Below are 144179 nucleotides of genomic sequence, written 5' to 3' on the forward strand. Positions count from 1 at the left end.
CTTTCTCTCTCGCGAGAGAGCAAGAGAGCAAGCTTAGTGGACAATGTGGATTGTGTGCAGAAGTGTTGCGCCCTGCCTAAGAAACTAGCACAACATTTTTGGCATTCACGTATTCTGTGCTTCGCTAGTTTCTTCACTCCCTGTCCCTTTCTGACTCTTCTCTGACTGACTGACAACACAGAGCTTAAATTTCACTTTTTCCATTCATTGCTTGCAATAATTCACTATTTGCTTTATTGGATAACAGACAAAACGAAATTACTACAAATCATAATTATCAAATATATGTATGTATATGTATGAGAATCTTGTTCTCTGCTTTTTGTTTTCCTTTTTTTTTTTGTTGAGTTTTTGTTATAGCTTTAGTCCTGGCATTTTATATTACGTTTTCAGTGCGTGTATCGTTATCGGAATTCTCAGTTAAATCCTTTTGGGACAGGTTACGCCGCCGTCGTCTGCTGTGGCTCCTGTGTGGTTGCCGTGGAAGCCACCGAGGTGGACTCGGGATTCTTCTCACTGATGGCGAGCCAAGGACATCGCTTCTGTAGCTCCAAGCGGTATCTGGGATGACTTATGGCATACACGAAAGGATCTATGCAGGCTACCATTTTACAGGTGCAGGCCGGGATCATTGTCGCACCCGGAGTCAGCAGACTCTTGTCCCCAAAGGCGCCGATTAAGGACATGACGCCATACGGTGTCCAGGACACAAAGAAGAGGAAGCAGATGGTAATCGCCGCCTTGGCAATCCTTATCTCGGCCGTCTCCTTGTTCTTGTCCACATTGGAGCGCAACGATTCAACATTCATCTTCTTGGCCTGGTCTCGCAGCGCCTTCTCGTGACTGAAGACGTGGCCCACAATCTGGCTGTAATAGTACAGGATCATGGTGGTGGGGCAGACGAAGCTGAAGAAGAATATGACGGCCACAAACATGCGGGTGTCAAAGTTATCGGTCAGATAGTCAAAGCTGCAGGACGTCAAATAACCCTCGGGCACAAAGCGACCCCAAGTCTCGGTGTAGCAGGCGACCACAAAGGGCGTGGCATACATGTAGATGAAGATGATCATGGCAATGGCCTTACCATGCGTCATCTTGCCCTCCATGGGCCGCGTGATCACGTTGTAGCGATCGTAGGCGATAAATGCATTCGTGGCGCCCGCTCCAATGCCCGTGTAGGAGCCGATGATGCCATAGATCTGGCAGCCGAGGTTTCCCAAGGCAAAGCCCTGATTGAAGCTGTTGTAGATGAAGATTGGTGTCTTGGACATCATGAGGAAGTCACAGATGGCCAGATTGATGACCAGTATGTTGGAGGGCGTGCGCAGCGACTTGGCTGCCGAGAATACCCAGATGACCAAACCGTTGCCAATCAGCGACATCAGCGAGAAGAATATGTAGAGTGTGCCCAGCAGATAGTTCATCGATTCGGGCGGCTCCGGATACGTGAGCCAGTGCTCGGGTATGTGACGCAGCTCCTCCGGCGGCACATTCCAGCCCAGCAGCCTGGACTCGGCTGCCAGGCGCGCCTCTGGCCGCAGCGCAGTCGACACATTCGACACCAAGCCACTTATGTTGTACTCCATGACAAGCACTTTGCTGGCCCGGTCGTTGGCCAAGACAAAATCACAGTTGGCCCGGGCTGGGTTTTATATGCTCGGACAGAATTGGATTAGTTGCATATCTGCATCAGCAGTTGTGGATTACAGCCCGTGGATTGGCCTAATCCCTTAACCGAATTCGCTGAACTCAACGTTTCGCATTGATTTTCTCTTGCATCTGCAATCAGCAATCAGTACTCATCAATCGACAATTGGCAAACGGCAATCGGATTCCTCTTTGCGACGAACTTTCTTGACTAGTCGTAAGCCCCTTAATTGATAGTCATATGTCACATGGCCTCCAACTTTGCTTTGGTTAATCTATTTGCTCAGCAAATTCAATGATGTCATTTATTTCCCTATTTTATTTATTTCTTTTTATAAGAAATTACTTTAACTTTATTTTGAAAGTAAGAATTAATAAATGAATTTAACGATGGCATTTAATTGTTCTTTAGAAAAATGTATTCTATAAATATACTATATTTAATTTAATGTAACTATGAACTTACATTGAAAATTTAAAAATAGTTTATACTATATGTATGTACAATATGTTAAGTACATTAAAGTTAAATAGAAGTGATTCTACAACTGTTTTTAAAGTGAGATAAATATATATGGTTGATGTTGGGGTGAGCATTTTCAGTTAATTTGAACGACTTCGGATCTTGCTGGTAGTAATATTGTATTGTTACCAGAGCTGCAAATTATTGGAACATATATAGGATAGTTTAGATTGTCTGGTCTTATTATGAGCAGATCTTTTGAAGGTGGGAAATCTAGCTGACAATTATATTTTTATACCCGCTACCCATAGAGTAGAAGGGTATTATTACTTTGTGCCGACAGGAAATGTATGTATTAGGTAGAAGGAGGCATCTCCGACTCTATAAAGTATATATATTATTCATCAGCGTCAACAGCCGAGACGATCTAGCCATGGCCGTCTGTCCGTATGAACACCTAGATCTCAGAGACTATAAGAGATCGAGCTATAATTTTTTTTCGACAGCATTTGTTATGTTTACACGCAGATCAAGTTTGTTTCAAATTTTTGCCACGCCCACTTCCGCCCCCGCAAATCAAAAAATCGAATAACAAGCGTAGAGTTGCGAGTTGGTATACATAATAATAACTATAGTAGTTATGATTCCTGAAAATTTGGTTGCGATCAGATGAAAATTGTCGAAGTTATTAAAGGAATACTTTTGTATGGAAAAAATGGCTACTTACTAGTGTATAGGTAGGTATATTGAGCCGTCTATGGTATATTTTCAACGCTGTACTATATCGATATACCACATATACATATATTCTTGATCAGCATAAATAGCCGAGACAGCATCAACAGCCAATAGGCTACATTAACTTTCTCAGCATCACTTGCCGGCGCTGGTGGAACTAGAGAGTCCAGAGCACAGAGTCAGTTAAAATAAAACTATTTAACTAAAATGCTCCTCAATTTTTCAAGTATGTCGTTTGTGAACATTTTTATAAATATTTTTTTTAAATATTTTATTTTTTTATTTATACTTCTTCCCGGACAAACATCATCCAGTTGAATCGAACCCTAATCCGAATCGAATGACTGAGATAATAGTCGCCCATAAGAAGAATGTACTGGAGATGTTGCTGCTGCCGTAAATGACTATCAGTATCAATTGAACCCATAAATCGGTTGTTCATGGAGTCTTTTCGTAAAGAGTTACACTATAAATAAGCATTTCGGCTATGATGGCGATTGCAAACGCTTTCAGCCATCATAGCCGAAATGCTTATTTATAGTGTAACACCATCAACGACTGGACACGGTTCGACGGGAGTAAAACGAATAGTCATCTTCAGTACATTCTTCTAATCGACGATTAATTTCGACCGTTTCTCGTTGTCTGCAAATCTATGATGGCGATTGCAAACACTTTCAGCTCTCGCGGATCGGTGTTAGTGTCGGGATTCAGGCGGCTGCGAAAGCCGCCCTGATGACAGGATGATGTACCGATGAATGCCCATGGTGCCCTGCATCTAGAGTATGATTTCGTTTCTTCCAAATTATTGAGGTAATTATTCCAAAGGTATCAGAGTTATTTTACAATATTGTTTAAACTTCATTTCGAGTTGTCATTGCATCTAGATCTAAATGACAACTCGATATGTTGTACTGATTGTATAGTTCATTGTATACCATTGTATAGTCGAGATGCATAGTCTAGAGAGTCCAGAGCTCAGAGTCAGTTCAAATAAAACTATTTTTTTAAAATGGTCCTCAATTTTTCAAGTATGTCGGTTGTGAACATTTTCATAAATATTTTTTAAAAATATTTTATTTTGTTATTTATACTTCTTCCCGGACAAACATCATCCAGTTGAATCGAACCCTAATCCGAATCGAATGACTGAGATAATAGTCGCCCATAAGAAGAATGTACTGAAGATGTTGCTGCTGTCATAAATGACTATCAGCATCAACAGAACCAATAGATCGGTTGCTCATTGAGTCTTTTCGTAAAGAGAAACGATAGTTACACAAGACTTTAGCAGCTGCTTGTTAATCGCCCGCGATTCACCAATGCTCTGAACACTCTCGCAAAGCGCACGCATTCGACTATCCAAATCGATGGTGGACACCTTCTGCTGCAGATCGGCGATTATTTGCAGACAACGAGGCTCTTTACGAAAAGAAAGGCAATTCAATTGCAAATCAAATTAAAATAAGAATATTGTTAATTATTAATCAAAATCACAATCATATCATATTCTGAATTTCATTACGATCAGATAAACTTAAAAGTTGCTCTCTTTGATCACATTGATCATCTTTTCGTTCTGTAGAAATGGGTAACGGGTATCTCACAGTCGGGCAGACTCGACTTTTTTCTTACTTGTTTATTATTATATTTTTATTATTAGTCCTTAAATTTCAAATGGGTATGGTATGTATATAAAATCACATAAAAGATGTTATCACGATATCGCGATATCAATGCCGTAAGAGAAAAGTATGTGCACCAAAAGTTCGTTTATAAATAATATATGACAGCTATAAGGTGTTAGATACATAACCCATCCTATTAGGAAATACTATAGGCAAATAATGCATACAATGAATCTATGTATATGCATTAAATTATTCTTGAAGACTAGGATTTGTTAACGTCGAATAATCATGAATTTAAAATAAATTGTGAAGTAATGGGCACCTGATATTAACATACTTATTGTTGCTTAATTTGGGTAAAGGCATAGCGCCAGAAGCTTTTACAGGTTGGGAGGGTAAGAAAGAAGAACATAACCCTCTTCGTTCTTCGTAATTATATATTGAATGCATAATCTTCTTAGCAGGTCTATCGGTTGATAGCCCACCCCGTTAAATGAAAAAATCTTCAATTCAAGATGAAAGTTGGCCATAAAGATGTATTCTAATTTAATTATTTGAGAATAAATGAAGCAAAGTGCACAACTTAAATTTATATATATTCATATTGATATCGTCGGGCATTTGGGGGAGGTGTAACAAATGCGCTGCTTTCCACGGCCTCTTATTAACTCATAAAACGAAAAGTGTAGCATACTTTGCTGCGCTCCCAAGGTGCTCGCAAACATAAGTACACATATGGATGGATGAGTGCATGTGTGCGTGAGTAATTATGCGGCGCTCATGTGTGCCTGTGTGTGTGCTTGTTTGTGCTTGTGCACCTACAATTTAGGTCATAAATCATATGGAAAAAGTCCACAAAGACATGCAAATATTCCCTAATACCCCCCCAAGTTGCCCCACTACACAACACACATGCAAAGCCATGTGTGTGTGTGTGTATGCCTACCAATATGGTGAAAGTACATACAAAGATTGATTTCGCTTTGTTTGCCTTTTAGCAGCACTGGGATGTGTTCACCTCAATTCCGAGGCTCTCTCTGTGTTTCTGCCTCGGCTTCTTGCGGCCTCCTCCTGTGTTACTTGCCACAATAACTATAGTGTGTGAGTGTGTGTATAGAGAGCCATGGGTGGTAATATTAAACGAGTAAGTATATTGTAAGCGTGAGCCTGCTGAAATAATAAGTATGACAAGCAGTAGGCAGAAAGCGAACCCAACATGCCACATTATTTCGATTCGTGCGTGGCTTTTTTTTTTTTTGGCTGCAAGGTGAATGACTCCAACGGGACCGAAGCACTTTGCCAACTACAAATGCGTTCCCAATGGAGCAGATTGCTGGAGAGGGGGTTGGGTTGATTTCCAAGTAATTAAGTACAGCTGTTTTGGTGCCATGTGATTCCCCCTGTGGCATGCGGCATGTCCACGTCTGTCGACTGTGCAAGTTGATTTGCGCTTACATAAATGGAACATGTGTCCAACACCCATCCATCGCAATTCTTATTCCCATTTGTATTTTCTTTTTCATTTTCATTTTCTTGGCTAATTGTCGTCAGATTCGCGGCCTGATTAAAGGATTGAATAATTGCCAAAGGAAGCTCGTGATAAGTGCGTAATTATGTCTTAAAGCATGCGATGTCACATTTTAAATGTAATCGATGTGTCATCGTTTATAAGAGGCTATCGAAATGGAGATTATAAAAATCCCTAAATAATGTGTTTGGGCACACTATTTGAGCTCGTATCTTTCCGGTGAGAATACTGTGAGTGATTTGTTAGTTGTGCTTTAAAATCAAATAATGCAGACTTAATCGTTAATGGTAATTATTAAATGGTTACCTGGTTAATAACAACATTGTGAGTCAAGAAAAAGACGATCAGATTTATTTCCCAACATTTTAAAATAAAACAAATGTGCAGCTTTTTTATTGTACGTAATTTTACAGTCTGCACACTAATAATAATACAGTTATGCAACATCGGGTGAATTTGAATAATCTTAATTGGTGAAGCTAGCATCACTTAATTTGTTTCATACATTATATAAATTAAAAATAAATTTCTCTCAAATATGTTTGTGAAATTCACGTCAGATTTGACTTTTTATTCTCTCGATTGTTCATTCCAGTAATCGATATATGATTAAGCTTAGACTGGTCATATAAAGACTATCGGCTAGAATAGTAAAATCGTACTAGTTTAATCGGATAATGACTGCAATAAATATATTTAATTTTTTGAGCATCTCAAAAAAATACGCAAGTAAAATTTGCAAAGTTTTGTTTTAAGAAGTAAAAATACATTTTATTGTTTCAATTTATATTATTAATATTTAAAAATAATGAGTCATTCGAATTTGATTTTTGAAATACAAAATACAACATTTTAAGAGAACGAAAACCAAAAGTGAATACCGGAGCATGCCTGATAATTCCTATGGTCGCTGATTAAAATTAAATACTCTTACATATTAGTATACACACTACTTAGCCTAATGCTTATTTGTATAGTAAACTATCGATCTGTACAAAGATTTTTTGAACCAATTTCTACTTGTCACAAGTGATAAATTATTGACATGACATTAAAAAAAAAGCAAATGGCATTAATTTAGTGATTACAATAGGAAACCAATCATTATTAATATCTAATACTTTTGGTATATACCTATATTTTTGGTATATCGTATGTACAATGTATTATCGCTTGACATCTCATGCGATATTTTAACATTATTACTCACATTATATACTATTTACGTGGAGTAAGCAAAGTCCAATTTAGTTAATGGAATGGCTATAGTTTTTGCTCGGATTTTTGTTGTTTGGGGCAGCTGCTGTCTAATGTTGTGTTGTTGGTTGTTGTATTCATTTACATTAATGTAGTTATTGTTGCAACAGAGCTGGCAGCAACTCTGCTTCACAGCATTTTATGCATTGAAGCAACAGCAGCGTCAACAATTGTGGAGTATAGTGCAACACAGTGGCCACGACTACAACAATAGCAACGGCAACAACAGCTACAATTAAAAAGCTACTCTCGATGGTCTCTACAACCTTTAAGATACCTGATACTTTTCCTCTAGAATATATTAGTTGTTGTAGATTTTTAGAAGGATACGATTTAGATCGGTTCTTCTTTATATTGTTATTCAATAATAATAACAAAATGCATTGAAGGAATTCATAGTAATTCTTAGTTTGGGGATTAGGAATATGTTTTTGGATATAATAAAAGCAATATCTCTATAAACTACTTAACCCTTTTTTTTATATAGAAATTTCTTCTGTGCTTAAGTAGTAAATTAAGTTTTGATCTTTTTCTGATTTGCGAGTATAACCATGTAGAATTTTTCAATTAATTTTTTAATATGTTTTAAATGTGTTAGTAATTGATTAATTAAAATATGCCCGAGAATTTGTAACATGCATAACTAAAATCAATAGCTTGATTTTAAAAACTTTTCGATCTTACTATAATAATAATAAAGAAGACATCTAAATTTATGGTATATAAAAATGTCAATTAACAAATGCAACTAAATGTAGTATAAAGTGACTTTGGTTTAAATTATTTAAATTTAAAAATGTATGAATTCAGCTTCAGAATATTTGATTTGGATTCAAATATAAAATTTTTAAATTAATAATAAATATAATTTGTATTATCATTATAATTATTATTATAATTATAATTATAATTATGATCCTGATCGATTACGATTCCAAACTTTGTTTTTTTTTCCTGTGTGAGGGTTTCGATAATCATATTGCCGCGGCATGAGCAAACTCATTTAGGTTTGATGTGCCGGGTATAGCAACGACTACAAGCAGCCCCTAAGGTATAATTTCAATTTCAACACTTTACAAACACGCCACAGTTGCGTCATTAACTGCAAAGTTTGCATGCGCAACGCGTCTGCAACTGTATCGTTGTTTTGCTGTCTACGTGTACGTGTCTGCATGTCTGCCTTTGTGTGTGTGTGTGTGCTTGTATGAATGGTTGTGTGTGTGTGTGTGTGGCACTTAGTGAGCTCGCTGACGGAAATGGCCAGCAGCAACGAGGCGACGCCACAGACGGAGATGAGTTCAACGCAACGTCAGGTGCAGCAGCAACTTCAACAACAGCAGCAACTTCAGGAACAGCAGCAACAACAGCAATGACAACTACAAGCAACAACAAGAAGTACAACCATAGCATCAACACTGCAACAAGACTAGTTATCCTTATGTTTGTTGTTCCATAAAACTTTATTGTTACTTGTTTTGCTGTTTCTGCTGCTTTCGCTGCTATTCTGCCCCAGGCTTAAACATAAAATCATTTCCCTCTTCTTCCCATCAGCAAATACGCCACACTTAGTAACAACAACACTACAAGAACAATCGCAATATTTTGATCACAATTGGCAACAAGTTATTGCGCAACATGGTTTTGATTTCAGTCCAGTTACTGAATATTGTATTTGATCAAATTTTATGGCATGACCTTGTTGTCTACAAAATTCCATTTCCTAATAATATTTATAATGTAAAGTATGAACACTTACTTTTAATAACTTACCTATAGGTATTTATAATTCTTTCTAGCTACTTTAACTTCCAAACACAAAATCTTGATTAAAAGAGAAGTTCAATCTCAAATCAAGACTTTTTAATCGTTAAGTAATCTAACCACATTCATGAATTTAGAATATTTAATTTATTAATTTGTTATATATATGTATACAGTTGTATATATAGATTCGTTTTCTATAAGAAGCTAAGCCTTAGATTATATGCAAAAATAAGATTAAACTGATTTTAAAGCTGCAGCAAGTTATTTTCCTTTCTTTAATTATGGTCAGAGCTACATTAGTGGTTGTCAGAACATTTTCATATCAGGTTAGAGCACAATACTCTTATTTGCTTGCATGCAAATCTCTTTGCACGTTACTCAAACAATGCATCTAGAATGTAAAAGTTGTCTTTATATACTGCAGATGCACACAGCACAATGGCAGCAACTTGAACAACTATTTTTATTTTATTCTTTTTATATACTTTTTTTGCTGTAATCAGGGGTGGCATTTTATTGAGACAGGACGTAGCTTTAGTTTTATCAATGTGTGTGTATTCAGGTGTTGCCGAATTCTTTTACTGTCGATATTCTTTTCACTCACATGTGGCCCACACTGCTTTCTCGATGTTTGCTTTGGCACTGCCAAAAAAAAAGAGGAGAAAACGTTGCATTCTTGTGGGAGCAAAGTCGCAGCCACAAAGTGGATTCCTTTATCAACAGACAGCATCTGGCGCTTGGGTGCAGGGCAATCTCGATGCGGATATATTAAACTTATTTTTACAGCAACTCTCCGGAGGTTGTGCAATGTTAGTCGCCTTTCAGCCGCTCATTACTTGAGATACCCGCATTTGGTCTTCGGCTGCGCTTTTGCTCTTCGAATACTTCCTTGACTTTGGCATCACTTCCGGCCCGTGCCGTCGATTTAGCGAGCGCGATAAACTTGCTACCCGAGGGTACTTTTCAACACGGCCAGACAGACAGACAGTCGGAGGGCCAGACGCACACTTATAGAGTAAGAGAGAGCCGCCGGGAAAGAAGGAATGAAAGCGTAATATTTCTCAACTTGAGGCGGTTGCCACATCCGCTCTATATGAAAAAGAAGAAGAAATACACACACACAGACACAAGCACTCAGACCCGCACATACATTGAAGTTTTTCGTTTTATTGCTCACCATTTTATTGCACAAATTTTAATATTTATTTTAGCTGTTGGTTTATTTTTCACTCTGCCAACGACTCTTAGCTCGTACATGTGTGTGTGTGTGTGTGTGTGTGTAAAGTGTATAGCCGCACACACATACTTGCACACATGTTTGCTGCCTGTGTGCGTTTAGTTAGCATTTTTCTACCGCAACCACATTTTAATGTTTAACAAACTTGAATGGTGCCGTTGATGGCAACCAAACAAACTGAAACACACTGAAGAATACACATTCATTATCATACTTTTCTTTGCCATTTGCCACTGCGTGGGGGAAAACTTTGTTGAAATTATTTTAAATTCTAAAAGAGTTTGTTTTTCTTGCTTTTATTCTTTTGGTTCGCATCTTCAGTGCAGATGTGCTAACCACTTGTTTTTCCAACTTTACCAATGAAAACGGTAAGTATTATTCCAAGATTTACTCCCGACTAGAATATGGTTTAATTTTACAATTATAACAACCCAAATGCAAGTAAAGCTGTTATTGACTAGTTTGTATTCTATTTATTTACCATCTCTCTCAGAATTGAACAAAATACTTGTCTAGAGGGATTACAGTTTGAACATTGTAATTTCGATCACTCTATTGTATTTTGTTCGTATCGATCCGCTGTAACTTGTATTGTCAGATTATGTTTTCAACAATATAGAACATATGTGAAGTTAAAATTTGTGGAATATTTTATTTGTTATTCATAGCTATAGAAATAACCCTATAGCAAGTTTGGATATTATTTGATATCTGCAAAAGTGCAAGTTGCTGGTTATATGTACATATCTATATGCACATGACATGACATGTGGCCGACATGACTGTCTGTCTGTCCATATGAATACTTACAGTGGCAAGCACATGTGCATACATATGTATGTACATGTGTATCACTTCCGACTTTAAAAAAACCCATATTTTTTAGCTACCTTTTTTAATTTTTTTTTGTTTCATTCTATGGATTCTGTGAACGAAGCTGAAATCACTAGGCATTCTCCTTTGCCCTTAGAGTTTAATTTTCTGCGAAATAATGGCGCGAAATGCCAATGTACAAAATTCTTCTAAAACGATTTCGTAATTATTATCTAAGACCGATCCCATTTCCCCTTAGACGATTATATAATATATCGAGAGCCGACTATTATGTATCTAAAACAGTCGATAGATATTAAGAAAATGCCATTTCCAGTGCGATGTCAAACACATTTCTAATTGCAGTGTTGCAAAAGGAAGAAACGTTTATTTGTCAGAGGTGTCATAAATAAATGTGGAACTGGAAATTCATAAATTTCTATATCATTTTTGACTTCTTGTAAGGTAATTTGAGTCAATTCTTAGGGATTAATCGCGATTGTTACTGTGTTTCTAATCTTACATTAAGCAGAAAACATGGAAGAAAAGTTAAAAAACTTTTTTGCCTCAACGGTGTGGAATGATTCGTCGAACGTCCAGAAACACGACCGTGAGTTTCGAATCAACCGATGCATAAAAACCCTAGCCAACATTTTACGCTACGAGGGACTGCCACCCCCAGAGGAGACGAAAAAGAATTTCGCTGCCACACTGTCGGATCAGTCGATGAATGCCATTGCCGAGACCTATCTGGGTACGACTTTGAATAAGCGAGCATTGCAAATGCTTGGCGATATATTACGATCGAATGTGAACAAGCTGATGGTGGAAGCCGTCAAATATTGTAGGCACACTCGAGCCACACAACTAACCGTAGAGCACGTACAACAGGCTCAAATCGAGATGGGCTGCAACCTCTATATGCTACACATTGATTTCGACTGCGAGGAGATCGAAGATCGGAATATAGTCAAAATGTGGATGGAAGAATGTCTACTGTCAATGGGAAACCAAGTTGGTCTTTCAATGCCAATTATCAAATTGCCCAAGCCAATGTTATTGAAGTCGGACTGGAAGCGTTGGAACCGCGAGGAGATCGTAATGCTGCAGAGCATCAGTCGTTATCCTCTATCGCGGGGTCAACAGAAGTTCTATGTAGAGACCACTGAGAAACTGGTGGGTGTCTCGGAAGAAGATCGTCTCGCAGCTCTAAAGATTATGAGCCTCGATCCGGCGGTACACCATGTGCTGTCCCAATTGGCCATCTTTATTTCCGAGGGTATTCGGGTTAATATCAAGGAAAACAACTTTATCATCTTGACGCATTTGTTGCGCTTGGTCGACGGTTTGATGCGCAATCGCTATATCAACCTAAAGCCCTATGTGAGTGTTATTTATATATAAAGTAACGAAAGTTTAATACCCTCTCTTGTTCAGTTGCATCTCATTTTGCCGGGAGTGGTGTCTTGTGTTGTGGCCAATCAGATTTCTGCTTTTCCCTCAGTTGAGGATCATTGGGCTACAAGGGAATTCGCCGCCAGTCTCACAATGAACTTTATTCTCCACTTTGACAGCGATGAGCAGTCTATTGAGAAGAAAGTTCTCAAGTAATTAATGATAATAAAATACCAAAGACAAAAAATATTTACAATAACTTCAATTTCAGAATATACTTGAATGGATTGGAGAAGCCGATGTCGTCGTTAACAACAATTTATGGCTGCATTGTCGGCATTAGCAAATTCGGCAAGTGTGTCTTCTATAAGTATGTGACGCCAAGAATCGCCTTTATTTCGGATCGTATTGAACCCTTTCTGCAAGACGAATCGTTGGAGAAGAGTGATTTGCGACGCATGGCTGCCAACCAAATACGGCTTCGCATCGCAATGGAGTGTGCTCCGATTTTAAAATATCAATTTGCAACTAGGGCTGATTATGAGGAGAAATACAAATATGTGGGTAAATCGATATATCAGGCTGTTATATTCAGCCGCATGCAAGATGATGTCTGTGATTTGGTTCGAGCAGAAGTGTTGGAAAGAAACCATTCTATTCAGAATTAATATGCCAAAAAATTATTCTCAATAACTAAAAATTAAACATAATATAATAAATCTTAACATCTCCACATAGAAAAAGCCACATTTTTTAAATTTATTTTTTATGTGAAATTTGTCATTTCTTCTCATTATTTAATTACAATTTATTTTATTCAGTTGTACTTGTTAACTATTGATCACGAAATACTTAACATCAAAGCACGCTACGTACGTTCTATAATCATAGAAGTCGTTAATAGTTCTACTAATGAAATTTAGCTGCATTTTTATTTTCAATTTATAGGAAACGAAGAGAAAAAATATTCTAAATTAAATTATGGAGAATTTATGGATATAGTACAAAATCCAAAATATACCATAGAATGCAAAATATTTATTTTGTATATTAAATTGTGAGCCAAACCAACTAAGACACGTAGTAAGTAGCGTTTTCTCCCTTACAAGAGTATTTCTTAAATAACTTCTACAATTTTTATCTGATCGCAACCAAATTTTCAGAAATCATAAAGAATGTAGTTAATTTTGTATGTACCAGAAATCACAACTAACTAGCTTCAAAATTACGCTTGAGACACACTTACGATTTTAAATAAATAAATAAATATAACAAAATGTAAGCAAATGTAAACATTAATAGGAAAATAAACAAATGTTTAGCAAAAACAATTCATAATTATAAATAAATTAGCAAAATTTGTACAAATTTTGTTGTTTTTAAATTTGTTAACTGTTTCCATTAACTATTGCGCACTTATGTACAGTGGGGGATTTGGTCTCGCAGCGGCATTTAATTAATAACTTCTATACTAAAATAGATGTCTTCAGAGTTTTTTAGAGCTCTTTGCAAAATCATATCGTGTGTTTGACCCATCACAGCTTATGATCAGCTTTTAAAACGCTTTGATAAATCTAATCAAAGCATCTGTTGTCGACTTGTGAAAAAATATCAACGCTTTTTAAATTTCAAAATTTGAATTAAATGCCGCTAGCGAGACCAAATCGCCCACTGTGTTATGGAGAGCTGAAATTATGAATTATTTTTCCTTTCATTGGAATGTAGCACATTCGAAAAAGTTCAATGTCCAGATATTCACTTGCATAAAGTTTATATTGGGTTTAAATTAAAAAATAATACAAAAAAAAGAACAAAGAAGAGAGTAGATTGTGACGAAAGCAAAGGGTAGAACTCAGCTACTTAATGAATAATATATGTTATGTAAATGCAGTAGTGGTTGTGTTTTATATTCCACGTTTTCGAATAGTATCAAGCTAATAATTTTAATGTTTATAAGCACTAATAGTTAATGTTAGTTACACTTAGTAGTTAATAATAAGTTATTGGTAGCAAAAAGGTTCGGTTTTCTCAATGCAATAAGCTTTAAATTCTGCTTTAGAATTCTGCTAAGTGTCAAAGCAACTCTGCGCATCCGCCAGTGATTTGTTTATAATTTGAAAATGTCACAAAATATATAAACATATGTATACATACGTATATTATAAACATCTATCTAAGATAAAGATAAGCAAGTTTGGCAATTCCATTGTGCGAATTATTCTTGCAATTACTCATTATTTTAGTTAAATTATCAAGAGTTGGAGTTGGATGGAAAAGTTTGCAATATTCGAAATTTTCTAACTTTTTTCGTTTTTACAAAAACAAAAGTAGAAAACATAAGAAATAAAATGTTGTGAAATTTTTTTTATTATTCTTCTCTCTTCTTCGCGCTCAGAATAAACATAGTATAAAACAAGTAAGTCGAGTGTGCTCGACTGTGATACCCACTACACATTTTGAACAAAAGCAAAATATTGCGTTATTATTTTCAATACATATAAAGACTACAAAAATACTGAAAATATACCAATTGGTATATTTGGTATATTTATATAGTACCATATTCAAAATATACCATAGACGGCACAAATTTTCAGGAATCACAATTTCTATAGCTATTATTGTATATACCAAAATTATAGCTCTATCTCTTATAGTCTGACACTGAGATCCAGTGTTTCATACGGACACACAGACGGACATGGCTAGATCATCTCGGTTCTTGATGCTGATCAAGAATATATATACATTATAGGGTCGGAGATGACTCCTTCTATCTGTTACATACATTTCCTGCCGTCACAAAGTTATAATACCCTTCTACTCTATGGGTATCAGGTAAGTATAAAAATTGCACACATCTGAGTGACTTTTAACCAAGAAAGAACATATATACATACTTATATATGTATGTATGAGTGTATGCTTGTCTGTGTATTTGATGGCTTGCTCTGAACGTTTTTTATTGGGGTGTTAATTGTATATGAGTCGTTTTTTGCTTCGAACAAATCTTATCTTATAAAAATTATATATGCATGGCATGCATAATCATGAGAGAATATTAATAGATTCGCTCACACTCAATGTTGAGCCAACAAGGGCTGCCAACATGTTCCATATACATATGTATTATTTATTTATTGATTGTTATTATTAATTTTTTTAATTTCTCACATAACTTACTTAACTAAATTTTTGTTTTATATTTTTATATTTCATATGAATATGAATAAGAAACTTATGTTTTATTAGATTAATGTGTATGAAAGCTGAAAGTAATATTTTTCTTTTTGGATTAAAAAAAATCAATTTTTAATGTACATATGCTTAGCAACCCTAGTTAAACCAAACAATTATTATAACCACTTAACATAAGTGATCGATTAGCTTGGAAACGTGAGGGAACGTAAATAAACTTTCACACATATGAACATACATATATGATCGAAATGTTTAACAACATGTTTAATATACTTACATACATATGTATAAACACTCGATTGAACTCGTTGTTGAGAGCGTGAGTTGGTTCGCTCGAAATGTTCGCAGTATGTTTTCACAAACCCAATCAGTCTGTCGGTTGCCCCTCTCTGGATCGTATCATACCAAATTTGATCCGCGATTATTCTTATCGGGGGCATTTACATATTTATTTTTTGTTTCACTACTTCTTTAAAATTTGTGATTTCGATTTAAAAGGCAATTTTGTTTTTTGTGGTACGACTTTTTATTTCGTAATTTTGTGATAACATATATGTATGTATATAAGACTTTTTATACGAATAATACTAGGTATATGTTTCTGTAAATATATATATATAATATATACGATAACGCTTTGCTAAACTTGCTAAGTGTCCGATGAGTGTATTTTTGCACCTTTACAAAGTAAAAATAAAAAGTCAATATAAGTGCTAAGACAACGATCGATTTAAATGTAATTAATTATGTTTATTATACTAAATCTTGCAGATATCCAGTTATCAACACCAAGAATACCATATTTTTTTGATATATTTTCAATATATCAACATAAAGTTATACAGCAAATTATGAACGATTTAGTTACTGTAAATTTCAACGAAATACAATCGGATGAAGAGGTAAGAGAATATTGCCATTCTGAAATAATTACTTCAGCTTCAAATCTTTATAGCTTGGAAGAGGTAGCTATGGTGTTGTTCACAAAGCATCGTGGAAAACTGAATTAGAAGTGAGACAAATTGCTGTAAAAATAATTGAAGATAAACAAACCGAGAATATTAATTTCGAAAAAGATATTCACCGAGAAATCCAGAATCTACAAAAATGTATCCATCCCAATATAATAACGTTATATGGAGTCTCTATAAACACCAAGAATAACATTTGCTTACTGTTTGAATATGCGGATTGCGGATCACTCTACGATTTACTGCATCGCAAGAACTTGGAAGTTTCATTCAACGGGAATCTTGATTGGATGCTACAATGTGCCAAGGTATTATGTTAAATGTTCTTTATATTTTCCTTAACTCACATTCTTTGTAGGGTATAGAGTACTTGCATAAAAAAAACATAGTTCACCGGGATCTTAAAACACACAACCTCTTACTTTTCAATGGGTATCGCACATTGAAAATATGCGATTTTGGTACAGTCAAAGAACTTGTAACAATGAATACAGAATTAGTTGGGACTGTTTGTTACATGGCACCAGAAGTTTGCGTAAGTGCCTCGCATTTTTTTTTTTTTGTTTTTAAATAATTTGTTCTATTTTATTTTTCTTAAATAGAACTTAAATGGAAAATACAAGGAAAAGTGTGATGTGTTTAGCTTTGGAATCATATTTTGGGAAGTTATGTCAAGGAAGAAGCCATTTTACGAAATGCTCTCAGAAGATATGCATGTATTGGCTATTCAAAATAAAATTATTGATGGTAAGGATAATTAATCCCAAAATGATCTGAAATTTAAAGTTTTCACCACTCTAGGAAGTCGTCCGAATATAGAGGATGCGATGATTTTTGAGGATTCTGATTGCGTTAGGCCAATAATCGAAAAGTGTTGGGATCGTGTTCCAGAAAATCGGCCGACTATGCAAGAGATTTGTGAACTTCTCCCTATGTATCCTTTAGCTTACAGTTACATAAACGTTGACGAGATTGAACTTGGCAAATTTGTAAGAAAATATAGGCAATCCAAAGAGGTAAATTTGTAATAATTCTGATATTAATAGATTGGACGTGGAAGCTATGGTTTTGTCCACAATGCATTTTGCCTAATAAAAGGCCAAATCAAAGAAATGTCTGTGAAAATAATACAAAAGTACAGTGAGGAAAACGCAATATCTTTCTTAAGAGAAATGCGTAATGTTAAAATGTTGAATCATGAAAATATTGTTAGATTATATGGTGTCTCTAAATATTACGATAATAGCATCTGGTTATTGTTTGAGTATGCGGATTGCGGATCACTCTACAAATATTTGCATAACCAGAATATTAAAATTACACAAAATGAGAGGATTGATTGGTTAGTCCAGTGCGCGAAGGTATTTAAAATTATCTGTTTTATTATTACATATAATATAAATGATATTCTAACTTTATTCTAGGGTATTGAGTACTTGCATAGCATAAATAGAATTCATAAAAATTTGAAAACACAGAAATTATATCTGTTCGATGAATATCGTACATTAAAAATATGCGATAATGCTGCAGTGGGAGAGTTTGCAGATATGAATACGACACAGGAAAATATTGCTCGCTATATGGCTCCGGAAATTTGTGTAAGCGCCTTTTTATACGAGAAGATTAAGAAGAAGTTGTATATTTATTTACTTACATAGAATGCTAGTGGCGAATTTACAGAAAAGAGTGACGTGTTTTCCTTTGGTATTATTTGCTGGGAAGTAATGTCCAGGAAGAAGCCATTTGAAGAATTTAAAGACATGGAGAAATTGGTTCTGCAAAATAAAATTATGAATGGTATGTGGTGTTAATAATATTTAAATGTGTAAAGCTCGGGTAAGAGAAGCTGTTACCAACATAACTGTTACAGTGCCACATGAGCCCTGCAGTCAGTTCTACGGTATCATTTATCGTCTTATCGATATCGTACGATATGTGGTCACACTCTAAAAAAGGAGCGAAGAAGGGAAAGAACGCGAAAGCAAGATCTATTTTTAACAAGTGTACCTTAATTATAATTTCATCATCATATCTCATTATTCTAATAAATATTCATACCAAAATACAAGCCTACACAAAGCCATCCCTTCACAAATGCTATTTTCAATTATTTTCTACTGCAGGGGAACGTCCGGATATAGATTATTTGAAGGAGTATAAAGATGCAGATATTTTATTGCCAATAATTAAAAAATGTTGGGACCAAGATCCAAGTAATCGGCCGCCGATGAATGAATTGTGTAATCTTCTTCCCAAATATCCTCGTGCTTCCATTAAAGTAAACTACAATGCCTTAAAACTGGGCACATATGTGAGAAAACAGACTTTTAGAATAAATTAGTTACCAATTAAATTCATATATTTATTATAGATTGGAACTGGTAGCTATGGCCTTGTCTTCAAATCAACTTGGCAAACAGAATATGAAGTCCGAGACATTACTGTAAAAATAATTCGAGATGCACAAAAACAAAAGGCCATCCAAAAAGAAATTCATGATTTAAAAGCATTATACCATGCGAATATTGCCAAACTTTATGGATTTTCTATTGATCGCGAAGATAGAATTTTGATGCTCGTTGAATATGCAGACTGCGGATCGCTCTGCAATTTTTTGCATCGTCCAGACAAGGAAGTTACATTCTATATGGGCCTTGATTGGATATTGCAATGCGCCGAGGTGTGTTAAATGCCCCTTTTTTATTCCCCTTTCTAATGATTGTTGTAGGGTATGGAATATTTGCATGGCAAAAACATCCTGCATCAGGATCTTAAGACAGAGAACTTGCTACTTTTCGATAATTTTCGGATATTGAAAATATGCGACTATGGTAGAGTAAAGGAATTCGCTACCATGAATAAGGAGTTCAGTGGGATAGATAATAGGGCTCCAGAGGTTCGCGTAAGTATATGTAAATATGTGAAAGGAAATAAATATTTAATATGATTGATTTATTTATTTACATGAAAGACCAATGGAAAATATACAGCAAAAAGCGATGTGTTTAGCTTTGCCCTTCTTTCATGGGAAGTAATGTCTAGAAAAAAATCTTTGGCGACCATAATGAATGGTAAGATTAACAAATAATAAGTACCCAGGATTTCTCATTATTTTCTTATGCTCCAGGTGAACGTCCAAATCTGATTGAAATGATGAAACATGAGGATATTGATGTCGTAAAATCAATAATAAAGAAGTGCTGGGATCAAGATCCAGATAAACGACCGACGATGAAAGAACTATGTGTACTCCTTAAAATTTATCCGTTAATTAATTTTGAGGACATACAATTTGGAAAAAGGGTAAAGAGAGTTCGATGATAATTTCCATCAAACTATTTATTTAATTTTTCCCATTTATAGTTTGAGAGGGGTGGCTTTGGTGTAAGTTACAAAGCAATTTGGAAAACCGAAGGTCAAGAGAAAGATGTTTCTGCGAAAATACTGCTAGATAAAACTTCAAACTCTGAGAAAGTTTCAAGAGGAGCAGAAATGCTTTTTCTGAAAAAGGCTCACAATTTAAAACAATTGAAGCACGAAAATGTTGGCACATTATACGGCGTCTCCAAAGATCCAGAAAACACCATTTACTTCTCACTTTATGAGTACTCCGAGTGTGGATCAGTCTACAATTTCCTACATCGCACGAAAAACGAACTAACCTATGTCGAAAAGATCAATTGGATGTTGCAATGTGCTAAGGTATCATTAATACATTTATTATTTTTGAAGTGTTTTAACTACATTTCTGTGATTTCCTTTAGGGTGTGGAATATTTGTGGAGCCAAGGAATTACTCTTCGGTTTATTAAACCACAGACCTTAATGCTTTTCGATGATTTTCGTACCTTAAAAGTATTCGATTATGGATCAGCGAAAGAAGTATCAAAGTTTAATAAACAAGAAATGGTACAGTTTGTTTATATAGCGCCAGAAATTCATGTAAGTTCAAAAAACCATTTAAATATTTCACAAAATATCGATTATTTGATTATCTTAGGATGCACGTAAGAATTCCGACTTTAAAAAAAGTTTGGTATTTAGCTTTGGCATTATTTTTTGGGAAGTAATGTCTAGGAAAGTGCCATTTCACGATTATGAAATAGCGGACGTGCCTAAAATTATTATTTCTGGTAAGACCAATCTCAAAAGTCTATAAAAAACATGTTCGTAACCTTTGTAGAAAGAATTTATATTTTTTCCCATTTATATTAATTCTCTTATAGGATCTCGTCCGAATATAGATGATATAAAATCATGCAACGATGCTTATCTTATCAAACCAATAATTGAAAAGTGCTGGGATCAAAATGCAGAAAATCGACCAACGATCATGGAACTTTCCTCATTGCTTTCATATCTAACTGCCGGAAAACTTTAAGATAACAAAACAAGAGCTGTAACGTAGAAATTGTAGTATATATAATGTTTTGTTGAACAGTATCAATAGACAAGGTGATTCAGAAAATGTGGAAGTTTAGAAAACGAAATTATCACATTAAATCAGATTAGTTTGCAAATTCATCGTTCTTCGCACTCACTCAAAAAATTAGATAAATAAAAACCTTTTATACATGTATATCGTTAACACTTTAACATAATTGTGGAAAAACAGTTCCGAGGATACATGTGAGGTTTCTGTAAAATCTAATTAAAATTTTATCTACAAGACCAAATTATTTTTGAAAAACTAATGAAACAACCAGTCAAATGCAAATGTCATTGAATTAAAAAATAATGTTGGAAAAAATATTGTTGAAGCGAATTCTTTTAAACTTTCGACACATATGCAAATAAATTGCAATTTATTAAAAAAATACCATATAGGCCCAAGCCTACTTATCATCCTGCCATCAATTTATAATAAAGCGTTAATTCTGCTTTTTTGAAATTAAATGTTATTTTACATAATTACGGTATTGTATTTTCAATTAGTGTTATTACAACTTTTATTCACAAAATTACCAACACTGAATTCAAGTCAAAATCTGATGTCAAAATCATGATTCATTTGTATGAATTAAGGACAATCTATGCTTCAGATTTCATTTTGCGCAATCAATTAATGAACTGATATATGAATTGATTTTGATTGATTTTGAAACTCGCTTACAATATGTATGCCAATGCTGTAACTTGCTCGACAAACAATAATACTAACAATAATAAATCCAAATACATACATACATACATACATTATTGTTGCTGTCAAGCTAATGTCAAAAGGGGGTATCACAGTAGGCCACGTCTGAGGTATTTTGACATTTCGATAATACTAAACATCGGAAAAATATCGTTAAGTTTCAGTACGTAAAATAAAAGTACAAAAGTTACAACAGCAAACAATATGGATAAAAAGAAGAAACTTCAAAGCTTTTCTGATGCTGGCAATTGGTATGACTTTATATGCATACAAGTATTGATGAAATTATTAATATAAATCCTCTGTACTAGCTCGACTGACCGTTCATTGGGAGCTGTCGTAAATAGACCTCGGCGCAGTCTCAGCTCAAGCAGCAGCGGTGAAAGCAGCAAAAGTGGCGGCAGTAGCAGCGACAGCGATTCGTCAGACAACGAACATGCTACCGAAAATAAGTGTGCTGATTTGGAGAATATTATGTCAGATGCAGAGACCAATGCAGTCTTTCGAATGGATGAGTATTTCAGGGAGAAGTACCTAGACAGATTAGCCGTTGAGTTCAAGTCCGAATGGCCAGAAATTGATTCTGATTTGGCCGCTAGTCAGCCAAGTCTCATGCGGATGCCCAACTTTATGCCGTTCAATCAAAAGCCCTACGAGATGCTGGACTATAAAGATGAAGCTTCCAAAGAGGACCTTAGAGATTGTGAGTCACGAGAGACTTTTCTTACTAAACTAAAGACCACAGTGCGTTGGCGTGAGATCCAAAATGCAACTGGGGAAGTTTACCAAGAGTCGAATGCACGCATTGTTCGATGGTCAGATGGCTCACAAACTTTTCATGTGGGCGCCGAGGCTTTTGATGTAGTCCGTATGCCCCTTTCTGGTACCATGAACCAATTCTATTTGCGTTCGGGCAACTACTATAAGTTGCATTGTCCCATTAAGGAGAAGCTAACTCTGCGCCCCAAGCTCGATTCGAGTTTCGGAATGAGTCATGTGCAGGGAATGCGTCAACGAGCCATCTACAAGCCCTCAACAACCAGTGGCGTGAAGATACTCCCTGATCTTACGACCAATCCTATTGTAGAACGTGATCGGAAGATAAGAGAGGAGTCAGCAAATCAGCGTCGCGAATGGGGTCGTCAACGTTATTCAAGTGTGCAACCTTTGCAGCACTACTCAAGTTATAAATCCAATAATTAACTTGAGAAACCTTATAACATTTATTTGTATTATTCATTTATAAATCTGAGTAATTATATAATTTACTTTTGAATTTGAGTATGATGTATTTTTTCGCATTCGCATTTTTTATTCTACTGTACCTTAAGTTTATTATCCTCAATGAACTCGACTTCAACACCGTTATCTTCGTATATGCTGTTCTTTATATCCTGGGATAACGAAAAAGAATAGTCCGGAAGCACGAGTCAAATAAATGCAGCATTGCAATGTACTAATTGGATTTGTTTTACTTGTATTTTTAAAATTTGTATATTGCAATTGGAATTTGTCGTTAAAATAAAATAACAAAATTATTTGGTGATTACATTTTTTCTGAAAAAATAAAAAATATTAAAATTGATTTACCTATTTTTATAGACTGGAATTGTTTTATATAGTTTTTATTGTGTATATATTAATATTTCACATAGATTATAGTATTTCATTTACTCAATTTTTAAGGAAATATGAAGTTATTCATGGAAAATTAAATACAAATTGTAATTTTAGTTCGTTTGCGACCCAAGGAAATTCGTAAATTATGTATAAAATCGAATATTTATCAAAAAGTCATTTAATTATTTAGTGGAAAACGGTTCTACTTCTATTCCGAAATAGAAATAATAGCAATATTCGCATAGTATTAAGATCTAAGCTCCATAGCTTTTTGTTGCCAAAACGTTTGTACACCCTCATGACATTCTTTTTGCCAACAAGTACTAGCAAATATCAAATAATGTGATTCTCAATAATTTGAGTATGATCGGATTCGAGAATACTGAATAGGTAGGAGTCAGCTCACGACCCCACAAAGTATATATATATATATTCTCCATCAGCGGCAACAGAGACTGAGATTGCCTTGGCTAACAATCTGGTATATTGAGTACTCTATGATATATATTAAATGTAGTACTATACCAATATACCAAAATAATCTCCCGTGTGTCTTAGTAGTTTTTGGTATACAGTAGAATCCGGTTATAACGACTCCGCTTATAGCGTCCGTCCGGTTTTTGTGACGAAAACTCGATGACTTGGTGGGTCCCCATACAAATTAAATTGATTAAAAAATTAATTAGTTGTATTTTAAAATCCTATGGCAACCATAAAAAAAACAAAATTTTATTTTTCTCCTTTTGGTTAGTGGGTCATCCGCATATAACGAGGGTCCCTTGAAAGTCGCTATAACCGGTTTCTACCGTATTTGTAAAATACAATTTTATTGCAAATGGGTAGCGGGTATTTCGCAGTCGAGCACATTAGGCTGTAGCTATCTTACTTGTTAATATTGTTTTTATTGACAAGATTGCTTGCTCAGAATGCAATCTTATGGCTAACCCTAAATTGTCGGGCGATTTCAGTGTAAACAAAATTTTGGTTCTGCTCTACACCATATCGTTATCAGTATCGATTAGAATTTCTTATCACCTTCAGCAATTCCAGGTATCAATACTAGTCGTAGATTGTGGGTTTTAGTCTTTTGTAGATATCAAGTTATGGACAAAATAGTTATAAGTGTGAGCTCCAATGAGATACAAATATGTGAAAGGGTAGGAAATATCTTAATTCTGATAACATCAACAACTTCAGCATTTATGTAATTCTTATAGATTGGGTATGGCAGCTATGGTGTTGTCCATAAAGCATTGTGGCAGACTGAATTGGAAGTTATAACAATTGCTCTGAAAATAATTGAAGACAAAAGTCAAGATTCAGAAACAGAGAAGATTCGTTTCGAAAAGAATATTCTCCGAGAAATAGAGAATTTACAAAAATGTACTCATCCGAATATTATCACATTGTACGGAGTCTCCAAATACAGTGATAACATTTGTTTACTGTTCGAGTATGCGGATTGTGGATCACTCTACAAATTCTTGCACCGCACGAAAAGGGAAGTTTCGATGGACGAGAGGATTGATTGGATGCTGCAATGTGCCAAGGTTTGTTAAATGTTCTTTATAATTTCCTTCACTCACATTTTTTGTAGGGTATAGAGTACTTGCATAAACAAAGCATAGTTCACCGGGATCTTAAGACGCAAAACTTGTTACTTTTCAATGGATATCGCACGTTGAAAATATGCGATTTTGGTACAGTTAAAGAACTTGTGACAATAAATACCGAGGTAATCGGGACTGTTTGTTACATGGCACCAGAAGTTTGTGTATGTATATGCATATATCTTTGTATTTAGGAAACACTTAATGTTTGCTTTTTTTTTACTTCCATAGAATTTCAATGGAAAATACACTGAAAAGTGTGATGTGTTTAGCTTTGCAATCATATTTTGGGAAGTTATGTCAAGGAAGAAGCCATTTTACGAATTTAATAATTTGCATGCATTGGCAATCCAAAAAAAAATAATTGAAGGTAAAAGCATTTCAGATAAAAATATTCCCTTAAGGTTATTTTATTAAAATTCGCAGATAAGCGTCCGAATTTAAATGACATTATTTACAAGAATTGTGATTGGGTTAAACCAATAATAAAAAAATGCTGGGATCATGATCCAAAAAAGCGGGCAACGATGAAAGAGCTGTGTGATTTTCTCCCGAATTATGACATATACATATTTTTTAACGAGATCCAATTTGGGAATGTAGTAAGAAGAAATAGCTAATTCCGGCAGATTAACTTCTAATTTCGCAAATTTTTATTAATAGATGCAGCTTAGAGGATATATTGATTTTTTCACAGCAAATTGGAAAAACAAAAAAATTGTTGTACACAAAATTAAAGACTATTTTGAGGAAGACGAAAAATCTTTCTTCAAAGAAATTCGTAATTTGAAAAGGTTGAACCATCCAAATATTATTACATTATATGGTGCCTCCAAGCATCCCGACAATCGCTTATGCGTATTTTCTGAGTTTGCAGATTGTGATTCACTTTATGATTGTATACATGATGACGATATCAAGATTTCATACTATCAGATACTGCGTTGGATGTTGCAATGTGCCAAGGTATGTTTAATGATATTTTTATGGCTGCGCGTGAAAAAGCTCACTATACTCATTTTTTTAGGCTTTGAAGTACTTGCATAGCAAAAAAATAGTCCATCGATCTCTAAGTTCCCGCAATTTATTACTATTCGATAAGTATCGTGTATTAAAAATAAGTAATATTTTTCAAGTGAAGAAATTTCGTATTGTGCGAGATCCCTATTTGGCTCCAGAATACTGGGTAATTATTTTTCAAGTAAGAAAACAATACATATTTCTTATATCTATTTTATTCATATAGGCTACTAATCAAAAATGTACAAAAAAGTGTAATATATTTAGCTTTGCCATTATTTTTTTGGAAGTAATGACGAGGAAAAAGCCGTTTGAACTATATAGACTTATGGAGATATTTTCAGTCGCACATAGTCTAAATAATGGTATGTCTTATAAATTATGTCCAGATATTCATTTAAATTTCATAAGTTTACAGATGATCTTTTAGATTTGATTCACATGGAAATAAACGAGTCAGATCGTATAATGCAAATAATAAAAAAGTGCTTAAATCGAAATCCAGAAAATAGACCAACTATGAAACGAATTGTGTCTTTTCTCGGATGCGATTATAGGCTTTGCATTAATGTGGACCATGCTGACTTGGGATTCACGACATTTGTAAGCAACTACAGATCTAACAATCAAAATAATATTTCATAATGATGGTATTTACAGACTGACTCTACCTGTGAGACGCTTTGCACAGCATTGTGGAGACGTTCGGAATCTAATGGTTTAGTAAAACATGATTTTGATACTGATTTAATAACGACAAAGGTTGCACTAAAAGAAATTGACTGCAATAAGAAAATGATATGGGAAATTATGAGAGAAGTCCCCAAGATTTTAGGTCTAGCTCATGAGAATATTGCCACATTATACGGAGTTTCTTTAAATTGTTCGAATAAAATTTGCATGGTTGTCGAGTATGCAAAATGTAGAACACTCTACCATTTGCTGCATTGTCGTAAGTATAAAAGGATCTTATTCCGGGAGAAGCTGAGTTGGATGCAGCAATGTGCCAAGGTAGATATGTTTAAAACACTTTGGATTTTTTTCGTCTCACATTATTTTTAGGGTTTGGAGTACTTGCATGGAAAAAACATAATCCATCGGGGTCTTACAACTAAAAGCTTGTTACTTTTCGACAATTGTCGTAAATTAAAAGTGGGTGATTTCGGAAAAGTGAATGAAGTTGAAATAATTAGAACTGATTTCATGTGTTGCTACTTGGCTCCAGAAGTTTGCGTATGTTTCTATACTGAAAATGTGTTTATGATTCTTAACTATGATTTATTTTTTTTAAAGATGGGAAAAAAAAACCTTACAGAAACGTCGGATGTTTTTAGCTTCGGTATAATTTTTTGGGAAGTGATCCAACGAGAGAAGCCATTTTGCGACAGGGATTTGCATGACATCAGTGAATATATAAAAAGAGGTAAAGGTATTTCTCATAAAGTACACAGCGGATATTTTACATTTCTGACCATTCTAGGTATTCGACCGGATATTTATAATTTGATCAATGACGATTATAGTGGTATAGTACCGATAATGGAATGTTGTTGGCGCCAATCCTCAACAGATCGTCCAACGATGAGTGAAGTGCGTCGCGATTTAAATTATTCAATTAAGCGCTATGACCATCAATCAAATTGCTGCATAAGTTAGAATGAAACTATTATTAAGCAATAACAAATTATATTATATCAGAATAATACAGATTATGTTGACCCTTTATTTTTGTATGTACATTTTTCAATAGAAGGACTTTAATTTTATTTCTAACTATCCTTCTGCTATAAAATACACGAGCTTATTACAAACGCAATTGTTATGGTTGTCATTGTATCTGTTGAGTTGTTGTTGTTGAAATTGCTGTTTGTTGTTGTCATACATTCAAATGTAGCACAGATACGCCTTAACTTGTTCGAGGCTATAAACTAAACTGTCACCGATTTGGGTTGATTTTGGCCAGAGCTTAGAAGCCTCTGCTGTCCTGGGGCGACACGTTTCATTGTGTTTGCATTAAGATGGATAATAAAAAACAAATTCAAAAACAAAGCGTTTGAGGCATTTTCTTGTGACGAGATATATATATATGTTATATATATATTTAAAATCCAAAAAATGTTGCCGCCAAATTGCAATAGATGTAATTTAATTTGCTTTTTTGAATAATTACATTTATATAATAAGCAAATGTTTGTGTGGTGTGGCCATACATTTTTATTTTTACCATTTCCATGCCAACTTTAGGGTCATATAGATAACCAAAAACGGGCACTCTAAAATTTGTGAAACTTGCAAAATATATTGCCTTTCCGCTCGTTCAAAATTTTGCTCATCTGATCAAGTTTGTTTCAAATTTTGGCCACGCTCACTTCCGCCCCCAAAAATCGACAAAAATCGAAAAACAAGCGTAATTTTTAAGCTAGAATTTTGGTATATACAATTTCTATATTCTTTGTGATACCTGGTTGCGATCAGATAAAAATTGTCGAAGTTATTAAAGAAATACTTTTGTACGGGCAAAAAAACCTACTTACTAGGTTGTAGTTGCTTTTTCTGACAATATGGTATATTTTGCACTCTATAGAGTATCTTGTAGGTAGTACCATATGAATATACAAAATATACCATTTGGTATAGTTTTAGTATTTCGATGGTATATTATTAAGGTATATTCCGGAAATCCTAAAACTAGTTAATGCAATAGTTGACGAAAGTAGGTACTTTTTAGTTTCACGTTTCCGGCCCTCTTTGAAATATTTCTACCACTTATAATTATTTTTCTGCGACAGTAGAATCACTAAACGTCTTTCGCAACATCATCAACGTATCCACAGCCGAAATTTTATTCCGCAATCAAAATTTGATAGCTCTTCTCTGTTAATTGAGCAGAACACTGTCTGATTTAATTAAATCTGATTTATAGATATACATAAATTTTTATATATATAAAAATATGTATTTATTAGAGAAAAGGTAAGAAATCGAATTCGAAAAGTATTATCTAATGTTATATATATATATATACACTGACGAGCAAAACTGTAACACGAGTTCGTTGTTGCAACTTCAAAGGTCTGTAACTTTTTTTCTAATGGACGGATTTTAAAAATCTTAGTCTTGTTTTATTGGTTATATCATTTACTATTATTAAGCAAAATTTAAAGCCATTTGTTATCAAGTAAATGACACGCCAAACTGTAAAAAAAGTCAAATGTTACAGTTTTGCACTCACAATGGCAAAACTTTGGTTTTTAACTCTAAAGCTAAGTTAACCGTTAATGTTTATTTGTTTACATTTTACTCGCTGAGTTTTGATATTTTAAAGCCTAATGGTAATTGAATTTGTAATGGCTAGTGAAAAAAATAAGATCATTCTTGATTTACTAGAAGCTGGTGAATCTGTTCGAAAAGTGGCTAAAAAATTCGGTGTTAGCCATATGACTGTGCAGCGACTAAAAAAATACGGTCTAGGAAACTTTCCAATAAATCCAGGAGGCCGACCCAGAGTTTTGAGTGAACGTGACACACGCCACGTCGCTAACTTGCTAACAGGCAATCCTGATCTCACACCAATAAAAGCGGCGTCAATGCTTAATTTGAGTGCCAGTGCTTGGACAGTTAGCCGTAGCCTCAACAAATTGGGTCTAAAAGCTAAAGAAATGAAAAAAAAATCAATTCTTACAAAAAGACACATAATGCTGCGTCAGAACTTTGCCGCACATACACAAATTGGACATTAGCGGATTGGGATACTGTAAGTCATTGCTACCAGTGTCTAAAAAAGCAAAAAATTCCAAAATATTTTTGTTTCCAATGTTATATGGTCGGATGAAACCAAAATTAATCGGTTCGAGTCAGATGGACGCTCCTGGTATTGGACTAGAGATCCTACGATCCAGTCACCAAGGAATGTGCGACAAACCGGCAAGCACGGTGGCGGTTCCATCATGGTTTGGGGGTGCATTCACTCAAATGGAGTTGGTCTCTTGGTGCTAATCGATGGAATTATGCGAAAGGAGCAATATCTAGCAATATTGCAAAAAAACCTTCCGAAAGTTATTGGGAATATGGGTCTTTCTGTCGAAAAATGCGTCTTTCACCAAGACAACGATCCGAAGCACACGTCCATATTAGTTAAAAATTGGATTTCAAAACAGAAATTTCAATTTATGAAGACCACAATCTCCCGATATGAATCCGATTGAAAACTTGTGGAGTCACGTAAAATCGCAGCTGGCTAAATATGCAGTTCCTCCAAGTGGAATGAAGGAGTTGTGGGAATGGACACAGGATGTATGGTATGCTATTCCCCCGGAAATGGTACAACGGTATACCCAAAGTATGCCCGATCGCATAGAAGAGTTGGAAAAGTCCAAGGGGATGTGGACTCATTATTAAAAAATCATTAATAAAAATATTTGTTAAAAAAATAACCAGAGTGCAAAACTGTAACATTTGACTTTTTTTACAGTTTGGCGTGTCATTTTCTTTAACTGATAACAAATGGCTTTAAATTTTGCTTAATAATAGTAAATGATATAACCAATAAAACAAGACTAAGATTTTTAAAATCCGTCCATTAGAAAAAAAGTTACAGACCTTTGAAGTTGCAACAACGAACTCGTGTTACAGTTTTGCTCGTCAGTGTATATATATATATATTATCCAATGTTATATATATATATATATATATATATATATATATATATATATATATATATATATATATATATATATATATATATCCTGTTTAGGAGAAAAAAAGTAAACAAACGTAATATATAAATATATGTATTTCATACAACTATTTGCCACTTTTGTGTAAAAACTTACATCATAAAATTGCAGCGTTGGAGCAAGTGCACTTGCAAAAAGTGCAAGTAGCGATATCAATTTCTTATCTGCCATGACTAATTTTTTGAAGCAACTACAATTTTAGGCTTTAGTCATTTTGATTTTTTCAATTATGGACGACACAGAAATTAACGTGAACTTTAAAGATATAAAATTGTTAAAATGGGTAAGCATAGAGAGCAGTAGAACAAATAATCTGAGCTTGAATACATGTTCTTTTAAAGATCGGGAGAGGTGGCTTTGCAGAGGTACACAAAGGAATCTGGCGAATTCATGGTCAAGAAATAGATATTGCTGTGAAAATAACTTATGATTGCGAAAATGAGGAGAACAAATTTAAAAACGCAGTCCTTCGAGAAATCGAAAATTTACAAAAATGTATACATCCGAATATTATAAGATTGTACGGAGTCTCTAACACAAGCGACAACAGAATTTACCTTATTTTGGAGTATGCGGATTGTGGATCACTCTACGAATTCTTGCACCGCACGGAGAGGAAAGCTTCGTTCAACGAGAGGATTGATTGGATGCTACAATGTGCCAAGGTATTATGTTAAATATTCTTAATATTTTTCTTAACTGACAATTCTTGTAGGGTATAGAGTACTTGCATAAAAAAAACATAGCTCACCGGGATCTTAAGACGCAAAACTTGTTACTTTTCAATGGATATCGCACGTTGAAAATATGCGATTTTGGTACAGTCAAAGAACTTGTGTCAACTAATACCCAGGATGTCGGGACTGTTTGTTACATGGCACCAGAAGTTTATGTATGTATATGTATTTATAAATTTGTTTTTAGGAAACATATCATGTTTTTTTTTTCTTTTACTTCTATAGAACTTCAATAGAAATGAAAAATACAACGAAAAGTGTGATGTGTTTAGCTTTGGAATCATATTTTGGGAAGTTATGTCAAGGAAGAGGCCATTTTACGAATTTAATGAAATGCATCCATTGGCAATCCATAAAAAAATAATTGAAGGTAAAAACATTTCAGATAAAAATATTCCCTTAATTTTATTTTATTAAAATTCTCAGATAATCGTCCGAAGATAAATGACATTATTTACGAGAATAATAAAAAAATGCTGGGATCATGATCCAGAAAAGCGGCCAACGATGAAAGAGTTATGTGATTTTCTCCCTAATTATGATATATACATATTTTTTAACGAGATCAAATTTCGGAAAGTAGTAAGAAGAAATAGCTAATTCCGACAGATTAACTTCTAATATCGCAAATTTTTATTAATAGATGAAGAGAGGCAGATATTGTGCTTTTTTCACAGCAAATTGGCAAAACAAAGAAATTGTTGAAATTAAAGACTATATTGAAAAAGACGAAAAATCTTTCTTCAAAGAAATTCGTAATTTGAAAAGGTTGAGCCATCCAAATATTATTACATTATATGGTGCCTTCAAATATTCCGAGACTAGTTTAGGCGTAATTTTTGAGTTCGCAGATTGTGGCTCACTTTATGATTGTATACATGATGAGGATATCACGATTTCATACTATCAGAAGCTGCGTTGGATGTTGCAATGTGCCAAGGTATGATTAATGATATTTTTATGGCTGCGCAGTGAAAAAACTCACTATACTCTTTTTTTTTTTAGGCTTTGAAGTACTTGCATAGCAAAAAAATAGTCCATCGATCTCTAAGTACGCGCAATTTATTACTATTCGATAAGTATCGTGTATTAAAAATAAGTAATATTTATCAAGTGAAGATATTTCGTAGTGTGCGAGATCCCTATTTGGCTCCAGAATGCTGGGTAATTATTTTTCATGTAAGAAAACAATACATATTTTTTATATCTCTTTTATTCATATAGGATACTAATGGAAAATTTACAGAAAAGGGTAATATATTTAGCTTTGCAGTTATTTTTTTGGAAGTAATGACGAGGAAAAAGCCGTTTGAACTATATAGACTTATGGAGATATTTTCAGTCGCACATAATCTAAAAAATGGTAAGACTTATAAATTATGTCCAGATATTCATTTAAATTTCATAAGTTTACAGATCATCTTTTAGATTTGATTCACATGGAAATAAACGAGTCAGATCGTATAATGCAAATAATAAAAAAGTGCTTAAATCGAAATCCAGAAAATAGACCAACTATGAAACGAATTGTGTCTTTTCTCGGATGCGATTATAGGCTTTGCATTAATGTGGACCATGCTGACTTGGGATTCACGACATTTGTAAGCAACTACAGATCTAACAATCAAAATAATATTTCATAATGATGGTATTTACAGACTGACTCTACCTGTGAGACGCTTTGCACAGCATTGTGGAGACGTTCGGAATCTAATGGTTTAGTAAAACATGATTTTGATACTGATTTATTAACGACAAAGGTGGCACTAAAAGAAATTGACTGCAATAAGAAAATGGGATGGCAAATTATGAGAGAAGTCCCCAAGCTTTTAGGTCTAGCTCATAAGAATATTGCCACATTATTCGGAGTTTCTTTAAATGATTCAAATAATATTTGCATGGTTGTCGAGTATGCAAAATGTAGAACACTCTACCATTTGCTGCATTGTCGTAAGTATAAAAGGATCTTATTCCGGGAGAAGCTGAATTGGATGCAGCAATGTGCCAAGGTAGATATGTTTAAAACACTTTGGATTTTTTTCGTCTCACATTATTTTTAGGGTTTGGAGTACTTGCATGGAAAAAACATAATCCATCGGAGTCTTACAACTCGAAGCTTGTTACTTTTCGATAATTGTCGTAAATTAAAAATAGCTGATTTCGGAAAAATGAATGAAGTTGAAATAATTAGAACTGTTTTCATGTGTTGCTACTTGGCTCCAGAAGTTTGCGTATGTTTCTATACTGAAAATGTGTTTATGATTCTTAACTATGATTTATTTTTTTTAAAGATGGGAAAAAAAAACTTTACAGAAAAGTCGGATGTTTTTAGCTTCGGTATAATTTTTTGGGAAGTGATCCAACGAGAGAAGCCATTTTGCGACAGGGATTTGCATGACATCAGTGAATATATAAAAAGAGGTAAAGGTATTTCTCATAAAGTACATAGCTGGTATTTTACATTTCTGACCATTCTAGGTATTCGACCGGATATTTATAATTTGATCAATGACGATTATAGTGGTATAGTACCGATAATGGAATGTTGTTGGCGCCAATCCTCAACAGATCGTCCAACGATGAGTGAAGTGCGTCGCGATTTAAATTATTCAATTAAGCGCTATGACCATCAATCAAATTGCTACATAAGTTAGAACGAAACTATTATTTAGCAATAACAAATTATATTATATCAGAATAATACAGATTATGTTGACCCTTTATTTTTGTATGTACATTTTTCAATAGAAGGACTTTAATTTTATTTGTAACTACATATCTTTCTGCTATAAAATACACGAGATTATTACAAACGCAATTGTTATGGTTGTCATTGTATCTGTTGAGTTGTTGTTGTTGAAATTGCTGTTTGTTGTTGTCATACATTCAAATGTAGCACAGATACGCCTTAACTTGTTCGAGGCTATAAACTAAACTGTCACCGATTTGGGTTGATTTTGGCCAGAGCTTAGAAGCCTCTGCTGTTCTGGGGCGACACGTTTCATTGTGTTTGCATTAAGATGGATAATAAAAAACAAATTCAAAAACAAAGCGTTTGAGGCATTTTCTTGTGACGAGATATATATGTTATATATATATTTAAAATCCAAAAAATGTTGCCGCCAAGTTGCAATACATGTAATTTAATTTGCTTTTTTGAATAATTACATTTATATAATAAGCAAATGTTTGTGTGGTTATGGCCATACATTTTTATTTTTACCATTTCCATGCCAACTTTAGGGTCATATAGATAACCAAAAGCGGGCACTCTAAAATTTGTGAAACTTGCAAAATATATTGCCTTTACACTCGTTCAAAATTTTGCTCATCTGATCAAGTTTGTTTCAAATTTTGGCCACGCTCACTTCCGCCCCCGAAAATCGAATAAAAAACGAAAAACAAGCGTAATTTTTAAGCTAGAATTTTGGTATATACAATTTCTATATTCTTTGTGATACCTGGTTGCGATCAGATAAAAATTGTCGAAGTTATTAAAGAAATACTTTTGTACGGGCAAAAAACCTACCTCTCCAAAGCTACCTCTCCCGATCTTAACAAGTAAGAAAGCTACAGTCGAGTGTACTCGACTGTGAGATACCCGCTACCCATTTTGAATAAAAGAAATATATTTTGCGGTATTTTTCTCAAAATATACTGAAAAATACTAAAAATATACCAAATGGTATGTTTGGTATATCGATATAGTGTCGCATTCAAAATATACCATAGACGGCACAATATACCAGATTGTCAGCCAAGGCAAATAAGAGCCCTAGTAAGTAGGCGTTTTTGCCCATACAAAAGTATTTCTTTAATAACTTCGACAATTTTTATCTGATCGCAACCAAATTTTTAGGAATCTTAACTACTATAGCTATTATTATATATACCAAAATTCGCAACTCTAGCTTTAAAATTACTCTTGTTATTCGATTTTTTTGATTTGCGGGGGCGGAGGTGGGCGTGGCAAAAATTTGAAACAAACTTGATCTGCGTGCAAACATAACAAATGCTGTCGAAAAAAAATTATAGCTCTATCTCTTATAGTCTCTGAAATCTAGGTGTTCATACGGACAGACACACAGACGGACAGACGGACAGACAGACAGACGGACATGGCTAGATCGACTCGGCTGTTGACGCTGATCAAGAATATATATACTTTATAGGGTCGGAGATGCCTCGTTCTACCTGTTACATACATTTCCTGCCGGCACAAAGTTATAATACCCTTCTACCCTATGGGTAGCGGGTATAAAAATTACATGTATTTGAGCTCAGATTATTTGTTCTAATGCTTTTTATGCTTACCCATTCTAACAATTTTATATCTTCAAAGTTCACGTTAATTTCTGTGTCGTCCATAATTGGAAAAATCAAAATGACTAATGCCTAAAATTGTAGTTGCTTTAAAAAATTAGTCATGGCAGATAAGAAATTGATATCGCTACTTGCACTTTTTATACCCGCTACCCATAGGGTCGACAGCATTTGTTATGTTTGCACGCAGATCAAGTTTGTTTCAAATCTTTGCCACGCCCACTTCCGCCCCCACAAATCAAAAAAATCGAATAACAAGCGTAATTTTAAAGCTAGAGTTGCGAATTTCGGTATATTACTAATGTAGTCAAGATTCCTGAAAATTTGGCTGCGATCAGATAAAAATTGTTTAAGTTTAAAGAAATAGTTTTGTATGGGCAAAAACGCCTTCTATGTGTGTGTTGTATGTATGCGTATACGTACATATATACATGTTCGCCTCTATATTAGCATCCAATATGATGTGGTACTCGGGGTACTTGGGTTCGAGCCCGCTCGGGGTACAAACTTTTTTTTTTTAATCGTATTTTCAATAATTATAAATAATAATTTTAAATAAATATTTATAAATAATAATAAAAAATAAATAATTATAAAGAAATACTTTTGTATGTGCAAAAACGCCTGCTATGTATGTATTGTATGTATGCGTATACGTATATACATGCTCACCTATATTAATGTCTGTATGCATTGAGGATTCATAAGCAGTGCGATAGCTCGAGCCCGCTCGGAGTACAAACTTTTTTTTTTTTTTTTAATCGTTTTTACAATAATTATAAATTAAAATTGTGAATGTTATTCAAGAAATACTTTTGTATGGGCAAAAACGCTTGCTATGCTTTGTATGTTTGTATGTACATATGTATGCGTCTATATATCTACATGCTCGCCTATATTGGTGTGTGCTGGTAGTGCGTCGGTTCGAGTCCGGTCGGGACTCATAAATTTTTATTTTTTTTAATGCTATATACAATAATTCAGATTAAGTTGGTTTCGAATTTTTGCCACGCCCACTTCCGCCCCTGTCAAAGTTATTATGGCGACAAACGGCTGCTGCAGCATGCCTCATTTGGTTAACCAACTAGACCAACTAAATATTCTTAACAGTTCTTGATTGTGATCGGAAAAGAATCTTATAAGATATTCGAGAAGCAATTTTAATAAATGGTAATAATTATTAGCCGCTTTAATGCAACAATAACGCGCTTTTACACACATAGATACATGTGTGTGTATTTATGTATGCATGTGAATGCACGTGTACATATACATGTACATATACATATATTTGCATTTGTCCGTTATGTTCAAAAATGCTATCAGTAACGGTTTTTTTGCGGTAAAAGTCAAAACGAAAAGAACGCAATTTTCAGAGCAAATGTTTGATTTGAACGGTATTTCGATTTTGGGCATTGCAAGGGGATATTAAGATAAGTGAACATAATGACATTTAAACTTTGTGCTGGTGCAGATTATTAGCTTTTTATTCTGTGTCGCCGTTGTGTACGCAGTAATGCTGCTGAAAGCATCGATAGATCGTGCACCGATACATCGATTTTTGTAGGTATATTTTACGATGGTCTTATCGATATCGATTTTACGCGATATATCGATGCTTGATAATAAATTAGTCGCATAATTTTACAATATTGCAATATTGTATGTGTATTTAGTATTAGATTTGTGTTAAATTACACAGATTGTATTGGAGTGTCAAACCAAGAATATATATCGGATATGGAAATAAATAATTATCTCTTTGTTTAAAAATATAGTAACTAGAAACGTTTTATTCCATTTTTTTAAATTTATTACAATTTATTACAAAACTCAATGATGCACCCAGCATTGATTTTTTGGGCGACATTTTCTAATAATCTTATTGACACCGATGCTAAGGAATGCATCGATGTTTTATTTTGCAAATACCGATATACATAAAAATCGATATTTTTAGGGAAATAATCGTTCATTGTGTATCGTGTATCGATGCTATCTCTTTTGCATCGTGCCCTCCCTAGGAGAAAAATTCATAATTCATAATTAATTATTTCTAACATTTTTCAATTTTCTTCTAATTTGATTTAATTAATATACATATATAATTAGCATATAACAATTACTAATAGTTATTAATTATAATATTTAAGTGCAGATATTTTGTAGAAATGCCACGCGTTAGTAGACAGTCTGCATCACAGAGAGCACGCTCTAGGCAGTTACGAAATAGAAGAAATAGGGAAAATAACGATTATATTGTAGAAGAGAGGGAAAGTAATGCAAGTTCGCAGAGGAATCGTAGAGCTGATCAGGAGTATAGGGAAAGCGAACAGATTATAAATAGTCAGCGACGTTTAGTAAGGAGACGATCAGCGCGAATTAGGCAACATGAGCAAACGACAGATACAGACCATAGAAGATTGAGACGCACAGACGCCGACTATCGACAAAACGAACAATCGGACAACACAGAAAATAGAAGACAACGAAGGACGAATGCAGTGTATCGGCAGCCAGAACAGACGGCTGATACTCTGCGACGATCGAACCGTAGGCAGGATTCTGACTATCGACGAATCGAACAAGCAGAAAACTCAGAATTTAGGAGACTACGACGAACAACAGTAGCTTTTAGAGAGCCTGAACAGCAGGCTGATACTGTACGAAGATCAAGACGTAGGCAGAACGTACAGTACAGGACAGTAAAGCAGATTCAGAACTCGGAATTTAGGAGGGAACGACGGACGGACGTAACTTTTAGAGAGCCTGAGCAGCAGGCTGACACTTTACGAAGATCGAGACGTAGGCAGAACGTACAATACAGGACTGTAGAGCAGATTCAGTACTCTGAATCTAGAAGAGAGCGACGGGCGGACGTAACTTTTAGAGAGCCTGAACGGCAGGCAGACACCTTAAGAAGATCGAGACGTAGGCAGAACGTAGAGTACAGGACAGTAGAACGGATTCAGAACTCTGAATCTATGAGAGAGCGACGGGCGGACGTAGCATTTAGAGAGCCTGAACAGCAGGCTGACACTTTAAGAAGACATATACGTAGACGGGATACAATGTACAGGACCAACGAACAAAGACGAAACTCGGCATTAAGGGCAGCGAGACGGACAGATCTTGAATGGCGTCTATTAAAGAGGGAACTAGATCGGGTTAATAGGTCACAGGCTAGAAATAATCTTACTAGGAGGATTATTGAACAGGTGCGCAACACCGGTGCGCGTCGAAGTGCCCGGTTATTAGCGCGACAAGCAGCATTTGACGCCTCAAGACGACTTAGCCAAAGAGTTAGCCAATATAGGGAAAATATTGAAAATAGATTAGCAGAAAACCGTCGAAATGCTGCCCATAATAGAGAGGAACGTGCGAATAGTCTTCAGGAAGAAAATTCACCCAGACCCACTAGAATAGAAGCTCTGATTGAGAATTTTAATAGAGTTGTCAAGCTGGGCCCCAACAAAATTTGCCTTTCTTGTAAAGGTCTCTGGTTTCCTCATCAAGTAAGTAGGATACCTAGAACCATAATTGAAGACAATTATGAGTTTTCTGCGGAGATTTTCGATGTTGAGCGTCAGTTCCCTTCATCTGACGGTTGCTTAACTTTTTGCAAAACATGTTGCCGCAAAATTAGATCTGGTGTTAAACCAAAAACTTCCATTTCAAATGGACTAGATTTCCCCCAATTACCTGATTGCCTTAAAGGCCTCACTCCATTAAAGGAACGCCTCATTTCTCCTAGTCTTCCTTTTATGATTATAAAGTCTTTAGGCCATGAGCGTCAGAGTGCAATTAGAGCTGTAGTTAATGTTCCAATACCCATAAGTAACATCGTAACATCCCTCCCACGGGCTTTTCATGAAGCCGAGGTCGTACAGCTCCACCTCAAGCGTAGAATGGAATATAGCCATGATTTCATGGCCGAAACCATAAGACCCTTAAGAATAGCTGACGCAATTAGGTATTTAGCGAATACAGAACTTTACAGAAAACATAGTGTAGTTTTAAATGAACAGTGGTTGTCCACTTATACAACTGAAACTGTTCCCTTCATAGCATCTCAAGCAGACGCAGAATTTGTGGAGGGACTTGAGCGAAGAATTGAAAATCCAGCACATCAGGATGATGCTGAGATAGAGGAGCTCAATCCTGGGGGTCAAGAAACACTGCTTGAGAATAATCAGATAGACACTGCTGCCATGCAGAGAATCACCCTGGCTCCAGGCGAAGGCCAACAACCCCTAGATATGATTCTCGATGCTGACTCGGAAGAGTTGGCATTCCCTACAATTTATGCTGGCATAAAAAGAACTTGTCCCCTTAGCTTTTCCGCAATTATAAAATCTGAGCTTCGAAATGTAGATAGGAGAGGTTGTCGAATTGACAAATTATTATTCAATTATAAGAAGTTAGAGCTGATCCAAATTCGTAGTAATATTACAATTTGCTTAAGAAAACAAAGCGCCTCACGCGCCATTACAGCCTCTAACGCTCTCAACGATGAGCATATAGATAGCATTATTCGCCACGATGAAGGCTATAGGGTCCTGAAGGGTGTTCGCACATCTCCTGCTCACTGGGAAGCAGAAAAGAAAAAGGTAATGGCGATGATTCGACAATTCGGTCTACCAACCTTTTTCATCACTCTGTCAGCTGCTGAGACACGGTGGGCGGAATTATTAGTTTTATTGAAGGGGAATATAGATAGGCAGCAAGTTACAGAAGAAGAAGCTTCGAATTTTAGTTTTAGTGAAAAGGCTCGTTTGATTAGGTCAGATCCTGTAACTTGTGCAAGGTATTTTGATTATAGATATCGTCAGGTTTTAACAATTATGAAGAGGGAGAGGGCGTTTTCGAAAATCATCCCGTTCTCAAGTATTATTGGCGTGTTGAATTCCAGCAGCGAGGTTCGCCTCATATTCATGGCATGTTTTGGCTGAAAGATGCCCCCTCTGCAGAGCTCTGTGGACTTTGAAAATGAATTGTCTATAGCCTCAGTCATTTCATTTATTGACCAATTCATTACCACAGATGTAACTGATACTGAGTTAGCTCAGTATATTGAATATCAAAAGCACAATCACGGACATTCTTGTATGCGTGAAGTGAGGGGTAACTCTATTTGTCGCTTCGGTATCCCATATTTTCCCATGCCACAAACAGAAATTCTTCAGCCATTGGCTGAAGACTCTGAAAACATTTCTCTTCATCAAGAAAATTTGAAAAAAGTTCAATCTCTATTAAATTTCCCATTTGATTCTGACTCTATAAGTCAATTAAGCATATTTGAGAATTTCCTATCTCATCACCAATTAAACCTCAGCTACGAGGACTATAAATATGCATTGAGATCTGGCTTGAAAAAGCCCCAAATATTTCTGAAGAGAACATTTGCAGCCATTAAAGTTAACGCTTACAATAAACATATTCTCTCAATGCAAAGGGCCAATATGGATATTCAGTTCATATTGGATCCCTATGCCTGTTGCAGTTATATAATTAATTATATAAGCAAAGAGGAATCTCCAAATTAATGCGTGAAGCAGTGAACGAGATTCACAGAGGCAGCTTCAGCATTAAACAAAAGCTGCAACATATTGGCCACAAATTTATCTCCGGCACTGAGATTTCTGCTCAGGAAGCCGCCTACTGTTGTCTAGGAATGCGTTTGTCTGAGACTAGCAACGCAGAAGTTCATATAAATACGTCACGACCAGAGCACAGAGTTCGAATGCTCAAGTCTAGACAACAGCTCCAAAATATGAATGAAGATTCCACCGATATTTATGTTTTGGGAATGCTGGATCATTATATTCAGCGGCCAGATAGTCTCGAAGGCCTGTGTTTAGCCGATTTTGCTGCAAATTATAATTTTGCGAAATCCTAGGGAACTTTTAATGTTATATTTTCCGTGGAGGGATGAACAGGTAGATTTGCTTAGTATTAATTGTGAAAGCGTGTATGCAGCAAACTTAGAATCTATTGGATTTAGGTATAGGAAATATAATGTTTTAGAGGACTTAGAAGACGTGCTTAGAAGGGCCATAGAAGCTTAGGGAAATTTTCAGGAACGGGATCAGGCAGATAGTTTAGATAATCATTTTAGGGCTTTGGCGATCCCTGAAATAAATTCTCAAGTAAATGTTTTGGACTTAAATGCCGTTAATGTTCCCGAAGATTCGGACAATGTCATCCGACTTATTAAGCTTCCGCCAATTATGTCACGTGATGACTTAGCAAGCATAGTTAAATCTTTGAATCTTAAGCAAAAAACTTATTTCACGCATGTAATGCATAATGCTAAAGAAAAGAACATTTTTTTATGAGTTTGTAGGAGGCGGAGCAGGTGTTGGCAAGAGTAGATTAATTTCAGCTATTTTCCATTCCCTTTCGCAACTATATAATAGTAGGCCAGGTTGTGACCCCACCTCTGCTAAAATACTTTTGTGTGCTCCCACGGGTAAAGCAGCTTTTGGAATTGGAGGTTCAACCCTGCATTCCATGTTCTCACTTCCAGTGAATCAGTCCGGGTCCTCCTTTAAAGATTTAGGTGCAGATTTACTGAATACACTTCGCTCAAGGTTTATAGATCTTAGGCTTTTAATTATTGATGAAATCTCAATGGTCGGTGCCAAAATGTTATCTCACTTAGATGCTCGTCTTAAGCAAATTTTTGCTTACAGGGAAACCTCATTTGGAGGAATTTCAGTAATTGTTTTTTGGCGATCTCAGACAACCACGTCCCGTAGGAGATCGATGGATTTTCCAATCCACTACATCGTCGCATGATCCATACAGTGCTATATTTGGGTCTGCTTTGTGGGACATTTTTAAGTTTTTTGAGCTCACATAGATTATGCGACAACGAGACGATCAAGCATTTGCGATAGCGCTTAATAACATGGCATCCGGTCAAATGACATTAATTTACTTAGAGCTAGAGACCAATTTCCTAATGATGCCATTCATTTGTTTTTGCGTGATGAGGATACAAATATTTTTAACACTGCTAAGTTAAACTCGATACCTACGGAGCAGTTCATTTCCACTGCTCTTGACTCAATTAAAGCTGCACATCTTAACTCAGAAGCTAAGTCCAGATGCTTGGAATCCGTAAAGGATTTCAAAACATCTCAAACTCAAGGGCTTTGCACAACCCTTATTTTGAAAACCACTGCTAAATACACGATGACGGTCAATATAGATACTGCAGATGGTCTTGTTAATGGAGCTTCAGGTATTCTTATGGAAATAGGTTTTAATACATCCCACTCCCCGAATGTTCTTTGGATTAAATTCTTAGATGAAAGTGTTGGAACTAATGCTCGATCTAGGTGCACTCATCGTGCTGAACCCTCTTGGACCCCTGTTCAGAAAACTGTGAAAAGTTTTCAATAGTTTTCTATTGACCGCAAACAATTTCCAGTTGTACCTGCAGAAGGTATAACTATTCATAAAAGTCAGGGTGCTACATATACCAACGTGGTGGTCCACACAACTCCTGGTATGCAAAAGGAAGCTTTGTATGTAGCTTGTAGTAGAGCCGCAAGTGCGGCTGGCCTCTTTATTGTTGGGCAATTTGTGCCCCCGAAAGCTGACCGTCAGTCAGTGGTAGAGCAAGAGCTTGCCAGTTTAAGATCCACAAAATTGTTAAATTCCCATTTCAGCTGTCTCTTTGACAATTCTAAAATCAATGCTGTATTCCATAATACACAAAGGTTACATTGCCACATTACTGATATTTGCTCCGATCAGTTAATGCTCCAGTCTCAATTTCTATTTTTCGTTGAGGCTTCTACATATTCCAATGAATCGTATGATATTCCTGGCTAACGTTGTGCTATTCGTCTTGATTGCCAGTCGACTTCTAGTGGATCTCAAGAGAGGATGGATCTCCAAAGAGAGGCATTCTTATATTCGCCAAAAATCAAGTTTTTGAGAATGTTAGTCTCTGCTCAAGCGGACGATATTATTCTGACCCCAATAATTTAGCTTCTGCAGTGTTCGAGTATGCAGTGTTTAAATATAAGTCTTTAGGATTCCTCATTATATATAGAAGTCCAACATATCCTCCGGATAAGTTCGAAACTGAATTTGAAAATTTATTTCAGGGATTTCCATTTTTGAATAGCAGTAGTGTAGTGCTAGGAGATTTTAATTTTTGTTTACGGGAGCTATCTGCTGGATGTAGAAGGGTTTTCGATTTTTTGGCAGCTAATAGTTTTAGGTTTTTGTTAGATTTGAACATGTCCACAACCAATTATGATACACATATTGATTGGGCGTGCTCAAATATTAGGGATAACAGAGCCACAGCACGCACATATGAGACAATTTATAGCTATCATAGTGGTTAGCATTGATGATCAGGTTTAGATTTTTTTGTATTTCTAAAAGTATTTGCACCTAATTTAATTTAATTCAATTTAATTTAATTTAATTTAATTTAATTTAATTTAATTTAATTTAATTTAATTTAATTTAATTTAAATATTTTAATTTTAGTCCTTGAAATCAAAATTTTTTGTTTATTATTATTATAAATTTAATTTATATTAATTATGATTTTATATGTACAACAATTTTTTGGGGAATAATGGTGTTGTTTATACACAGCACAAGTCGACTCGTAGGTCTGCCGAAATTAGATTTCGGAAAAGACCCCATTATATTTAATGGCCTCCTCGTGGTGTTCCCTGGGTCTTGCTTTAATAAATTAAAAGTATTTTATTGAAGCAGGAGCTGATTCGAGCGGCGACATATTTCAAAAGCCAATTTTGTAGTCAATAACATTAATTTTGTATCATAAAATAAGTATACTTATAATACGCAAGAATTAAATAGACTTTAATTTACAGTATCAATTTTGGGCACATTTTCCAGATTTTTTTTTTTTTTACTATGGATAGCGGGTATCTCACAGTCGAGCTCACTCGACTGTAGCTTTCTTACTTGTTATTAATAGACGCAGCTTAGAGGAATTACTGATTTTTTCACAGCAATTTGGAAAAACAAAAAAAATTGTTGTACAACAAATTAAAGACTATTTTGAGGAAGACGAAAAATCTTTCTTCAAAGAAATTCGTAATTTGAAAAGGTTGAACCATCCAAATATTGTTACATTATATGGTGTCTCCAAATATCCCGACAATCGCTTATGCGTACTTTCTGAGTTTGGAGATTGTGACTCACTTTATGATTGTATACATGATAATAATTACAAGATTTCATACTATCAGATACTGCGTTGGATGTTGCAATGTGCCAAGGTATGTTTAATGATATTTTTATGGCTGCGCTGTGAAAAAGCTCACTATGCTCATTTTTTAGGCTTTGAAGAACTTGCATAGCAAACAAATAGTCCATCGCGCAATTTATTACTATTCGATAAGTATCGTGTATTAAAAATAAGTAATATTTTTCAAGTGAAGAAATTTCGTAGTGTGCCAGATCCCTATTTGGCTCCAGAATACTGGGTAAATATTTTTCATGTAAGAATACAATACATATTTCCTATATATCTTTTATTCATATAGGATGCTAATGGAAAATTTACAGAAAAGGGTAATATATTTAGCTTTACCATTATTTTCTTGGAAGTAATGACGAGGAAAAAGTCGTTTGAACTATATAGACTTATAGAGATATTTTCAGTCGCACATAATCTAAAAAATGGTAAGACTTATAAATTATGTCCAGATATTCATTTAAATTTCATAAGTTTACAGATGATCTTTTAGATTTGATTCACATGGAAATAAACGAGTCAGATCGTATAATGCAAATAATAAAAAAGTGCTTAAATCGAAATCCAGAAAATAGACCAACTATGAAACGAATTGTGTCTTTTCTCGGATGCGATTATAGGCTTTGCATTAATGTGGACCATGCTGACTTGGGATTCACGACATTTGTAAGCAACTAGAGATCTAACAATCAAAATAATATTTCATAATGATGGTATTTACAAACTGACTCTACCTGTGAGACGCTTTGCACAGCATTGTGGAGACGTTCTGAATCTAATGGTTTAGTAAAACATGATTTTGATACTGATTTATTAACGACAAAGGTGGCACTAAAAGAAATTGACTGCAATAAGAAAATGATATGGGAAATTATAAGAGAAGTCCCCAAGATTTTAGGTCTAGCTCATGAGAATATTGCCACATTATACGGAGTTTCTTTAAATTATTTGAATAAAATTTGCATGGTTGTCGAGTATGCAAAATGTAGAACACTCTACCATTTGCTGCATTGTCGTAAGTATAAAAGGATCTTATTCCGGGAGAAGCTGAATTGGATGCAGCAATGTGCCAAGGTAGATATGTTTAAAACACTTTGGATTTTTTTGGTCTCACAATCTTTTTAGGGTTTGGAGTACGTGCATGGAAAAAACATAATCCATCGGGGTCTTACAACTCGAAGCTTGTTACTTGTTTTCGGAAAAATATATGAAGTTGAAGGAAATAGAACCCATTTCATGTGTTGCTATTTGGCGCCAGAAGTTTGCGTACGTTTCTATACTGAAAATGTTTTTATGATTCTTAACTATGATTTATTATTTTAAAAGATGGGAGAAAAAAGCTTTATAGAAAAGACGGATGTTTTTAGCTTCGGCATTATTTTTTGGGAAGTGATCAATCGAAAAAAGCCGTTGTATATTTCAGAAAACCACCAAAGGTGAAGGTGGCCAGCTAGAAAAATCATTACATGACACGTGTTTTCAAAACTTATTAATAATTAATTCGTAATTAATGCTTCTAATTATTAATTAGAAAATAAATTAAATTATTGATTGTTTTCTAATTAATAATTTACAGCTCTAAGTACGTATTCCACGAATTAATCATATTATATTACATAAAATTGAACACAATGGGCTGAAGTCCCTAATAATTTTGTTATTTTGTAATTCAAAAAATGTAAATAAGAGTTGTTTGAGAGGGGTTATACAAATATTTGTTGTTTTTCCAATAAACTTAAAAAAAAAACTGTGAAATCAAATATTAAAACGTTTTTTTTTTTGATTATACAAATTAACAGCAATTTTAACTGAACATTAAAAAATATCAAAAATACTCGATATATCGATATTTTTTGTATATTTCTTGATATCGAGTGATATTTTTTACACAGCAAATATCATGTGCGTCAAGATAGCTCCGCAACTTTAGCGTCACATATTGATAAGAAAATATCGGATAAGAAAAACTTTTTATTTTCGTCTTTTTACGTCATATTTCGCTCGCTCTCGCAGTCGCAGTCGGACGTGTTTTTTTTCTTCCCTCTTAAACTTTGTGATTTTTCATTGAATTTCATATTTATTTACAATAAATATAACACTAATTTTACTCTCTCACTTGTGTTTAACTACAGATCGTTAAATCGCGGTGTGCTTTCTTGTATTTATTATATTATTATCATTTTTCTGGAAATATTTTTTTTAGTAGATAATTTTTTTTTTTTTTTTTTTTTTTTAATTAGTTTCTTTATTTAAGTATCGAACCAGTACAGCAAGAACAAAATAGTACTATAACAACACAGGTACAAGAAATGTTTATGTTTGGGCCAAACCTCATATTAGTTTAAGGTGTTTCTGAGAAGTTCACTATTGGGTGAACGTTTTGGCGAACCCTTGACGCTTCAATCGCCTCAAAGGTCTAGCTGGTAGTAGTCTCCTAGCGAGTCTGTTTTTATGAGTTAGCAACCTATCGCTATATCGGCTTGTGTGTCTGCCAATCTGCTCCTCTACAGAATGTATTTTCAGATCGCGGTGTAGGGTGGATCCTCTCACGTACCAAGGGCAGTTTGTAATTCGCCGTAACACCCTATTCTGCAGTACTTGGATGCGTTTGTAATTTGATTTGGCAGCAATCCCCCAAATCTGCATTCCATATATCCAGATTGGCACTATGCAATGTACGTATACTGCTCTTTTTGCTCGAAGAGACATTTTGTTTCTTTTGTTGAGCAGCCAGCGCAATTTCTGTAGCCTTTGGCCACAGTTCTTGGTGACAGCTTTTAAATGTGGCGCAAAAGTGAGTCTCTTGTCTAGAACGATACCAAGATATTTTGCAGAGGTAGGTTGTTCCAGTGTCACGCCTTCGAAGTGAATAGCTGGAGTGGTGGAGATTAGTCTTTTCAGCGTAAAACACGGGTTAACTGTTTTTGTGGAATTAACCTTCAGATTCCACCTTCTGCACCAAGCTGCCAAGCTATCCAGGTATCCTTGGAGTCCGTTTGCAGCTTCTACGCTGCTTGGAGAGTTGTATAATACCGCAATGTCGTCCGCATAAGTTGCAATGAGAGCCTTGGAGGGATCTTCCATATATGCACCCATTGGGATGGGTAGGTCATAGGTGTATAGGGAGTACAGCAGAGGTCCTAAAACACTACCCTGCGGGACTCCAGCTCTCATTTGGCATGTTGAAGAAAATGAGTCTCTAACTCTGACCTTGAACTCGCGTCTATCCATATACGATTTTAAGACTCCGTAGAATGGAGCAGGTAGCAGCATTTTTATTTTACACAGAAGGCCATCGTGCCATACTCTGTCGAAGGCTTGTTGCATGTCTATAAAGACTGCGTTGCAGTACTCTAGGTCGTCAAACGCTTGCAGGATATGTTTTGCCAGCCTGTGAATTTGTTCAACTGTACTGTGCCCTTCGCGAAAACCAAACTGGTGCTCCGGCCAGATGTGACGCTCTCTCATGACATCATGGAGTCTATTGGCAATAAGTCGTTCAAATACCTTCGATAACGATGGGAGCAGGCTTATTGGTCGATAAGATTCTGTTTCAGCTTCTGGTTTGCCTGGTTTGTGAATCATCACAATCGTAGCCATCTTCCACTGCTTTGGAAACACCTGTACTCTTAGCATTGCATTGAAAATGTTAGCAATAGAGAGTATAGCCTTCATTGGCAAAACCTTCAACGTGCGATGGCATATCCTATCTATGCCAGGAGCTTTTTTGGTATTTAATGATTTGATGACGTCACATATCTCCTCAGTTCTCACTGGCTTAATGGGAAGTGACATTTGCAGAGCCGTCTGTAGATGGTGTTGCGTGATCCTGACCTGTTCCGTAGAGGTAAAATCGAATGGAGTGAATCGAGCTTCTAAGTGGGCTGCAAACGCATTAGCTTGTTCTTCTTCATTTCTGGCAAGGCCACCACTAGGGCACTGTACTGGAACTTGCCTGAAGGGTTGTCTTTTCAAGGCTTTTGTGCATCTCCAGAGCGAGTAGTTAGCGTCAACCGTGTAGTCTAGTGATGCTAGTTTTTGCTCGAAGAAATCACTCCTTAGCTGCCTTAACATAGTTTTCAGCTGCCTTGTAGTCCGGTACCACATTAATCGATCCCAAGGGTCTTGAGAACGGATAGCACGTCTTCGGAGTCGTCGTTTTTCTGCAAGAAGCTGTTTGGCTTCTCTTGTGAGGCTAATTCCGTATTCGATTGCATCTGGTTGAGCAGAAGGTGGAGTCGAAGCCGCAGCAGCCCTGTGTATGGAGTCAGTCAGTATGTCAACTGCCTCTTCTATGTCATCTCCAGAGTCCAGGGCTCGATTTAATTGTAATGAGCCTTCCAGATGCTGTCTAAATGCTGGCAAATTAGTCCGTGTAGTAATGAGCCGCGGAGAAGTAGTGACGCTGATACTGTTTGTGTTAACGGTGACGACAAGGGCTAGGTGATCTGAGTCAAGATCCCAGCTCTGTTTTATATTTATTAGCAAATCAGGAATTCCATGGTATAAGGCAAAGTCAATGCAGGTAGGCGTGTGGTTGTCAACATAAGGGTACCTTGTGGGAGATCCTGTAGCAAGAACTTTGGCACCGCAAGCAGAGACGGCTTCAGAGAGTTCGCGTCCTCTGGGTGAGTTGTATGTGTCACCCCATATCCAGTGTCTAGCATTCCAATCTCCGCCAATTATATATCGTTGACCGCTAGCACGAAGTATGTCAGTGAAGTCTCTTTCTTCAATTCTATTTCTTGGAGGGCAATATATAGCACTAATCTCCATATCTCCTAGTTCAGTAGCAACTTTAATTGTTGATACTTGAGTAGTAAGTGTCTCGATAATTCTTCGAGGAAAGTGGCGTAGAGTACTTCTTACTAAAACAGCTGCGCCGCCTCCACTGTGATTGTTGTTCGATGGCTTGTAGGCGGGATAGAAAACATATCCAAAGATTTTAACTGTCTGTCCTCGGTTGAGCCTAATTTCCGACAGCAGAATGATATCAACGTTATTGCTGTGCGCAAAGAGTTCAACCTCTTTGGCTTTTCCAGCTATGCCGTTGACATTCCAAATAAGAATCTTTAGTGGATTCATTGTGATTCTGGAACGTTAAACTGGAGCTGGGAGTTAAAATTACTTCCAGACCATTGACGAATCATGTTGGCCATGTCAAGCACCATTTTTTCCAGTCTTTCCAGGCGATCGTTGTCTTGCTTGCGTTGTTGTTCTTGCTCCTGTTTCTGCTGCTGTAGCCACAGAAGGAATTGCTGCTGTTGCTGTTGTTGTAGTTGTTGCTGCCAATTTTCAAATTGTATCTGCTGCTGCTGTAACAGTGTCTGAACAGTGTCAGCTGGCTTGCTCATAGCTTGTTGTTGCAGTATATGTTGCGTTTGGAGATTATGGAGTCGACGCTGAGCAGGTCCGTCATTACTTCTAGCAACTGCAGCATAAGAGAGACCACTGCTGGAAGTGCCAGGCTGTGATTGGTGTATGATTGGGTGTTGTTGTTGCGTCCCTTGACGTTGGGATCTTGTGCTAGGGCGAGCCTGTTGCAGCCTGGGATATTGCTCGAGAGGCCTAACGTTCGTCCGGCCCGTCGGTTTTGCATTATTCCGGCTCTTAGCAGGTGCAGTTGAACGACGCAGAAACTCCTGGAACCATTGGCAGCCTTTGTAGCTGGCCATATGACTTCCTGAGCAGTGATAGCAAGTAGGTAAAGCATCTTGGGAGCGCGTACATTGTGAAGTGTGATGGTTTTCTCCACATCTGGCACAGTTTGGATGACGGCGACAGTATTTGGCAGTGTGCCCATACTCCTGACATCTTAAGCATTGTGCTATTTCGGATGATTTACGCATCCTTTCAATTCTCACTTTTTGACGGCAAAGTGTGTTTAATTTGTGAATTTCATTAATGTTAGCACAAGGCTTAACATTAATGAAGAAGATGTTGAGTTTACCATCAGTATTTGTTCTTGATTTTGGATTGTGAATTTGTAGAACTTCATAGCCAAGAGTTTTGAAGTTCTCCGTTATGTCGCTGTTTAACGTGCTATGGTGCAGGCCTTTTACAACGATTCTATACGGCTTGTCTGTTTTCAATTGGTAGGTATGAAATTCCAACCAACGTTATCCATATGGTCCACAATGGCTCTGTAGGTATCACTGTCTTTAGGGAATATTCTTATCGTTTCGCCTTGATTGACTTTAACGATAACTTTGTCTCTACTAGCAACCTCATCTATGAGTTCAAATAGGTCGCTTAGGCTATTTGCGTGCACTACTATTTGTGGTGGCTTTGAATTTTCTCTACGTCCAGGAGCAGCCTCATCGTTATCATTATTGCTAACTGCTGCGTTGTTCACTGTGACATTAGTATCACCTACAGTTGTTTCATCAGCATCATCCGTATCATCATCCGTGTCCAACAGAGCGAACATGTTGCTTGCCTGAGATCGATTGCTCTGTGTCAGTAGAGCAGTACTTTTGCTGGTGCTTGGCTGATCACTCCCAGCAGAGGTTAAGCGTAAGCTTTCATGACCATTGAACGCCCTCTTATTCTTAAGGGGAGGCGACAATGGTTGCTTTTTTCTTTTGCCGGTTTTGCGCATTTACCAGTCTAGTTGCAGCTGCACTGGGTGTAGCAGTATAATTCGTAGCAGAACTGTGATGGGCATAACCACTACGGCTATCATTGGCTATGCCAGAACAATTGCTGCTAGTTAATGTAGTAGCCAGGTTGTAGGGGCTAGTTGTGGTAGTAGCCATGGAGTACGTGGTGTTGCTGGTAGCTCTCGTAAATGTTAATGTGGTAGTTGTTGTACTGTTGTATTTTGTTTCTTGTTGTAACGCATAAGGCGTATTGCCAGAAACATGGTGTATTCTTTCGTGAACAGCCTGCTTGTTTCCAAGTATGGAGTCAGAAGAAGTGCTATGATCCATTTGACAATTCTAATATTTAATTTCTTAAATAATAGATTGTCCAAATTTGCAGTTGGTTTGTAGATTTGCTGTTGTTTCAAGCGAATGTGCCAGCAAAGCAGAATATCTGACAGAGATAACGGCACATGCGCAGCGGCTTGCCCGTTTGGGCAGGCGCACACTTTCTGCAACAACAGTTATTTGTCGTTATTGTCTTTGTTGTCTCTATTACCGACACCGACTTGAGACGATGTCTAAAAATAGATTATTGTTAGTGTAAATCACAACTTGTACAATGATTAGATCGAACTTTGCGCGACACAACCGTCTGCTTTGAAAGCATGTACAAGACTCTCTGGAAATATAACAACAAATTGTGTGGTCAAACTTTGCTTTGCTTTGTTAGCAAAACAATTCTCTTTTCGTTGCTGCTGCACTTTGTTTTTGTATTTTTGTTTACTTTCACGCTCTTTTTTCACTTGCTATTCTTTGCGCTCAACGCTGTTACAATAGTTAACTCTCCCTCTCTTGGTGTTGTAGTTGCCTGTCGTTCTATCTTGGGTCTCGCTCGACCTGTGCATACTCTCTGTGTTTTGTGCTCTTCGTAAGTTCAGATCATATTAGATTGCAATTAATTTACCTATTTTGATTTATTTCTTTTTTTTTTTAATTTTTTAATTGGTTTAATAATCGTTGTTTTAGCAATATGTTAGTCTGCTATAACAAGAAATGCCGGGTGCCAATTGGTGCCAAAATGGGTTTTGTTTGTTGCTGGTTATGCGACAACGTTGCACATGAAAAATGTGCTGGCTTTAACGGCCGTATTGTGGATTTGATTTCGGCCAAGTCAGGATTGAGATGGACTTGTGAACACTGTAGGGACTCTGATATTGCTGGGTTTATACCGCAGACGCGAACTGGTTTTAAAGATATATTGGCGGGCTCTAAAAAACTATCCGATAGCTTTTCTGCCTTCCAAGTTTATCTGTACCACCTGCTGGGGAATTAATGTCGTTTAGTTCTCCGTCCCCTCAACCTTCGGTAGCTCTGGATGTTCCAGATCATGACATTACGTCATTAAGATTGGAGTCTCCTGATCCGGCTTCGATTTTGTTGTCGACTGAGATGGAGACGGTTGAAGAAATTCAACCATCACCATCCTCTGTTGAGATCGTTAGTGCTGTAACGGTAGAAGAATCGCCTCCAGCTCGTATCTCAGTTTTCCGCAACACTTTAGTTGCAGTGCCACCTCTTAAGCAGATTTTCGTTTCAAGGCTTTCCCCTGATACGACTCCTATTAATTAAAGAATTTGTTGCTAAAAAGAAAAATCGGTCTCCGGTTTCTCTTCCTAGTAGTGGCAAGAATTCTATTTCAAAGCCTTCTTCTATGTCTGTCAGTTCAAAAAACTAACATCCTCTTACTTAAACTTAAACTTACTGACTTATATTTAAATAGTGTATCTTTCCATTTCAATGTCATTGCCTTTACTGAAACATGGTTAAAGAATGACATCCTTGATACGGAAATCTTTTCTAGTAGATTTTCAGTATACAGACGTGACCGCAAGGTACGTCGCGGTGGTGGGGTTTTAATTGTTGTAGATGCTCAATTAAATTCAGAATTGATTGATCACACTTCTGATATTGAGCTAGTGGCTGTTAGATTATCCTTTGGTAGTTTAAACATTTTTATTTCTTGCTCATATATCCCTCCTGCTTCAGATAATGCTTTATATCTCAAACTGACTGGTCCCAACTTTCTTTGTCTACGAACTTGGATATAGCGGTTGAACTTTTTTATTCTACTTTGAATTCGCTATTTGATGCTTGTGTTCCATCAAGTATTCCACATTTGTCTGATAAACCCTTATGGTTTACCAAGAAATTATCGAATTTAAAAAATCGTAAGTCGAGACTTTACAAAAAATTCAAAGGAACTGGCTCTTCTTTTGATTTTCTCCGCTATTCTGTTGCTCAAGCTGCTTTTCGCACTCATAACAATGAGTGCTATAATAATTATTTGAGTAGGTGCAAAATAAGATTTCAGCGTGATCCAAAGCGATTTTACGACTTCGTTAACTCGAAGCGTAGATCCGCGTCATCACCAGCATTTGTGTGTTTGGAGAATATGAAAGTATCTAATGGTCATGATGTTGCCGATTTATTTGCGGACTTTTTCCAAACGACATATTCTGTCCCAAGTTCTCAAAATTCCTTTTCTTATCCTTATCAGTTAAATTCATCTAATTGTATTTTTGGTCCTTTAATTACTGAAGGCTCTATTTTAACGGATCTATTGGCTATAAAACCTGTTTTTTCGGCAGGTCCGGATGGAGTACCTAGTTGTGTGCTAAGGTATTGTGCTGGTAGTATCTGTAAACCGCTTTTTAAATTGTTTGAATTATCCGTTAACTCATGTTCTTTTCCTAAAATCTGGAAAAACTCATACATTATACCTATCCTAAAAAAGGGAGTAAATCTAAAGTTCAAAATTATCGCGGTATATCTAAATTGTCTGCGATTCCGAAGGGCATTTGAAAAAATTATAACTTCTCAACTGCAACATCTGTGTAAATCTATAATTTCACCTTACCAACATGGGTTTGTGAAGTCTAGATCCACTTCTACTAACTTATTGGAGTTCTCTTCTATTGTAATTAAAGGATTCGAGAATAAAATGCAAACGGATGTTATTTACACCGATTTTAGTAAGGCTTTTGAATCTGTTAATCATCACCTCTTACTGTATGTTTAATGTTTTAGGGTTTCTTCATAGCCTAATTGAGTGTATATCCTCATACCTTTCCAACAGAATTCAGAATGTGTATTATAATGGTTTTGTATCTAAATGTGTCCTAGTCACTTCTGGTGTGCCCCAGGGCAGTCATTTGGGTCCTCTATTGTTCACTTTGTTCATAAATGATCTTCCTTCTGTTATTGAGCATTCCCGTGTACTTATGTACGCCGATGACGTTAAGCTTTGCCTGACATTTAATGATAGTCTTGCAAGCTCACTGTTACAATGTGACCTTAATCGTCTAGAATCTTGGTGCAGAGTAAATATGTTACATCTCAACTGCAATAATTGTAAGTTTATGACCTTTTGTAGGGGTTCTTCCCAATTAAATAACTATGTATTATATGATACTCCTCTTGAGCGAATTGAAGGTGTGAATGACTTAGGGGTTCTGCTTGATGCAAAACTAAAATTCGATAACCATATTCTATCTGCTGTAAATAGGGCCATGGGTGTTCTGGGATTTATAAAACGCTGGTCGAAAGAGTTTAATGATCCCTACATCACTAAGACTTTATACGTCTCACTATAGGGCTTATCAAGATAGGATTGAATCGGTGCAGAAACAATTCTTATTATTTGCACTTCGTAGTTTAAATTGGAATCCTAATATTAGATTACCACCGTATCGCAGTAGACTCTTATTACTAAACCTTCCTTCTCTTTCTGCCCGTAGAACTATGCAAGGTGGTGTTTTTATACAGAGACTAATTAATGGTGAAATAGACTCTTTGGAGCTGTTAAGTCAAATTAGTTTTGCAGTTCCTGTCAGGATCACTAGGAATTTTCTTCCTCTTCTCATTTCACGTAGATCTACTAACTTTGCTTGCTATAATCCCTTCCGTATTCTGTGTATGAACTATAATAATCTCAATAACGTAGTTTGCTCTAGTAAATCTATTCCTTTGCTTAAAACCTTATTATTAGCTTATTAATTAGTATTTAATTGTTATTTATCTTATTATACATATATTCTAACATATTTTTAATTTAATTTACTTAGCTGCCCATCGTCTTTTAATATTTATTCGCGGTTTTCGTTTAATGCATGCTGCACAAATTTATTTTGTTTTGTCAGCGCGTTAACAAGCCCGTGCTTGGTATCGCTGGGCCACTTGATGGTACTGCCGTTAGTACGTCAATGTCTAAATAAATAAATAAATAAATAAAAATTATATAACAATTTCTTATCTGCGGTGTAATCTGTGACTAATTTTTCAATAATGAACACCACAGCAATTAACGTGAACTTTGAAGATATAACATTGTTAAAATGGGTAAGCATAGAGAGCAGTAGAACAAATAATCTGAGCTTGAATACATGTTCTTTTAAAGATCGGGAGAGGTGGCTTTGGAGAGGTACACAAAGGAATCTGGCGAATTCATGGTCAAGAAATAGATATTGCTGTGAAAATAACTTATGATTGCGAAAATGAGGAGAACAAATTTAAAAACGCAGTCCTTCGAGAAATCGAAAATCTACAAAAATGTATACATCCGAATATTATAAGATTGTACGGAGTCTCTAAAACAAGCGACAACAGAATTTACCTTATTTTGGAGTATGCGGATTGTGGATCACTCTACGAATTCTTGCACCGCACGGAGAGGAAAGCTTCGTTCAACGAGAGGATTGATTGGATGCTACAATGTGCCAAGGTATTATGTTAAATATTTTTAATATTTTTCTTAACTGACAATCCTTGTAGGGTATAGAGTACTTGCATGAAAAAAACATAGTTCACCGGGATCTTAAGACGCACAACCTTTTACTTTCCAATGGGTATCGCACGTTGAAAATATGCGATTTTGGTACAGTTAAAGAACTTGTGACAATGAATACAGAATTAGTCGGGACTGTTTGTTACATGGCTCCAGAAGTTTCTGTGAGTACATATCTGTGTAATTTTTTTGTATTTTTTAAAGAATTGGTTTTATTTTACTTTACTAAATAGGCAAATGGCAAATACACTGAAAAGTGTGATGTGTTTAGCTTTGGAATCATATTTTGGGAAGTTATGTCAAGGAAGAGGCCATTTTACGAATTTAATGAAATGCATCCATTGGCAATCCACAAAAAAATAATTGAAGGTGAAAGCAATTGATATAAAAATATTCCATTAATTTTATTTTAATAAAATTCTCAGATAATCGTCCGAATTTAAATGACATGATGATTTACGAAGACTCCAATTGCATTACACCAATAATAGAAAAATGCTGGGATCATGATCCAGAAAAGCGGCCTACGATGAAAGAGCTGTGTGATTTTCTCCCGAATTATGACATATACATATTTTTTAACGAGATCCAATTTAGGAGAGGTGTAAGAAGAAATAGTTAATTCCGGCAGATTAACTTCTAATTTCGCAAATTTTTATTAATAGATGCAGCATAGAGGAATTACTGATTTTTGCACAGCAATTTGGAAAAACAAAAAAATAGTTGTACACAAAATTAAAGACTATTTTGAAGAAGACGAAAAATCTTTCTTCAAAGAAATTCGTAATTTGAAAAGGTTGAACCATCCAAATATTATTACATTATATGGTGCCTCCAAATATCCCGACAATCGCTTATGCGTACTTTCTGAGTTTGCAGATTGTGACTCACTTTGTGATTGTATACATGATGATGATTACAAGATTTCATACTATCAGATACTGCGTTGGATGTTGCAATGTGCCAAGGTATGTTTAATGATATTTTTATGGCTGCGCTGTGAAAAAGCTCACTATACTTAATTTTGTAGGCTTTGAAGTACTTGCATAGAAAAAAAATAGTCCATCGATCTCTAAGTTCGGGCAATTTATTACTATTCGATAAGTATCGTGTATTAAAAATAAGTAATATTTATCAAGTGAAGAAATTTCGTAGTGTGCCAGATCCCTATTTGGCTCCAGAATACTGGGTAAATATTTTTCATGTAAGAATACAATACATATTTCCTATATATCTTTTATTCATATAGGATACTAATGGAAAATTTACAGAAAAGGGTAATATATTTAGCTTTGCCAGTATTTTTTTGGAAGTAATGCTTGAGACAACTCTAAATAGTGGTAAGACTTGAAAATGATGTCCAGACATTCTTTTTAATATCATAAGTTTACAGGTGATCTTTTAGATTTGATTAACATGGAAACAATCGAGTCAGATCGTATAATGCAAATAATAAACAAGTGCTTAAATCGAGTTCCAGAAAATAGACCAACTATGAAACGAATTGTGTCTTTTCTCGGATGCGATTATAGGCTTTGCATTAATGTGGACCATGCTGATTTGGAATTCAAGGCTTTGGTATTTGTAAGCAACTACAGATCTAACAATCAAAATAATATTTCATAATGATGGTATTTACAGACTGACTCTACCTGTGAGACGCTTTGCACAGCATTGTGGAGACGTTCTGAATCTAATGGTTTAGTAAAACATGATTTTGATACTGATTTATTAACGACAAAGGTGGCACTAAAAGAAATTGACTGCAATAAGAAAATGGGATGGCAAATTATGAGAGAAGTCCCCAAGCTTTTAGGTCTAGCTCATAAGAATATTGCCACATTATTCGGAGTTTCTTTAAATGATTCAAATAATATTTGCATGGTTGTCGAGTATGCAAAATGTAGAACACTCTACCATTTGCTGCATTGTCGTAAGTATAAAAGGATCTTATTCCGGGAGAAGCTGAATTGGATGCAGCAATGTGCCAAGGTAGATATGTTTAAAACACTTTGGATTTTTTTCGTCTCACATTATTTTTAGGGTTTGGAGTACTTGCATGGAAAAAACATAATCCATCGGAGTCTTACAACTCGAAGCTTGTTACTTTTCGATAATTGTCGTAAATTAAAAATAGCTGATTTCGGAAAAATGAATGAAGTTGAAATAATTAGAACTGATTTCATGTGTTGCTACTTGGCTCCAGAAGTTTGCGTATGTTTCTATACTGAAAATGTGTTTATGATTCTTAACTATGATTTATTTTTTTTAAAGATGGGGAAAAAAAACTTTACAGAAAAGTCGGATGTTTTTAGCTTCGGTATAATTTTTTGGGAAGTGATCCAACGAGAGAAGCCATTTTGCGACAGGGATTTGCATGACATCAGTGAATATATAAAAAGAGGTAAAGGTATTTCTCATAAAGTACACAGCTGGTATTTTACATTTCTGACCATTCTAGGTATTCGACCTGATATTTATAATTTGATCAATGACGATTATAGTGGTATAGTACCGATAATGGAATGTTGTTGGCGCCAATCCTCAACAGATCGTCCAACGATGAGTGAAGTGCGTCGCGATTTAAATTATTCAATTAAGCGCTATGACCATCAATCAAATTGCTGCATAAGTTAGAACGAAACTATTATTAAGCAATAACAAATTATATTATATCAGAATAATACAGATTATGTTGACCCTTTATTTTTGTATGTACATTTTTCAATAGAAGGACTTTAATTTTATTTCTAACTATCCTTCTGCTATAAAATATACGAGCTGATTATAAACGCAATGGTTATGGTTGTCGTTGTATCTGGTGAGTTGTTGTTGTTGAAATTGCTTTTTGTTGTTGTCATACATTCAAATGTAACACAGATACGCCTTAACTTGTTCGAGGCTATAAACTAAACTGTCACCGATTTGGGTTGATTTTGGCCATAGCTTAGAAGCTTCTGCTGTCCTGGGGCGACACGTTTCATTGTGTTTGCATTAAGATGGATAATAAAAAACAAATTCAAAAACAAAGCGTTTGAGGCATTTTCTTGTGACGAGATATATATGGGCAATTCTCAACAAATGGTAAACCACGACCGAAAAAAAAATCTTCACATTCATCGTATTTTTTTGTATAATGTCATATAGAAATATCCAAATTTTCATAATACAATGGATCCGTAACATATCTCCGTTGTTTTTATAAAAAAAAATTTGCCTGCAAACTGAAAAAATGTAATTTTTTCACTTTCAGCTCCTTTTGTATGCATTTTTATGTTTTATTATTTCACAAAGAAAACATATGATATGTTTGCTCTTTTTCTACCAAATCTCTTAATAGCAATCCAATAATAAGATAAAAAATGCAAAGTGAGCGAAGAAATGTTCAATTAACTGTTTATTTTTATTTTGCTTCTTATCTATGTTCAAATCGTACGTTCGCGACCGAAAACATCATTTTATTGTAATTGCTCCGCAATAAGTGCAAGCAGGTGAATGAAACTTCGCGTGTTAAGTGAATTTGGTATATATATTTTAAATATAAAAAATCGTTGGGGTTACTCTAACCAATCTTTTTTTATTGATTGTCAAAGTAGCGTACGTTCGCGACCTTACCTATAAGCATATGTCGACTTTTACTAGCGTCTCATGGATTTAAAAAAAAAAAAAATTTTTGTTTTTGTTGCAGTTACTTATTACTTGTTAGTTATTACTTATTATTTATTACATATTTTTCTTGCTATTAATAAATTTCAGGACATATTTCATATTTAATAAAAATTTATTTTTTTTTTTTTAAATGTTATTAGACACATTAAATTGAATTAAATCCGTTTGTTTTTATGAAATATGAAGTTATTAATAAAAAAAATTTGTGGTAAAAATAAAAATTTAATAAATAATACAACATGGAAAAATCGTACGTTCGCGACCGGAACTTAATTAAATTAAAAATAAATAAATGGAGATATTTTCTTGGGAGTAGACTTAATAGAAAGCTACATGATTCTATTTTAAAAGTAAAGTTAATTCTTTAAAATATTCCGTCTCAATTCGCAGAGTTTTGCATTTTAATGTATTAAGCCAAAGTCGACTTCCATTTTGCGTACGTTCGCGACCGCATGTTTTTTGACAATATTATGAAAATTAAAAATCGATAAGCCCCATAATTTACACTAACCAAAGAGCTAAACAAATGCTACCGAAGAGTAAAAAAAAGTTTCAGGAAACGTTTGTTTTCGATGTTATTTTTTTAATTTATCTCGTACGAACGTACGTTCGCGACTTTGAGAAATGCCCATATGTTATATATATATTTTAAAATCCAAAAAATGTTGCCGCCAAGTTGCAATACATGTAATTTAATTTGCTTTTTTGAATAATTACATTTATATAATAAGCAAATGTTTGTGTGGTGTGGCCATACATTTTTATTTTTACCATTTCCATGCCAACTTTAGGATCATATAGATAACCAAAAGCGGGCACTCTAAAATTTGTGAAACTTGCAAAATATATTGCCTTTCCGCTCGTTCAAAATTTTGCTCATCTGATCAAGTTTGTTTCAAATTTTGGCCACGCTCACTTCCGCCCCCGAAAATCGACAAAAATCGAAAAACAAGCGTAATTTTTAAGCTAGAATTTTGGTATATACAATTTCTATATTCTTTGTGATACCTGGTTGCGATCAGATAAAAATTGTCGAAGTTATTAAAGAAATACTTTTGTACGGGCAAAAAAACCTACTTACTAACATAGGTTGTAGTTGCTTTTTCTGACAATATGGTATATTTTGCACTCTATAGAGTATCTTGTAGGTAGTACCATATGAATATACAAAATATACCATTTGGTATAGTTTTAGTATTTCGATGGTATATTATTAAGGTATATTCCGGAAATCCTAAAACTAGTTAATGCAATAGTTGACGAAAGTAGGTACTTTTTAGTTTCACGTTCCCGGCCCTCTTTGAAATATTTCTACCACTTATAATTATTTTTCTGCGACAGTAGAATCACTAAAAGTCTTTCGCAACATCATCAACGTATCCACAGCCGAAATTTTATTCCGCAATCAAAATTTGATAGCTCTTCTCGGCTAATTGAGCAGATCAATAGTATATTTACGCTTGTGCTTACCAAACGACCAAGAGTGCATTTTTCAACTTTTACACTGTCTGATTTAATTAAATCAGATGTATGTATATATTTATTATTAGAGAAAAGGTAAGAAATCGAATTCGAAAAGTATTATCTAATGTTATACATATAACATATAAATCCTGTTTAGGAGTAAAAAAGTAAAAAAACAAAACTTACACCATAAAATTGCAGTGTTGAAGCAAATGCACTTGCAAAAAGTGCAAGTAGCGATATCAATTTCTTATCTTCGGTGTAATCTATGACTAATATTTTGAAGCAACTACAATTTTAGGCTTTAGTCATTTTGATTTTTTCAATTATGAACAACACAGAAATTAACGTGAACTTTAAAGACATAAAATTGTTAGAATGGGTAAGCATAAAAAGCATTAGAACAAATAATCTGAGCTTGAATACATGTAATTTTAAAGATCGGGGGAGGTGGCTTTGGAGAGGTACACAAAGGAATCTGGCGAAGTCAAGGTCAAGAAACAGATATTGCTGTGAAAATAACAATTATGATTGCAGAAATGAGAAGAACAAAGATAAAAACGCAGTCTTTCGAGAAATCGAAAATTTACAAAAATGTATACATCCGAATATTATAAGATTGTACGGAGTCTCTAAAAACAAGCGACAACAGAGATTGCCTTATTTTGGAGTATGCGGATTGTGGATCACTCTACGAATTCTTGCACCGCACGAAGAGGGAAGCTTCGTTTAACGAGAGGATTGATTGGATGCTACAATGTGCCAAGGTATTATATTAAATATTTTTAATATTTTTCTTAACTGACAATCCTTGTAGGGTATAGAGTACTTGCATAAAAAAAACATAGCTCACCGGGATCTTAAGACGCAAAACTTGTTACTTTTCAATGGATATCGCACGTTGAAAATATGCGATTTTGGTACAGTTAAAGAACTTGTGACAAAAAATACCGAGGAAGTCGGGACTGTTTGTTATATGGCACCAGAAGTTTGTGTATGTACATGCATATATCTTTGCATTTTGGAAACAATTAATGTTTATTTTTTTTTTACTTCCATAGAATTTCAATGGAAAATACACTGAAAAGTGTGATGTGTTTAGCTTTGGAATCATATTTTGGGAAGTTATGTCAAGGATGAGGCCATTTTACGAATTTAATGAAATGCCTCCATTGGCAATCCAAAAAAAAATAATTGAAGGTAAAAGCATTTCAGATCAAAATATTCCCTTAATTTTATTTTATTAAAATTCTCAGATAATCGTCCGAATATAAATGACATGATGATTTACGAGGATTCCGATAGCATTAAACCAATAATAGAAAAATGCTGGGATCATGATCCAGAAAAGCGGCCAACGATTAAAGAGTTATGTGATTTTCTCCCTAATTATGATATATACATATTTTTTAACGAGATCGAACATTGGATAGATGTAAGAAGAAATAGTTAATTCCGACAGATTAACTTCTAATATCGCTCATTTTTATTAATAGATGAAGATTTGGCAGATATTGTGATTTTTTGAGCGCATATTGGCAAAACAAAGAAATTGTTGTACAACGAATTAAAGACTATATTGAAGAAGACGAAAAATCTTTCTTCAAAGAAATTCGTAATTTGAAAAGGTTGAACCATCCAAATATTATTACATTATATGGTGTCTCCAAACATCCCGACAATAGTTTATGCAAACTTTTTGAGATTGCGAATTGTGGTGGGTCACTTTATGATTATATATATGATGATAAGTATCAAGATTTCATACTATCAGAAGCTGCGTTGGATGATGCAATGTGCCAAGGTATGTTTAATGATATTATTATGGCTGCGCTGTGAAAAAACTCACTATACTCATTTTTTTTTAGGCTTTGAAGTACTTGCATAGCAAAAAAATAGTCCATCGATCTCTAAGTACGCGCAATTTATTACTATTCGATAAGTATCGTGTATTAAAAATAAGTGATGTTTATCAAGTGAAGAAATTTCGTATTGTGCCAGATCCCTATTTGGCTCCAGAATACAGGGTAATTATTTTTCAAGTAAGAATTCAATACATATTTCCTATATCTCTTTTATTCATATAGGATACTAATGAAATATATACAGAAAAGTGTAATACATTTAGCTTTGGGATTATTTTTTTGGAAGTAACGATTGGACATCTACATTTTTCAAAATTTAAACCTCTAAATATATTTCAGATTGTAAATAATCTAAATAAAGGTAAGTCTTATAAATTATGTCCAGATATTATTTTATATTTCATAAATTTACAGGTGACATAGTAATACACAATTCAGATCGTATAATGCAAACAATAAAAAAGTGCTTAAATCTAAATCCAGAAAATAGACCAACTATGAAACGAATTGTGTCTTTTCTCGGATGCGATTATAGGCTTTGCATTAATGTGGACTATGATGATTTGGAATGCAGGATATTTGTAAGCAACTACAGATCTAATAATCAAAATAATATTTCATAATGATGGTATTTACAGACAGATTTTACCTGTGAGACGCTTTGCACAGCATTGTGGAGACGTACTAAAGCCAACCATGAAATTGAAGGTTACCAGTGTAGGTTGATAAAAAGTCGGCCTTACAAAGAAAATACGTTTTTTTTTTTTTAATTTTGCTTTTTTATTTCTCAACATAATCTCCTTTTAGACGTATGCACTTGGACCACCGATCATCCAGTTTCCCAATACCTTCCATATAATAAGTTTTGTCCAGGTCCTCAAAATAGGCGTTTCTTTCGCAAATTACCTGTTCATTTGACTGAAATTTCTTACCCCCAAGCCATTTTTTTAAGTTTGGAAATAAATAATAGTCACAGGGTGCTAAATCTGGAGAATAGGGTGGATGGGGTAGAATTTCGTAGTGCAATTCACACAATTTCGACATGGCGACAACGCTCTTGTGAGCGGGAGCATTGTCCTGGTGAAACAAAACTTTTTTCTGCGCCATGTGCGTCCTTTTTTTCTTCAGCTCCGAATCAAATCGTCCCAAGAGATTGGAATAGTATTCTCCCGTTATTTTTCTGCCTTTTTCGCCCGCGTTTAAATTCAGCAGTCCAATTTTTGATTGTTGAAAACGATGGAGCTGAATCCTTATAAACTTTGTCTAACTCCTTTTTAATATCGTCGTTGGATTTCTCTTTTAAAAACAGAAATCTTTTGACAGCACGATTTTATTCATGTTGATGACAATGCAAAACTGAATGCCCTAAAAGTCCTGCCAAAATAACAAGTGTTGAGAAAACCGCATGAAAATTTCACAGTAATCAGCTGATTGAAAACACTAATCGAATAAAATATTTACGAATTTTTAAAATTTTTTTTCTTTGTTAGGCCGACGATTTAGAAGCACACCCTCGACAAAGGTGCAACTAAAAGAAATTGACTGCAATAAGAAAATGAGATGGGAAATTCTGAGAGAAGTTTCCAAACTGGTAGATCTAGATCAATCTGATAAGAATATTGCCACATTATACGGAGTTTCTTTAAATTATTTGAATAAAATTTGCATGGTTGTCGAGTATGCAGAATGTAGAACAGTCTACCATTTGCTGCATTGTCGTAAGTATAAAAGGATCTTATTCCGGGAGAAGCTGAATTGGATGCAGCAATGTGCCAAGGTAGATATGTTTAAAACACTTTGAATTTTATTGATCTCACATTCTTTTAAGGGCTTGGAATATTTGCATGGAAAAAACATACTCCATCGTGGCCTTACAACACGAAGCTTGTTACTTTTCGATAATTGTCGTAAATTAAAAATAGCTGATTTCGGAAAAATGAATGAAGTTGAAATAATTAGAACTGATTTCATGTGTTGCTACTTGGCTCCAGAAGTTTGCGTACGTTTCTATACTGAAAATGTGTTTATGATTCTTAACTATGATTTATTTTTTTTAAAGATGGAAAAAAAAAACTTTACAGAAAATTCGGATGTTTTTAGCTTCGGTATAATTTTTTGGGAAGTGATCCAACGAGAGAAGCCATTTTCCGACAGGGATTTGCATGACATCAGTGAACATATAAAAAGAGGTAAAGGTATTTCTCATAAAGTACACAGCGGATATTTTACATTTCTGACCATTCTAGGTATTCGACCGGATATTTATAATTTGATCAAAGACGATTATAGTGGTATAGTACCGATAATGGAATGTTGTTGGCGCCAATCCTCAACAGATCGTCCAACGATGAGTGAAGTGCGTCGCGATTTAAATTATTCAATTAAGCGCTATGACCGTCAATCAAATTGCTGCATAAGTTAGAACGAAATTAAAATAAAGCAATAACAAATTATTATTATTATTCTTGTATAATACAGAATAATACAGATTATGTTGACCACTTATGTCTGTATTAAGTCTTTAATTTTATTTGTAACTATCCTTCTGTTATAAAATACACGAGCTTATTACAAACGCAATTGTTATGGTTGTCATTGTATCTGTTGAGTTGTTGTTGTTGAAATTGCTGTTTGTTGTTGTCATACATTCAAATTTAGCACAGATACGCCTTAACTTGTTCGAGGCTATAAACTAAACTGTCACCGATTTGGGTTGATTTTGGCCATAGCTTAGAAGCTTCTGCTGTCCTGGGGCGACACGTTCCATTGTGTTTGTCGACAAGCATGTGAACTGAGTGTGTGTAAGTGTTGCCTAGGGGCGGGAAAGGGGAGACGATTGCATGTCCTTTGTGCTAATGCAATTTAGTGTCTGTGCAGCAAATGAACCTTGATTATGTGTTTATTAGACACCAATTTACACCCCTGCAGCAAATGGTCAATGTTGCAGCTACTTGTGGCCATTTACCTGTCTTTATCGTTGCATATGCATAAAGTCTCTTGCCTGCATATTGTTGTTTGATTATAGCCTATACTTTGGTCTATATATGATTGATGTGAATATTTTGAGTTTATGGAAACTGTTTACATGCCCCGTAGATTTTATTACTACTGACTCAGCTCTCTAGGAGAGCAAATAGCTGAGACTCAAGCGGCAGTCATTGGGTCAACGCACAGACATTTACTATAGCATATTATATGCTTGCTGGATAGTTATAAACTAAAGCAAACACAATTACAGTCAGGCACTCAAATTTATTTACAGGCCATAAACTAAACACCCATTTTCACAAGTGTAGTATGAGTACTCATATTAAGTATGTAAAGTTGTTTTCCTCATTCGTTTACTTGTTGTGTGCGAGTGTGTGTTCGCACACACATACCTTGAAGGCATTAATTATTTATGAACCCGACTGGCATGTAATAAAATTGGAAGCAAGTGCCGCAAACACGAATGGTTTTGAAATTCAAGCAAACTGACTAAAAACCGACCAAAATTACATTAAACTTGCAGGCCTTCTGGCCAAGCTGGTCAAGTAATTAAAGGCTATAATAAAGCTAAGCTTTCACAAATGAGAGGGCCTAGGAATACATGTATTTATGTGATGATGATACTGCCACAAATAGGGACGAATTCTCGACAACACCACGTGTCAGTTGTCAACGCTGCAATTTGACACGAACACCAACCAAAAGAAGCAAGAACCACAAAGTGTCTCTATTCCCAGGCTTTATCCACATACTCTACTATATACTCTATATATACATATGTACATATATACTCGCATTTGCTGGACCCTAAAATGCCTGGACGACTTGTGTTCTTAACATTTTGACTTTGAACATTTTATGTTTTGCGGCATTCATTATAAAATTAGTGACATGACAGTTGCAAAATCTTCTAATTGCCCTGACGGTCATCAGGCTCCATTCATGACCTCTTTCCGACTTTCCGTTTTTAGGGGACAGTTATCGCAGCCTCATATAAACAATTGCTGTCTGTATGTGGGCGCATTTATAAAGCTAATATTTGTTTAAATCAATAGTGCTTAGCTCGAAATTTTAGACCACAAACGGTTATTAAATGCACACCATCTAAAATTATTTTTATGGCTCTCGGTCGTAAAAGCAAATGTCTGGAAATTACTAGTGTCCTTAACAAGGGCTTTACGAGCTCTATTTTATAATTAAAGTTCTCAAAATTAATCTTTATTATTGTGGCAACTTATTAACAATTTATTCATATTTTTATTGATATTCTTTTTCATAAAAGTGTTTCTTGAACAATAAGTGATATATTACGAGTTTATATTCATATTCATGTTATTTTATTACGGTTTTTTTTTACAAATATAATATTATATTAAAAGATAGAAGAGATTAAGATTTAGATTAAATAATATATTATAAAGTATCTACATATATTCTTGATTTGCGTCAAGAGGCGATATGGTAAAGCGATGTTCGTCTGTCCGTTCGTCTGTATGAACACCTAGATCTAAGAGACTGTAATAGACACATTATATTAGTATTTTCGTGTTATATTAATTTAGTATACTTTCACTGAAAATTGTTACTGGTTATCTTACTGAGTATATAATATATAATTAAGCTATAAACTAAAAATAACGATTTTCGGATATTTCAACAGTTATGTTATCCTTTAATATGATGTCGCATAAAAATTAACAAACAATATATCCTTGACTAATTGAGCTGTAGTGTCCATATATCAGCTATTAATGGTAACCAAGAAGTAATGACAGACTAAATGAATAAGTGTTAGAAGCACTAATAATTCAATCGTATAATTATTGTTTCAGAGCGGATTTCTCCCTGTAGAATTAGCTCTTTAACATATGTCAATACATAATTTCCTTTAAAAATCATAAATTTGATTGATTATTTGCAGATTGCTTTAGGAACATTTCTCAAATTTGTTTCAAATGACTTCGATGCAAAATTATGCGCATAATTAATATAGTTGATGCTATGAAATTCAAGTTTAAACTAATTTACCAAATATTAATAATATATATGTATGATATTTTGCACTTATTAGTTAAAGGTCATAATCAGTAAATGTGTGTAATAAACCTTAAACTAAATGAATTATTTTGTGAACATTTTCCTATCAGTGAAGTGAGCCCATCTCATGGCATAGAATGTGCAAGGAAATTAAATTAATTTCTAACCCATTAGGCAGGAAGCAAAAGGGTAAAATGCGGTTTTGGGGTCAAAGGGTATTTAATTCAATTATAATTTATGAACATCTAATTATCCGTTGAAATTTCAAAGGGAGACATTAAATTTGAAGGATCGTTATTATTACTGTCATGATTTCCAATTGAAATATTCAAATTGTTTTTAGTTATTAAACATTTTGAACTACATTTTAAATGAATTTTATTAAGTTTATGTAAAAATTGTTGCATTTCGTTGTAATGTGAGTCACCAGCAGAATCAAAGCACATCCGCTGAAAAACGCAACAAACTCGTGTATTTAACTTGCCCGCCAGCAATTGTCGCAAGTGTTCTGTTGCAACTACAGTTTGAGGATGGGCAGGAAAGGTCGGTGAAAAACATTTGCAACATTTTGCTGTTGACATTTTCGAATTCAGTGTGAGCAAATTAAAGGAAACACAAGTACAAAACAGACAACAACCAATGATGATGGTCAACTGTCAGAACGCTCTCCTTGTTCTAGTGTGAATGTGTGTGTGTGTGTGCTTGTGAATTTACGTGTGCAACTATTCTGTTTGTTTAGCGCCAGCATAAACAGTTGTAACAGTTGGCTATACACGTCCAGACCAGCCCACTTAATTGACATCGTCCCGCCTTCGTGGCGCACTCGACGCACAGCCTCAGTAATTGCATAACAAAAGTGCATACAAACAAATACTGAAAACTGGGTTAAAATACACACATTGCCAGAGAGAGAGAGAGACAGTCAGACAGCCAACTAAATGCGTTTTGCTATGCAATAATTATGCTCTGGTTGTTTTGAAGGCCAGCTACATAAATTGAAGCTCTAGAGTCAATGTGCAACCAGTCAAGGCACCAACAATTGATTCTTCTCTCCTCATGTGCGATTTCTTTGGAGCTAAAAACAAAATCGAATATTTAACATAGTCAGCGTCAAAAACTCTCAAATAATATTTTTATTTAGAGAACAAATGCACATAGTTTACAAATAACAATTAAAGAGGCAGTAGCAGATTTTTTGTAGCAATTGACTTTTTGTACCTTCTTAGGGTAGAACACATAGTACGTAGAGACTATAAGAGGTATAACTATAATTTTATTGACAGCACTTCTTTTTTTTGCACGCAAGTCAAGTTTGTTTAAGACTTTTTCCTCGCCCACTTCGGCCTCCACAAATGGAAACAAATTCGAATTACAAGCATAATAATGTAACTAGTTTTGTAGTCTAGTCTAGTTTTTAATGTAAAAGTATATCGATATATCAAAAACAACCTTCGGTATAATTTAGTATTTTTGGTGTATAATTTTACTATGTTTTGAGAATATAGTATTACTGTAGCTTTCCTACTTGTTGCCATTAAAATTGGCTAATAAATTATCTTGGCAATTGTTATATAAGCTTGTTTTTTACTCGTATTTTTAATTTTTAAATATGTATATTCTGGTTTTGTTATACGAAATTTAATATGTCATTACTGAAAATATGCTGCTTATACCCGCAACCTATAGGGTAGAAGGGTATTATATCTTTGTGCCTCCAGGAAATGTATGACACTGGCAGAAGGACCCCATAAATTTTATGTAATCTTGATCATTGTCAACAGCGGAGACGTTATAGCCATGACTGTCCATCCGTCGATCCGTCTGTCTGTTCTTCAGTTAGTATGAACACCTCGTTCACAGAGACTAGAAGGGATAGAAATATAATTTGTTTTTCGACAGCACGCACATCAAGTTTGTTTCAAATTTTTGCCATGCCCACTTCTGTCCCCGCAAATCGACAAAAATCGAATAACAAGCTGAATTTTAAAGCCAGAGTGATTTTGGGTACATACAATAAAAACTATAGTAGTTAAGATTCCAGAAAATTTGGTTGCGATTGTAGAAGTTATTTAAGAAATACTTCTGTATGGGGAAATAAAGTAGTATAGTATATATATATTTCAGTATTTTTGCGGTATAATAATTTGGTATATTTTAGGAATAATTTCTCACTTTCTAGCATTTGAAGTTTGCTTTTGATTATTAAATTTTCACATCTCATTTGCTGTAGCAAAGCCAAAGAAGTTGCTTTAAATAAATTACTATTAAATTAACCGCATATGCACTGTGGTCGCAGCTAACATAGATGTATTCGTGTATTCGCTTATAGAGATCACACTTGCACACTTATTAGCTGTGATGCTAATGGAAAGGGTTTGGGTCAGTGTGTGATTTATAACTAATTGATGAACACAATCTTAGGCAATGTCAGGCAAACATGCTGAGTGCTGATGACTTGCCATGGGCGTGGCACTCGATAAAAATTCCAGCTCGAGTCTCTTGAGAGTTGGGTACAGTTGTGCACAAGGTCTTCGCGTTTGGTTGTGCGAATAGCCGCCGCCGTTGGCGTTGCTGTCAAATTGATTCATTCAAGCGTTTCCCTTGAATAATTTGAGCCATAACCGAATTTATTATGGTCAGAGAGCTTGCGGCATAACGTTAACTTGGACGTCTGACTGGGCACTATGTAAAGGGTCAGAGGGCAAGCTCATGTTGGTCGAATGGCCCTCACGCATTTCCGTTTCCGCTCGTAATCAATTTAAGTTCATTTTTTATGTAGCTTTGTTGTTTAGCTTTTGTTTTTAAATGATGAATTCATTTAATTGAACTTAATGGATTTTGTTGCACTGTGCCGATGTTTGTGTGTGTGTGAGTGTGGGTGGAAAAGCCATTAGGCTGCACACAAGCACACTCCTCGATTCGTTTATGTTTCTAAATGTATTTAACTCGTACCTCTAAAACGGCGCCTTTTTTGGAATTTGTATTTATATTTGTATTTGTGTTCGTGTTTGTGCTTGTGTGCGCGCCAACTGGCATCGCATTTTAATTGAATTTCAATTGATTGCAAAAATATTTCATTCGATACCGCAGCGAAATTTCATTTTAATTAATTAGAATTGATAACAATAACGGTCTCGCTTAAATAATAGATGGCTTTAATGGCTTTTGCGTTTGTGTTTCGGGACATACTAATAAATGTCTGCGAGGCTGTTGAAAACAACCTTTACAAAAAGGATTGTCATTTGCATTAGAAATGTAGAAAAATCCGTCGAAAGTAGGAAATGAAAATAGAATAACGGCGACCTTTTCCAATAATTTTTAATTAGCTATAAGCAAAGCAACATGATTATATTTCAAAATAACTGAATCTTTCCAAATACTTCAAGGGTCATAAAGATATATTTCAAGTTATTCATAATATACTTGAATAAATTATTAGTTGCAGAAATATATTCTCTTCTGCTGCTATTACAAATCTTAAATTCTAGAACTTTACGTACATTAGAATGGGAAACGAGTACTAATTACAAAAGTTTATAATAGTTTGAATAAGAGTGTTTAAAGTTACTAACAAATTTGCTGAGTTTCTGAAACACAAAGAAATCCTATGACCTTAATAATAAAAGGTATAAAAAATAATTATTCATCACTAATAAACTATTTACTATTCACTTACTTAAACAGAATCACTACTCTACATAAAACTAGAGCTTTTAGCAGTTGCAGTATTATTATTAAACAAGTAAGAAAGCTACAGTCGAGTGTACTCGACTGTGAGATACCCGCTACCCATTTTGAATAAAAGAAATATATTTTGCGGTATTTTCTCAAAATATACCGAATATACTGCAAAGAAATACTAAAAATATACCAAATGGTATATTTGGTATATCGACATAGTACCGCATTCAAAATATACCATAGACGGCACAATGTACCAAATTGTCGGCCAAAGCAAATTAGACCCCAAGAAAGTAGGCGTTTTTGCCCATACAAAAGTATTTCTTTAATAACTTCTACAATTTTTATCTGATTGCAACCAAATCATAACTACTATAATTATTATTGTATATACCAAAATTCGGAACTCTAGCTTTAAAATTACGGTTGTTATTCGATTTTTTTGATTTGCGGGGGCGGAAGTGGGCGTGGCAAAAATTTGAAACAAACTTGATCTGCGTGCAAACATAACAAATGCTGTCGAAAAAAAATTATAGCTCTATCTCTTATAGTCTCTGAGATCCAGTGTTTCATACGGACAGACACACAGACGGACAGACGGACATGGCTATATCGTCTCGGCTGTTGACGCTGATCAAGAATATATATACTTTATAGGGTCGGAGATGCCTCCTTCTACCTATTACATACATTTCCTGCCGGCACAAAGTTATAATACCCTTCTACCCTATGGGTAGCGGGTATAAAAAGAATAAATAAATAAAAAATTACCATAATTATAAACCATGAGTAAAAAGTGCAATCAAAGCGTCATCATACAAATTTCAAAGATTTTACTATATAAAAATTATGTTTGTTTAAAAAGAATACTTATTAATTGGATATACATACATATATTTGGGACTGATAAACTTTAAATCATTTAAAAAGTCTGCAAAAGTTGTATCTAAAGCCACTTACAAAATTCTTTGGTTACTTGAATAAAATTTACTAAATAAAATTAGAGCTTTTAGCAATTGCAGGTATAAAACATTGTAAATAAAAATCACCATAATAATAAACCATGTGCTAAAAGTGCAATCAAAGCGACATCGTACACATTTTACAGATTTTTGCACATTAAAAATATGTTTGCTACTTTGCTAGATTGTCTCGCACCGAAAGGAGCAAAGGATCATTGCCAAAAAATGCTGGGCCAAAGTTTGTGGCAACAAAAAAGTAGAGAGAAGAAAAATTTAAATTCAGGACAGCAGAGAAAAGAGGATGTGAGAATGTGTATTTGTGTGCAAGGATAAAACGGGACATGCAGAATAGCTTTGTGGCCGACGCTGCGGTGCAATAGAAAATGGCGCCGGCAAATGCAACGCTGAATTTGATAATCAATTACCGTGCCGGGTAGCGAATGGAGTCTGCATAGAGTAGTTGGAGCAGGGGACGGGATAAAGAGTAAGTGTCTGGGGTCACATATGGGCCACATTACTGCAGTGCACTGCATAAAAGGCAATGAAAATGGCCGCATGGCAAGGCACACACAGACACACAGCCAAACACATGTACAGCTGGAGGACTAAACACATCGACACTCGACTGGCGAACGCAAATAGAAAGCTTCAAAAGGATACACTTCAGCTTGCCACGTGTATGTGTATGTGTATATGTGTGTGGGTGTGAGTGCGAGTGGCAACTATCTCTCTGCAGGTAGCATTGCATATAAATATCGGATGCTCTTACATTTGTTGACATTTTTCATAACAGATTGCAAATTGGTTGTCTGCTTTGTGCAGCTGTTGTTTGCAATTTATACGTACATTTCTCTTTATCTGCAGCTGTATCTGTATCTTTATCACTTTACTGGTATTTGTATCTCAAACCAATTAATAAATTGAATGCCACAAATGCTAAACTGCAAAGCCAACAAATTATATTCCATGCTCACATGTGGCCAATACGTGGCTGGAATAAGCATCAGAGATTTATGTTTACCTGGCTACATATTATATTTTGTTGGCTTCGATTTTCAATTGAAACATTGCAGATAAATGCTGTCTTTGGAATTTGCCAAATTGGTAGAATAGGAGGCAATCATATACATAAGTATTTTTGAATGTTTCTCGCATTCAAGAGAACTTTTTTACAACTTTGATTTTTTTTAGAAGTAATTTAGCTAATTTTATGAGTTGAACTTCGGATAAATTAAATTCAAAGATTGCAATTAAAATGTATTTAATCATAGCATTTAGTAAGTATTGCTTATTTAGAAGGCAGAAGTAGGAAAATGCAACCCAGCGTCAACAGCCGATAAGTTATAGTCACACATAAGCTCCTATTTCTATCCTATAAGGGACTATTTGAAATAAAGGTATATTTTCTTTTGGTGGCACGACGATAGCTCTCCTTCTTGTTTATATTGATGTCATTCAATGGTTCCTGATGATCATTTTCTTAGTTATGAAAGTTTATAATAATATTAATGATTCAGTATTTTTTGGCATATTCACTTATGTATGTATTTGAATGGTAAGTATTTTAGAGTCGACTTTCCTTCTTGTAGTAGTTCATAAATATATTTATCTTTATAATTAAAGTTGTGACAAACACGTTAAGTAGGCAGCAAACTGGAGGCGTACTCTGCCTACATCGTCGACTACAGCTCAGGGAAAGTGGGGCGAGTCTTTTGCCACCTAGTAAGCCACCATGCCACACAAATAAAAAATAAAAGATAGACAGAGTTAAGATAGGAACAGACGGGATTATGCGCTCAATATATAATTACGAAGAACGAAGATGGTTATGTTCTTCTTCATTACCCTCCCAACCTGTAACAGCTTCTGGCCTTTCCCCAAATTAAGCAACAATAAGTAATATCAGGTGCCCATTACTTTACAATTTATTTTAAATTCATTATTATTCGACGTTAAGAAATCCTAAAGTCTTCAAGAATAATTTAATGCATATACATAACTTCATTGTATGCATTATTTGCCTATTGTACAAATTGCCCTATAGTATTTCCTAATAGGATGGGTATGTATTTAACACCTTATAGCTGTTTTCTCTTAATGTGCCTGTGCCTCGACGCCGCCCGTCGTCCCACGTCCTCCCCCACTATGAACACCCGCCAACGGGTATTCAAGGTGGGGGAGGAGGTGGGACGACGGGCGGCGTCGAGGGCGATAACCATGATGAGCGCATAAGGTACTTTAGAATGAAAGAAGGCAGAATTCCGCTGCAAGAAGCAAGAGCTGGTCGCTGCTGACAGCAACATCTCCAGTACATTCTTCTTATGGGCGACTATTATCTTAGTCATTCGCATCGGATTCGGGTTCGATTCAACTGGATGATGTTTGTCCGGGAAGAACTAAAAATAAAATATTTTAAAAAAATATTTATAAAAATGTTCACAACCGACATACTTCAAAAATTGAGGAGCATTTTAGATAAATAGTTTTACTTGAACTGACTCTGAGCTCTGGACTCTCCAGACTGCACATCTAGACTATACAATCGTCTAGATTGTTACTAAGATTATGTTTGCAAAGGTATCTGAGTTATTTTACAATATTCTTAAACTTCATATCGAGTTGCCATTTAGATCCAGATTCAATGACAACTCGAAATGAAGTTTAAATAATATTGTAAAATAACTCATATACCTTTGGAATAATTACCTCAATAATTTGGAAGAAACCAAATCATACTCCAGATGCAGGGCACCATGGGCATTCAGCGGTACATGATCCTGTCATCAAGGCAGCTTTCGCAGCCACTGATTTACATGCTGACACCAACAATGATCCGTTAGAGCTGAAAGCGTTTGCGGAACACTTCAGGGAGCGTCGCATCAGGCTTGATAAGCATCTGATCTAACAGATTACAGCTCGAAGAATAGCTCTGAAATCAATCTCCATTTAAATTAGTATAATTCACACAATTGTTTCATCATAACATTAACATTACATTTCTGATTAAGCTCAATTTTTATTCAGAGCTCGCAAATAACTGTTGACAGTTTCTCGTTGTATGCAAATGACTCAATGAGCAACCGATTTATGAGCTATTGATGCTGTCTCGGCTATTTATGCCGAGTATATATGTATGTATATACTTCACAGGGTCGGATATGCCTCCTTCTACCTGTTACATACATTTCCTGCTGGCACAAATTTATAATATACTTCTATCGTATGGGTAGCGGGTATAAAAAGACGTCAACAACAAGAGCGGCAGCGAGTGCAGTAGCACTATCAAAGGCGACAGAAACAGCAACGAGAAGCGGCAATGGCATCAAGTGGCAATCGCACTGTCAGCACAACATCAGATTCGAGATCCGCAGTCTCAGCGACAATAAGAAGCGACGGAGATCGACGACGAGTGGCGCAGGCTCAGCAACACATAGCACCCAATCCACAACGATAACGAGAAGTGGCAACGATCAGCGGTTAGACAGCTCTGCTCTATTGCCCTGATCCATAGTGTGACGGATTTCGTCAGATTTAATTTAATTTTCCCGCTTATATTCGTGATCCACTATTTTTTGGTATATTCATTTGGTATATTTTAATAATGGATTACGAGTACAGTAGGGGGTATATTATAGTAGTCTGAGCTTTTCTTCTTATTTATATTGAAGTCAATGGTTCCTGGTGCATACCAGCTTAGTAAATAATTCTACTTCATCTATTCAACATTTATCTTAGTATCGAAAGTTCCCGCTAATATTCGTGACCTGTGTTAAGCGATTTCCCTGGAGAATTTCTTTAGTGTTGGCACGCAGTTGTCCGACGGAAGTTTCAAAGATTTAATTAAATTCAATAAAATGTACGTTCAGTTGGGCATTCTCATTGTCTTCATTGACATTCCCATGACCATCAGCTGGGTTGCGGGTTGCCAAAGGACAACGACAACAGGATTTATCCGCATAGAGCACATCATTTAAGCACACTAATGCCGATTTACGAACGCCTCTGGAACGCCCTGACCATAAACACTCAGCGCTCATCCGGTTTATTTCCTTGCCCACGACCAATAAACTAAAATAAAATAAAATACCAACTCAGTGGAACACTTAAAAGTCGCATATACATATATCTGTGGACATTCTTTTGCTTGGCAGGCAGCAAGTCGTCGTTGGCTGATGAGCAGTCCGGCCACATCATTATCCACTGGGAGTGGTAATGCGAAAGTTGGCTGGTATTCCTGATGAACCGCAACCGGAAAGACAATGCTCGATGAGTCCTACTCAGAGTTAATCAAATTAAGTTTCGGCTGCCATTGTGAAACAAACTGTGCGGACAAAAGGTCCTATGCAGGACCGATGGGCGCGTAAATTAATCATCTTTTCTTTTTACTCTTGTTTTCTTCGGCTGATGTTGTTATTGTATCTGTTGTTAGTGTTGTTCTTGTTATTGTTGTGCCTGCATTTGTTGAAGTCTCGTCCAGCTATGCCTTTTTTTCTCACTTCTGCTGACTTTAATATTTACGGTTTTTTTTTTTGAGAGTATGAACTACTCTTTTTTCTTAAAGTATATTTATCATTAGCTGTGATTACATTTAGAAATGTAATTCGACAAACTTTCCTGAAACACAAATTAATTCTATATTATTACATTGTGTAAAGTAATGTTATTAATAATATAGGCTTAATATAAATTTATTAAAGTAAAATGTAAATTTAAATATTAAATATAAAATATTTGGGAATAAGATAATCTTTTTTTTTTTGTTAAATATATAAATTTAGTTAATTAACAAGAATTCTTCTACCTGTTATGGCAATTTGACATTCAAAAACAAAACAGTAATCGATCACAGTAATTTGAATAGGGAAACAAATAAAAAGAAATGGGATTTTACAATATTTTAAAGAATATTTAATTTTATACATTCAATTAAAGGTACATAATAAATCTCCTTGTGAGTTCTATCAAATGAATAGAAAATTTTGAAACAATTATGCGGATACTTGATGCCGCCCTGAAAAGTATGCTACAATAAAATGCAACAGCATTTAACGTCAATCAATTGAGTGCACTCGAGTGCAACAATTATTTGCTTTTCTATTTGAGCAAAGTAGTATACATTCTTTCTTCTTAATCTTATGCAGCGAAGAGTATCTCTCTTCAAAGCGTTTCCCAGCCTCATTTTGCTGGCCCACTGCGGCGCAGTTGCTTCTGTGATTTGCTTTTCTCGTTTGTGTTTGGATTGCACTGAACTTACAGTGTTTTTTTTTACAGTTTCTTGTGTTATTTATGCTCCTGCGGTTTTCACTCTTTTTTTTTTTAACCATGGTCATCCTTTGACTGTGGAAAACTTATTACGGAACTTATTAACAAAGTCAACACGCTTTTGGCTTTCAGCGCTGAAAGTTTATTATGCCAAGCTGCGTTTTCCATTAAGACCCACCGTGGATATCCCATGTCCAGGCCATCTCAATCCCCATTGCCCCCATTGGCCATGGTGCTCTTGGCTCTTGGCATTGTTATTATCGTTGTTGTCGTTGCCGTTGTCGTTGTCGTGGCGGTCACATTGTAATGCTCTTTGCCACTTTTCGGGCCTTTGACGGAAATGTTGTGCATTATGGGGAAACTTGCTCAGATTTCCGTCTCTTCCGGTGTGACATTTATTCATTATGATTTGCTCATTTTTCAGAAGTTTTTTTCTTGTCGCCTTTTTCGGTTTTGCAGCTCGACTTCGACGTCGAGTAAACCAAGAGAATGGAAATGAATGAGAGCTGTGTTAATTGGAAGAGTTTTCGGTTCCTTTATTTGCAAATAATTAAAAACTCAACCTGCAGAGTTGGGCGGCCAGCTTGATAAACGCGAGTTGTTAATTTATTTATTGACCCTTCTCACACTTTTTGCTTAATTTCATTGCTGTAAATAGAAAGTTTTGTGGCTTTGCTTTTGTCCGCTTCGCTTCCCCTCCCGTCATTGAATTTCCTATGGGTTTTATGCCAAATTGTACACCCTTCCGGTATAATTTGAGTGACCCGCATTGAGTTCTGCTTTGTACCCCGCAAATTTGTATTGAATCAGCAATTTCAGCTCGTGATTTGGGTGCCTTGGCGTCTCTCGAGATACGCTTGGTTAATTAACCGGGACGTTGTTCCCCAATAATTTCATAAAAGGAAACGCTTCAATGCATTAGTAAATAGATTCTCCAACTCATTCGTGCTTTTATTTATAGAAGCCTAAGTGTAAACTCTTTGCTTTATTTTTAGGTTCGTCGATTCCAATAATATCCTGTATCTTATCCTTGGAAATGACTGTGCAAGTTGATGGAATTCTATGGAATTACTTCTCCATAAACAATATGTATTAATCATATATGGAATTGTATTAAATTTCCTAAGAACTGCACTTAAATTTGATTGTTTCGGACAGGCCAAACAGGCAGCTGTCGATTAGGGACTCTCTATCTCAATTCACTCTTTTTTGTGCCTTCCTCATTTTGTTCGGTACTCGAGCTAGGGGAGAGAAAACACAAATATCTAATAAATATTTATGGCAAAAAAATAATAGCCAAAGCCATAAAATTGTTTGCAATGGCGTTATACACACGCTCCACGCACGTACACTCCCACACATACATATACACAATTTGTGTTTATAATTGCACCCACACAAATAAATGTGTTTTTGTTTGTGTTACTCTTCTGTGTAGGCTCCATTGCAGTTTGCCTGGAAGCCTACACAATTTTAGTAAAAAGCTACAACTGCTTTTGTGTGTGTGTATGTGTGGGAATTTAAATATGTGTGTTGAGTGTAAATTTTCAAGTGCTGTGTGTTATTGTCGACATTGGGATTGTTTATAGCCATGATAGATTCACACTTGCCTGTCGCACAGTAACAGAATAACTGGCTTAAGCTAGTTCACAGGCTTTTCATTTTATTTCAATAGATTTGTCCCCACTTTCAAGTTTTTCATTTAAGAATAATATTCTACTCGTATTATTTTGTATCTAATGTATTCAACTGGCAATGGGACAAAAAAACATTTGCTTTCTTGAAACATTTATTACATTTTTCATGAAAAATGCAAAAATAACAATGGGAATAAAATAAGTCTAGTTTATGGCTTACAATTTTTTGTGACAATAAGCGAGTAACACATGTTTCGCATATAAAAAATGTACCATAAACTGCATGTTATCCAATACTTTTCAATTCTGATTAAGTAAAGCTACAGTTTTTAATACTCCGAGCAATAAACTAACGTTTTGAATTTATTTTGACAATGACAACTCGAAATCAAGTTTAAATAATATTGTAAAATAACTCAGATACCTTTGCAAACATAATCTTAGTAAGGTTATCTAGACGATTGTACAGTCTAGATGTATAGCCTAGAGAGTCCAGAGCTCAGAGTCAGTTCAAATAAAACTATTTAACTAAAATGCTCCTCAATTTTTAAAGTATGTCGGTTGTGAACATTTCTATAAATATTTTTTAAAAATATTTTATTTATTTATTTATAGTTCTTCCCGGACAAACATCATCCAGTTGAATCGAATCCTAATGCGAAACCCAATTCGAATCGAATGACTAAAGATAATAGTCGCCCATAAGATGATGCTGAAGATGTTTCTGTTTTCGCTATCGTTGCCGTCATAAATGGACTATCAGTAGCCGAATCGCGCCCAACCGTGTCCAGTCGTTGATGGTGTTACATTTCCCTCAAATTCAGCATTTCGGCTATGATAGCTACTGCAAACGCTTTCAGCTCTCGCGGATCATTGAAAACCGCCCTGATGACAGGATGATGTACCGCTGAATGCCCATGGTATTGAGGTAATTATTCCAAAGGTATCGGAGTTATTTTACAAGATTATTTAAACTTTATTTTGAGTTGTCATTGAATCTAGATCTAAATGACAACTCGCTATGAAGTTACATAATCTTAGTAAGGTTATCTAGACGATTGTATAGTCTAGATGTATAGCCTAGAGAGTCCAGAGCTCAGTCAGTTCAAATAAAACTATTTAACTAAAATGCTCCTTAATTTCTCAAGTATGTCAGTTGTGAACATTTTTATAAATATTTTTTTAAAATATTTAATTTTTTTATTTTTAGTTCTTCCCGGACAAACATCATCCAATTGAATCGAACCGAATCGAATGACTAAAGATAATAGTCGCCCATAAGAAGAATGTACTGAAGATGTTGCTGCTGTCATAAATGACTATCAGCATCAATAGAACCCATAAATCTGTTGCTCATTAAGTCTTTTCGTAAAGAGTCCAAGACCAAGATATTTTCGATCGCTAGCCTTGCCTTCGTCACCTCAAGCCCCTTGACCTCTGCGGCCAGCTCTTGCTCCTTGCAGCGGAATTCTGCCTTCTTCATTCTAAAGTACCTTATGCGCTCATCTCGCCGCCGCCCGTCGTCCCACCTCCTCCCCCACCTTGAACATCCGTTGGCGCCAACGGGTGTTCATGGTAGGGGAGGAGGTGGGACGACGGGCGGGTTCGAGGCACAGGCACAGTAAGAGAAAACAACTATATCCTATTAGGAAATACTATAGGCCAATTTGTACAATTTGCAAATAATGCATACAATGAAGTTATGTAACATATATGCATTCAATTATTGAAGGATTTGTTAACGTCGAATAGTCATGAATTTAAAATAAATTGTGTAGTAATGGGGACGTGATATTACATATTGTTGCTTAATTTGGGGAAAGGCATAGCGCCAGAAGCTGTTACAGGTTGGTAGGTTAAAGAAGAAGAACATAACCACCTTCGTTCTTCGTAATTATATATTGAACGCATAATCCCGTCTGTTCCTATCTTATTTGTGGCACGGTGGCTTACTAGGTGGCAAGAGACCCACCCCACTTTCCCTGAACTGTAGTCGACGATGTAGGCAGAGTACGCCTCCAGTTTGCTGCCCACTTAACGTGTTTGTCCCAATGTTTGTATCTTGATTTTCATTTCATTATATTTCCTTTAATGTTTAATTTAATAATTTGTTATTGAAAATATTTGTGTATTTATTTCCCTTAAGTTTTATCATCTGCAAATCTCTTAATAGTTTTTTTTGCTGTACCAGCAGAATTCACAGATTATCCCACACATGCTGAATATGCTTTTGTGGTATCGGGTAGAAGAGAGCTCAATCATATTCTGAGCATACGAGGGCAAAACGTAAATGCGTGCAAAGTAAATTTTGCATTTAATTAGGAGCGAGTGTAAAGCAATGCCCGAAACATAGAAACAAGCTGAGAAATAATAACAAAAAGGAAAGGGAAAAGAGATGGAGATGGAAAAAAATATTTGCCGCTTGAGGGAAATGGGAAAATCACTTAAAATTCATGACATGGCTGGTAACTCAAGTCGAAGTCGCGAGGCCTAACACTTAAGTGTAGGCACATTGTTGAAGGCCCAAAGCGAGTGCGAATACGAATGTGAATGCGAATGCGAGTGTGAGTGTGAGTGTTTTGATCATAAATTAGCACTACGCGCCACTCTCGACGAGGACTCTTGCAGGAAAACCTCGGCCTTTTATTTATGTGGAACCGGGCCTTAAGATTGCCACATGAGAGTGTCTTGGCTATGTGTGTTTGTGTGCGTAATAATCGAGTCTGGGTTGGCAACAACTTGTAAATGTATCTCTGTTGCTGTTCGCTTTCCACATCCACATCCACATCCGGCTCTTGCTTGGCTCGGTTCATTTTCATGCCTTTTCTTTGTGTGCGCTCGCTTTTACGGCCTGAGCGTTTCTTACAGCTTCGCTTTATGCTCCAATTATAAGCAGACAGCGCTCAAGCGTATCCTGTTCAAACAAGTACCGCAGTACATGCAAGACCACAGCATTGGATTGGATTGGTTTGGCCTGGATTGGATTGAGGATGGCAAGGAATGGGATTGGATTGTATTGGAGTCTTGTACAACTTCAACTCCGATGCTCTTGCTCTACCCGTTTTCTGTGTTCTGTTTGCGGTTTACTGTTACTTTGCTGATTTTGTTTGCTTATTTCCGCTAAATTAATGGCGTCCACTGCTGACACTTCCGCTACACTCACACACACACACACACACACACAGACTTATTGTAGTTCTCATTGTGGCTCCATTGCTGGCAAGTGGCTGCGTTTAATGAAGTTGTGGTTAGTTGACGTCGCTGCTCTTCACTGTACCTCGCCACCCGCTGCGTACTTCGCATACACCGGCCAGCTGTTATTACTCCTCATACCTCCCCTTTCATTTGTCCCGCTCTCTCCCCCACTACCATTTCAACCCGGTTGTTAATCAGCCTTCTGCCATTATCCTTTTACACGCGCCTCTGATTATGAACATCATTAGTTACTGCTCGCTGATTCTGTGCTGCCGCATCGAAGATTTATGACTGTGCAACAGTGCCTCCCATTTACCGCCACCACACACACACACACACACAGTATCAAGCTGTAGTTACAGTTAATTTGACATGCATAATTGTGGGTGCGGCTAATACTTAGTGTGTCGTTATAGCCAACTTCTTGTGTCTTTCACTTTATTTACACAACTCTCAGTGGCCACACGTGGCGATAAGCACCTCCAACAGGTTGTAATGACACCCGAAATTAGCTCATAAACTGCGTAACCTCTTTAATCATGACTCACAACTTACGCTGTGTGTGACACAGTTCAACGAAATGCGAATTAAATAACAGACCGCTTTCGCTAAGAATGCGTTTACTTGACAAGTAATTCCTTCAAATGCATTAATCACAAATCTTCTGTAAATTCAAAATAGAGATTTGTGCAAAATATTGCTTTGTTGTCAAACTTCCAAGTCATCGCTAATAGATAATCACCAGTTGGCAACGGAAGTCGTAATAGATCAGGCCGCAGATAAAAGCCCTCAATTATTTGTTCGCCCTATAAAATAAATAAAGAAATACAAATAAAAAATAAGAATCATTTTATAAAAAAATATAGGAACAATGAAGAAAAAATAAGAAAGATAGAAGGAAAGTAAGATAGAAAAAATGAAAACTAGCTAGAATAAATAAAGGAATGAAAGAAAGTAAGAATGAAAGAAAGAGCGAAATAAAAAAAGATCAAATCAAATAAATAAAAACAGAAATAAAGAAATGAAGAATGAAAGATAGGAAAAAATGATGGTTTGAGTGAAATACAATGACTGCATGATAAAAAGAATGAAATAATGAAGAAAAGAAGGAATGAATGATAGAGAAAGAAAGGCAGAACGAAGGCAGTAGAGAAATAAAAAAAGAATTAAGAAAAAAAAAAAATTCAAAAAAAGAAGAAAAAAAAGAAAGAATGAAGGGAAAGAAGAATATGAATGATGGATAGAAACAATGAATGAAGAAATGAGGAAAAAAGAAAGAAACAATGAAGAAAATAAAGAATAAATGAAGGAATGAAAGAATGAAAGAAGGGATGGAAGAAAAAATGGAAGAAAGGAAGAATGAAAGCAAAAAGGAAATGAAGAAATATGAAAATAAATAAATATAGAAATTAAGAGATTAAAAATAAATAAATGAAGAAATAAAGAAAAAAAGAATGAAATATGTTAAACAAAGATATAAAGAAAATAAATAAATGACTATAAAAAAGAAATAAATAAATCAAATCAAATATTGGAACTTATGAAAAGAAAATATATCTCACCATATAGGGGCATGTGTGATTGATATTAGAGAACTCCTTAAATAGATTATAGACGAGGATAGCGAATGGATTGTACGACTTTTTCACAAATCGACAGGCATCCACGGCCGTCTTAATAAGCCAAGGCTTGTAGCCATTGGCCTTCTTGAACATTTGAACTTCAACCAAAATATTACTGCACGGATGTTGAACAGTTATGTTGAAATTGAAGACAGTCTTATTACGGCTGAGTGCATGCAATCGACATTTATTGATGACAACCCACGTTTTATTCCAGCTCTCACACACCGCATTGGTAAACTTGAACTCGACAGCTTCCTGTTTGAAGAGAATGTATTTCATTTGTCAGCTATAAAGTTTATTAAACTTACATTCCAGGTCAACATGTGAGCCATGAAAATAATAAAAATTCCAAAGACAACCGCGAGTCTTCCTTTCATGCTGGTTAACTATACTAAAAGTAAACTTTCAAATCAATGCATATTAAAAATTAATATATAAAATACTATTTAATCACCACCCAAAATGATTTGAGATCAACCACGCATAACATTCAGCTTAATTAAAAACGTGGAAATAATTACTTCAAACTTTTACTAAGCATATGTAAATGAAATTTAATTTCACTTTACGTCGATACGTGTTGCTGTCTCGTTATGAAATTTGAAGGCTCATTAGGTAACCACTCTGACAGACAGTCGGACAATCGAATGCGTAATCGTAATAACATGTCAATTATAAAGTTTCAAACATACAAATTAATGTATGCTGATGAACAATGCAAAATATTGAAGAATTAATCAAGCTTGAAACTTAAAGTTGGGTAAATTCAGTTAGGTAACACATGTATCTGAATTTTGGCTTAGATCGAGAGCTGGATAACAACTGGCAGCAATTTGTAGAGCAATAACTTTATATCGTTTTATGTGCTTGAGGCCTATTGCCAGCCAAGTTGCAAGTTGTTAGTGTTGTACCTCGAAAAAAAAAACTTCAGTTGACCCCATTTGGACATTTGGCATCTCCCCCGCTTGCCACTCGCCTACTTTTGGCCATTTCGTGCAGTCAATTGAAGCCAACTGTGACTGGCTACGCAACGTGTCGCTTAATTGATAACGACGTCAACAAAATCGACGCAATTCGAACACAGCAACAGCAACAGCAACAACGACAAGAACAATAATAAAGGGGGACCAGGGGCAAGAGCAGCATCCGGAAGGACAATCAAAAGAACGACAGCAGCATCCAGAGGAAGAGGAAGACGAGGAGCAGAAACGTTGTTCGGCTGCAAAATCGAGCAAGCAAAAATTGTTTTCAAGTAGAGCAACCACTGGACATCAAAAACATGCACATGACCAAAACAATATGGCGACCGAAAAAGCCTACATATGCCTCTTGAAATCTCTCTTTCTCTCTCTCTCTCTCGCTCGGTGCTCATTGAATGCTTTGGCGAAACCGGAAGTAGCAAGCACGAAAACTCTCACGACCCTCTCGAGAGTCGAGGCGGTTATGTTTCCCATGAGAACGTTTCGATGTTTTTTTAACAGCAACAATTTTCCAAACAATTATTACAATTTGTATGCTTCGATTTTGCCCCCCAAATGGCAGTTGTCCTTTTGTTTGAGTGTGTGTGTGTGTGTCTGTAAAATAGGACTTTAATTGGTCGTGGTAGTCAAAGGTTAACTGTGAACTTTCGATTGCCTCAATTTTCGTAACACTTGAGGGCAATTGGCTTAAATGGCCAGTTGAATTTATTTCATTCCAAAGAGCCAAGAACAACAATAAATATTCTATCAATCAATTTTACTGTTTAAGCAAACAATCCATGACTTCTAGGCAAGACAATATTTAACCGCCTTTAAGTTGTATTTGTTTTTCTTTAATAAATTTACATATGAGACATACAAACTATTTCAAGGAATGTGCATACTCAGTATAGATTTATTTACAGAAATTTAAAATTAATTATGCAAAGATCATTCAGAAGAAAACCATAAAAATTTTATCACACTTTTATCACATTTTTCTGCTATCACGAAACTTTTTAGCTCACATTTTTGGCATCACACTTTTGGAATATTTTTAATATGCAGTTTCACATTATTCAGCCACCGTTTCTCTTTATATAGTGTATTTTTGCATAAGGCTTCTTTTCAAAGGGATATAAATTCAGAATTTTAATATGGTGGACTGAAAGTGTTGGCTGGCTTATCAATCTTTGCGTTATTGATGTCCGTCATATTATTCACATGCTCAACAACGAAATGTGAAAGGATTATTAATTTGTGCAGTCTTCAGCATTGTTCCATAAAATCAATAGTGAATATTTATTTAAATACATTCAATAATAATAGATAAAGAAGGTGAAGTACGATTATTAAAATAATGCTGCCTTTGAATGCAAGAGGACTTTAATTTTTCACGAATTTATAGTGGAAAGTGGAATGAATTCAATATTTCTCAAATTAATATTAAAAACAAAAAATAAATAAATGGAAAGTGAATTGAAATTTTTCTCGAGTTAATATTAAAAACAAAACCAAATAAATAAAAAAATGGAAAGTGCCAATTATAGTTTTCTGTTTTCTTTTTTTTTTGTGCTGGGTATTTGGCTGTCGTTGCCTTTTGTCAGAATGATTTTTATACGCTTTTATATATGGGCGTTCGTATCTTGTTTGCTTTTATGCTTTTTGGCGTCAAAATTTTATGAATTCGGAAAAAGTATTGGATATGAAGTTGCGAAAAATCTACAGAACCTTTCGCCTGTTCAATGTGTGTGGACGATAATAGCAGAAAAACGAGAACTTGTTGATGTATTTGAACGATATTTTACTACAGGCTCTGAAAATTTATGCTTTTAATTGGTTTGGTCAAGCGGAAATTTCCAAAAGAGCCCTTAATACTGATGTCTGTATTTGTGTGTGTCTGTGTGTGTGCATGTGCATTTTATGTATGATGTTCTGTTGCTCTTTGGTGGTGTATTGTAATATGTTTTCGATTTCTTTTTGCGGAGTCTGTTTTTATTTCTTCTTTATGCAATATTGTATTTTACTTGCGTTTTAATAATTGATCATCTCGTGCAGTTCTATTGATTGCGTTGTTCTAGTGGAAAAAACACATTGTGAATGAAACAAGAGAGAGAGCTTCTCCTCTGGCTTGTGAACGCAAACAATTTTTGGGGGAAAAGCCATTGAGTTTGTTGAAAAAGTTTTCATCGTATTGCTTTTTATTAATATTTGCATTAAAATTGCACAATAAAACGAATAAATTCTGTACAAAAATTGGTTGTTTGTTTTGACTGAAAATCAATTTGTTTTGCTGCTCAATTATATTTCATTTAAAAGTTATCAACTGTTATTGTGAAAAAATATAATAAATTATTCTGTTTTTTTTTTTTTTTTGTGGCTTTCACCTTGCCAATTAAAAGAATATGAAGTGCATAATATTTCTTTTGAAGAGTAGAGTATGCTCAATCGGAATTAACTGCATATCTTGTATGTCAGCATAATATATAATTCTGATATTCTACTCTTCAAAAGAATACCGGAAATCAGTGATCGGAAATAAAGTTGAAGATATGAAAATCCAATTAATAAATTTTATTATACTCTCATACAAAGCTACAAACACACATTGCGTATACGCCATGGGTGTTAATGCCTTTTCATGAATCTTATTCTGCTCTTTTGGATTTTATTACAAAAGCGCGCTCCGTTCCCAATGACTATGAAAAGTGTTATGTCAGCATAATATATAATTCTGATATTCTACTCTTCAAAAGAATACCGGAAATCAGTGATCGGAAATAAAGTTGAAGATATGAAAATCCAATTAATAAATTTTATTATACTCTCATACAAAGCTACAAACACACATTGCGTATACGCCATGGGTGTTAATGCCTTTTCATGAATCTTATTCTGCTCTTTTGGATTTTATTACAAAAGCGCGCTCCGTTCCCAATGACTATGAAAAGTGTTATTCCTAATGAATGTGTGAGTGTGAGGGAAACTCGGTTAGAAGGAGTGTCTGTGTGTGTGAGTGTGAACACAAAGCTGTAAAGCAACAATGACGAAGACAAAGGAGCAGCATGGAACCATAAAAGCGTGATGACAAAGGCATAAACAGTTAACAAAAATACATAATGTGGCAACACACTTCGACACACACACACATAACTCTGGAGTTGGAATCGGAGTAACAAACAATGCCAAAAATGTTGCCGCACATTACCAATTTTGCATTTTGCATGATGGAAATAGAAAAGCCACAAAAAGCTAGAGAAAAGATTGCACAATGAATTGGAAATGGGTTCTGGGCGTAGTAAACATGTCTAGCCTCAAAATGCATTTGTAAAATGTATAACCAGACTTTGAATGTGGTCAGACTTTATGCAAATTCTAAGTATGAAACAAAATGTAAAGCAATTTCAATGTTTCGAAAGAAAAGTGAAGAATTTGTCTATCGAAATCTGTTTTAATTATTATTTATTTTCCGTATTTTTACATTGTGTGCTTTTGGAATTGAATTTTGTTTTACATTTATTTTTTGGGATTGTTTTTACATATATTTAATTGAACATTGCCTTTGTCGATTTTTTCATTTGGTCAATTGTCGAATAGAATCATGTCAAGGCAGACAAATAAAAACTTTTAAACATATATGTATATATATATTTATTATTACAACAAGAGCAATAAAAGTCCTGCTGTGCACAGTAGCTCCACCCTGTGCAGTTTAAAAAAGAATTGGAAAAACAGCATATAAATAAATGCCGAATTTGTGAGTGGAAACTCGAATGAAAATGGCCTTTGATTTTTCAGGCATTTTCCGGAATTTTTCGGGGTATTAAAGTTTTTATATGTGCATTTATAGTCTCTCTCATATGTGTGTGGGTGCTTTTGAGTGTGTCTGTGTGTGTACGTGAAGGACTTCAAAAGCGCTTTAATGCGCATCGACTTGTTAGCGCCCACGCTTCAGTAATACTTTGACTCCTTTTTCTCCCTTCCTGCCAACTATCATTGAATGTGCGTCAAAAGCGTTTGCTTCATGCTGTATGGGTGTTCTTAAAAATAAATTGTAAATTTAATTTATCCTCCTGCTGAAAAAAAACAAACAACAACAACAATAATAATACACACGAGCACACACCCTTGGGAAAAAGATCAATTGTCATTTGATTGAGCACAAACAAAGTTGCGACCAAGGGGCAAGATATTTGGAATGCCAAAGGAATTAGTCATTGGATCGAATAGTTAAATGGAATCTGTAATGCCTTCACTTTAGTTTGAGAGAACGCTTTAAACAGAAGTATTATGCCGTAACGCAGAAAGTAAGGGTTCCTTCTGCTTTCCATCATTAAAATTCCAATCATGCTTCTTGTGCTTTCAAGTTTGCAGTTTCAGCTTCAGCATAAATATGGATTGAAAAAGTTCCCATGTTATTGTGCATATGTACGGAAAAAGGTAGATTGCAACCCGGTTGGGTTGGATTAGATGGATCCACCACATTTTAGTGGCCTCATGTGGACCATCTTGGGACCAAATGTGGTCAGGCACTGAAGGTCGTTAGCAGTATTTGTGGCCATATGTGTCTTATTAGAGGTGTTTCTGTGCAGAATACCAGCTGTGATGTTTGCCGATGTGAAGTGTTGCCCAAATATGTTGTGAATTTGCCCCAAACACATCTGTTTCCCAAACTCATTCCATAAAGTGAGATTCTTCGCTTGAATTTAAACAAATTAGTGCAACGCTTTAAATCATTTTAATTAAACTTCGACGTCTTTTTTATTGCACTGTTTCCATGACAGCTTTTGTTACCAAGCTCCTCCTTTCGGTGTTTGCAATTTGATGACTGCAATTTTCGAGCTGACGAGTTTCCACATTCGCGTGAAGCGAATAAAATTAGCGGAAAAGCTTTGGCTGTGGTTATAATAATTGTCTGTTTATTGCATTTTGTGTGGGTGCAAATGGATTTCATCCATTTATTTAATATATTCAATCATTATGAATGGATTGACATGATTTGAGGTTTTTTCTATTTATATAATAATATGGATTTTTTTACCCACTTCTTATAGGATTGATGGGTATTATAACATTGTGGCGGCAGAAATGTATATAACAGGCAGAAAGAAGCATCTTCGACCTCATAAAGTATAGTATATATATTCCTGATCAACGTCAACAGTCGAGACGATATAGCCACGACCGTCTGATTGTCTGACTGTCTGTTATGCACTTGTTATGTTTGCACTCATATCAAGTTTATTTAAAATCAACTTTATTTAGAATTCTGCCCTCAAATTGAAAAATAATGAACAACAAGAGTAATCTTGAAGTTTCGATATTTGCTACAAACAATAATAACTACACAGAGAGAAAAAATTTAGATTGAAAAATATCTTGATTTAAGATTGATTTAAGATTTTTTCGATCTTAAAAAGAACAATCTTCAAATAACATTTTTAGATTAAAACAATCGTTGATCAATATTTTTATGCTAAATTGGCATTTTAAGATTAAAAACATTTTACTTTCAGATTAAAATCTTGATTTAAGATAGGTTTATTCTAGATTAGAAAGAAGATAGCATATCTGGATTTAAGAAAAAAAGAATTTTCTTCATGTGTTTTAAAATGTTTAAATTTCCTTCCTTTCAAATTAGAACCTAATTTCTAGTGTTGTTGGCGTTAGCTTTTAAGTAAGTGTTATAATTGAAACTAATATTAAAAAAAAATATATATATAAAAAAACAACAAGCAATTTTTTTTTTTTTGGTTTTTTCCTAGGTTCAATTTAAATATTTTTTACAGAATATAATCTTGAATTAAGATTGTGTCATCTTCCTATTTGAGTGATAAAATTAATTTAGAACGTATGATCTTTATTTAAGATTTTGCCCTTTTTTTCAATTTTAAGATTTGCCCGTTCTGGAAACAAGGTTATAATCTAGAATTTCAAGATTGGACAATCTACATTTTTTGTAGACTTTCGATCTTGATTTAAGAACAAACCTTCTTGGTTCAATTTTGATACGCAACAGTCTTGATTCAAGATTTTATCCTTGATTCAATCTATCTATCTCTATTTGTCATCAGATTAAAATTGTAGAAGAAATTCTTTAGTATGGAAAACACGCCTATTGCAATAGAGTATTAACTTATTTGGGTGACAATCTACGATATATTGATTTGATATTCTTCAAGAATAATACCGCATTATATTGGTCTTTACTGTCGGTCCTTAACTTATTTATTATTATTTTTTTTATTTAACATCAGAGGGAATTATGTCATGGAAGAAATTGAGCACAATTTTTATGTTTATTCCATTCTGAAATAATATAAGAAACGTTCAGAGAGGCGATAAATAAAAAATATATATTCGTTAAATGCATTTGCAGGATGTCAAACGAATCGATGACAAGTTCATGTTGCAGAATGTGTGGCATGAAAATATAAAGCAGAGGCAGAGGCAGAGGCAGAGGCAGAGGCAAAGTCATTGTGGTTTGGCGATGAGCACAAATGTGCAACGCTATCTGTATCGATGTCAGCAATTGCTGGTCGATTTTTTGGGGAGGTTTGGCGGCGTTGTTGAGCCTGCCACTTGCCAATAGACGGACTGATTGATGGCCTGGCACCGACTCATATATCAAATCAACATGTAAATGCGTAGACAAGCCGAACAGACTGGAAACTAGAGAGGAAACTAGAGAAAGAATGGGAATCTGGAGGGAGAGAGACTAGCAGACTAACAGACTAGCAGACGGTTTGGCCACACGCAAGCATTTTAAAAAGCCATTTGTCTGCATAATGTGGAAAGATCTGAACCATGGGTGGCCACGGGGCGTAACCCAGTTGCTTTTTTTTCCCCCCCAGATTTCTGTGCAAGATAGTGGAAATATTCTCGCTGATTCCAAAATAAAACATGGCCTAGGACACGCCACATAACAAGAAGAAGGCAAACGATTCTGACTGTCCGACTAACCAGTTGGCCTTCAGGCTGCGTGTGAAATAACTTCATTTCCGCTTGGCCCGCCCTGGTCACAGGACTCAGGACGCAGGACTCAGGACGCTGGTCTCTGTTCACATGCGTGTAACTATGCTTGTATGTGGGCGTGTGGTCGGTTGTTCAACTGCGCGTTAAAAATTCAATTTACACAATTTTGAACGCAATTAAATTGGAGCCATGGCTCCTCTATCGCCTCGCCTCAAGGCACCCGAATACACAACCCCGAGTAGTTCAAGGCGCACACATCGCGTTTCCTGCCCACTTTTTATGCGTTCACATTTCACATGAGCAATGTGTGGAGCGAAGAGAGGGGAGAGCGGGTGGTCACAACTTTTATGTTCATATTTTATGCATTAAGTACTCTATTAAATTTTGTTTTTTTTTCGCCATTTCTTGTTGCTGCTAGAGACACGAGCATTATAACACTATGCATCTAACCAGCTTGTACCAGTTATGTTGGATGACCCTCTGAGATTCTGGTGAAGCTTGTTTATTGTGCGGTTTCCGCACAAATTTATAGGGTACTTGACATGCGGCTTTTATCGCCAAAGCGGCGAATGCGGGATATTTATATGATTTTGATGATACACTGCCCAAATGCAGGATGAAATCAGCTGAATACCGCGTAAGACGACAACGAGAAACAGCATGTTAAATACTAACTTAATAAGTGCGAAACTTAATTGTGAAAAAAATATATAGTATATATAAATAAATATTAGTTTTGTTCATAAATTGTGCATATCTTTAAAGACAAATATTTATTTATCTTTGTTTTTTAAAAAGAGTTAAGGCTTAGATTCATTTATTTAGTCTTATATGTGTATATTGTACCCATCATATTTAAAACTTGAATATAAGTAGTTAACAATATCAGTTGAATTCAATGCAAATAAAAATCATAAATATTCTTATTGTACATAATATATATTACATATTAAAATTATTGACTTATTTTACAACAATTGTGCTATTTACATTAGGACAAAATGATTATTGCTTGATGGCATTTAATTCAATATATATTTGTTGTAACTACTTCTAATTCACATGAAGAAAACTCAGATTTCCAATATCAATTTTACAAATCTAAACTGAGCAATAAAATAAATAAGAATCAATGTTCTTATAAACTCTACTATAGCTTTATTTTAAGAAAAATAAAATAATCAGCGAAGTCTGCACGCATTCTTTTGCTATAAAATAATACAAAAATTATCATTCTATATATATATATATATATATATAGCACAGTTTTTATTTCGAATTGAATATTCAATATTTTTTAAGTCACAATTAAAATAACGAAACTGTATTTTCTTATGAAAAATAACTTAAGAACTGGATAGTTCTTTAGCAGACGATATTGATTTCAATATTTCCATTCACAAAATAAGCTTCTTGTAAACTTTTAGTTTTTTTTATAGGGTATATAAAGGGTATGCAGTGCTAGCTAGGACAATAGTTGTTCGTTGTTGGCATTGTTTGCTTTATGAGTACAATGCTTTTGATGACCTCACATGACACACAAAATGGCAAGGCAATGTAACGGAAATCGGCTTAAAATTTACTCGGAACTGGCAAGCTCACAAACACATACATACATACATATGTATGTATGTACAAACAGACGCTGTATATAGACGCAGTGTGATGCCGACAACGCGTGCGTGATTTATGGTCATGCAGCCTTTAGGGGGTGTGGGAATGCTGCAGGCAAACACTTTCTGAAGTCGCCCGAAATCAGAGAAGAGCCACAAGAAGAGAGAGAGTCAGAGGCACTGCCATGGGGCATGTCGACTTATGCAACTAATGCAACTGAGCGTCGTCGTTGCCGTCGCGGACCAAGTGGAAAAAAGTTATTTACGGCAAACTTCCGGCTTGTGGTACAAGCGCAGAGAGCAGAGCAGAGGAAAATGGCAACGGGTTTTTGGTTTGAGTGTAGCTTTGCAGCCTACCTGCCGCAGTTTTTAAATCATTTTTCCTACTTTTTTTTATTGTGATTTTTTCGGGGGTATTTGCGTTGCTCCGGAACAAGGCTTAAGGCAGGCAGCAAATGTTGCATTGTGGCATGAACGACAATGGTGCCGCGTTATTTGCAAATTATGTTACTTTAGTCAACTCGAATAAATCTTGAGAAAAGTGCGCGCTCTCGCTCTCTCTCTCTCCCTCTCTTTCTCTCACACACACACTCACACAAATCAGAGGCAAATTAGTTGCTGCCTCGCAAACGCTTGGCTCCCCTGGCAGCTCTAGGAAAAACTTGTTGAGTTGCAAGTTTGCAGCGCTCTTGGGCTGGAGTATGCGAGTATATGACCAAAACTTGCCGCTAATGAGTAAATGTGGCAAAAGTTTAAATTAATTTTTGCCGAAATGTGTTTGCAAGCAAACCCAGCACGAGGAATTTTCAATTTCCTTTATGGCCCGCCCGGCCACAATCTCTTCTTTTCTCTAATTATATTTTCGACATTTGCTGACCCCGCCCACATTTTGGCTTTTACGATCTGGCCATCCATCTTGCCACAAAGAAAACGATGTACGCATAAACCTTGCCACCTCATCTCAGTTTACAGGTCGAAGGTGACCGATGATGTTATTAAAAATAGCAGTAAATTCAATTCACCATCTCGTTGACAATCCTCTGAGGAATTTCATCTCTGAGGTCATCAGCATCATCAGACTCAAGACGAGTTTTTTTTGTCCAATGTTTTTTAAATGCCATAAAAATAAGGAATTGCTGTTGTGTATAAAATGAACAAAGTTGAATTTAGGCAATTGTGAGTTGATTTAAATCTTAAATTTACTTGCTAACAAAAATAAGGTTTAATTTCAAAATACAAACACAAAAGTAGAGTTTCTTTCTTATATTAATTTTAAAGTTAAATTAGTTTATTCTTAAGTTGAAATAAATATCAGAAAACAATTGTGAGATATAATTAAAATATTTCATTTGGATTGAATTTTGCTTGATTTATGAAATGTTAAGTAGTTCGATAACAATTATAATTTGTGTTGTTTTGCATTGAGTTAGCTTCAAGTTAACAAGAGCATAACTATTCTATTTAGAATGCAATCATAACAGATTGTTATAAGCAAATTATTCAAGCATTTAAGTCAATCTGTGAAAAAAGTATTAATTTGGAAATAATAGTGTCTTGATATGGAAATCCATTTTCACTTAACCAAAAGCCTAAATACAACTCAATTAGTAAATTCGGCAGCACACTTAAAGGAGTTTAATTCAATGGAGTCGAAATTTGAACCAAGCAATGCACTTCAAATAATGATATAGCAGTAAGTTAATTCTCTGTGCTACTATATATACTGAATATGGCAACTAAAACTTGGGGTGGCACACCTGATGGAATATTGATTGACTTGAAGCGAGACTGCTGGCTCAACACTAAGGATATTGATGGCAAACTGTTGATAAACTTATTTAAGCATAATTGAATATTAATTCGTACGCTTCGATAGCCATTATGTTATAATGAACAATTGGGTTTCCTTACATACCTTAAGCATTCTGCTTTATGTGGCAAAATGTCTCAAGCATGTGTGTTCTGAGTGTGCTGCCATTTTGTTTATGTTGCGCATTTCCCATTTCCGGGTATGTGTGTGTGTGTGTGTGGAGGGGGGAGGCGAGGTAAAGGAGCACTCGTAGTTCATGCTTCGCTGTGCCGTCTTAGCTGTCAATCACAACTGCTTGACAAATTGCTTTTGGACCCAACTGACGTGTTGACAGCAGTCCAACAGCCATTGGCGTCGCCTCACGACTCGATTCACGACTCGTTGCGCTGCTTGACACATTTTGGACGCGACATGTCTTAAGAATTGCATTTAGTAGCAGCTCGGCTTCGAAAAATGTTCCTTGATTTGATGGCCTTACCAGTGTTGCATAAGCTCATCCACTCCATCTTTGCTCTGCTCTGCTCTGCATTCTCAATTCGTTTGCGTAGAAAAACTTTTACTCAAAACACTTGCGGGACACATTTTCAGTTTTCCAGTTGAGAAAGTGCGCGCAAACACTCGACCTGAAGTAAAGGAAAAGAGAAGAGAAACGAACGAAATTGTTTGACTTGAAGTTTAATGTCACACAAAAGCCAGGTGAAAGTGCATTTGTGGGTTTCATATCAAAATAGTGCCAGCGACTAGAGACATAGTTAGAAAATTACTTTGACTCACTTCCATTGAGAACGGAAGCGGGGCAAGTGCTGTTCTATACATACACACATACATACATATATTCCCTTAGGATATTTCTCAGTTTTAACTAAACTGTGCGACGTTGGCATTTTCGAGCACCGCTGTTGCCCAACTTAAATGTGTCGCTCACTTTGCCTTTTGTTTCCCCACGAAAGGAGTTCAAGGACCAGTTACAGCTGCTGCTGCTGCTGCTTATACTAGATATTCCATACTCGTTTATCCTACTTTTACGTAAGCCAGCAACCTCTTTGTGGGCCACGACATTTAATACAAATGCGTCAGTCCCCAAACACATTTGCAGAAAAGCGTATTTAAATTGTTAAGGAAACCAACAAACAGCTTCAAAATGTCTATAACTTTTACATTACTTTAAGCTGCAAATAAACAGAGTTAAATTGTATTCTATTGAAATATGATTTGATATTTTGTAAGAAATTTAATAAAAATAATAAATTGTCATACTAATTATTTACATATTTTTATATTTTTTAAATATTTTTTCACTTTTCAAATTAATTTCGACTTAACCCATATTTAAATTTGAACTCTATTCGCTTTGTGCTCCAAATAAACAGAGTTAAATTGAAATATGATTTAAATACGTTCCCATTATAATTATTCAATATTTTTAAATAAAATTTGGAATTATAAAAAAAAAGAATGCACACAATAACAATTTAAATATTATTATATTTTTTATTCAACTCAAACCTAACTCTATTCACTTAAGTATTACTTTACATCATTTTTAAAATAACGAAGTGATTTCAAGCAAAATTAATCACTTTAAAACTATTACTCGAGTATGAAATTTAAATAAATCCTAAGAAGAAAATAGGTTGTTTTAAAGTTTATTTACTATTTGTGAAGAATTTATAATTTTATAAGTTACAAAAAATATATCTGTACAATATATAATAAAATTTTAACTTCACATTACTTAAGCATTGGATATATTCATATTGCATTTATTTTATTGCTTATTTAAATGTATATTCAATTCATTTTTTGTCTTAATATAATATATATATATATATTTTGTGATTATGGAAGTATACGCAATTTATAGCTTTTTAACCTAAAAAATTATGTGCAATAAATTATTGTCTTTAATTAGTCTTTATTTATGTTCCTATTTATTGCATCGAGCTATGTTTCATTAATGTTCCGTTGTTCCAACTTAATCTTCTTGGTAAACTTCTAACGCGAGCTCAACTGATAGACTGTTTATTGAAGCGCTCTAATATGATTATGTGTCTTGGGTAATGGCTTTATAAAAGTGCCCGGAAATGTGCTCGAGCAACGTGTCGTCCATGCATACTATATATACACATCACAAGACGACATTATATCATTTTCATGCAAACTCGTACTTACATACATATATATGTATATATACATACATATATACATAGATACATATGTAGTATGTGCTTGTGGATGGAACCGATGAGCCGTGAGGAAAGTCGGGTCACAAGCGGACCTGGGCGGACTCATCAGACTGACGCCAGGCCGTCTGGCGAGGAGTGTGACATAATGTGATAAATGATGATTTTATAATCGTTTGCATGACACACACGTATGCATGACACAAGTATTTAAGGCTCTATCCAGGAGGAGTCGATGGTAGAGGAAGAGACGGTGGCCAGGCCAAGTTTGGTTTTCGGCCATGCTCTGCAGACGTGCGCCTGTCAGTCAGCTGTAATAACTAGCCTTGGGCTGAGCCACTTTGCATGTATAGTATAGTACATGCTTCGTAGATATTTTGGGCTTAGCCATGACCGGGCTGAGAACCCTTTTACTTGCTCACTTTCATTTAAGCTTTTAATTTCAAAATTGTCCAGCTTTCCTCTCCTGCTTTCCTAGGCTCCAATCTATAGAATTGTATTTCCTGTGCCCTGTGTATTTCTGTGTGTGTGTGTTTATGGAAATGATAAATTATCGTTTGTCTACTTTTTGATGCAATATGATGTCCTTGTTGTCTCCGGCTGCTGCTCCCTCGATTCAGGATACTGGGTTCTGGGCTCTCCCATCTCTGTGTCTGTGTCTGTGACTGTCATTGGCCTCAGCCTCAGTCTCTGCTTGCCCCAATTTTTTGATTAATTGAATTTCACTTTAAGACAAATAGAAGTTTTCATTTTGTCCTGGCAGGCAGACACAACAGTTTGTTATGACACTTTTGTGTGGATGTATTTATATACAAAATTCGAAATTGAATTATTACCAGGCAAATGCGAATTTAATTTCATTTTGATTTTGTAAATAGGCAATGACTCTCAGATTATTTCAACTAAACTATTCTCTACCAGAGTTAAAACTAATAGTTAACAAGGGTCGAATTGATGAGCAAACTAATTGAAAATCTCATTTATTGACAATCAACACTTGGTGATTAGTGAGAGAAAGAAACGCTTAACAAACTGTATGTAATTTAATTAATTCAAGTATTCACATGTTATTTATTTTGCTTTTACTGCGACTAAAATGAGATTTTAATCCTAGTTGTAAATAAGTATTGCAACTTATTGTGTTGTATTATTCTGGGTTTTGCTTATGAGGTAAGAATCATTCTTCATCCCTGCGTATTGATGAAGCCCTAGTAAACGATAAGCAAGAAGTTCAAATGAACAGATCTAGTTTAAGACATCGTCATATTCTGCTTCATTTGAAGTAAATGAGTGAGAATCAGCGATACCGTGTTTAAACTAAGTGCGATTCAATTATGCAAGTGCTTTAACTAAAATAGCATCAAGCGATCAGTTTGGAGTGTAAAAGTAAACAAAATCAGGCAGGAAGAAAAATAATATCAAAGGCAATTGTAACAAATTAACCGATAATAATAAATTTAATAAATTATGCGGACTCTGAGCCATCAAATGACTATATTTATTTTCGTTTTACATCGCATTAAGCAACTCGCACTACACAGATCATATTTCCATACACGGTGATAAAATTAATCGTCTTGGCGATTTTCTTTAAATATTTCCTCTTTTTTTTTTTTTTTTTTTGTAATTTTGTATGTGGAATAATCAGTGGATTTCCGTCTATATCGCGCTTTGTTCGATAAATATACCAAAATATTAACCAAAATACGGCCACATTTTCAGAATCATGATCAATGATGCAGCTCCATTAGTCGTCCCTCTCTTACACACAGCCCCTTATAGAAAGATGGTGATTTAAGCTGGGTATAAGACGCTAAGACGATTGAGCTTGGACGGAAAGGCGGTGTAGAGTCGCGTCGATATTTCATTACTTTTAGTTAAAACCTAAAATGTATAAATACATAAACATAAATAACAAATAAGAAAGTTACAGTCGAGTGGGCTCGACTGTGAGATACCCGCTACCCATTTTTAATAAAGGCAAAATATTGCGGTATCATTTTCAAAATATACCGAAAATACTAAAAAATACTAAAAATATACCCAATGGTATGTTTGGTATATCGATATAGTACACTATTCAAAATATACCATAAACGGCGCAATGTTCCAGATTGTCGGCCAAAGCAACTAAGACCCCTAGTAAGTAGGCGTTTTTGCCCATACAAAATTATTACTTTAATAACTTCCACAATTTTTATCTGATCGCAACCAAATTTTCAGGAATCATAACTACTACAACAATTATTGTATATATTCGTAACTCTAGCTTTAAAATTAAGCTTGTTATTCGATTTTTTTGATTTGCGGGGGCGGAACTGGGCGTGGCAAGAATTTGAAACAAACTTGATCTGCGTGCAAACATAACAAATGCTGTCGAAAAAAAATTATAGCTCTATCTCTTATAGTCTCTGAGATCCAGTGTTTCATACGGAAGGACGGACAGACACACAGACACACAGACGGACAGACACACAGACGGACATGGCTAGATCGTCTCGGCTGTTGACGCTGATCAAGAATATATATACTTTATAGGGTCGGAGATGCCTCCTTCTACCTGTTACATACATTTCCTGTCGGCACAAAGTTATAATACCCTTCTACCCTATGGGTAGCGGGTATAAAAACCCCACTTTATTAGTACTTCGGAATTAGGATTTAAATAATATAATGTCAATATCTCAAGAGTTTCAATCGATGTTTTTTTAATCATTTCAATAAACGAATAATAAAATCCGTGCGTAAATGTAAATCGATTTAAGTAAAGTATTTATCAAACACTTTGAATTTTAATAATATCGAACAAAATGTAATCGCTGCTCAGTTTTACAGACAAACGCATCTGGCTGAGATTGACAGTAGCTGTAAAAATATGTAATGAGCTTCGAAACTGTTTCACATCGTAGTAAAAGCCATCATAACAGCAAATTGAAATCAAGTCTTGAAGCTAACTGCACATAATGTCAATCAATGTCCATGAAAATAGCATCAGCAACAGCTTCGGCATCAGCATCAATATCAACATCGTCTTCGTCTTCGACATTAACATTTCCATTGCAGGCGTCGCGAAGCGTCGTCAACGTCGATGCATTAAAGTGCATTTTAAAATAGTGTAGTAAATATTTACTTAGATGAGGATGTGGTGCTATTTCTCTCCCTCCATCCCTCCATCCCACCTTTCTCCTTACTGCTCTGCCATTTGATTGCCAAGAGCCCATATCGTAATTGCAGATAAACTTTATGCCATTAACCTTAGCGTGCTGTCTAGTTGCCTGTCTACGGGCAAACTGCAAAGTGCTTTTGAAACATTTCATGATAAGCATTTGCAAACGTGTCCACAACCGCATCTTGCTCTTCTTCCTCCCTTCTCCTAGTATGTGTGTGTGCTGCATCGAGCTATACTTTTTGTGTCCTGCCCCAACAACAACCCTTCATTTGTGGCACATGTGGGTAGAAGCTGGTGTTGAGTGAAGCAAATAATATGCAGAATATTGCACAACGTTCATCTCTCCCTCGTCTCGTCTCTTTGTCCGCTGGATGAGGCATCTTCGTTTGCGATTTCCCTCATTAAATTTCTTCACAAGCATCAGTAAAATGCATTAAACTCCGAGAATGTCGTAAAAATTAATATGAACGTTTTCTGTGGGGGAGAATCCAACCAGCTCTCGATACTTTCAAAGAACGAAGAGGAGACTATAAATTCTCATATCAAAAATGGTTTTTCCTTACCAAGCAGAGTCAGTTTATTCAAAAGGGAGGAATTTGCTATTATTTTCTGGACAGAGGGAAATGCTAGTTGCTTTGCCACAACTCTATCTTTCTGTAATGAATCCTATTTGTATTCAGTATCTTAATCGTATCTAAGGAGGAACACGTCATGTAGAAATGTGAGAGTGTTGGACTTTAGGTAAATTGTTTAGTTTTATTTAACCAACAATTATTGCACAACCAACAATAGTCAATAATACAAATGTTAACGAACCAAATAAATCAAATTATGATAAAAACAAGTAAAAATGCTCTTGTTGGGTTCAGCTACAAAATACTCTATTCTTCAGGTGTTTAAATGAATTACAACCGAATAAAGTTGGTGTTTACAATTACAATTTTATTTGTGTTTAAATTTAAATAAAAATAAATTAATCTGTTCACTAAATAGACGATCCTAAGTTGCGAACTAAAGTGAATAGTTCCAAACAGATTCGGTAAAATAACATTGTTAAAAAGATCATCATGAATATAAATACTTTCGAGAGTCAAATTTGTATCATACATTTCATTTACATACTATACTCAACAGTCCATATTTCCCCATCAGAATAGGGTATAAAAATCAACGAACAGCCGAAGAAAAAAGTGAAATAAAAACTCGTAATAAATTCCTAAACAAATAAAACATAAATGACAATCACTTACACATTCTCAACCTATCATCTGGCTATTATACAAATTGGACAACAATGCGTGAAAACCCATTGATTGCAATAAATAATTATACTACCTAAATAAAGCATTGAAAAACATGTAGAAACAAAGCAGTGTATGAATCCACCAGGCCATAAATAAATATAACAATAAATAATCATATTGACCACAATAAATATAAATATAAAGCCAAATTCAATGAAATCACAACACAAATGCCACGCCCACTGACCTGGCTAAAAAGGGACCGAAAGACCTCAAACTAACAATTGTGAGGGGGAAAAAAATAATGGAGAAAGTCAACAATTGTCATTGTCGGACTTGTGGACTGGCAATAAATTATATTATTAGTATATTGTACATGGAAAAACCTGTGGAAAACTATTTGTAATATAATCGAATATCGCACTATCTCTTTCTATTTTACTATCTTTATCTCACTCTGTCTTGTGGTCTTGTGCGTGCGTATTTGTTACAACTATTGTCAACATAAATAAAATTAAATGTGCGTTGCTGGTGAAAGTAGCATTGTCAAGGAGGAAAAACCAGACACACAAACACACACACACACACTCTCACACCTCAGACACACTCACATGAAAGGCAGCTGTCAGTGGCTGTCAAAGTGACCATTTCATTTAATACAAAAGCAGAGTCCGTTCGTTTTTGCCCTCGACAAGTGGAAATTAAACACAATCTTCACACGCAAGTCTCCATTTAGATCTGACTGCCTCCTCCTCATTCTCCTTCATTTTTTTTTTGACCTCTCAGTGGATTTGCCTGATCATTGAGACAAACACACAAGCTGGGGAACGAATTCGAATTCGTAACTGGTCCTCTGAGAATCTCGCCAAATCGCCATAAGGCAGCTCCACTTGCCCATATCCATTTATGTGTCTGGCATTATTCGCATTGGGCTTTGCTTATTTTGTATATTTGCTTTGTCACCTTCATTTAATTCGTAGTTTGCGGTTTTCCCTTTTGTGCAGCCCTTTCAAAGAATACACATAATCGTTACCAAGATTTTTGCACTTTAACAAAAAAAGGTGTCAGAACAACTAACATAGCATTGTAGTGTAGTGTTTTGTTGTTTCGTAAAATCAACTATTTTTTACTCTTTCTTAATTATATTAAATTATGTAGCAATTAATTAAATATGCTTTTTGAATGGCTGACATTTTTTTTACCATTTCTATTTTATATGCAAAAAAGTAAGGTAATATTAATTTTGATAAAAGTAAATTTAATGTATTGAATTTGTTTATTAAATGCATATTTAATAATGTAACAATTTAATCTTTTTTCGATACCTTAGCCACCAATATTTTGTGTTTATAATTTTCATTTTCCAGTTAACTTTTAAAATATTTCAATTGTAGGAAGATGAATTATTTCTAACTTTCATAAAATATGTACAACAGATTATTACGACTTTGCTCTATTCAACATGGAGAAAAAATTGTCCTTGTTAAGCCTAGGCTGACAATCTGGTATATTTTGTATATACCAAGTATGAACTCTGGTATATTTTAGTATTGTGCGGTATATTTTTAATATAATATAAAAGTGTTTTTAATAATGTTCTATTATTTTACATTATTATAATGATCTCATGACTTGTTTAGTACTACTTTAACTATATGCAAAAAAAATGTTTTGATTTAATTGATTAAAAAAGTTTAATAATGTTGAGCTTTTGATGTATTTCCAGTTAACTAAGCTATACTTTCTCGCAGTGTATTCAATCAGATTGAATTGCTGTGTCTGCTTTGTCTCTGCAAACACACACTGGCACACACACTCACACACACACGCGCGCATACACTAATAGACGCACTAAGAGACGAGGACATAGAAAGAGAAATACAAATACAAATGGCCTTGACATTTCTTATGCTTATCGCTGTCACTGCAGGCGTTGAAATTGTAATTTGTGTAATCTCAGGTGGCCAACGACGAACACTCCGAGTGTGAGGCGGACAAAGCGACAAAGGTGTGCCACTTCACTCCACTCTGATTGTGTGTGTGTGTGTGTTAGGGTTGTGGCATGACTCTATTCGAAAAGGGGAGATGGGGTGTAAGTGCAATGGGATGTGGGAGAAGCACTTAATCCGCGTGGCAGCTGCTGCTGCGTCTGCGTCTGTCGCGTGTTTTTCCCTAATTAACAGCAAAAATAATGCTAATCCGATGAGGAAGGCGGATTGCGTGAAACAAGTCCACTTGATGTGTATATTGTATTAAAATTAATTAATTTATTTATTTCATAATATATAAATTACATTTAGAGTGCCTCCTTATTTCAAAGTACGAATCAACTTTGTTCCACTAATTCCTTTCTGCTGTACTCTTCCGGGTGCATATGTGTGCGGGTGGGTGTGTGTGTGTGTGTGAGTGTTGGTGTGTGTTGGTGCTAATTGCCAGATGTTTACATGTGGCGTGTGTTGCTGAAGCCACCATGACCCGCCTGGGAGGCGCCCTTGTTGAAGCCCATCTGCAGGTTCAGCTCACCCTCGTGAGCACGCAGCTGCTCCTCGGTGAACGTGCGCTCGTTCTTGTCGGACATCTTGGGGCCCAAAGAGGGGCCGGTGAACTCGGGGTGCTTTTGTGTCTGTGGAAGGCGAACTCGAATGTATTTCACAACTCTCAAGTGGTCAGTGAAGAGGTGCACTTACAATGCGGCCCAGGGCGTAAAGCGACAGGGTGACTTGTGGAATATTACGACGCTCGAAGAGATCGGCGGTCTGGAAGATCTCCTCCTCGGGGACACCGTACTTCTTGACGGCAGCCTGGAAGCGCTGAATGTTCTCCATCAGCTGGAAGTTTGTGCCGCGCTCTTGGATCTTCTTCACCGAGCCGGGAGCCAGCTTGTTGGCCAGCTTGCACAGCCAGATGCCGTCCTTAAGGATATCCTCATACTGACCGCTGGGCACCTTCTCGCCGATCACGGCAAAGATCCAGTTGAGGACTTCCTGTTCTTGTTCCTTGTTGCGTGGCTGCAAGGAGAATAAAACATTAAAATACCGAAACACGATATCATCAACTAAGTGCTAAACAAATCAATTTGCTGTAATTGTAGACAATTTGGTAAACATTTCGATTGCCCAGTCTAGTCCCTCTATTGTCTAAAAATAAACAGAGAAATCTCACAGCTTGCCCGCCTACAGCCGAAAGTCAACAGATTGGAGGCTTAATTTGTGTTTTTCACTTGCTGAATGTGCTCAAAGTCACAAGCAAATAGCCAGACTCGAGGACTTCAAGCCTCCCCCCTCGCCACCCAGGTCACATTACGGTTTCCCCTGAAGTAAATTGCGTTAAAGCTCAGTAAGCTAACCCACTTCAAATGCCGGGGAAAAATGCGTTGTATGTCAGGGGCGAAGGGAGGGGAGAAGCAGAGAAAAAAGAACAAATGAAAGTACATTAATTTTCCAATTAATTAATTTCGATTTTAATAGCTGGGTCCGTGAGAAGCTCAACTACGATAGAGCCGCGGTCAGACGTCCGCCGTCCGATGTCCGATGTCCGACAGGCGTCGCAATTTATGTGACAGTTGACAGTGAAAGCCGCTAACTGTTTAATTGAAATTTACTTTTTGCAGTCTGCGCTGTGTTCTTGACTCGAGCTTAATTTGCGCCCATTAAAAGGAAATAAATCAAGGCAGCTAGAAAAATTCATTGTTTGCATACAACACACGAAACACGAAATTAAAGCACTTCAATATGCTGTTCAATTCCCAGAAGAAAATCCAATTAAGCAAACTCGTATTGCTAATTAAATTCAATGCAGCTAATGCATTAGTTACATACATATATTTTAAAATCTAGTGCTAATGAGGCGTATACGCAACGTTATTGTGCATACATTGTGAATAATGACTACCGGTCAGTGTTTTTGCATATAAGAATTATAATTGAAATCTCATGAGCGCAACATTCATTAATATTTTGCCTAGTTAAGCTAATTTATTGCGCTTTGTGGTCTTTTTCCACATCCATAGTATATTTGATTTGTGGCCATGTGAAATAAATTTGAATACATTTTTGGAAAAACCGCATTCGCATGGCACAACATTTTAAATATGTATTAACGAAAAAATATATATGGTATTTGAATTTTACAAAGTGAGATTTATATTGTCCTTTCACTTTTTCTTGTTTTCTCGCAATTATGACTATTTATGCAGCTGACAGTTGTATTGCCATCCATTATATATTTATATTTATTATTTTTATATATTTATTTATGTATGCTATGCAGTAGGGTCGACTTTTCATCTCCAGCAAACGGCACGCTTAAATGGCAGCCAATGAAGCGAAGGCATTTTAATGAATTGCGCGTCAATTTGCATTTGCAATGGATTCGATTTTAATTTTATGTATTTCCCTGAATAAGAGTGCCAATAACTGCATTTACAATTTACAATTTACCATTTACCATTTGCGAATGCAATCTGCCCTTTGGTCGTCGTTTTGCTTTTATTTTTAATTGAATAAACCAATAAAAACAACAGTTGTTTTCACTGCCCGCACAACTGTTTTCGTTAACGTCCAGCGATAGATCCAGCTATCATCCACCGCGAACATTGTTTATTGCCGATATCTCTGCCCTTTGGGCTTATTTGATTAATTGCTTTCCCACCTGATATACGCCGCCTCTACTATGTATATATGCATTTCGAATGTTCTTCGTTTGTTTTTATTGAACTTTAAAATACAATTTTCAACTATCTAGCCGACAACTTGGTAGGAGTTAATCACCCAGAGATGATGCGACAATCGACTACTTCAGAGAACCGCAAGCAGTTGATATTATTTATTCGATTCAATTAAAATCTTTAAATATTGAATACGCAATTTTGGGTCCTACATTCTGTATCTTTTTTTCTTGAATATATATTCATATTTTCTTTGTATTCTTTATACTCTTGGATTATTTCTATAAAGTATAAAAGGAGTCGAACTCTTTAATGTGTTACAGTGTTTGAACTTTAAGTACTATTTAAAATACGTTGTTTTCTACTTTTTCTATATCAACTTCGGGTGTTCTTTTTAGTGCATTTTAATATGGAATTTACATCTTGGTAAGAGTAAACCGTCTAGGGATGAGTCGACTACTACACAAGGTTATTGATATAATTTATTCATAATAGTTAAAGAGTATAAAATTTCTTAGACTAGCAACCATACTTTGATTGAAATTAAGTGTAATTCGAGTAAAGGTGTTCTTAATTGCATCCACATTTCGCTCAAATGAAATATTACTCTTGATACTCTTGGTTCTTTTTATCGAAATTGAATTAATCTTTTAGGAATGATGTGATAATTGAATACTTCTAAGTACCTAAAGCAGTTGAATTTATTTTTCTAGCAATGAATGCATTTTAAATACTAAATATATATGTTTTTATTTCCCACATTCTTTTTCTATATTTCCTTGCAAATTATATACTTATAAATTTATTAGCTTTGAATATTCTTTAATTATTTCAATAGATGTAATCGCTAAGTTCAAAACACCACAAGCAGCTTATATAATTTATTCAATATAGTTAAAAACTTCCCATTCAATTCTTTAAAAGCTAAACATCTCTTTGTATTCTTTACACTGCCTTGTAGTATTGCTTATCTCTTTACTTTTGTATTTTATTAATTTTTTATATGCACTTGACATGGCCTGTGCATTGGCCTTCCTGGTCGACAACATCATAATTTCGTTTGGCTACACGGACAGCCATGACCTTCAAATAACCCTCAATTTGTGTGTTTGCTGGCGCCCCGCATTATTTAGCTTACAGTTTTCATCTTTTTTTTGTTCAGCTGTTTTTTTTTTCAGCTGTTCGCCTTTTCCGGCCGAGCGCATAAATAAAAATATTCATTTGAACATAAAGATAAACGTTCATTTTTGCGCGCTTTTTTCTTGACTTTATTTTGCATTTTGTCGAGGGCCAAAAAAAAGTGTTGGGCGTTTGTTTTGTTCCTGCAGCTTTTGTTGTTGTCGCTGTTGCTGTTGTTATTATTTCAATTTGTCATTTGGACTGCTGCCAATTGGCGGTCGTCGGCCAGCATTATTAACCAGCAAATGAAATGAAAATGTGCAAGCGGCGCCCACACGACTAAGAACACCGACCATTCAACAGGAGAAATTTAAAGATGGGTACAGCAAGGAGAATGCCGAGGTTTGACCATAAGTTTTTGGTTTTTATGTTTATTATAACACATTTTGCGCTTTAATGTCTCTACTGACGTGAATGCAACAATGCATAAAAGTCGACACATTTAATTGAATTTTTATACCCACTACCCATTGGGTAGAAGGGAATTATAATTGCGTGGCTGCAGGAACTGACAGAAATAGTGGGGAGAATACTAAGTATGTTCAAAATAATACTAGTAATAGATATTGTAAAAATTACTTTAAGAAATACTTTTGTATGGCAAGAAACTCCTGCTGAAAATCTAGAAAATTTTTTTATATGGTATATTTATTTTGAATGTAGTACAATAATCTGTAAATATACCAAAAATATACCACATAAATACCAAAATATACCGAAGGATTTAATTGGTATATCGGCAAATTATGTACAATATAGTATATTTTGAATGTAGTACAATATCGATATACTAAATATGTTACTCGGCGTGTTTTAGTATTTTTTGCGGTATATTTTTGGTATATTTGTAGATTATGCCTCACCCGATTGTAGTCACTTGCCTTAAATCTCAAATCTTTTAACTTGTATGTTAAAAAAAAATAAATAAAATTAGTTAATTTACTTCTATCTTCAAATATTGTTTAAAGACATTTCGCATTTGTTTATGAAGGCAACATAAAATTGTTATGTTTTTGTTTGTGCCATTTTATGGGTTTTGTATCGTTGCCAAAAAATTGGCAGCTGCCAGTGAATAATTTTGCAGCAACGTATCTGATAGATTAACTATCAACAATAGTTGATGTATAGACTATAAACAAACGAAACTTTGTAGGTTAAATATTCAGGAATATGTATATCTCTTGGTAAAATTATAATTTAGTGCCAAAGTAAATAAATGCAAATTAAAAAATGTTCGGTTAATTGAAACGGAATTCGAACATATTTTTTAAACACCATGTCTACATTTGTTTGTAAAATAAGTGAAGACTGAACAAAGCTATGTATGTATATTTATGCGATTCTAGGTCAACTTTTATTGGCCTTTATTATTTTTACCAATAAATTGTCATACAAATGAATTATTTGTTTAATTATTTAATGCTGTCACCATTGGACAATTGCACATTGAAATATTTGCATGAACAGTTTGTAGGTGCAATTTTGTCACTCCAGAATTGGGGTTAACATAAAACATAGTGAAACACAAAGAGAAGTATGAAATGGAGCACGAAAATGGCGAAAAGTGCTCGACAATTTATGCATGAAAATAATGAATATATATAAATGTTGTATTCAGAAATATTTAAATGTATCCGTGATGAGTGATATCCAGAGAGGGACCGTGGCTCACATCGATCCACTCTGACAGCTTGAAATTTATGGCATGTGAATGGTAAGTGTAACAGACCTGAGGACTGGGGGGATTTGGTGCCAGAGCCCAGGGCCAAAGTGTCAACAAAGTGATTTTTATTTTAATTTACAAAAGCGAAAAAAAAACACAGAGGCACAAGACGATATACAAGAATGAAATATGGCACGCCAGCTGTCCAGAGTGGGCGTGGAGACTCGTTCAACTGTGCCAGAAATATTATATGTACTCGCAAACAATACACACATACACACACTCACTTGGCCAGCATTTGTGTGTGCGGCCACGGGGCGTATGATGGTTATGTGTCTCTATACACATATGAAATTATGCAGGACGGCGCCCTTCCATTTTTATATTGATAATTGACTATTTAAATATTTAATTAATTAAGCATTTTTAATTAAATCACAAAACATTGAACTTTGTAATTAAATGTTTTGAGCCATAATTGCTTATTGAATTGAAACATCAATTTACTTAATCATATCATCTACTGTGATGTAAATTTTACAGATTACTAAATATAATCTATAGAATTTTTGATACCCTGTACTAAAATACAAATTAATGTGAACAACTAACATCATCTGAATTGATTCGAATATTTAGAAAACCAATGAAAGAAACACTTCTGATTCAATGCAGGGTAAGTCTTAGTTCATCATTTGGTTTTACTGCACAATTATTAACAATAAATTTCTTATGATGTTGCATTATTATTGGTTGTGGTTGTTCGTGAGTTCGTGACTTTAAAATTGCTTTTATTAAACACTTTTCAATTTATTTTCAATAATAAAATAAATCCTTTAAACAATTTTTTTCTGAGTCATTGTGAAAGCAAATCTCAAAATTTTTTTTTAACTTTACGGTCATTATTTTATTTAAAATTGAATGAGTATGAAAATTATGTAAATTAATCAAAAATCGCAAATAAAATCTATTTAAATAAAGTATAGCACAAATTTCTTTTGAAATATAGAAGTTAGTTTGTATTAATCCGTTCATAACCTGAAAGGCTGCCAACATTTTTTATTCAAAGCATAATTCTTTGTTTGAATATTTGATTTTCTTTAAACAATTTATCAATTTCGTCCTGATTTTTTATTATTTTTTTGCCTTTAAGTCGAAAATCAAAATTTTAGCACTTAAATATTTTCCATAATTACACTCTAAATATTTCACTTTTTAAACAATTGCATTAAATTTAATGTTTGAAATTATTTCCATAATTTACAGATGCTGATGAAGGATTATGATAATTCCGTTAAAAAAACACTTACAGCCATTTTTATGATTTGAATCTAAAATGCAAAAGAATCTGCTGAGCTGTGCGCGTCTTTGGCGAACAAAATATAATTTTCAACTGACGCAAATTGCTGAAACAGTTTTCCATTTATCCTAAGAGCCCAAAGATAATTTACGAAAATGCTCGAAAATGTTTTAGGTTAGACTAATGCCGCAGCCAGCGTCAGCGTCAGCGCCGACGTCAACGTCAACGTCAGCGGTAACGCAGACGGCGACAGCGACGCCAACGTTAAATGCGAACAAACGCAGACTCGCTAGTTTTTGTGAATGCTAAAATCGCCAGAAATAAAACCAATGTAGGCAGACAGGCAAACAATTTTTAGATATGTACAGCGGAAGCTATATGCACATGACGTCACTGTGACATTAACAACACCAAGAATTCTAAAAAGAACTAAAATCGAATTGAGGGTAAAAAAAAAAAACGAAAAGAAATTAAAGTGTATCTCTCTTTCTCTTCTATCTGGCATAAGTGTGCCTTGTTCAAGTGCCAGAACACGCAAAATATTTGCTCCCCTTTCGCTTTTCAACAATTTGTCAGTGCCTCGAGCACAAATTTCTATTTGATAGATACATTTCGGTGATTGCAAAGATATTTTGTGTGGGGGTTCGCAATTAGATGCCAAGTTCACTTGCATATTTATCGTACTATAATAAATTGCATTTGCCCATAAACTGTGCAATGATTAAATATATAGAAGAGAGACACAAAACCAAAAAACAGGCAGATAAATATTAAATGCTTTCGACATTGAATTATTTGCACCAGCTAGTTTTATAAATTAATTTATAGTTTCAATATTAACCTAACACTTTTGATTGTAATTCGTTTAATAATTATTTATGATAGTTGTCGGAAATTGCAATATGCATTAAGTGTTAGAAATTGTATAGCAAAAGCCACAATGATATGTATTCAATTTATAAATATCGTTTATTGATATATCGGAACTTATATTGACTTTAATGCAAATAGAGTGAATCCCTCTGAAGCTAGTTACTGTTGTGATCTAACAGTGAGTGACAGTAATAAAGAAAACGTATAAAATCAAAGTACTAAAGTATTTAAATATTTATTTTACTTGTCTATTTATTTAACATCTATAAAATAAAAGTGTATTGAAAAATTGACATCATCAAGAAATTATTTGTTTTCTTTGCACTTGATTAATGTGCATATTTTCAACACTTGCAGCTAATTTTGTAAATGACGTTGACGTTGACGTTGACTTTGAATGGATTTTTTTCTCGTTTTTTTCCGACAATGTCATTTGCCAAAAAATTCGCTAATTTGTTTTCAGCTTATGGTGAATTTATTTCAAATACTTGTGCTAATATCTGTTCACGCTTCATTTCAAGCAAATTGACGCGCCACATGAAGGTCACACGGAATGAAATTGTAATTTCAATTAAAAGTTTTATGACATTCAAAAATGCCAACTTTCCGCAAACAATTTCGCTAAAAGCACAAACACGACCTCCACCTCCAATGGCACATCGAAGAATACAAAAGCGCGAAGCAAGGTACTGAAAAGTTTGTCATTCCTTTTGTTTATTTGAAACTAATTAAATTATCTAGCAAAACATTTTGATCAAGTTCAAGTTGAAGTGCTCGCTGCCACTGAAAATATTTCTCAAATACCTTCGCAAAATAAATGTAAACAAAAGCATCTGGAGGCGCGTTCATTTCTTTTCACACCTGAGGCTCATAAATTTTAGCACCTCTGACGTTTGTTTTCATTCGCTGCTTTCGGTTGGGGGTCAATGCTATGGCCTCTTTAATAGTCGGAAGTTAACAAAAAAAAAAAAAAAAAAAAACAAGAAACAGAATTTTAATTGGAAAGTAAACCATCTACTTTAGTAAAAAAATAAAGATGAGTATTTCGAAAATATGCTATATTTTTGATTAAAAATCTACATAATATTTCAACAAACTCAATGAAAATTCAGAGAAAAAAAGAACATTGAGAAATTTGTATTTATTTGAGATGAAAAAATAACACAAATTTATGGACAAATGAACTTTACAATGAACTGTGATAAATTTAACATATTGCTTTTTCCACAGTTTCCAAATTTTCAATGAAAATACAAAAAGGATTTTAGGAAAAATAACAAATAAAAAATAAACACACCTACACACACATATATACTATATGTTTTCATAGAACTTTTTCGGCAAACAGCTGCCAAGGCTGCAATCAAAATTAATTGAGCGACTCAGAGCTCAGTGCCAGCTCATATAAATGTATATAGAATATATACATATGTATGTGTGTGGGGCATGTTTTTGTGTATGTCAAAGTGAAGGCGTTGGCGTGGGCGTGGGCGTCCACACATCGACCTAGAAAAAACATCGCACTCTGACAAGTTGCGGCGGAGCATCTGCATGTTTATTTGGTAAGAGTCGAGCATCAGCATCAGCATCATTTGTGTAAAAAGCATCAGATTTATGAGAGCATAATAGGCAACACATCTAATTGTATACCCTTTCAATGTTGATAACAAATTTATAAAACATTTTCATTTAATACACATTCTTTTCTTTCGTCGTAAATCTTCTTAGACGCTTTTCGAATTGAAATGGAAATATTTTCATAAAAACACATTGAGATCGCATTCTGCAATGAAATTGATTGTGCTCGTCGTCAATAGTGTATTAAAATACGTCCGCAGCTGCTTTTGTTTTGGTGCGTACGAACAACTGTTGCTCGTAAATAAGAACAATTTGGAATTAAAGCAACAACAGACGGAAACAGAACTAAGCTGCTTTTATTGTTGTCCGTCGTCCCCCTCTCTTCCTTCCTTTTAAACTCCTTGATGTTTGTTGATAATTATGTTCAAGGCAAACCGCACTTGAATCGAGGTCAATATGTATTCGATTCGTTTAAGTTTTTAATTCCTTTTAAATTAGCCAATTATATTCTATTTCTTCTGCTCAGCAATTTTTTTTTGGAAATTTAATTATTTACAGTCACTTTAAGAACTTTAATATTATCATCACATAGATACGAAATGCATCTCTTAAGTCCTATCAAAATTTGTGTGCACATAAACAGCTTTTCAATGAATATCGCAGACGCACAAGTAGAGCGGAATGTTAACTTCATTCAGGCTAATATTTAGCAGCTAAATTCAAGTTTCCATTGAAAGCAGCCCTTTAGCGCTTTTACTGCTCGTATCTGCTGACTTATGCAGCGCGGTTTTTCCTTTTTCACTTTGGACTGCCCCAAAATAATTCCCCACCAACTTGGTTGGACTGCGAATATTTATCTCTGTCCGGCGCCAACAACTGTAAGACAAACAATTTTCAATTTAAATAATTTTTTTTTCAGCGCGTATCTTGCGCTCGTTTTTCAGTTTTTAGTTTTTGCTTTCGCTTGTTGTTAGTTCCAGTGAAATAGTTGAATAAATATTATAAAGAGAAAACAAAAAGATATCACGAATAAAGAATATGAAAGCTGCGGGCAACACAACACGGGCAAACAATTGCGATAGAAACTCATATAAATACATAAATATATATGAATACACTCGCTTTCGCATTCGTGCTTCTTCAGGCAATATGCGAGTACGTTTGTATTTGTATCTGAATCTGCATCTGTAAATGTATCTGCTGCTCACAACAGCAAGAATTATATTTCACCCCGGGCTGTTTACTAATAAGTCGCACCATTTGCATTGTAGATTCGGGCCCCATTTTCCCATGCAACTGCAGCATGTAAACAATTCTCTTTTATCATGTTTTCTATTAGTAAACATTTTTTGTATTTATTTTCCAAATTTACCACCCATTTCCGTTGCCCGTTCCTGCCCACGCAGCATTTTGCTCTCGTTTTTGTTTCTTTCGTATTCTTTATACTTTATTCTCTGGCACAAATCTCATGACAGCTCCTATATGTTGAGCATCGGCTTCAGGTTCAATAAATACTATGCCAATGCCTTTTATACCTATATCTATATGCATAAACAAACACATAAGTATCTATATTAATGTTATGTTGGGCGCATTCATTTTTTGTTTTGTTTCGTCTGTGTTTAGCCAATTTTTATTGTGATTTTCCATCACAATATGATTTGTGGTTTGCGTATATTATATTTTGTTTATAATTGAACATAATTAGTATTTGTGATTTGTGATTGAATTATCTATAAATATAATTACAACGAAGTTGCAACAGCGAAATATTTAAATGAAAATGAAGTTTTTTAAATCAGCTTTTCAATAATAATAAATATGAAAGCTACAGATAAATGTGCTCAGCTGCGAAATACTCTCTACCCTGTGACAAACACGTTAAGTGGGCAGCAACTGGAGGCGTACTCTGCCTACATCGTCGATTACAGCTCAGGGAAAGTGGGGCGGGTCTTTTGCCACTTAGTAAGCCAACGTGCCACACAAATAAAAAAAAAGGTAGACAGAGTTAAGATCGAAACGACGGGATGTGCTATCAACCGATAGACCAGCTGAGAAGATTATGCATTCAATATATAATTACGAAGAACGAAGATGGTTATGTTCTTCTTCTTTACCCTCCCAACGTGTAACAGCATCTGAAGCAATGCTATACCCAAATTAAGCAACAATAAGTAATATCAGGTGCCCATTACTTCACAATTTATTTTAAATTCAAATCCTTCAATAATTGAATGCATATTGTTACATAACTTCATTGTATGCATTATTTGCAAATTGTACAAATTGGCCTATAGTATTTCCTAATAGGATGGGTATGTACCTAACACCTTATAGCTGTTTTCTCTTACTGTGCCTGCGCCGCAGGCAACAGCCACAACGCCAACGGATGTTCAAGGTGGGGGAGGAGGTGGGACGACGGGCGGCGGCGAGGGCGATAACTATGATGAGCGCATAAGGTACTTTAGAATGAAAGAAGGCAGAATTCCGCTGCAAGGAGCAAGAGCTGGCCGCAGAGGCCAAGGGGCTTGAGGTGACGAAGGCAAGGCTAGAGATCGAAAATATCTTGGTCTTGGACTCTTTACGAAAAGACTCAATGAGCAACCGATTTATGGGTTCTATGTTATTGATGCTGATAGTCATTTATGACAGCACCAACATCTTCAGTACATTCTTCTTATGGGCGACTATTATCTTTAGTCATTCGATTCGGGTTCGATTCAACTGGATGATGTTCGTCCGGGAAGAACTATAAATAAAAAAAAATATTTAAAAACAATATTTATAATAATGTTCACAACCGACATACTTGAAAAATTAAGGAGCATTTTAGATAAATAGTTTTATTCGAACTGACTCTGAGCTCTGGACTCTCCAGACTATACAATCGTCTAGATAACCTTACTAAGATTATGTTTGCAACGGTATCTGAGTTATTTTACAATAAAAAAATAAAATATTTTTAAAAAATATTTATAGAAATGTTTACAACCGACATACTTGAAAAATTTAGTTAAATAGTTTTATTTGAACTGACTCTGAGCTCTGGACTCTCTAGACTATACATCGAGACTATACAATCGTCTAGATAACCTTACTAAGATTATGTTTGCAAAGGTATCTGAGTTATTTTATAATATTATTTAAACTTCATTTCGAGTTGTCATTGAATTTGATAGATCTAGATTCTATAATTGTATCATGGTCTAGCCTAGTCTAAGCGTGGGTATTGATATTGTTTGAGTAATCTTAGTGTGGTATCGATATGATTTAATACGATACCATTGTGATTGGCAAAACTGATGCTGCCAACTCACCCTAAATATTGGATTACTACATAAAATATATACTAACATCTGTTGGCGAGTGCATCTATTATCAAATACATATCTTATCGCGTGCAGCTGTTGGCTTGCACAACAGCCGCGTCGCAAATACTGATACTACCAAGAATTTAAAATCAAATTGCACATTAACGGAAAATGCTCAATCCTACAACCCATTAAAAAATGAATAAAATATATAGAAAAAATACTAAAGCACACGATGACAGTATTCGGTATATCAATTTAGTAGAAAATTCAAACAATAAAGAAAACTATAGATCGACTGTGAAATAATTACTAAAATATACCTATTTATTTGGTATATAAACATACTATTACATGCAAAATATGCCAATCAAATAAATTAAGATTCATCATGTTACGTAAATTAAACCCTTCTACGTAGCGGGTATATAAATGTGTGTACAACAAAGCAGATGTAGATACATAATGTATTTGTCATTAAATTATTCATAATTGCAATTGGCATATAAGAAAGTTGAAACAGCGACAAATTTAAACAGAAATATTTTTTAAAATTCAGCTGTGCCAATAATAAATATACAAACATATAGATATCGATATGAATGTGCAGCTTGCATTGGAGATTCAATTCAATTAAGCTTATTGGGGAAGCAACCGTTGCGTATGATTAATTAACTTAGACGCCTGCTGCGTGTTGCGCATACGCCATGTGCGACTGGCATGTGCAAGCGGCAGATTGTCTACGTGGCAAGTCGACTTCTCTTCATGCCACACTCGAGTGTGCTTCAACATTTTGGCTGCATTTTAGCCATATGCCAGGCAACTCGCCTGGCAACAACTATCAAAACTGTCTGCAGCAGTAGCAACTTTAAACTTGCTGGCAACAATAATGTGTGTGTGTGAGTGTGTGTGTGTGTGTGTGTTTGTTGGCTGTTCAAACTTTAAGAGAAACTCCTGCCATTCTGCAGGCAGCAAAGTTTCTTTCTGTGCGGTTGTTGAGCCAACAACGATGGCAGCAACAATGACTGCTTAGAAGCAGTTTTCAAGTCAAGCTGCCATTTTAATTGATATTGCTCTCCCGTTGTTGTTGTTGTTGCTGTTATTAACACACACACACACACACATATATATATACATTGTCACCAGAAGCAGCGGGAATGAGCTGAAGGTACTCAGTGTATGCGTGTTTTTGATTGCTGACTTGTTTATTATAAAATGTTTATGGTTTTTCTTGCTCTTTTTTCTTTGCCTTCTTATTTGGCTTGTAACAAAATAAAGTTCAAAATTAATTTTGCAAGTTCTGACCACTTTTGTGTGAGGGCGTATCGCAATTTCTCCTGCATTACTTTCTCGTCCTCTCCTCCTTGAAATTGAGTTGAACCTACACATCACAAGTTGATTTGTTGACTGTTGATTTTCTTGTCGTTGACTTTGTTGGATTTGGCATTGTTTTGCATTGCGTTGAGCATGTGTTTTGCTTTTCATTCAACTTGATTGCCTTCAGACGCTTTGAATTGTGTTCATTTTAATTAAAACATTTCTTTTCTTTTGTCTTCTTTCTTTTTCGCTTTGCATATTTAGTAATTGGAAACTTTATGCCCTCAACATCGTCATGACACACAATAAATTATCGGCAGTTTGGTTTTATATTTGTCCCTTAATTAGAATGCTGCATGGCTAACGCAAGTCCCCACGCACTGCCTGAGTGTTTTTATACGTGCCTCCGACTTAAGCAGTCTGTGGGGAAGACATCCCATCATCCCATCGAATGCCTTCACAACTCTCTTGAACTTCTTCCCCTTCCCCTTTTGTCGACTAGTCGCTTGTCAATTTCAGCGTCATGTGCGCGACACTCATAAACAACATCGCAAACTATTAAATTGGCTAATTAAGCGCCACATGTATGGCACTTTCACACATTATGCAAACACGCATCGCATCACATTCGAAGCGCGATCCTGACGCTTCCTCTCTCTTCTCTCTTCATGCATATTTAATGCTACCTGCTCGGCGGCATTTTAATGGCTCACTGAGAGAATCGAGCGTGTAATGTTTGTGGATACGAATGTATTATATATACGAATATGTATTCTGAAAAGATATATAAAAGTACCCTTTTATATATTATTATACTTAAAAGGAAATATAAATTATAAAAACTAGTCGCTTTACAATGAAAAATAAATATTTTATATATTAAAAAAAATGTATTCGTCTGTAACAAAATATAATAGATAAATATATGTGATATGAAATTTTCCAAATTCAGAATACAGTTTTATATAATATTTAATCTTTATTTAAATAATTTCTAATAAAATTCAATAATAATAAAAATTTCAAAATTTAAAATTATAATTTTTTCATATATAATATATATTACATGTAGGAAAATAAAAATAATATTTACTTTATTTGGTTTTCATTTCATAAGTTTGAATTTATAATACGTAGTTTGTAGTTTAATATTTATTAAATTAACTATTTTATAACGAAAGGCATGGATTTCACATTTAAACTTAACTTTTTTCTTACAACTCTATGTGCGACTTTACTTAAACAAACTTTCTTCATGTAGGGTAATTTTCGAATTCTTCATAAAGATACTAACTATGAAAAAAACTCTTGAAGGCAGATGAATACAGATGGACTAGCTGATGTCATAGTTGATGCTTATTGATAAATGTGCAAGGTTCGCATACATTTATAGTATTCATAACCCTAAATACTTATAATACATCTTATTTCTTTTTCCTTGAAATAATAATACATTATACGTTCTAATGTATGTAAAAGGGCAATATTTGATAAATTCTCTCATTAATTTATATTAAAACAGTATATAAAATAGTCTTCGTATTTAGAATATTTTAAATGAATTGTTTTTATGATATGAAAAGTTCGATAACTTAATGTATTTACTTGTTTTCAATTATTTTTTCTAAAATAGAGTATTGAAATATTATGCATATGTTAAATATTTCCTTACAAATCCTTATGTAATTCGTCTTATTTATTTAATTATTTTAGTATATAAAAAAGTCTACATATGTTCAAGACTTCCTTTAAAAAAAAAAAATTATTCAATTGGGTAAATGATTAGCTACAAATTGGTATGTCATTTCCTTATATTATATATCCCTTATATTGCTTTAAGTTTTAGGGTACATTTGTAATCAAAAAATAAATAGATATACAATTTTACACACAGCTTTTGCAATTGTGCTTTACGGTTTTATACTTAAAAAAAAATAAAGCAAACAAAAGTGAATAGTCGAATACTAGTTTTGATTTAAATCATGGTCATCGTATAGTCGAATATGATTGTGGGTAATTATATCGTTCAAAACGGAGATGCAAATCCGGAAATTAATGAAAAAGTGCACCCAAAAAAGCAATCTGCAATCTGAAGGTAAAATCATCATCAGCGCTGTCCGTGTGGCTATCATCATGGGCCACAGTCAGCTTGGCCGCTTTGTCGCCAAAAGGCAGACAGCACAAAAATTGTGGCATACAAGGCAATTAGCTGTGTGCTGTCCTCAGGACACGGGACACGGAGCATGGAGAACAGGATACGGGACAAGGACACGGGCTCTGCGTTGTCGCCCAGTGGCAAAGTGCACAACAATCGAAATGGTGGCTGGCGACAGCATGCCGGCAAAATTCGAAAAGTTGCCAGAAGGCATTACCGTGCCTCCAATGGAAGTGGCACGCATTCGCGGCCCCGCCTGAAGGGGAGAAGTGAGGAGGCGTGTATTTTTCCGCCCATCTCCGGTTTTTGGCGTAAAGAGGTAAAAGCCATTGGAGGCCAGAGATGGGCCAAAACCTGCAATTGCCTTGCAACTTCGCCCAAGTCAATGCAACCCCATTTTTACTTTTTTTTTTTTTTTGGGTGTTTGCTTCGTTGTGCACAATTGTTGCACAATCCTTGACCTATGCCACAGTTCAGCGTTTCGCGTAGTACTTCAGCAGCAGCCCCGCGATCAGTTGCCTGTTGCCTCTGGCTGCATCAGGTGAAGCACATCACAGCCACGGCCTGAGGCGCCACGTTTGTATTAGACGAACTGACGGGTTGGCAAAGTAAACCAGCGAGAGCCAATTATGAACTCAACGAACGAAGGGACGCAGAAGAAGACAAGCAAATGTGCAACTGAAACTGTTGATTGGATGCCATTCGAGGAGATGAAGAACCGGCTTATAAACAGTGCTGAGTGGAACCCAATTTGGTCATCAATGCAACTAATCTATGAGAGTTGGATGAAGTCAAAGTAGATACGAAGTGGCAGTTGAATCGGTTCAGCTGATTTCTGGGCAACCAGAAAAGTCCCTTGCAATCTGATCCGAACCTGACCGAAGGCGACCTCAGTCTTAGACTAACGAAGCCAATCGACAGACCTGGCAAAGTTGGTTTAACAGCCAGCTGGGTCAACAGACCGAGAGAGAGAGAGAGAGAGAGAGAGAGAGAGAGAGAGAGAGAGAGAGAGAAACAGAACAAACTGCAGTTTGTTAGAGATTGGCAGGTCGGCTGTTGGGGTTACATTGTTTGATGCCCACTCATTCGCACAGCTTCGAGTTGATTTTGATTAATTTGTTTGCTTTCACTAAGCAATTTGGCCAGGACACCAGCAGCAGCTGCAGCTGTAGCAGCAGAGGACTTGTAGAAGGACCAAAGATGGCACACAGATAACACTGATAGAGTTATGGTCAGGTGACGGCAATGGACCAGAAATTCTGTGTGCTTAACACATTTGCCCAACTGCAATGCGTATGTTTGCATGCTGCATGCTGCGTGTCGACGAGTCGAGAGTTGGGTTGAGTTGAGCTGAGCTGAGTTCAGGATTGTTTGCTTCAGATTGGCTACGGGTTTGCTGCTGTGGCTCTTGCCTCTGTCAATGGCTCTGTGGATGTGGCCATGGGGACGGCTTCAGCGGTCGGAATACGGATGTGCTCACATTTGTTAGCTGCCAGGGGATTATACAACAAGCGCACGAGTATTTACCTCTGCCCCTGCCCCTGCCCCTGTGACACTCCTTTGCCTTCCCAACACTTGTTTCGCTGCGTGTGCTGTTTGTTTTTGGTGGCAACTTTGCTAAGAACGTTGCACATAGATTCGGGGTTTTGAGATCCAAAGTGAGGGCTGCAAATTGCAACGCGTTGCGTAGCGTGTCCTTCCAAACTGTGCTAAAGCTGTGTACTGCTCCTCCTACCCATCCTCCTCCCCATTCGCCCTGCCAGAGCTGGCTGCGTGGCAACGTTAGACGCTTGTTAAACAATTGCCAACAAATTTCACAAACGAGACCACCGAAATGCCACTCGTTCCGCTGCTGAGGCTTGTTCTCCTCGTGTAATCTGTCAAACTGACAAAATTGAGCATACTAACAAACTAATTTAATATTTTGCTAAACGACACGCCCCCAAAAATTTCCCTCTGCAGCCTTCCCTCGCCGTCCAAAGACCCGTTTTGAGGATTCATAACTGAAGCCCGACAAATATTTATCGGTAAAGTTAATTACAACAAAACTGTCAGGGACAACAAAAAAGTTAGCGCTCGACTTTCAAACAACAACGTTAAAAAAGTTCTAAGCGAAAATTATTTTCATTAATAGGTTTTTTGACGAATCGTGGGTACTCTACGTTAAACATAAAGCACAATCACTTGAATTATTAAATTTTAAATTTCAAAGTAAATGCCAACAAAATACATTTTAGCTTTTTAATATTAATCATTCAATTGTATTAAGTAATTAATAAACTAAATGTATGTTGACTGTTGAAATATCCCCATTCAAACAATCCAAAATACCATATCATACATATATTGATAACTTTAATATAATTCCTATACAAATCAGCTGACCATACTAGGACTTAAAAATATACAAATAAAAAGTGGAATTCCTTTTTTTGTCTTATTTCATATAATTTCTTACTTAGCCTGACTACATATGAACCCGTCTCTGTATAAACTATTTTATCATTCAAAATATTGGCAAAATGGGAAAAATTTCTATTCCGTCTAAGCAATTTAATGATTCTTATATAGGACAATATAATTTATTTTATTTATAATATATATACTTAGCCTGACTACCTACGAACCCATCTCCGTATAAACTATTTTATCATTGAAAATATTGCAAAATGGGAAAAGAGTTCCATTACTATTCCATCTAAGCAATTTATTGATTCCTATATACGACAATATGTAGGGGTAAGCATTTTCAGTTAATTTGCAATTTAAAATTAAATTGTATGGTGGTATCAATATTTGCGATGCGATTGTTCTGCAAGCTAACAGCTGCGCACGATAACATATGTATTCGATAATAGATGCACTCGCCATCAGATGTTAGTATATATTTGATCTAGTAATCCAATATTTAGGGTGAGTTGGCAGCATCAGTTTTGCCATTCACATTAGTATCGTATTAAATCATATCGATACCACACTAAGATTACTCAAACAATATCGATACCAACGCTTAAACTAGCCTAGACCATCTTTTTTTAATTGAAAAGCTCCAGTGAAAAGTTGAGCGCAGTGAAAAAGAAAAATAAATCGGTCGACATCAGTCGTATTATTATATATAATCAATATTCGTGTTGCTCGGGCGTGCGCCCCATGTCAAATTAATTTTCGACTACTCTTTGGCTTTCTCGTTGGTTCTACAAGGTACGTAGCGAGAAAACCAAAATTCTTAATTTTAATGACGTTTTTTGGTGTAGGATTTTGTGTGTTAAATCACGTGACGACGGCCACAGCCCAGCGCACACCAACGAGTTGCAGAACTGATAGTGATCTCCGCCGCTTCTCATTGTCGCTGAGACTGCGGATCTCGAATCTGATGTGCTGACAGTGCGATTGCTACTCGATGCCACTGCCGCTCCTCGTTGCTGTTTCTGTCTCCTCCGATAGTGCTACTGCACTCGCTGCCGCTCTTGTTGCTGACGTCTTTTTATACCCGCTACCCATAGGGTAGAAGAGTATTATAACTTTGTGCCGGCAGGAAATGTATGTAACAGGTAGAAGGAGGCATCTCCGACCCTGTAGCATCAATAGCCGCCCATAAATCGGTTGCTCATTGAGTCTTTTCGTAAAGAGTCAGGAAAAGACACTTATTTGCAGACAACGAGAAACGGTCAACAGTTATTTGCGAGCTCTGAATAAAAATTAAGCTTAATCAGAAAGGTAATGTTAATGTTATGATGAAACAATTTTGTGAATTATACTAATTAAATTGACGATTGATTTCAGAGCTATTCTTCGAGCTGTAATCTGTTAGATAAGATGCTTACCAAGCTTGATGCGACGCTCATTGAAGTGTTCCGCAAACGCTATCAGCTTTCGCGGATCATTGTTGGTGTCAGTTGCGAAAGCTGCCTTGATGACAGGATCATGTGCCGCTGAATGCCCATGGTGCCCTGCATCTAGAGTATGATTTCGTTTCTTCCAAATTATTGAGGCAATTATTGCAAATATGCTGATTGATAGAAACAACAGTATCGGCCATAGGGACGACAAATGTTATGATGAAATTTTCAAAACCGACTGAATAATTGAGCATTTATGATTTTTAGTTGTATTTAATTTTACTTCGACCTCTAAATTCTTTAGACTATACAATCATCTAGATAACCTTACTGAGATTATGTAATGTAATTGTAATTAAGAGTAACAACAAATGTAGCAATTAATATTGAAATAATATGTTGCAAATTGTAAATAATTAAAAAAATTAAACACATTGAATGTTGAAATTCAGGGGAATATATTCATATCGGTTGTGTGGGGAATATATTCATATCGGTTTGTGAAAAAAATAACTAAAAGATAATGTGACCGGAGTCAATTCAACTTCCTCAGATATGTACATGAAAATTAATTGTAGCCACTCAGAAAAATTAAAATTGACTTAAAAATATCTCATTCTTACTTGGAATACTTACATACATATGAACCCGTCTCTGTATAAACTATTTTACTTGTATTAATAATAGGTTGTAATATTAGGTTGTTTGGTAATGACATACCGGTTTTTTATTGATTTTTGACGACAATTTTAAAATAGTTAGCATTGTCCGATTTAAGTGCTTTATGTACCGTTCTCTTCGATGATTTTCTGCCATTTTGATGGTAACTTGTATATGCCTCTTCTAAAGAAGTCCTTGTCCCTACTGGCACAAAACTCGGCGATTCGATCCTCCCTTGAACTCAATTTTTGTCCATCGAAAAAATTTTGCATGGCCAAAAACAGATGGTAATCGCTTGGAGCAATGTCCGGTCTATAAAGTGGATGCATTAACACTTCCCAACCAAGCTCCCGTAGCTTGTGATGCGTCACCAAAGATGTATGGGGCCTGGCGTTGTCATGATGGAACACAACGCCCTTACGATTCACCATGGCTGGCCGCTTTTGTTCAAGTGCAATCTTCAATCGCTCCAGTTGTTCACAGTAGAGGTCAGAATTGATGGTTTGGCCATAGGGCAACACTTCATAATGGATAATTCCTCTGATATCCCACCATACACTCAGCAACACCTGTTGCTGGCTTTGCCACCGTTTGAGACGACTCACCGTGCTTCGACCAGGATCTTTTACGCTTTATGTTGTCATATGTGATCCATTTTTCATCACCAGTGACTAACCGATCCAGAAATGAGTCGAGTTTATTACGGTGCAACAAAGATTCACAGATTGATACACGGTCGAAAAGATTTTTTTGGGATAACTCATGAGGCACCCATACACCGAGCTTTTTTGTTAAATTTTTCGACTTTAAATGCCTTTGTACGGTTTCCGTGCTTAGTTGCAGCTCCTCTGCGAGGGTTCTAATAGTCACATGACGATCTCGATCCACTATTTCTATGATTTTATCCGTATCAACGGTCACTGGTCGTCCGGAAGGCGTGGGTGTTTCGGCATCAAAATTGCCACTTCGGAATCGCCTAAACCACTGTTCGGCGATTTGAATCGAAAGTTTGTTATCTCCTAAGACAGCAATAATCTGTCTGCGAGATTCCGCAGAAGTTTTTCCTTGTGCGAAATAAAATTTAAAAGTTGCCCGAATTAATTTTGTAATTTTTTAACGTGGAAGCTCATGTAAACAAACTATATGTCATTTTAAAGGTGATGCCAATACCTTTGAAACGATATATAGCATTGCCAGATACGATTATATTTGACTTCACAAAAGAAGCCCGAAATTTTAATGTAAAAACCGGTATGTCATTACCAAACAACCTAATATTATTGAAAATATTGCAAGATGGGAAAAGAGTTCCAACTATTCCGTCTAAGCAATTTATTGATTCCTATATACTACTATATGATATATATTATTTTTAATATATACTTAAAGCCAGAAGAAGCAACATGCACATCAGCACAAAGCATGTATATTTAATATTATAGAGTATATATTATTCCATGTCGCCATGTCGTCAGATGTTGTGAGTTTCTGTTTTACATATTACACAAACTGCCACTCAATTAATTTGCCAACCATCAATTGCTGGCAACACCTTTTCTATGTTGAAATAAAAAGAAACTTTGACAGGAATGGAAACTTTTTGGCTTAAGCTTAATTTGACTTCGATTCGCAAAACACACATTTTTTTTCTATTCAGCTTGTTAAAGTTAATTAAACACATTTTACGAGCGATGGCGAATTAAATATAATAAATAAGGAATGCAACAAAATAACAAGATTAATTTAAATAAATTATCACAAAAAAAATCTTGTTGCTCAGTTGATAATTAATTAAAAAATTTCCGAAATAGTTTTTTTTTTTATACTTTTACCGCTTAAAATATTTCAAAATACAGTTCATTTGATAGTTTTCCTTTAAAATCTCAAATCTATAATTAAATTTAGCACGAAAAGGATGCTTATTTTTTAAAAGTATGCTGCAGAAATTAATTTTTGATTATTTAATATCATTAAGCTAAAATCTCTCTTGAAAATTTTCACAGTTAATATAAGAATTATAAAATTCATTCTAATTTAATCAACAAAACTTTAAGCTGTCCAGCTCTTTCATTGAATGAAATTGTAAGATATATAGATTTAGCATTGTATCCTTAGTCTATTGTTAATCATGTATACTTATTATCTTAAAAATTCATTAAATATTTTGAGTCCTTCTTCTTGGATACAACTGAGTGCAATTAAGGTTTTTGTCCATTGTGGAGGTCTCTGACGTCCAATTCCACAGTGAATTTCGCGCTAATCAGCCACATAACATTCCTCGTACTCAGCAGCGCACCTGTTTTCACCTTTGATCTGGGACAAAGCTCGGCAAACACTCTGCGAACCGCATAATCAGGCCCCGGACACGCAGTTCCTGAATGAGAATGTGGGTCGAGCAACGTGCTGCATTATTTCAGAGGCAGAGACAGACAGAGAGACAACAACAAGTCGAGCGCTTAAATCAATGCAATCAATAAAAGTGTGCCACACCTCAGACCTCACACTGAGTCAGAGCCTGAGTTGATCGCCCAACGGGACCAAAATTGTGAAGCACTCGACTCCCCCGCCATGCCATCGCCTTGCCTCGATTGGCACATCTGCAGTGGAATGCCAATCATGGATGGCGTATACAATTTTCACATACTGCAGCTCATTTGGGGGTCCTGGCGTCAGCCTGCGGCGAGCATGGCAAACTAACTCCGCAACTGACGGCGCGGCGTCGTCTGCTCTCTATTATAAATGTAGCTAAGACCCTGAATTTGTGTTTGCCAAGAAATACGGGAGTGCCCGTGTGTGTGTGTGTGTGTGTGTGAATGTCTGTTAATACACACATGAGACAAATTTCAGGTAAACACACTTCAGTTGCCTGGCGGCAGCGACAGTCGACGGAACTGTCGAAAAAGCCATTACCTTGGCATCGGAGGCGTGCCAAGGACACGTGAAGGATTCAGATTCATTTATAGCGCCGTCGGAGTCTGTGATGCGGGCAAGAAGCGAAGGATGCGCCATTAGTAGCTTCGCTTATAAGGATCGTCAACCGGTTGGTTGCTTGCTTCGTTTGCTGCCCTATTCAGAATATATTCAGAACCGACCTGCCTCAGGTTTTGTTGCAACGGCTTCTAAATTAAGATAAATGCGCAGTGGCCTAGGAACTGCCTTCTGCAACACAGTATTTGTGTATGTGTGGGTGAGAGTTTGTGGTATTGAAAGTGGCACGTGGGAAAAATGAAAATGCTGGCGTGAAATATTTGATGCCAATTTTTCTTGCCACCATAATGCCCTCCTTGCCACACAGCCGCTCCATCATCTAGGCATCCAAATGTATATAAATGTTGTCTATTTGCAGCATAATTTGTTCTGCGGTTAAACTGCCTTCGCATTCAACCTTAAAGCGCCAGCAGAGCCTGCTCTGCTCCTGCGATTCCAGGTTAAAGTCAATGACAGCAAACGGCATCCATTTAATTTGCATTTTGCAATGGCGCCGTGGCAAAATGCGTTCCTAAGGATTATTTAAATATTTGTTGATTTGCATAGGAAAATGGCGTGCAGACAGCAAATGCACCAGATGCCAATAACTTTTGCAGCCCTCACAGCCCAGCAAAGTGAACTCTGATCGCACAGTGGTCAACATGTAGCAAAAGCTAACGCAAAATTTATTTAAGTTCGTAATTATTTTTTTTATTTTATTCGCAATTTAATAATCGACTGAAATATAATTTGTGATTTTAATGAAAATGCACAAAATAGTAATTTAGAAATATTATCTTCATTTTAATTAAACACGGTAACATGAAAATATTAATATATTTTATTCAATTGATTTAATGTATTCATAAATTAGTAATTGACTTTATGTCTTTCTCAAAGTGCATTTATGCCATTTTTGAAATTTAAATAAAATATTATTATCAGTTAGCGATGGTAAAGCTGTGTGAACTCAAAAAGTATTTATTTGTTTTACTTATATTATTTTATGGATTAATATGTGCTCTTCATTTTGTATTAGTTATAATACAAATGATTAAATAAGATTTGTTTCAACCAGTTAATGAAGTTATGCTCAATATATACCGAATATTATCATGAAAATTTACCCAAGTTGGTGTATTATAATTATAACTTATTATTATTGTATATTTTTATTTATAGTAAATTAGAAGTATTAGGCATTGAAATGACACCCAAATGAAATGATTTATTACAATTTAATTGCGCCAGAATATGCATTAATTCCAATTTAATATGTATTATAACATGGTATGAATGATTTATAATTTTATTTTTATACTGAAACACAATAATATGCCTGTAACTGATTAAAATGAGCATTGACAAATTTAATTTATTTTTTACATGTTATACATTAATATATACCGGTGTTAATCTTTACCGAAAACGTAATGAAAACTTTATTAAATACATGTCGGCAATACATATCATTATACAATTTTGTCATTAAAAACTAATCATATGTATTAGTCATATTAAAAGACAAACAAATGGAATTATGAATCACAATTTAAATGTGGCAAAATGTGCATTAATTCCAATTTAATACAAACACAATCCAATACATTATGAATAATTAATCAATTTATATTAAATACTCTAATGCAAAACTGGTTAAGAAAATGTTTTGGATATGCCTGTACATAATTTTTTAATAATGCGTTGGAAACATTGCAATTTATCGCATTTAATAAATTAGAAAATATTGCCTTTTCATTATTTGAATACGATATTAAAGGCGTGGTGATAAATTACAATTTTACTATGAGAAAATGTGCATTTATACCATAATACATTCATCTATAGAATGATTTATCTTTCAGAGTTTTGACCACGACTGAATCAATAAGTTTATTTAATTGATCTTCAAGTCGAGCAAAGTTCTTTGACCCTTGCTATCGATGGTGCTGCATCTAATATCGTATTATAAAGTTGGCCAACCTTGGTGACATTGCACCTTTTGTGTGTCTCGCTTCCCTTAGCCTGGGTCAAGCTGGACTCAAAGTGTGGACAACGTGATGTGGTCGTGAAACGCTGCCAACCGACAGCCAGCGTCCAAACGTTTTTGCATTGACTTTTGTCGACTCTTGGAAAATTGGCACGTATGCCAGACCTGTAGACTGTGACTGGGTTTAGTTGAGTGTGGGGACAACATGGATATTGCTTCGATGGCCGACTGATTGCTTGGTTGCTGCGAAAGCTTGACGGAATGCAATTTGCAAATACTTTGCATATTTTGCAGTAATTGCAAATGGTCTTCTCCTCAGATTTAGCTATCAGAGTTGGCTAAGGAAAACATTGAGCATTGAATTGTGTTTTAATTTGGACTTTGAAGCGCTTTGTAATGCTCGAAAAACTAAATCTCATTCCCATAACAATCAACTATCAACAATCAACGTCATTCCCATGAGTTGTGTTTTCAAACATTTCAAACGAAATCCGAATTTTCGCCGTCATATGCAAATTGGATGAGTGTGAATGCGAAACTACATAGAGACAATCCATGGTGAAATTTCTGAAAGTTAGACTTCTTTTGTAATGGACCCATACAGTACATACATACATAAAAAAAAACAACAATAAAATTTAAAAACTTAAAATAACCCCAAAAATAAATAATACGTTAGGATTTGAATTTAAATAGTTAGGCGCGCATAGGCGTACGTAGATATGTGGGTGACAGTGGAGAGTTACAGCGTTGTAAGTGACAGATGTAAATTCACCATTTGGTGAATTTCGCTCTCACTTGGGCTGGTTAAGATCTGCACTATCAAGGTTAGATCTTTTTCAATCAAGATCGCAAAGGAAGCAGACGCTTTAGAAATTCTGTATATCCACCCAGAACATCAAAAGTATTAAGGCCTCGTGGCCAAGAAGAAAATAAAATTATTTAATCTTGAATAATTTTGTCCATCCCCGCCGCTTTTGCCGCAAAACGCTGGCATTAGCAGAATACTTCAAAGTGCCGTCCAGGCAAGGTAAATATTATAAAAATAGGAAAAAAATAATTAGTTGCAAAAATTTCATAAAAAATTGTTTAAATCAGGTGTCCACTTATATATACAGAGGAAAAAAATAATCTTTGCTACCAGCCAACTGGCTAAGGCGACGGCCGACAGCAGCAGCAGGGAGCAGACAACAAATAAATAATAAATTAAATAATTTATAAAATAATAAATGTAACAGAAATAGAAGTGCAAGTGTGTGCATAGCGAGTGCAGATCGCTTTCAAAAATCAAACAACATTGCGGCTGAATATCAGTTAAAATTATTAAAATACTGAAAGCCCAAAATCATATGAGCATAGTGAAAAAAAAGAGTAATTAAAAAGCATAATTAAGTTTGGTGAACAACGTGAGCAAAAGACAAGAAAAAAAAAAACCACTGAAGCAGTGAAATAGACCTTGTGTGTGTAAAAATATTAAAAGAAAAAAATTTAAAAAAAACTACACTCGACAGAACATTTTTTGTTGTTTTTTTTTTCTGTGCCCAATAACGTACAAAAACAAAGTGTCATAAAACAATCAAGTGCAGATCATGAATTGGTAAAATAATTTAAACTAAACGAAATTTAAACAAAACCAACAACACCAACATCGTCGAGAAGGCCTTCATCGAGGAAAATTGGGTGAGTGAGAAAGGAAAGTCGCAAGGCGTTAGCTACCACATCGTTAACACCTTTGTGTTGGCCAGTGTAGCCGCGCTGTGATTGCCGACGGCTTGCGCACTTTTCTTTTCATTTATTATTCTATCTCTTGTTATGTATTTGCCTTGATTTGCAATGACAAGTGCATCAGGTAACTCATCTGCCTAGTCCAGAATAATAAAGACGAAAATAAAGAAAAAGCAGAAATGAGTTAACTGATTGCCTTTTCATTAATATTCGTATTTTATTGCCATGTATCGCTATTGCGATTTCTTTTTCAGGCGCGGAGAAAAGAAATAAGAATAAATGTTTTGTCAAGTGTATTTTGTAATCGTATTTAAATGACAACAAAACAAATACAAAATATATAACAGTCAGTGAACATTAAAAAAAAAAATAAAACCACACAATAATATTAAACTGCTCAGTGAAATAAAATAATACAAAACTGTACGAATGAAGTTGTTCTAAAACCTACTTGCTCTCATACATACTTACTTGCGCTACCAAATGAAGTTGTTCTAAAACCTCGTTGCTGAGAGCAAAAACCTAAAACATGGAATATGAAAATGAAATGAACAATAAATTACAACTAAAATAAAATAGTAGAAAATGTATAAGAATTTTAGATACTATTTCGCATGCAGTAGCCTACACACATTAAAAATTCTGAATATTTGAACGACTTTCTTATACATATGTACGGCCACTCATAATGATAATTATACTTGTACACATATTCTAATACTAAGTTATACTCTAGTTTATTTGGCAAATCTGGATACATTTTGTTAAAATAACTATTCATTATTATGAATATACTACATTTCCGTTTCTTTCTGCTTGAATAATTAAATTTTATAATGATGATGAAATACTAAGTTTTCTTTTCTGATGACATGGGAGCATAAGAAGGGGTAAATAAAAAGCTGCGTTTGGGGTCTTCACTTAAAAATACATTAGAAGACTATGGCTGGGTGGGTAGCGAACAAGGAGAGGGACATCAACACCTTCGTCCTCTCCATTTAGGTACACTACTTTTCTTGTGAGTTTTCTTTTCAGTTTCAAATTAGTTTGTTTAATTGGCCATAGTTTACTTGGTTTTGTGTTAGGCATGTATGCCTTTTATTGTATTCGCATGAGGATCGTTCCATGCATATTTGATGAGGGACTCTATAATAATTCACCGCAAGCATAGCGATCATCAGTGACAGCAACAACCCCCCCACATCCCGGAAGAGCTAAGGGTTCAAAGGGTCCCGCTCGGCTGGTGATGATGATCAAAGAGCCGCACACGCAAGTAGGAAAAAAAGCAGTGTGGCGGCGCGGCATGCTGCAAGTAATTCTGGCACCCAACAAGGGGCTGATATTACAAGAAATTGGAATTTGGCCCAACAACGGTGGGACAGTTGTTACAGGAATTTTGGCGCCCAACACGTGGGGCAGGTGTTATTATGGCATTAATTTGCTAGTATTAGCACTGGTCCCAGATTAATAGCAGTTGTACGAAGCTTGAAAGGATTTAGAAATCTATTGGAATTCGATTCTTTATTAGCATACGCTGATTGAACTCGACCGTAGCAAATTCTTTTTCCTCTTTCCGTTTCATAAAAAATATTTTTTTGTGATACGGATGATAGCTTGACCAAAGAACTATAATAAGATTTCATGGGTTGTGGAGAATTGGAAAAAAATTGTTTCAGTTCTTGTTTCAATTCTTCATTAACTTATCGAATTTTATTGGCCACGTACAATTGAAATTAATTAATTAGCTCTTTGTCTTCGATTGAATTTGTGCTTTATAATTGCATTCAAGGTGAATTTAAATTTTGCTTACTCTTTGGAACTCGAGTATTTGAGCATTTGAATACATCGACCAAAAGAATAGTTGAATTTATTTATTCAGTTTGTGTAGCAATACGTATTATATAGCCTTTTTCATGAGCAAGGTTTTTCTCTGTGAACAATTACGTAAGATTCGCTGTAAAGGTATTTTACTGGAATACAATGTTTTTAGATGCAAGTGTGTCTCATTGTCCGTAAAAGTCCTTTTGGCCGAGTTTGATGTTGTTGTTTATTTGAAAAGGAAACCTTTGGTAGTTGAAATAGCCCATTAACAAGATAGATATGTTACAAGAATAAGTAGTGAAAGCCAATATATTTACCCTTACTTATGTCTCCCAAAAGAAAGTCATCAGAAATAACTATATAAAATAAAAAAATGCCACTTGAACATAGTTTTGAGTCCAACCGAAATCAGCAACATGATAGTACGGCTGCAAATATCTGTATTATTTGCGGGGAAATCATGTTGAATACACAGCCGTGTGCTGTTACAAATTGTCACCACGTATTCCATAAAAGTTGTTTGGAAACGCGAGTGCAAGTCCATAAAGAGTGTCCCAGCTGCTTAGTAGCAGTTCAACCAAAAGAATGGAAAGTAGTTGTTGGCAATCATTCTCCAAACTCCAAAAGTGACGATGCAAATCCAACGCAACGAGTGGTTGCAACTGGATATCGCCCGGTTACTCGATCGTTAGCACATCAGTTGGAATCTTTGAATTCACAGGCACCAAAAGGAGCCGAAGCGCTGATCACTATTGACGTTCCATCTCACGAGATTTGTCCTCCGCCTGGTAGTACTCCAGCGAATGTGAGATTACAGGCAAATCGGAATCCGAATGCACCCGCTAGAAGAGGTCGTCCAACAAGACAACGAAGATCAAATCATTCTCAAGCGCCACCCAATTTTCAGATAGATGTAGAGTCCATTGTCCGAGAAACGGTTACTCGCGTTTTGTCCTCTATGTCAGGTTCGGGAAGTCTAGGTGCTCCAAATGGCCACGTAGCTCATCGTGAAACACCGATTACTCCACGAAGTAGCCGATCCACTAATCTTATACAGAATTTAGGGCCACATAGAATCTCAGACATTCTACAGAAATGGGGTGTCCGATTTGATGGTACTGCCGAAGGATTATCTGTTGAGGAATTCTTATACAGAGTACAAATCCTAACGCGCGAGCATTTTGAGGGGGACTTGGAAATAATAAGTCGAAATATCCATCAGCTGTTGATAGGAAAGGCAAATAGTTGGTTTTGGAGATACCATAAGAGTGTCCAAACTTTCAACTGGCGAGAATTTTGCATAGCGTTCAGAAATCAATATCGCGAGAGCAGATCAGTAACTGAATTACGGGAACAGATTCGATCACGTAAACAAAAGCCAGGTGAATCCTTCGACGCGTTTTATGAAAGTGTTTGCAAACTGATGGACAGATTATCCGTTAGTTTTGCAGAAGACGAACTGGTAGAGATGATTCAGGGAAACTTACAGATTGACATGAAAGAAAGACTTCTGTTTGAAGATATCTCTTCGATTTCCGAGCTTCGTCGTTTGGTACATAAGCGTGAACATTTTCTGCAGGATATAGGTAGAGCACGTCAGCCGCAAGTCAAAGCTAGTGCATATCGAGTATACGCCCTGGATGACGAGCAACCCGAAGAAGATCCTGAGAATGACAAACAGGTTGAGATAGCAGCCATACAACATAAAACACCATTAGTATGCTGGAATTGCGATACTGCTGGCCACATATGGGAGAATTGTTTGGCTGAAAGAAGAGTTTTTTGTTATGGATGCGGGGCTCCGCAAGTATATAAACCAAATTGCCAGAACTGCAAACAAAAGCAGGAAAACCGGCAAAGGGGGGCATCCAATGCAGGAAGGATGTCCCAGAAATAGGAGATAAGTTGAATATAGAAAGTAATACGGTTAGAATTTTAGAGCGAAAAGCAGATCCATTAACTCGTTCTGAAATACAAAATAGTTTTAAGCCTTATCATGAGAGATTAAGAGATTATTATATAGCTAGAGAGAGAATTTTTGCTGGACAGGGGAAGAAAAGTCGTCGAAACACTATTCGTCAACGAAAATATTTTAAGTTTCTTAAAAGCAAGAAAGCTATGATGGTGTCAACCATTTTTCAGAATAATATTGACCGTCGTAGTTATGCAAGTGTTTCATTCTTAGAGTTTTCTGAACTTGGCTTGCTTGATACTGGAGCAAACATCAGTTGTCTTGGTGATTCTTTGGCTGCGTTGGATTTTTCAAATCATCCCAATTTTAAGCCAATAAAGTCGCAAGTTCGAACAGCTGATGCTAAAGTGCACCAGGTGTATGGAATTTTGAAAGTACAAATGAAATATAAAGACAAGGAAAGACAGATAGATCTTTACATTATTCCATCGATAGCTCAGAAATTAATACTAGGAATAGATTTCTGGCGAGAATTTGAACTCGCACCAGGAGTAATTAATTCAATTTTGTCGGAAGAGATAGAACAGGATCAAGCTGATGATACGTATCCATTATCCATGCAAGAACGACAGCAATTGGAGGCAGTAAAGGAGTTATTTCCAAATTTTGAAAGACAGGGATTGGGTCGAACGGCGTTAATTAAACATAACATTGAAATTGGTGATAGTAAGCCAGTGAAGCAGCGTCACTATCCAGTGAGTCCTGCAGTTGAAGAGTTGATGTTCTCAGAAATTGATCGCATGCTTCAGCTTGGGGTAATTGAACCATCGCAAAGTGCTTGGAGCTCTCCAATGCGCATGGTTGTAAAGCCAAACAAGGTTCGATTATGCTTGGATGCTCGAAAGCTAAATGAGGCCACCCGAAAGGATGCGTATCCGTTGCAAAGCATTGAAGGTATCTTCGCTCGACTTCCAAAGGCTAATTTGATTTCTAAGCTAGATCTCAAAGATGCATATTGGCAGATAGAGCTTACCGAAGAAGCGAAACCTTTGACTGCTTTCACTGTTCCAGGTCGATCTTTATACCAATTTACCGTCATGCCCTTTGGTCTTTGCAATGCTCCTTCTACAATGTCAAGATTAATGGATGATTTAATCCCGCCCGATTTACGCTATTGCGTTTTCGGATATCTGGATGATCTCGTTATCGTTTCCGAAGATTTTTCATCTCACCTTGCTGTGTTAATTCGCATAGCAGATCAATTTCGAAAGGCAAACCTTACGTTGAACGTTTCTAAAAGTCACTTTTGTGTCACAAAGGTTAATTACTTAGGATATGTGATAAGTAATGGGGGAGTAGCAACCGATCCAGAGAAAATATCTTGTGTACTAAACTGGCCTACTCCAAGAACTTGAAGCAAGTTCGAGGTTTCCTCGGAGTTTGTGGTTGGTACCGAAGATTCATTAAAGATTTTGCTGAAATTTCGTGTCCCATTACCGAAGTGTTGAAAACAAAAAAATGCTTTAAATGGTCGTTAGAAGCCCAGGAAGCAATGGATAGGTTAAAGACATTGTTAACTACCGCTCCAGTGCTGCAAAATGCAGATTTTTCTCGAAAATTTTTCTTACACTGCGATGCCAGCGATCATGGTATTGGTGCTGTATTAGTGCAACTGTCAGATACAGGAGAGGAACGGCCACTGGCATTTATGTCAAAAAAATTGTCGAAAGCTCAAAGAAATTATAGCGTAACAGAAAGAGAGTGTCTTGCAGTAATTTTAGCCGTTGAAAAATTTAGATGCTATCTCGAACTACAACCATTCGAAGTAGTGACGGATCATTCGAGTCTCTTATGGCTAATGCGACAGCAGAATGTATCTGGCAGATTGGCTAGATGGATACTTCGTTTACAAGCGTTTAAGTTTACCATTTCGCATCGAAAAGGCAAGGATCACGTTGTTCCAGATGCATTGTCAAGAATTAGTGAAGCAGAGATTGATAGCGTCGAATGGATAGGTCCAGAAATTGATTTAGATTCTCCAGCATTTCTTGAGGCTGAATACGTAGAACTAAAAGACTTAGTGGACGCGAATACTGAGAAATTCCCTGATTTGAAGGCTGTAGATAAATATGTCTACATTCGCACCGAACACCCATCGGGAAACGCAGTCCAAGATATGGATGTTTGGAAGTTATGGGTGCCGGAGTCATTACGAGTTGCAGCTATTCGGCAAGCGCATGATTGCGTAGTATCTTCTCACGGTGGAATGCAGAAAACTATTGAACGATTGCGAAGACACTTGTATTGGCCAGGGCTATCTAAACAAGTGCGGGAATATGTGCGTGAATGTGATGTTTGCAAAGAAACGAAAGCGCCAAATATGACGTTACGACCTCCAATGGGTCAGCAAAGTATATCGTGTAGGCCTTTTCAAAAGTTATATATTGACATACTTGGTCCTTATCCACGGAGCAAGAAGGGTCATATTGGGCTGCTCATCGTCCTTGATCATTTCAGCCGATATCATTGGCTATGTCCGTTAAAAAAATTCACAACAGCAGCTGTTAACGAATTTCTTGGAAAACGAATCTTTGCAGAGTTTGGTGTTCCTGAGATCATTGTAAGTGACAATGGATCTCAATTCAAATCGAATGAATTTAAATCATTTTTAACAAAGTTTGGAATAATTCATACTTGCACTGCTTTATATTCGCCTCAAAGCAATGCTGCCGAGAGGGTTAATCGCTCTTTGCTAGCAGCTGTTCGCTCGTATCTTCGAACTGATCAGACAGAGTGGGATACAAACTTGACCCATATTTCTTCAGCTCTACGATCTTCTTTACATCAAGCGATTGGATGTTCGCCGTATAAAGCTTTATTCGGATTTAATATGATCAACCATGCTGGTGATTACAAGTTACTGAAAAAATTATCTGTATTAGAAGAGTCACCCCTGCTGAATCCAAGGGATCAGATACAATTGTTGCGAGAGGATATTAAACAAAATAGTCGTGCTGCTTATGAACGTAACGCTACGCAATACAATTTGCGAGCAAAGCCAGTTGCTTTTAAAGAAGGCCAAGAGGTGTTTAAAAGAAACTTTTATTTGAGCAATTTCTCGAACAATTTCAACAAAAAGTTAGGTTCGCAGTTTACCAAGTGTCGAATAAAGAAGAAAGTAGGTACTGCATACTATATCTTGGAAACATTGCAAGGCAAAGAAATCGGCACATATCACGCCAAGGATTTACGCAGCTAATTCCATCTAATCGTGCCTCGTAGACTCGTTAGATTATCTGGTTTTGTAATGGACCCATACAGTACATACATACATAAAAAACAACAATAAAATTTAAAAACTTAAAATAACCCCAAAAATAAATAATACGTTAGGATTTGAATTTAAATATTTAGGCGCGCATAGGCGTACGTAGATATGTGGGTGACAGTGGAGAGTTACAGCGTTGTAAGTGACAGATGTAAATTCACCATTTGGTGAATTTCGCTCTCACTTGGGCTGGTTAAGATCTGCACTATCAAGGTTAGATCTTTTTCAATCAAGATCGCAAAGGAAGCAGACGCTTTAGAAATTCTGTATATCCACCCAGAACATCAAAAGTATTAAGGCCTCGTGGCCAAGAAGGAAAAAAAAAATTATTTAATCTTGAATAATTTTGTCCATCCCCGCCGCTTTTGCCGCAAAAAGCTGGCATTAGCAGAATACTTCAAAGTGCCGTCCAGGCAAGGTAAATATTATAAAAATAGGAAAAAAATAATTAGTTGCAAAAATTTCATAAAAAATTGTTTAAATCAGGTGTCCACTTATATATACAGAGGAAAAAATAATCTTTGCTACCAGCCAACTGGCTAAGGCGACGACCGACAGCAGCAGCAGGGAGCAGACAACAAATAAATAATAAATTAAATAATTAATAAAATAATAAATGTAACAGAAATAGAAGTGCAAGTGTGTGCATAGCGAGTGCAGATCGCTTTCAAAACTCAAACAACATTGCGGCTGAATATCAGTTAAAATCATTAAAATACTGAAAGCCCAAAATCATATGAGCATAGTGAAAAAAAAGAGTAATTAAAAAGCATAATTAAGTTTGGTGAACAACGTGAGCAAAAGACAAGAAAAAAAAAAACCACTGAAGCAGTGAAATAGACCTTGTGTGTGTGTAAAAATATTAAAAGAAAAAAATTAAAAAAAAAAAAACTACACTCGACAGAACATTTTTTGTTGTTTTTTTTTTCTGTGCCCAATAACGTACAAAAACAAAGTGTCATAAAACAATCAAGTGCAAATCGTGAATTGGTAAAATAATTTAAACTAAACGAAATTTAAACAAAACCAACAACACCAACATCGTCGAGAAGGCCTTCATCGAGGAAAATTGGGTGAGTGAGAAAGGAAAGTCGCAAGGCGTTAGCTACCACATCGTTAACACCTTTGTGTTGGCCAGTGTAGCCGCGCTGTGATTGCCGACGGCTTGCGCACTTTTCTTTTCATTTATTATTCTATCTCTTGTTATGTATTTGCCTTGATTTGCAATGACAAGTGCATCAGGTAACTCATCTGCCTAGTCCAGAATAATAAAGACGAAAATAAAGAAAAAGCAGAAATGAGTTAACTGATTGCCTTTTCATTAATATTCGTATTTTATTGCCATGTATCGCTATTGCGATTTCTTTTTCAGGCGCGGAGAAAAGAAATAAGAATAAATGTTTTGTCAAGTGTATTTTGTAATCGTATTTAAATGACAACAAAACAAATACAAAATATATAACAGTCAGTGAACATTAAAAAAAAAAAAAACCACACAATAATATTAAACTGCTCAGTGAAATAAAATAATACAAAACTGTACGAATGAAGTTGTTCTAAAACCTACTTGCTCTCATACATACTTACTTGCGCTACCAAATGAAGTTGTTCTAAAACCTCGTTGCTGAGAGCAAAAACCTAAAACATGGAATATGAAAATGAAATGAACAATAAATTACAACTAAAATAAAATAGTAGAAAATGTATAAGAATTTTAGATACTATTTCGCATGCAGTAGCCTACACACATTAAAAATTCTGAATATTTGAACGACTTTCTTATACATATGTACGGCCACTCATAATGATAATTATACTTGTACACATATTCTAATACTAAGTTATACTCTAGTTTATTTGGCAAATCTGGATACATTTTGTTAAAATAACTATTCATTATTATGAATATACTACATTTCCGTTTCTTTCTGCTTGAATAATTAAATTTTATAATGATGATGAAATACTAAGTTTTCTTTTCTGATGACATGGGAGCATAAGAAGGGGTAAATAAAAAGCTGCGTTTGGGGTCTTCACTTAAAAATACATTAGAAGACTATGGCTGGGTGGGTAGCGAACAAGGAGAGGGACATCAACACCTTCGTCCTCTCCATTTAGGTACACTACTTTTCTTGTGAGTTTTCTTTTCAGTTTCAAATTAGTTTGTTTAATTGGCCATAGTTTACTTGGTTTTGTGTTAGGCATGTATGCCTTTTATTGTATTCGCATGAGGATCGTTCCATGCATATTTGATGAGGGACTCTATAATAATTCACCGCAAGCATAGCGATCATCAGTGACAGCAACAACCCCCCACATCCCGGAAGAGCTAAGGGTTCAAAGGGTCCCGCTCGGCTGGTGATGATGATCAAAGAGCCGCACACGCAAGTAGGAAAAAAAAGCAGTGTGGCGGCGCGGCATGCTGCAAGTAATTCTGGCACCCAACAAGGGGCTGATATTACAAGAAATTGGAATTTAGCCCAACAACGGTGGGACAGTTGTTACACTTTGTGGGTAGGTAAAAAAGTATACGAATATATGAATATTATTATTATTATTATTTGTATTTTTTATGTTGAATTTATATTCAAAAAAGTATGAAAAATAATGTTTTTATCATAAAAATAGTTAAAACTTTATTCTTAACCCATTTATACAGGAAGTTCCAAGCACACGTTTATTTCGATCTACGATAATTTCGAATGGTCTTATAGCAATGATAAAAAGTGGAATCCCTCATGAAAAAATCCACAGCACTTTTAATCGTAAACATGTTGAAAATCTATATAGCTTAAGGCATTAAAAATAATTATCAAAATAAAAGTGTTTCATTGGAATCTTTTCTAAGCCACTATGAATCACTACTCATTTCAACCACCACCACCAACAACTTTATATCATTATACTGGCCAATCTAAGATAGAGTCTAAATTTGTTTAAACGTATGATTTGAATTTAATGTTTCAACATAAAACATTACATAATTTATTTTCTCACTTTTTGTTTTCTATGTAAATTAACTAAAAAATAACACAGCTTATTTAACTAACTGGAAAACACTATTTATAAATATTTTAAACTATGTATTCAATACTTCGAATAGCCTCAATTTTAGTTAATAGCTATTAGTATTAGTTTTTCGGCTTCACAACAACTACTTTATGAGCAGCCCTCGTAGGTGCAAAATGGCCACTTATACATGCAGTTACCTTCACACAAAAACCCGACAGCTATAAACACACACACACTCACTCGCACACACATTCGTGTAGAGGTAGCAAATTTTTGGCATGCCAAACGACTTGCATCGACCGATTTTGACAGCTGTCATTGCTCTAGACGTCTGTTTGGCAAGCTGGGGGCGTGGCAGCATCCCCCCAAAGCAGTTAACTTTGTTGCGCTGTCTCGAGACGCACAGACAATCCATTTAAGTTTCTTCATCTCTTTCTCTCCCTCTCTTTCTCTCGCTCTGTCTTGCTATTCATTTCTTAGAACCCTCGACTGTGCGTTCTTAGGATGAGAAAAAGGGGGAATGTTGAAAGCGTGTATTGTAATCGTAAGTGGCTTTTGAAGCAATTTTACGTCTAATATAAGTATCTCGCTATCTCCATGGAATTTTCCAGCTTAATCGCTTGGTTGAAAGGATGAAGTAGTTCATCTCTTATCTATCGCACAATCAAAATACCACACGAGCTCTAATAACGCAAATTTTCTGGAATAATAATTTACATTCTCGACTTATTAGTAAAAATAAAGATTGATAAATAAAAGTTCATAAATATTCACATTTACTATGGCTTTTTCATTTTTATTTGATATATAAGAAATTTTGAATCAAATTTATTTTCATAAATTATTAAAAACATGAAACTATTTAAAAACTTATCTAATAATCGATTTAGTATTGAAAATCACTAATCGATTTGTTGATAAAAAAGTTAATATTCGTTTTCCACGCTTTTGTTTGATAGTTTCTTTTATCATAAATTAATTAATATTTTTTTCAGTTAAGTTTTTATTATAGTTCACGTTTTCCATCAATTACCCTAGTTATCAGTTTAATGCCATGTTCTGAAGTCAAAATCAGACATTTACATTTGTAAAGCACAAATCCCTACAGTTCAGTTTGCAATTGGAACATTATCGTCGGCAATAGCGCGGATTATGCGGAGGGAAAATGTTCGACTAAAGACCGCATAATGCACAGAAATATTCACAAACGAAGCGAATCGAGAACTCGCCACAATTCACAAATTCCTCAGACTTCAGACTTCAGCAGGTTCATCGCCACACCTGCGATTCTCAGTGGAGTTCGTGAACTCATTTCATTTGCTCGGTGCGAATATTTTTCGCTGATTTCACGCGTTTGCATCGAAAAAAGTTTTCCACCCCTCACATATTCACAGCAGACTCGTTCTTCAGGCTCGCAGGCGAAGTTGGCCCAAAAAACACTTTTTGAACGCAATCATTATCGGCTTTTTACGTTGTGCTATTCACATGCTCAAATAGTTTTTCCGACTTCGATTTCACGTAATTATTCTTATTGGGGTTTGATTCTAGGAGTGCGTTTTCCACATTTTTGCCTGCATACATTAGTTGCAGCAAAGGGTAATTATTCAGCAACGACCTAAATGACCAATCAGCAGCAAATCGGCAATTAGACGTCTATAAATTTTATACTTACGCGAAATCAAAGTGTTTGTTTGACTCCGCTTGAAATTAGAAACAATCTACCCAAATAATGTTGCTCATTTAGTTGACTGAAAAGTATAAACTAATATATGCATATTCTATTAGCTAAACATTCGTTTGTTTATGATAATGAGCAACAAATAATTTGAAGGAGGCGATAGACATTCAATATTAGCTGATGCATAAATGCAACAATTGAATTTCAATTGGTATTGATATTGCAAATCAATTAGATAAAATATACAATTTCTATGGAATAAGAAATAAACTTTTTGGATATACCCCCATTAATAGCAGTTCTTATTGGTTCACGCCGATCAAGTAGGAAGCGTAATTATA

General features: G+C 35.4%; 8 protein-coding genes and 3 long non-coding RNA genes across 28 annotated transcripts; 7 read left to right on the plus strand and 4 right to left on the minus strand.

Annotated features, from left to right (window-relative positions):
* Positions 1-189: 189 nt before the first annotated feature.
* Positions 190-1616, minus strand: LOC117575445 (opsin Rh3). The gene has a single exon (XM_034259655.2). The coding sequence runs from the start codon at positions 1584-1586 to the stop codon at positions 441-443; it is 1146 nt and encodes a 381-aa protein (XP_034115546.2). The 5' UTR covers positions 1587-1616; the 3' UTR covers positions 190-440.
* A 9831-nt stretch (positions 1617-11447) lies between these two features.
* Positions 11448-13201, plus strand: LOC117575444 (transcription initiation factor TFIID subunit 6-like). Of its 2 annotated transcripts, none has more exons than XM_034259652.2 (4): positions 11448-11543; positions 11611-12461; positions 12516-12685; positions 12745-13201. In XM_034259652.2, the coding sequence occupies exons 2-4, from the start codon at positions 11616-11618 to the stop codon at positions 13139-13141; spliced, it is 1413 nt and encodes a 470-aa protein (XP_034115543.2). In that variant the 5' UTR covers positions 11448-11543; positions 11611-11615; the 3' UTR covers positions 13142-13201. The 2 variants fall into 2 exon arrangements, with proteins under 2 accessions (XP_034115543.2, XP_034115544.2); XM_034259653.2 differs by having other exon boundaries at positions 11452-11538.
* Positions 13202-16489: 3288 nt separating this feature from the next.
* On the plus strand, positions 16490-21196 carry LOC117575441 (uncharacterized). 2 transcript variants are annotated; one of them, XM_034259645.2, is made up of 17 exons: positions 16490-16576; positions 16630-16953; positions 17004-17180; positions 17248-17392; positions 17447-17634; positions 17692-18006; positions 18070-18246; positions 18307-18445; positions 18772-18959; positions 19020-19328; positions 19377-19550; positions 19620-19719; positions 19776-19951; positions 20012-20350; positions 20413-20589; positions 20648-20780; positions 20874-21196. In XM_034259645.2, exons 1-17 carry the CDS (start codon positions 16526-16528, stop codon positions 21026-21028), a joined length of 3267 nt encoding a protein of 1088 aa, XP_034115536.2. In that variant the 5' UTR covers positions 16490-16525; the 3' UTR covers positions 21029-21196. The 2 variants fall into 2 exon arrangements, with proteins under 2 accessions (XP_034115536.2, XP_034115537.2); XM_034259646.2 differs by lacking the exon at positions 16490-16576 and having other exon boundaries at positions 16861-16953; positions 17011-17180.
* A 654-nt stretch (positions 21197-21850) lies between these two features.
* Positions 21851-23066, plus strand: LOC117575446 (another transcription unit protein). The gene is made up of 2 exons (XM_034259656.2): positions 21851-22041; positions 22102-23066. Exons 1-2 carry the CDS (start codon positions 21995-21997, stop codon positions 22991-22993), a joined length of 939 nt encoding a protein of 312 aa, XP_034115547.2. The 5' UTR covers positions 21851-21994; the 3' UTR covers positions 22994-23066.
* Positions 23067-24490: 1424 nt separating this feature from the next.
* LOC117575442 (mitogen-activated protein kinase kinase kinase 7-like) lies at positions 24491-66021 on the plus strand. 15 transcript variants are annotated; one of them, XM_052008025.1, is made up of 15 exons: positions 24491-24567; positions 24628-24960; positions 25008-25184; positions 25252-25390; positions 25447-25622; positions 25684-25986; positions 26048-26206; positions 26267-26405; positions 26459-26643; positions 26701-26802; positions 45922-45994; positions 58343-58518; positions 58570-58740; positions 65584-65713; positions 65771-66021. In XM_052008025.1, the coding sequence occupies exons 1-15, from the start codon at positions 24514-24516 to the stop codon at positions 65944-65946; spliced, it is 2493 nt and encodes an 830-aa protein (XP_051863985.1). In that variant the 5' UTR covers positions 24491-24513; the 3' UTR covers positions 65947-66021. The 15 variants fall into 15 exon arrangements, 14 of the variants coding, with proteins under 14 accessions (XP_051863985.1, XP_051863984.1, XP_051863983.1 ...); XM_052008024.1 differs by lacking the exons at positions 45922-45994; positions 58343-58518; positions 58570-58740; positions 65584-65713; positions 65771-66021 and adding exons at positions 33348-33523; positions 33575-33745; positions 33806-33935; positions 33993-34170 and having other exon boundaries at positions 26701-26875; XM_052008023.1 differs by lacking the exons at positions 26701-26802; positions 45922-45994; positions 58343-58518; ... (1 more) ...; positions 65584-65713; positions 65771-66021 and adding exons at positions 33173-33523; positions 33575-33745; positions 33806-33935; positions 33993-34170.
* On the plus strand, positions 26897-27850 carry LOC127566186 (mitogen-activated protein kinase kinase kinase 7-like). 2 transcript variants are annotated; one of them, XM_052008037.1, is made up of 4 exons: positions 26897-26992; positions 27103-27273; positions 27334-27463; positions 27521-27850. In XM_052008037.1, the coding sequence occupies exons 1-4, from the start codon at positions 26954-26956 to the stop codon at positions 27694-27696; spliced, it is 516 nt and encodes a 171-aa protein (XP_051863997.1). In that variant the 5' UTR covers positions 26897-26953; the 3' UTR covers positions 27697-27850. The 2 variants fall into 2 exon arrangements, with proteins under 2 accessions (XP_051863997.1, XP_051863996.1); XM_052008036.1 differs by having other exon boundaries at positions 26939-27051.
* On the plus strand, positions 58807-59232 carry LOC127566187 (uncharacterized). Its single transcript, XR_007955469.1, has 2 exons — positions 58807-58930; positions 58988-59232. It is a non-coding gene; the product is annotated as an uncharacterized LOC127566187 (long non-coding RNA).
* Positions 66022-75094: 9073 nt separating the features above from the next.
* On the minus strand, positions 75095-75758 carry LOC127566127 (uncharacterized). Its single transcript, XM_052007749.1, has 2 exons — positions 75644-75758; positions 75095-75588 (listed from the first exon to the last, which is right to left on the minus strand). Exons 1-2 carry the CDS (start codon positions 75719-75721, stop codon positions 75271-75273), a joined length of 396 nt encoding a protein of 131 aa, XP_051863709.1. The 5' UTR covers positions 75722-75758; the 3' UTR covers positions 75095-75270.
* A 4777-nt stretch (positions 75759-80535) lies between these two features.
* Positions 80536-81609, plus strand: LOC117575454 (uncharacterized). Its single transcript, XR_007955412.1, has 3 exons — positions 80536-80643; positions 80707-81019; positions 81302-81609. It is a non-coding gene; the product is annotated as an uncharacterized LOC117575454 (long non-coding RNA).
* Positions 81610-105111: 23502 nt separating this feature from the next.
* Positions 105112-111797, minus strand: LOC117575449 (muscle-specific protein 20). The gene is made up of 3 exons (XM_034259661.2): positions 111683-111797; positions 105552-105872; positions 105112-105487 (listed from the first exon to the last, which is right to left on the minus strand). The coding sequence occupies exons 1-3, from the start codon at positions 111686-111688 to the stop codon at positions 105305-105307; spliced, it is 510 nt and encodes a 169-aa protein (XP_034115552.1). The 5' UTR covers positions 111689-111797; the 3' UTR covers positions 105112-105304.
* A 4654-nt stretch (positions 111798-116451) lies between these two features.
* LOC127566129 (uncharacterized) lies at positions 116452-117249 on the minus strand. The gene is made up of 3 exons (XR_007955414.1): positions 117124-117249; positions 116933-117051; positions 116452-116872 (listed from the first exon to the last, which is right to left on the minus strand). It is a non-coding gene; the product is annotated as an uncharacterized LOC127566129 (long non-coding RNA).
* Between the last annotated feature and the right edge of the window lie 26930 nt (positions 117250-144179).

The sequence above is a fragment of the Drosophila albomicans genome, chromosome 2R (genome assembly GCF_009650485.2).
Source record: "Drosophila albomicans strain 15112-1751.03 chromosome 2R, ASM965048v2, whole genome shotgun sequence".
NCBI lineage: Eukaryota > Metazoa > Arthropoda > Insecta > Diptera > Drosophilidae > Drosophila > Drosophila albomicans.

Coding starts and splice junctions, on each gene's coding strand:
- LOC127566127 (XM_052007749.1), bottom strand. CDS start 75,721: ATGTGCAGTCTGGAGAGTCCAGAGCTCAGAGTCAGTTCAAGTAAAACT. Junction 75,589..75,643: donor AATGCTCCTCAATTTTTGAA/GTATGTCGGTTG, acceptor TTTTATTTTTAG/TTCTTCCCGGACAAACATCA.
- LOC117575442 (XM_052008025.1), top strand. CDS start 24,514: ATGGACAAAATAGTTATAAGTGTGAGCTCCAATGAGATACAAATATGT. Junction 25,987..26,047: donor GGATGTTGCAATGTGCCAAG/GTATGTTTAATG, acceptor TCATTTTTTTAG/GCTTTGAAGTACTTGCATAG. Junction 58,741..65,583: donor ACTTGGCTCCAGAAGTTTGC/GTATGTTTCTAT, acceptor TTTTTTTTAAAG/ATGGAAAAAAAAAACTTTAC.
- LOC117575445 (XM_034259655.2), bottom strand. CDS start 1,586: ATGGAGTACAACATAAGTGGCTTGGTGTCGAATGTGTCGACTGCGCTG.
- LOC117575444 (XM_034259652.2), top strand. CDS start 11,616: ATGGAAGAAAAGTTAAAAAACTTTTTTGCCTCAACGGTGTGGAATGAT. Junction 12,462..12,515: donor ATATCAACCTAAAGCCCTAT/GTGAGTGTTATT, acceptor TCTCTTGTTCAG/TTGCATCTCATTTTGCCGGG. Junction 12,686..12,744: donor ATTGAGAAGAAAGTTCTCAA/GTAATTAATGAT, acceptor CTTCAATTTCAG/AATATACTTGAATGGATTGG.
- LOC117575449 (XM_034259661.2), bottom strand. Junction 105,488..105,551: donor TTTACGCCCTGGGCCGCATT/GTAAGTGCACCT, acceptor CGCCTTCCACAG/ACACAAAAGCACCCCGAGTT.
- LOC117575446 (XM_034259656.2), top strand. CDS start 21,995: ATGGATAAAAAGAAGAAACTTCAAAGCTTTTCTGATGCTGGCAATTG. Junction 22,042..22,101: donor TTTTCTGATGCTGGCAATTG/GTATGACTTTAT, acceptor CCTCTGTACTAG/CTCGACTGACCGTTCATTGG.
- LOC117575441 (XM_034259645.2), top strand. CDS start 16,526: ATGAACGATTTAGTTACTGTAAATTTCAACGAAATACAATCGGATGAA. Junction 17,635..17,691: donor AGATTGAACTTGGCAAATTT/GTAAGAAAATAT, acceptor TGATATTAATAG/ATTGGACGTGGAAGCTATGG. Junction 20,781..20,873: donor GCCTAAAATTATTATTTCTG/GTAAGACCAATC, acceptor ATTCTCTTATAG/GATCTCGTCCGAATATAGAT.
- LOC127566186 (XM_052008036.1), top strand. CDS start 26,941: ATGGTTGTCGAGTATGCAAAATGTAGAACACTCTACCATTTGCTGCAT. Junction 27,052..27,102: donor GGATGCAGCAATGTGCCAAG/GTAGATATGTTT, acceptor CATTATTTTTAG/GGTTTGGAGTACTTGCATGG. Junction 27,274..27,333: donor ACTTGGCTCCAGAAGTTTGC/GTATGTTTCTAT, acceptor TTTTTTTTAAAG/ATGGGAAAAAAAAACCTTAC.